A 144,179-nucleotide genomic window follows, 5' to 3' on the forward strand; every position below is an offset into this window, starting at 1 on the left:
GTGGACCCGTCACTCCCGAACCGGCAGTGTGGACCCGTCACTCCCGAACCGGCAGTGTGGACCCGTCACTCCCGAACCGGCAGCGTGGACCCGTCACTCCCGAACCGGCAGGGTGGACCCGTCACTCCCGAACCGGCAGTGTGGACCTGAAACTCCCAAACCGGCAGTGTGAACCCGTCACTCCCGAACTGGCAGCGTGGACCCGTCACTCCCGAACCGGCAGTGTGGACCCGTCACTCCCGAACCGGCAGTGTGGACCCCAAACTCCCGAACCGGCAGTGTGGACCCAAAACACCCGAACTGGCAGTGTGGACCCGTCATTCCCGAACCGGCAGCGTGGACCCGTCACTCCCAAACCGGCAGTGTGGACCCGAAACTCCCGAACCGGCAGTGTGGACCCGTCACTCCCGAACCGGCAGTGTGGACCCGTCACTCCCGAACCGGCAGCGTGGACCCGAAACTCCCGAACCGGCAGCGTGAACCCGTCACTCCTGAACCGGCAGTGTGGACCCGTCACTCCCAAACCGGCAGTGTGGACCCGTCATTCCCGAACCGGTAGCGTGGACCCCAAACTCCCGAACCGGCAGTGTGGACCCATCACTCCCGAACCGGCAGGGTGGACCTCAAACTCCCGAACCGGCAGGGTGGACCACAAACTCCCGAACCGGCAGTGTGGACCCGTCACTCCCGAACCGGCAGTGTGGACCCGTCACTCCCGAACCGGCAGTGTGGACCCCAAACTCCCGAACCGGCAGTGTGGACCCGTCACTCCCGAACCGGCAGTGTGGACCCGTCACTCCCGAACCGGCAGTGTGGACCCGTCACTCCGGAACCGGCAGTGTGGACCCATCACTCCCGAACCGGCAGTGTGGACCCGTCACTCCCAAACCGGCAGTGTGGACCCGTCACTCCTGAACCGGCAGTGTGGACCCGTCACTCCCGAACCGGCAGTGTGGACCCAAAACTCCCGAACCGGCAGTGTGGACCCGTCACTCCCGAACCGGCAGTGTGGACCCGTCACTCCCGAACCGGCAGTGTGGACCCGTCACTCCCGAACCGGCAGTGTGGACCCGTCACTCCCGAACCGGCAGTGTGGACCCGTCACTCCCAAACCGGCAGTGTGGACCCGTCACTCCCGAACCGGCAGTGTGGACCCGTCACTCCCGAACCGGCAGTGTGGACCCGTCACTCCCCAACCGGCAGTGTGGACCCATCACTCCCGAACCGGCAGTGTGGACCCGTCACTCCCAAACCGGCAGTGTGAACCTGAATCTCCCGAACCGGCAGTGTGGACTCAAAACTCCTGAACTGGCAGTGTGGACCCGTCACTCCCGAACCGGCAGCGTGGACCCGTCACTCCCGAACCGGCAGTGTGGACCCCAAACTCCCGAACCGGCAGTGTGGACCCGTCACTCCCGAACCGGCAGTGTGGACCCATCACTCCCGAACCGGCAGTGTGGACCCGTCACTCCCAAACCGGCAGTGTGGACCCGTCATTCCCGAACCGGTAGCGTGGACCCCAAACTCCCGAACCGGCAGTGTGGACCCATCACTCCCGAACCGGCAGGGTGGACCTCAAACTCCCGAACCGGTAGGGTGGACACGTCACTCCCGAACCGGCAGTGTGGACCCGTCACTCCCGAACCGGCAGTGTGGACCCGTCACTCCCGAACCGGCAGTGTGGACCCGTCACTCCCGAACCGGCAGTGTGGACCCGTCACTCCCGAACCGGCAGTGTGGACCATGACTCCCGAACCGGCAGTGTGGACCCGTCACTCCCGAACCGGCAGTGTGGACCCGTCACTCCCGAACCGGCAGTGTGGACCCGAAACTCCCGAACCGGCAGTGTGGACCCGTCACTCCCGAACCGGCAGCGTGGACCCGTCACTCCCGAACCGGCAGTGTGGACCCGTCACTCCCGAACCGGCAGCGTGGACCCCAAACTCCCGAACCGGCAGTGTGGACCCGTCACTCCCGAACCGGCAGTGTGGACCCGAAACTCCCGAACCGGCAGTGTGGACCCGTCACTCCCGAACCGGCAGTGTGGACCCGTCACTCCCGAACCGGCAGTGTGGACCCGTCACTCCCGAACCGGCAGTGTGGACCCAAAACTCCCGAACCGGCAGTGTGGACCCCAAACTCCCGAACCGGCAGTGTGGACCCGTCACTCCCGAACCGGCAGTGTGGACCCCAAACTCCCGAACCGGCAGTGTGGACCCGTCACTCCCGAACCGGCAGCGTGGACCCGTCACTCCCGAACCGGCAGTGTGGACCCGTCACTCCCGAACCGGCAGTGTGGACCCGTCACTCCCGAACCGGCAGTGTGGACCCGTCACTCCCGAACCGGCAGTGTGGACCCGTCACTCCCGAACCGGCAGTGTGGACCCATCACTCCCGAACCGGCAGTGTGGACCCGTCACTCCCGAACCGGCAGTGTGGACCCGTCACTCCCGAACCGGCAGTGTGGACCCGTCACTCCCCAACCGGCAGTGTGAACCTGAATCTCCCGAACCGGCAGTGTGGACCCCAAACTCCCGAACCGGCAGTGTGGACCCGTCACTCCCGAACCGGCAGTGTGGACCCGTCACTCCCGAACCGGCAGTGTGGACCCGTCACTCCCGAACCGGCAGTGTGGACCCGTCACTCCCGAACCGGCAGTGTGGACCCGTCACTCCCGAACCGGCAGTGTGGACCCGTCACTCCCGAACCGGCAGCGTGGACCCCAAACTCCCGAACCGGCAGTGTGGACCCATCACTCCCGAACCGGCAGTGTGGACCCGTCACTCCCGAACCGGCAGCGTGGACCCGTCACTCCCGAACCGGCAGTGTGGACCCGTCACTCCCGAACCGGCAGTGTGGACCCGTCACTCCCGAACCGGCAGTGTGGACCCCAAACTCCCGAACCGGCAGTGTGGACCCGTCACTCCCGAACCGGCAGTGTGGACCCATCACTCCCGAACCGGCAGTGTGGACCCGTCACTCCCGAACCGGCAGTGTGGACCCGTCACTCCCGAACCGGCAGTGTGGACCCGTCACTCCCGAACCGGCAGTGTGGACCCGTCACGCCCGAACCGGCAGTGTGGACCCGTCACTCCCGAACCGGCAGCGTGGACCCGTCACTCCCGAACCGGCAGTGTGGACCCGTCACTCCCGAACCGGCAGTGTGGACCCGTCACTCCCGAACCGGCAGTGTGGACCCGTCACTCCCAAACCGGCAGTGTGGACCCGTCACTCCCGAACCGGCAGTGTGGACCCGTCACTCCCGAACCGGCAGTGTGGACCCGTCACTCCCGAACCGGCAGTGTGGACCCGTCACTCCCGAACCGGCAGTGTGGACCCGTCACTCCCGAACCGGCAGTGTGGACCCGTCACTCCCGAACCGGCAGTGTGGACCCCAAACTCCCGAACCGGCAGTGTGGACCCCAAACTCCCGAACCGGCAGTGTGGACCCATCACTCCCGAACCGGCAGTGTGGACCCGTCACTCCCGAACCGGCAGTGTGGACCCGTCACTCCCGAACCGGCAGTGTGGACCCCAAACTCCCGAACCGGCAGTGTGGACCCGTCACTCCCGAACCGGCAGTGTGGACCCGTCACTCCCGAACCGGCAGTGTGGACCCGTCACTCCCGAACCGGCAGTGTGGACCTCACTCCCGAACCGGCAGTGTGGACCCAAACTCCCGAACCGGCAGTGTGGACCCACTCCCGAACCGGCAGGTGACCCTCACTCCCGAACCGGCAGTGTGGACCCCAAACTCCCGAACCGGCAGTGTGGACCCCAAACTCCCGAACCGGCAGTGTGGACCCGTCACTCCCGAACCGGCAGTGTGGACCCGTCACTCCCGAACCGGCAGTGTGGACCCGTCACTCCCGAACCGGCAGTGTGGACCCCAAACTCCCGAACCGGCAGTGTGGACCCGTCACTCCCGAACCGGCAGCGTGGACCCGTCCCTCCCGAACCAGCAGTGTGGACCCGTCACTCCGGAACCGGTAGTATGGACCCATCACTCCCAAACCGGCAGTTTGGACCCGTCACTCCCAAACCGGCAGTGTGGACCCGTCAGTCCCGAACCGGCAGTGTGGACCCATCACTCCCGAACCGGCAGCTTGGACCTGTCACTCCCGAACCGGCAGGGTGAACCCGAAACGCCCGAACCGGCAGTGTGGACGCGTCACTCCGGACCCGGTAGGGTGGACCCGTCACTCCCGAACCGGCAGTGTGGACCCGTCAGTCCCGAACCGGCAGTGTGGACCCATCCCTCCCGAACCGGCAGCATGGACCCGTCACTCCAGAACCGGCAGGGTGAACCCGAAACGCCCGAACCGGCAGCGTGGACCCGTCACTCCCAAACCGGCAGTGTGGACCCGTCACTCCCGAACCGGCAGTGTAGACCCGTCACTCCCGAACCCCACAGTGTGGACCCGTAACTCTCGAACCGGCAGGGTGGACCTCAAACTCCCAAACCGGTAGGGTGGACCCGTCACTCCCGAACCAGCAGGGTGGACCCGTCACTCCCGAACCGGCAGTGTAGACCCGTCACTCCCGAACCGGCAGTGTGGACCCCAAACTCCCGAACCGGCAGTGTGGACCCGTCACTCCCCAACCGGCAGTGTGGACCCATCACTCCCGAACCGGCAGTGTGGACCCGTCACTCCCGAACCGGCAGTGTGGACCCGTCACTCCCGAACCGGCAGTGTGGACCCGTCACTCCCGAACCGGCAGTGTGGACCCGTCACTCCCGAACCGGCAGTGTGGACCCATCACTCCCGAACCGGCAGTGTGGACCCGTCACTCCCGAACCGGCAGCGTGGACCCGTCACTCCTGAACTGGCAGTGTGGACCTGTCACTCCCGAACCGGCAGCGTGGACCCCAAACTCCCGAACCGGCAGTGTGGACCCGTCACTCCCGAACCGGCAGTGTGGACCCCAAACTCCCGAACCGGCAGTGTGGACCCGTCACTCCCCAACCGGCAGTGTGGACCCATCACTCCCGAACCGGCAGTGTGGACCCGTCACTCCCGAACCGGCAGTGTGGACCTGAAACTCCCGAACCGGCAGCGTGGACCCTAAACTCCCGAACCGGCAGCGTGGACCCCAAACTCCCGAACCGGCAGTGTGGACCCGTCACTCCCGAACCGGCAGTGTGGACCCGTCACTCCCGAACCGGCAGTGTGGACCCGTCACTCCCGAACCGGCAGTGTGGACCCGTCACTCCCAAACCGGCAGTGTGGACCCGTCACTCCCGAACCGGCAGTGTGGACCCGTCACTCCCGAACCGGCAGTGTGGACCCGTCACTCCCGAACCGGCAGTGTGGACCCGTAACTCCCGAACCGGCAGGGTGGACCTCAAACTCCCGAACCGGCAGTGTGGACCCGTCACTCCCGAACCGGCAGTGTGGACCCGTCACTCCCGAACCGGCAGTGTGGACCCGTCACTCCCGAACCGGCAGTGTGGACCCGTCACTCCCGAACCGGCAGTGTGGACCCCAAACTCCCGAACCGGCAGTGTGGACCCGTCACTCCCGAACCGGCAGTGTGGACCCGTCACTCCCGAACCGGCAGTGTGGACCCGTCACTCCCGAACCGGCAGTGTGGACCCGTCACTCCCGAACCGGCAGTGTGGACCCGTCACTCCCGAACCGGCAGTGTGGACCCGTCACTCCCGAACCGGCAGTGTGGACCCGTCACTCCCGAACCGGCAGTGTGGACCCAAAACTCCCGAACCGGCAGTGTGGACCCGTCACTCCCGAACCGGCAGTGTGGACCCGTCACTCCCGAACCGGCAGGGTGGACCCGAAACTCCCGAACCGGCAGTGTGGACCCGTCACTCCCGAACCGGCAGTGTGGACCCCAAACTCCCGAACCGGCAGTGTGGACCCGTCACTCCCGAACCGGCAGTGTGGACCCATCACTCCCGAACCGGCAGTGTGGACCCGTCACTCCTGAACCGGCAGTGTGGACCCGAAACTCCCGAACCGGCAGGGTGGACCCCAAACTCCCGAACCGGCAGGGTGGACCCGTCACTCCCGAACCGGCAGGGTGGACCCGTCACTCCCGAACCGGCAGTGTGGACCCGTCACTCCCGAACCGGCAGTGTGGACCCCAAACTCCCGAACCGGCAGTGTGGACCCCAAACTCCCGAACCGGCAGTGTGGACCCGTCACTCCCGAACCGGCAGTGTGGACCCGTCACTCCCGAACCGGCAGTGTGGACCCATCACTCCCGAACCGGCAGTGTGGACCCGTCACTCCCAAACCGGCAGTGTGAACCTGAATCTCCCGAACCGGCAGTGTGGACTCAAAACTCCTGAACTGGCAGTGTGGACCCGTCACTCCTGAACCGGCAGTGTGGACCCGTCACTCCCGAACCGGCAGGGTGGACCCGAAACTCCCGAACCGGCAGTGTGGACCCGTCACTCCTGAACCGGCAGCGTGGACCCCAAACTCCCGAACCGGCAGTGTGGACCCATCACTCCCGAACCGGCAGTGTGGACCCGTCACTCCCGAACCGGCAGTGTGGACCCGTCACTCCCGAACCGGCAGTGTGGACCCGTCACTCCCGAACCGGCAGTGTGGACCCCAAACTCCCGAACCGGCAGCGTGGACCCGTCACTCCCGAACCGGCAGTGTGGACCCCAAACTCCCGAACCGGCAGTGTGGACCCGTCACTCCCGAACCGGCAGTGTGGACCCGTCACTCCCGAACCGGCAGTGTGGACCCGTCACTCCCAAACCGGCAGTGTGAACCTGAATCTCCCGAACCAGCAGTGTGGACTCAAAACTCCTGAACTGGCAGGGTGGACCCGTCACTCCCGAACCGGCAGTGTGGACCCGTCACTCCCGAACCGGCAGTGTGGACCCGTCACTCCCGAACCGGCAGTGTGGACCCGTCACTCCCGAACCGGCAGTGTGGACCCCAAACTCCCGAACCGGCAGCGTGGACCCGTCACTCCCGAACCGGCAGTGTGGACCCCAAACTCCCGAACCGGCAGTGTGGACCCGTCACTCCCGAACCGGCAGTGTGGACCCGTCACTCCCGAACCGGCAGTGTGGACCCGAAACTCCCGAACCGGCAGCGTGGACCCGTCACTCCTGAACCGGCAGTGTGGACCCGTCACTCCCGAACCGGCAGTGTGGACCCATCACTCCCGAACCGGCAGTGTGGACCCGTCACTCCCGAACCGGCAGGGTGGACCCGAAACGCCCGAACCGGCAGTGTGGACCCGTCACTCCCGAACCGGCAGTGTGGACCCGTCACTCCCGAACCGGCAGTGTGGACCCGTCACTCCCGAACCGGCAGCGTGGACCCATCACTCCCGAACCGGCAGTGTGGACCCCAAACTCCCGAACCGGCAGCGTGGACCCCAAACTCCCGAACCGGCAGGGTGGACCCCAAACTCCCGAACCGGCAGGGTGGACCCGTCACTCCCGAACCGGCAGCGTGGACCCGTCACTCCCGAACCGGCAGTGTGGACCCGTCACTCCCGAACCGGCAGTGTGGACCCAAAACTCCCGAACTGGCAGTGTGGACCCGAAACTCCCGAAACGGCAGTGTGAAGCCATCACTCCCGAACCGGCAGTGTGGACCCCAAACTCCCGAACCGGCAGTGTGGACCCGTCACTCCCGAACCGGCAGTGTGGACCCCAAACTCCCGAACCGGCAGGGTGGACCCGAAACTCCCGAACCGGCAGTGTGGACCCGTCACTCCCGAACCGGCAGTGTGGACCCGAAACCCCCGAACCGGCAGTGTGGACCCCAAACTCTCGAACCGGCAGTGTGGACCCCAAACTCTCGAACCGGCAGTGTGGACCCGTCACTCCCGTACCGGCAGTGTGGACCCGTCACTCCCGAACCGGCAGTGTGGACACGTCACTCCCGAACCGGCAGTGTGGACCCGTCACTCCCGAACCGGCAGTGCGGACCCGACACTCCCAAACGTCACACCAGACGGTAGTAGTGAGAAATCCAGGCAGACGTCGCTGAACACCGGATAAGGGGCCCAAAATTGCATTCAATACTCCAAATGTGGTCTGACCAATACATACTTGCATTTACATTCTAATCCCCTCAAAATGAATTCTGAAATTGTACTTCCTTACCACCAACTCAACCTGCAAGTTAAACTTTAGGGAATCCTGTCCTTTTGATTTCTACATTTGTTCCCTGTTTAGTAAATTGTCCATGCCTTTAATCCTTCCACCAAAGTACATGACCATACACTTCCCGACACTATATTCCTTTTGCCATTTTTTGTCCCTTTTCCTAATCTGTTGGGGTGTTGAGAGTGTTGTGGATGATGTGGAGGGCTGTCAGAGGTTACAGCGGGACATCAACAGGATGCAAAACTGGGCTGAGAAGTGGCAGATGGAGTTCAACCCAGATAAGTGTGAAGTGGTTCATTTTGGTAGGTCAAATATGATGGCAGAATATAGTATTAATGGTAAGATTTTTGGCAGTTTGGAGGATCAGAGGGATCTTGGAGTCCAAGTCCATAGGACGCTTAAAGTAGCTGCACAGATTGACTCTGTGGTTAGGAAGGCATACGATGTATTGGCCTTCATCAATAGTGGAATTGAATTTAGGAGCCAAGGGGTAATGTTGCAGCTACATAGGACCCTGGTCAGACCCCACTTGGAGTCCAGTTCTGGTCACCTTGCTACAGGAAGGATGTGGAAACCATGGAAAGGTTGCAGAGGAGATTTACAAGGACGTTGCCTGTATTGGGGAGCATGCCTTATGTAGGGTTCTCAGTAATATTAACTGTAATGGTAACTGTTAATTGCTAATAATAAAATGGCTTCTCTGTAGTGTTATAATGAAATGGCTTCTCTGTAATGTTAACTGATGAGGTAATGTTCTTTGTAGCTGAAATGTTTGGGTTCTAACTAGAGATAATGAGGAACTAACCAATGGGAGTCATGTTATTCTATCTGTATGTGTGGGAACCGGAGTGAGTGTGCAGGTATTCGGTGTGAGGAGAGGTGAAGAGGAAGGACGTGCAGGAAGCGCACTGGTAGACCACCGTGGTTGGTCCCAGTCCGAGGGTCGTGGAGTTCGGAGGAAATCGAATGGTGGATTGGGGATGTTGCATGAGCTCCAACGTTGTGCATGAACTGTATAATACCTATTCTTGGTGCCTTTTTATTTTATATTTTTGTTTCTCTACTAACCCCATAGCCAAAGTAAAATTTATAAAGTGTAATTGTTTAAACATATATTGTGTACTGCCTGATATTTTATGTTGTGAGTTGTACCGTGGTGCATTACACAGCATCTACGCAAACGTGCGACACAGTTTGGCGGGCATATGGTGGTTTCCCCTAGATGAACGTGGGTTCTTAGAGCTAAGTGTTACACTTATGAAAACAGGTTGAGTGAACTCGGCCTTTTCTCCTTGGAGCAACGGAGGATGAGAGGTGACCTGATAGAGGTGTATAAGATGATGAGAGGCATTGATCGTATGGATAGTCAGAGGCTTTTTCCCAAGGCTGAAATGGCTGCCACAAGAGGACACAGGTTTAAGGTGCTGGGGAATAGGTACAGAGGAGATGTCTGGGGTAAGTTGTTTGTGCAGAGAGTGGTGAGTGCATGGAATGGGCTGCCAACAACGGTGGTGGAGGTGGATACGATAGGGTCTTTTAAGAGACTTTTGGATAGGTACATGGAGATTAGAAAAATAGAGAGCTATAGGTAACCCTAGTAATTTCTAAGGTAGGGACATGTTCGGCACAACTATGTGGGCCGAAGGGCCAGTATTGTACTGTAGGTTTGTCTATGTTTCTGTCTAAGTCCTTCTGCAGACTCCTTGCTTCCTCAATACTACCTTCCCTGCCTTTGTAATGTCCTCTAACTTGGCCACTAAGGCATCAATTCCTTCATCCGAATCACTGACATATACTGTGGTATGAAAAGAAGTGGCCCTAACGCCAACCCCTACAGAACACCACTAGGCACTGCAAGCCAACAAGAAAGGACCCCCTTTATTCCCACTCTTAGTCTCCTACCTGTTAGCCAATATTCTATCAATTCACCTCCATACTCAAACTACTGTCTAGACTCCAGCTCCAGTGCACACTCAATCGACACTCCATGCGCCCTTTGGACTAGTAGTGAGCCAGCGCGGAATCACTGGGATTTCCAAACAATCGGATGACAGATTGTTGGAGCTTTATGTATCACAAATTACAAAGCTCCTCACCCTACATTGGCACATGGGGAAATCAGTGGACTGTGTTATTCTCAGTAACACACACAAATGCTGGAGGAACTCAGCAGGCCAGGCAGCATCTATGGAAAAGCGTAACCAGTTGCCGTTTCGGGCCGAGACCCTTCTTAAGGACTGACGAATGGTTGAAGGATGGTTGTTGTTGGGAGCTGAATGTACAAGGTTACATGTTGTATCAGAGGGATAGGAAGGTAGGTAGAGGGGGCGGCTTGGCTCTGCTGGTAAAGAATGGCATCAAATCAGTAGAAAGATGTGACACTGGATCAGAAGATGTTGAATCCTTGTGGGTTTAATTAAGAAACTGAAAGGGTGAAAGGATGGCAGTTATATACAGGGCTCGCAACAGTAGCTGGGATTACAATGGAAAATAGAAAAGGCACATCAAAAGGGCAATGTTATCATAGTCATGGGAGATTTCAACATGCAGGTCAATTGGGAAAATCAGGATGGTAACAGATCTCAGGAGAGTGAGTTTGTTGAACGCATATGAGATGGCTTTTTACAGTAGTTTGTTGTTGAGCCTACAAGGAGATCAGCTATACTGGATTGGGTGTTATATAATGAACCAGAGGTGATTAGGGAGCTTAAGGTAAAAGAACTCTTAGGAGGCTGTGATCACAATATGATTGAGTTCAACTTGAAATCTGATGGGGAGAAAGTTATGTCTGAAGTAGAAGTATTTCAGTGGAGTAAAGGAAATTACAGGGGTTTGAGAGGAGTTGGCCAAAGTAAATTGAAAGGAGATACTGCCAGGGATGACAGCAGAGCAGCAATGGCACGAGTTGCTGAGAAAAATGAGGAAGGTGCCAGATAGATGTATTCCAAAAACAAAGAAATACTCAAATGGCAAAATAGTAAACTGTGGCTGACAAGGGAAGTCAAAGTGAATGTAAAGCAAAAGAGAGGACATACAATAATGCAAAAATTAGTGGTAAGATAGAGGACTGGGAAGTTTTTAAAAATCTACAGAAAGTAACTAAAAGAATCATTTGGAGGGAAAAGATGAAATATGAAAGCAAGCTAGCAAACAATATCAAGGTAGATAGTAAAAGCTTTTTCAAGTATGTAAAAAATAAAAGAGATGTGAGGTCAGAGAAATAATAATGGGGAACAAGGAGACGGCAGATGAACTAAATGAGTATTTTGCATCAGTCTTCACTGTGGAAGACACTAGCAGTGTGGCAGATATTGAAGGGTGCGAGGGAAGAGAAGTGAGTGTAGTATACTATTACAAGGGAGAAGATGGTCAAAAAGCTGAAAGAGCTCAGGGTACCTAAGTCACACGGACCTGATGAACTGCACCCTATGGTTCTGAAGGAGGTGGCAGTAGAGATTGTGGAGGCATTAGTAATGATATTTCAAAAATCATTGGACTCTGGAATGGTGCTAGAGGACTGGAATATTGCAAATGTCACTCCACTCTTTTAAGTGTAACCCTCAGGTTCGGCTAGCGGCTCACTCTTGGGGGAGACAGCCTCTGGCCCAGCCAAACTTGAGAAATCTTGTTTGGGTGGGTGCTGCGTGATGTGTTCCCCTGTTGCAAATCAGTGGCACGAAATAACAAACAGTATACAATGTGCAATTGAATGATTGAGCTTTATAATTTTTAATTTGTCTATAGGATTAGTAAAGAAAACAAAAAAGAAAAGGGCCCATTCTCATGAGACAGTCTAACGTGCAACGTTGGAGGTCACTGTTTTCCCATCTGTTTGTTCTCCATCGATTCCCCCCCGGGTGTCAACAACTCCCACCCCATTCCAAGTCAACTCCGTTCTGCAGTCTATGACTTCCCTGTTCTGACATCTTCTCTCTCCATCTCCCACCAAACAAAAGCCTGCAAATTCCCTTCTGTCAGACCCACAAGAATGAAACAACGTGCCTCTCACTGGATGGCACACATTCCAAAGCCCCTGTTATCTCTAGTCATAACCCAAACACTGCTGCTACAGCAAAACCATTACATTAGGAGTAAAACCTTACAGAAAAACAATTACATTAGTAGGAAACCCTTACAGAGCGTTACAGAGTATTTCTTAAAAGGAGGAAGGCAGCAGAAAGGCAATTATAGTCCAGTTAGCCTGACCTCAGTGGTTGGGAAGATGTTCGAGTCAATTGTTAAAGATGAGGTTATGGAGTACTTGGTGAAACAGGACAAGATAGGACAAAGTCAGCTAGGTTTCTTTAAGGGAAAATCTTACCTGACATACCTGTTGGAATTCCTTGAGGAGATTACAAGTAGGATAGATAAAGGGGACGCAGTGGATGTTATATATTTGTACTTTCATAAGGCCTTTGACGAGGTGCCACGCATGAGGTTTCTCACCAAGATAAGAGCCCATGGTATTACAGGAAAGTTACTGACACGGTTAGAGCATTGGCTGATTGGTTGGAGGCAGTGAGTGGGAATAAAAGGATTCTTGTCTGGTTGGGTGCCAGTGACTAGTGGTGTTCCACAGTGGTCAATGTTGGGACGGCTTCTTTTTATGCTGTATATCAATAATTTAGATGATGGAATAGGTGGTCAAGTTTGACTATGATACAAAGATTGGTAGAGGGGCAGGTCCTGCTGAGGTAACAGATAGGCTGCAGAAGGACTTAGACAGATTAGGAGAATGGGCAAGAAAGTGGCAAATGAAATGCAATTTTGAAAAATGTAGGTATTGCAGAATACAAGAGCAGGGATGTGATGCTTAAACTTTATAAGGCTCTGGTGAGGCCTCACCTTGAGTATTGTGAACAGCTCTGGCCTCCTCATCTAAGAAAAGATGTGCTGGCATTGGAGAGAGTTCAGAGGAAGTTCACAAGGATGATTCTGGGAATGGAAGTGTTATCATATAATGAACATTTGATAGCTCTGGGTCAGTTCTCGCCGGAACTTAGAAGGATAAAGGGGGATCTCATTGAAACCTTTCGAATGTTGAAAGGCCTAGACAGATGTGGAAAGGATGTTTCCCATGGTGGGGGAGTCTAGGGTAAGAGGGTACAGCCACATGATAGAGGGGCATCCATATAAAACAGAGATGCCAAAAAATCTCTTTAACCAGAAGGTGGTGAATTTGTGGAATTTATTGCCGCAGGCAACTGCAGAGGTCAGGTCATTGGGTGTATTTAAGGCAGAGCTTGATGGGTTCTTGATTGGACACGGCACCAAAGGTTACGGGGAGAAGGCCAGGAAGTGGGGCTGAGGAGGGAAAAAAGATCACCCATGATTGAATGGCAGAGCAGACTCGATGGGCCGAATGGCCTGATTCTGCTCCTATGTCTTATGGTCTTGTATAGGGTGTTGGCCCAAAACGTCGACTGTTTATTCTTTTCCATAGATGCTGCCTGGCCTGCTGAGTTCCTCCAGCGTTTTATGTGTGTTGCATGGAATTCCAGAATCTGCAGATTTTCTCGTGTTTGGATACAAATATACTGCTCGATGAAAATAAAAAGTTTAAGACCCTGCTGAAGAGGGAAATCAGGAGGACAAAAAAGGGTATAAGATGGATTTGGCCGACAGAGTTAATGATAATCACAAGAGGATGTTGAGTTATATTAACAGTAAAAGTGGATCTAGGGAGACACTAAGACCATCAGGGCTGCCAGAGGAAGCAGTCAAGTTGGGTAGAATTCAAGATTCAAGGTTCAAGGTTGTTTAATGTAATTTCTGTACACAAATGTGAAAGAGAATAAAATAGTTTTAAATATTTTTATTTTTATTGAGGTAGAGCGTGGAATAGGCCCTTCCAGCCCTTCAAACTGTGCCGCCCAGCACTCCCCTAATCACAGGGCAATTTATAATGACTAATTAATTGACCAACCAGTACGTCTTTGGACTGTGGGAGGAAACTGGAGCACCCTGAGGAAATCCATGTGGTCACGGGGAGAATGTACAAACTCCTTACAGGCAGTAGTGGGAGTTGAATAATAAAGCAGTGGTGGAGGTGTTGATCAGCCTTACTGCTTGGAGAAAGTAACTGCTATTGTGTCTGGTGGTCCTGGCGTGGATGCTATGTAGCCTCCTCGCTGATGGGAGTGGCCCAAATTGCAATGTTTAAGAGGCACTTGTGCCATCTTCCTGTCAGTTTGAACTAATCTGGCCATTCTCCTCTGACCTCACTCATTAGCCTGGTGTTTTCACCCACAGAATTGCCGCTCACTCATGCTTTATGTTTTTCACAGCATTCTCTGTAAACTCCAGACACTGTTGTGCATGAAAATCCCAGGAGATCAGCAGTTTCTGAGATAATCAGATGACCCTGTCTTGCACCAACAAACACTCCATGGTCAAAGTCACTTAGATCATATTCCTTCCCCATTTTGATATTTAGTCTGAACAAAAACTGAACCTCTTGAGCATGTCTGTATACTTGTTTTCATTGAGTTGCTGCCACGTGATTGGCTGATTAGATATTTGCATTAATGAGCAGGTATCCAGGTGTACTGAGAGACAGGAAGCAAAGAGTGGGAATAAACGGGACCTTTTCAGAATGGCAGGCAGTGACTAGTGGGGTACTGCAAGGCTCAGTGCTGGGACCCCAGCTGTTTACAATATATATTAATGACTTAGATGTGGGAATTAAATGCAGCATCTCCAAGTTTGCGGATGACACGAAGCTGGGCGGCAGTGTTAGCTGTGAGGAGGATGCTAAGAGGATACAGGGTGACTTGGATAGGTTAGGTGAGTGGGCAAATCATGGCAGATGCAATTTAATATGGATAAATGTGAGGTTATCCACTTTGGTGGCAAGAACAGGAAAACAGATTATCTGAATGGTGGCCGATTAGGAAAAGGGGAGGTGCAACGAGACCTGGGTGTCATTGTACACCAGTCATTGAAAGTGGGCATGCGGGTACAGCAGGCGGTGAAAAAGGCGAATGGTGTGCTGGCATTCATAGCTAGAGGATTCGAGTACAGGAGCAGGGAGGTACTACTGCAGTTGTACAAGGCCTTGGTGAGACCACACCTGGAGTAGTGTGTGCAGTTTTGGTCCCCTAATCTGAGGAAAGACATTCTTGCCATAGAGGGAGTACAAAGAAGGTTCACCAGATTGATTCCTGGGATGGCAGGACTTTCATATGATGAAAGACTGAATCGACTAGGCTTATACTCACTGGAATTTAGAAGATTGAGGGGGGATCTTATTGAAACGTATAAAATTCTAAAGGGATTGGACAGGCTAGATGCAGGAAGATTGTTCCCGATGTTGGGGAAGTCCAGAACGAGGGGTCACAGTTTGAGGATAAAGGGGAAGCCTTTTAGGACCGAGATTAGGAAAAACTTCTTCACACAGAGAGTGGTGAATCTGTGGAATTCTCTGCCACAGGAAACAGTTGAGGCCAGTTCATTGGCTATATTTAAGAGGGAGTTAGATATGGCCCTTGTGACTAAAGGGATCAGGGGGTATGGAGGGAAGGCTGGTACAGGGTTCTGAGTTGGATGATCAGCCATGATCGTACTGAATGGCGGTGCAGGCTCAAAGGGCCGAATGGCCTACTCCTGCACCTATTTTCTATGTTTCTATGTCATGAAATTTGTTGTTGTCTGGCAGCAGTACACTGCAAAAAATACATATTTATATTACAATAAGTTACAATAAGAAATGCACAATTAGTGCAAAAGGAGAGTGAGATAGTGAAGCAGTGCTCATGAGTTCATTCCCATCAACTCTGCTCTGACACTTCCCTATTCTTCCCTTATACTAACCGATTTACAGAATATAATTAAAATACAAGCATTGTTTTTTGGGGGGTGAAGGAGGATTGAATCATCGCTGGGAAGTCCATGCAGACACAAAGAGGAAATACAAACTCTTCAGAGAAAGCACCAGAGATCTGGATCAAGTGTACATAACTGAAACCTTGAGGCCACAACACTAAATACTGCTTCACCGTATCGCCATTAATTTCATGAAATAATTAAGACCAGAAGACATAGGAGCAGAATTAGGCCACTCAGCCCATTAAGTCTGCTCTGCCATTTGACCATGGCTGACTTTATTATCCCTATCAACCCCATTCTCCTGCATTCTCTCAATGACCTTTGGCACCCTGACTAATCGAGAACCTATCAACCTCTCCTTTAAATTTACCCATTGACTGTGGAGACAGCCATCTGTGCCAATGAATTCTACAGATTCACTAACAACTGATTAAAGAAATTCCTCCCCATCTCTGTTCTGAAGGGACGTACCCCCCGGTCGTAATATCCCCCACTATAGGAAATATCCTCTTCACATCCCAGAATCATTCTCATGAACCTCCCCGGACCCTTTTGAATGCCCGCACATCCTTGGATAATGGGCACAAGACTGCTCACAATACTCCGTGAAGTTTAACCAATGCCTTATAAAGCCTCAGCATTACGTCCTTCCTTTTATACTTCAGGACTCTCAAAGTGAAGGCTACGTTGCATTTATCTTCCTTACTTTTAAATATTTTTACGCTCTAAGTTTAATCTTTCTACATATCAGTTTCACAATTTCAATAAATAGACAATAGACAATAGGTGCAGGAGTAGGCCATTCAGCCCTTTAAGCCAGCACTACCATTCACTGTGATCATGGCTGATCATCCACAATCAGTATCCAGTTCCTACCTTCTCTCCATATCCTTTGACTCCGCTATCTTAAAGAGCTCTATCTAACTCTTTCTTAAAAGAATCCAGAGAATTGGCCTCCACTGCCTTCTGAGGCAGAGCATTCCACAGAACCACAACCCTCTGTGTGAAAAAGTTTTTCCTCAACTCCATTCTAAATTGTCTACCCCTTATTCATAAACTGTGGCCTCTGTTTCTGGACTCCTCCAACATCGGGAACATGTTTCCTGCCTCTAGCGTGTCCAATCCCTTAATAATCTTATAAGTTTCAATCAGATCCCCTCTCATCCTTCTAAATTCCAGTGTATACAACCCCAGTCGCTCCAATCTTTCAACATATGACAGTCCCGCCATCCCAGGAATTAACCTCGTGAACCTACGCTGCACTCCCTCAATAGCTAGAATGTCCTTCCTCAAATTTGGAGACCAAAACTGTACACAACATTCCAGGTGTGGTCTCACCAGGGCCCTGTACAACTGCAGAAGGACCTCTTTGGTCCTATACTTAACTCCCCTTGTTATGAAGGCCAACATGCCATTAGCTTTCTTCACTGCCTGCTGTACCTGCATGCTTACTTTCAGTGACTGATGAACAAGGACACCTAGACCTCGTCGTACTTCCCCTTTTCCTAATTTGACACCATTCAGATAGTAATCTGCCTTCCTGTTCTTGCCACCAAAGTGGATAATCTCACATTTACCCACATTAAACTGCATCTGCCATGCATCTGCCCACTCACCCAACCTGTCCAGGTCACCCTGCATTCTCATAACATCCTCCTCACATTTCACACTGCCACCCAGCTTTGTGTCATCTGCAAATTTGCTGATGTTACTTTTAATCCCTTCATCTAAATCATTAATGTATATTGCAAATAGCTGCTGTCCCAGCACCGAGCCTTGCGGTACTCCACTAATCACTGCCTGCCATTATGAAAAGGAACGTTAATCCCTACTCTTTGTTTCCTGTCTGCCAACCAATTTTCTATCCATGTCAGTACCCTACCCCCAATACCATGTGCTCTAATTTTGCACACTAACCTCCTATGTGGGACCTTATCAAAGACTTTCTGAAAGTCCAGGTACACTACATCCACTGGCTTTCCCATGTCCATTTTCATAGTTACATCCTCAAAAAATTCCAGAAGATTAGTCAAGCATGATTTCCCCTTCGTAAGTCCATGCTGACTCAGACCTATCCTGCCACTGCTATCCAAATATGCCGCTATTTCATCTTTTATAATTGATTCCAGCATCTTCCCCACCACTGATGTCAGACTAACTGGTCTATAATTGCCTGTTTTCTCTCTCTCTCCTTTCTTAAAAAGTGGGATAACATTAGCTACCCTCCAATCCGCAGGAACTGACCCTGAATCTATAGAACATTGGAAAATGATTACCAATGAGTCCACGATTTCTAGAGCCACCTCCTTAAGTACCCTGGGATGCAGACCATCAGGCCCTGGGGATTTATCAGCCTTCAGTCCCATCAGTTTACCCAACACCATTTTGTGCCCACTGCAAATTTCCTTCAGTTCCTCTGTTACGCTAGGTCCTCTGGCCACTATTACACCTGGGAGATTGTTTGTGTCTTCCCTAATGAAGACAGATCCAAAGTACCTGTTCAGCTCGTCTGCCATTTCCTTGTTCCCCATAATAATTTCACCTGTTTCTGTCTTCAAGGGCCCAACTTTGGTCTTAGCTAATTTTTTCCTCTTCACATACCTAAAGAAGCTTCTACTATCCTCCTTTATATTCTTCGCTAGCTTACCTTCGTACCTCATCTTTCTCCCCCATATTGCCTTTTTAGTTATCTTCTGTTGCTCCTTAAAAGTCACCCAATCTTCTGGCTTCCCACTCATCTTTGCTATGTTATACTTCCTCTCTTTTATTTTTATACTGTCCTTGACTTCCCTTGTCATCCACGGTCGCCCCTTATTCCCCTTAGAATCTTTCTTCCTCTTTGGAATGAACTGATCCTGCATCTTCTGTGTTATTCCCAGAAATACCTGCCATTGTTGTTCCACTGTCATCCCTGCTAGGGTATCTTTCCAGTCAACTTTGGCCAGCTCCTCCCTCATGGGTCCATAGTCCCCTTTGTTCAACTGTAACACTGACACTTCTGATCTTCCCTTCTCCCTCTCCAATTGTAGATTAAAACTTATACTATGGTCTCTACCTCCTAATGGCTCCTTCACCTCAAGTTCAATAGGTACATTTAATGTCAGAGAAATGCATATAATATATATCCTGAAAATACATGGCCATGCACTTTGGTAGTAGAAATAAATGTGTGGACTATTTTCTAAGCGGGGAGAAAATCCATGCATCTGAGATGCAGAGGGACTTGGGAATCCTTGTGCAGAACACCCCGAAGGTTGAGTTGGTGGTGAGAAAGGAAAATGTCATGTTAGCATTTATTTCAAGAGGTATAGAATACAAGAGCAAGATGAATAACCAACCAATTATGCAAATACAAAAAGAATAAAAAGAAAAAAATAATAAATAAGCAATAAATATTAATAACATGAAATGAAGAATCCTTGAAAGTGAGTCTATAGGTTGTGGAAACAGTTCAGTGATGGGGCAAGTGAAGTTGAGTGAAGTTATCCCCTCTAGTTCAAAAGCCTGATGGTTGAGGGGTAATAACTCTTCCTGTGCAGATTGGTGATAACATCTCCTCCTTGCTGACGATCAACACTGGTGCACCTCAGGGCTGTGTGCTTAGCCCACTGCTCTACTCTCTGTATACACATGACTGTGTGGCTAGGCATAGCTCAAATACCACCTATAAATTTGCTGATGATACAACCATTGTTGGTGGAATCTCAGGTGGTGATGGGCATACAGGAGTGAGATATGCCAACTAGTGGAGTGGTGCCACAGCAACAACCTGGCACTCAACATCAGTAAAACGGAAGAGCTGATTGTGGACTTCAAGAAGGGTAAGACGAAGGAGTACATACTAATCCTCATAGAGGGATCAGAAGTGGAGAGAGTGAGCAGCTTCAGGTTCCTCGGTGTCAAGATCTCTGAGGATCTAACCTGGTCCCAACATATCGATGTAGTTATAAAGAAGGCAAGACAGCAGCTATACTTTATTAGGAGTTTGAAGAGATTTGGTATGTCAACAAATACACTCAAAAACTTCTATAGTTGTACCGTGGAGAGCATTCTGACAGGCTGCATCATTATCTGGTATTGGGGGGGGGGGTAGGGGAGAGTGGGGTGTGGGTGGAAGGAGTGCTACTACACAGGTCCAAAAGAAGCTGCAGAAGGTTGTAAATCTAGTCAGCTCCATCTTGGGCGCTAGCCTACAAAGTACCCAGGACATCTTTAGGGACCGGTGTCTCAGAAAGACAGTGTTTATTATTAAGGACCTCCAGCACCCAGGGCATGCCCTTTTCTCACAGTTACCATCAGGTAGGAGGTACAGAAGCCTGAAGGTACACACTCAACGGTTCAGGAACAGCTTCTTCCCCTCTGCCATCCGATTCCTAAATGGACATTGAAGCTTTGGACACTACCTCACTTTTATTTTAATATACAGTATTTCTGTTTATGCACATTTAAAAAATCTATTCAATATACATAATTGATTTACTTGTTTATTTATTATTAGGTTTCATTTTATGTATTTTTTTCTCTCTCTTGTGTATTGCATTGAACTGCTGCTGCTAAGTTAACAAATTTCATGTCACATGCTGGTGATAATAAACCTGATTCTGATTCTGAACACGGTAGCATTAATCCTCGGACCCCTGTACTTCTTGCTGATGGCAGCAGTGAGAAGACAGCATGGCCTGTGTGGTGAGAATCCCCGATGAGGGATGCTGCTTTCCTGCGACAGCACTTTGTTTAGGTGTACTCAGTGGTGTGGGGGGGGAGCTTTAGCCACGATGGGCTGGGCTGTATCCACTACCTTTTGTAGGCCTTTCCATTTAAGGGTATTACCACCACACATCCATCCCCTCCCCCTTCCCTCTTCTTCTATTCCCCAATCAGGCCTTTTATCTCTTTGTCTCACCTGTCTATCACCTTCCTCTGTGCCCTCCTCCATCCCTTTCTCCAAATGATCCACTCTCCTCTATCAGATTAATTCTTCTGCAGCTCATTACCTTTTCCACCTTTAACCTCCCAGCTTCCTCCTTCACTCTTTATCCCCCAACTTCCTCCACCATTGATGCTGCCTTCACCCACATCTCCTTCATTTCCCGCACATCTGTGCTCACTCCATCTTCCCTCCGTCTTAACAGTGACAGAGATCCTCAACCTCCTCAACCAACACATCATCCTGCACAACTTCCACCATCTCCAAAGGGATCCTAGCACCAAACAAATCTTTACCACTCCCCTTCCCCACTTTCCACAGGGACTGCTCCCTCCGTGATTCCCTTCTCCTATCAGATTCCTTTCTCTCCAGCCAGTTACCTTTCCCACCCACCTGGCTTCACCTATCACCTCTACCCTATCGTCCTGCCCCTCCCCTCACCTTTTTATCTGGCCTCTTCTGCATTCCTTTCCAGCCCTGATCACTTTGTAGAGATCTGTTTTCACTTTGACATAAGAGAGTCTTTTTCTGTTGATTAGTGTTAAAAAAAACAAAACCTGACGCAGACTGGGAGACCGTTTCACTGAACACCTACGCTCTGTCTGCCAGAGAAAGCAGGATCTCCCAGTGGCCACACATTTTAATTCCACATCCCATTTCCGTTCTGATATGTCCATCCATGGCCTCCTCTACTGTCAAGATGAAACCACACTCAGGTTGGAGGAACACCACCTTATATTCCGTCTGGGTAGCCTCCAACCTGATGGCATGAACATTGACTTCTCTAGCTTCCATTAATGCCCCTCCTCCCCTTCACAACCGATCCCTTATTTATTTATTTATTTATTTATTTAGGTCCCCCTCCCCTTCTTTCTCTCTCTTTTTTCTCCCTCTGTCCCTCTCACTATATCTTCCTCTGATGCTCCCCTCCCCTTTTCTTTCTCCCTAGGCCTCCCGCCCCATGATCCTCTCCCTTCTCCAGCCTTGTATCCCTTTTGCCAATCAACTGCCCAGCTCTTGGTTCCATCCCTCCCCCTCCTGTCTTCTCCTATCATTTCAGATCTCCCCCTCTCCCTCCCACTTCCAAATCTCTTGCTATCTCTTCTTTCAGTTAGTCTTGACGAAGGGTCTCAGCCCGAAACGTCGACTGTACCTCTTCCTAGAGATGCTGCTTGGCCTGCTGCGTTCCACCAGCATTTTGTGTGTGTCGCTTGAATTTCCAGCATCTGCAGATTTCCTCGTGTTTGCAAATTAAATCCACTGTGATTCAATGCTGTAAAACAATAAAACATGAAAACTTCCAAGAGGGGGTGAATACTTTTTGTACACTCTGTATATCATGGTGTAGTATGTTAGAAATCTCTTTGTATGGCCACTGTTTTGCACATGATTGTAAGACACTGCAGAGCGTTGTGGACACAGCTCAGCACATCAGGGAAATTAGAACTCCATGAACTCTGTCAATCCTTCTCGCTGTTTTGATAATCAAAGATCCCACCCACGCCTTACATTCTCTATTATACCCTCTCCCATTGGGCAGAAAATACCTGAAAGCACAAGCCACCGAGCTCAAGGACAATTCTATCTCACAGTTATCACTCTTGAACAGACCTCTTCTATGATCACAACCTATCTCGTTATGATTGTGCATTTTATCGTGGACTTGCACTGAACTTTCTCAGTAACTTTAATGTTTTATTCCACATTTATAGTCCTGACTTATCTTAGTACAATGCACTGTGTAATGATTTGATCTGTATAAACAATATTATTATTATAGGCATCCGTTAGTCTCATGAGACCATGGATTTGCACCTTGGAAGATTTCCAGGGCGCAGGCCTGGGCAAGGTTGTATGGAAGACCAGCAGTTGCCCATGCTGCAAGTCTCCCCTCTCCACACCACTGAGGTTGTCCAAGGGAAGGGCATTAGGACCCATACAACTTGGCACCGGTGTCGTCGCAGAGCAATGTGTGGTTAAGTGCCTTGCTCAAGGACACACACGTTGCCTCAGCCAAGGCTTGAACTAGCGACCTCCAAATCACTAGACGAACACCTTAACCACTTGGCCACATGAACAATATACAAACCAAGCTTTTCACTGCAACTTGGTTCATTTGTTTTGTGTCATGCTGTATGACATGGGCAGTCATGGTCTCTCCATGGCCAAGGTTGCTCTTGGCAAATCCTACAGAAGTGGTTTGCCATTGCCTTCTTCTCAGCAGTGACCCCAGCCGTTATCAATACTCTTCAGACTGTCTGCCTGGTGTCAGTGGTCACATAATCAGATGCTCATAAGGCTATCCACCACCTACTCCCATGGCTTCACATGAACCTAAGTGATTCTACACCATGACCAAGGGTGGCCTGCTAGCAGAGGGAAGCAGCTCCTTACACCTCCTTTGGTAGAGATATTTCTCCACCCCACCACCCTTCACCTTGGTACATGTGACCGTAAATCAATTCCAATAAACCTATCACGATGATTAAAAACAGAAGTAATTATTGATCTCCATACCAAATTTTAATAAGTCTTCCCTTTACGCATTTGTATTTCTAATTATTCACTTATTTTATCATGTAAATATAAAACATTCTGCAATTTCTCTGACTATCTCTACTAGTCTTTCCCATTGTTATCCATCACTCTGATTTCTCGGTAAGGTGCTTTGGGATATCTTGTTTGTTTAAAGTGCTGCATAATGCAAGCTTTTGTTGCTGTTACTATAAATAAATGTGTTCCATGATTTATTGCCGTGACTACTGACCGATAGCGTGTTTATTGTTTCACTGCCTGAAGACTGGGAGAATGTGAGTGAGCCTGTGTCGTAAGCTGAATATATTAACAAAGATTGTTGGTTAGCACTTTGAGTGGTGGTGGTAGAATCATGTGCTCACAGTTTGGATTGGAAGGTGTAAGGACTTCTTGTCCTTGTTTCTAAGTGGAGGAGTAAAGAGGAAAGTTTGTGTGAATGTTCAGTATATAGCAGACGTGACATAAACCTAGTGGCCACTTTATTAGGTACACCTGCTTATTGCTGCAAGTATCTAATCAGCAATCATGTGGCAGCAACTCAATGCATAAAAGCGTACAGACATGGTCAAGAGGTTCAGTTGCTGTTCAGATCAAACATAACAATGGGGAAGGAGTGTGTGTGTGTGTGTGCATGTGTATCTGTCGTCTGTACAAACTAAGCTAAATATTGAGCTATCATCTGATTCCATCCCTCTCTGTTTTCTGTATCATTCCCTAGTGAATAGCAAGCATTAATGTGCACCAGCATATGATCTTAATGTGTCAGGTTAATTATACTGGGACATATGTCACGAGCAGGAAAGGGCTCATTTGGGATTTTCCATTTAAATACAGTGTATTCACTTCATTGTTGGAGTCACACAGGGCTCGGTTGGTAGCAATGCCTGCTCTGAGATAGACAGCTGTGGGTTCCTAGTCCCACTGCAAATCCAGGCTGGCACTCCCAGTGTTGCCCAGTGTTCCTTCAAATATGACATTAAACCAAAGCTCTTTCTGCTCATTCCAAAGCATGTAAAAAGCCCCATATGCACTTTTCAAAGGGGAGAAGGGAAAGTAACCTGACGATCAGCCAACATTTTGTCAACAGTTGAAATGGGACTGGGATAGATGGAAATTTCCGGTTTAAGATGGTGCTACTGAGGTTCAGCGGCTACTTGCTGCTGGCCAGTGAAACAAATAAAGCCACTGCTATTCACACTTTTTCTGGTAAATGATTGCTGCAAACAGTGGTCTGCAGCTTTCCCGTCGAAGCTGAACTGAACCGCCTGGACAACCTGGCTTTTTGTGGAGTGGGCTGGGGTCTCAGAGAAGCAGGATGGTTACAGCATGTCCCTGCTGGAGTTGCCGGAGTGGACTTGGAGGCAATTCAATATGGCGGAGCCTAGGTGAGGCGAAGTTAAGGAAAGGTCCGAGGTTTGATTGATTTAAGAGCCGAGTCAAATTGGAAAGGTCGAGCACTGGCTGAACAGAAGCGGTGGAGCCCGAGCTTGAGGGCGCGTCGAAGTGGCTGTGAGCAAGGAACGACCCCAGGTTTGCACGATTTAAGTGCCGGGCCAGACTGAAATGGTCAGGGAGGAATGGTGCGGATCAGCTCACTGCTCTGTGGGGTTTGCTCGTCTCTGTGCTGGACTGAGGCTGTGGCCTGCAACTGGTGGGCTTCTGGATCGGCTGCAGTGATGGCTGGCTTTGTGAACTTCAGTTCTGAGTGCTGTTTGCTTGATTTTATTACTTGTATGATTTGTTTTATTCTCTCTCTCTGGACACTGGGTGCTTGACTGTCTTTAGTTTTTAAAGGGTTCTATTGGGTTTGTTGTGTGGCTGCCTGTAGAGTCAAACTTCAGTCATATAATATATATATATTTTGATAATAAACGTACTTTGGACTTTGAATTTTGGTCGGGTTGGCACATTTGGGGTGAAGGGCCTGTGTCCATGACGAGAGACTCCTAATTAACCAATGATCTATTCCATTCAAGAATCTCTGGATCCTGTAGAAATGCTACGATACCTTTTGATCACTGGTGGGATCGCTCTGCTACAGAGAGGGGAGAATGCCTTTGGATGGCGGAGGGATCACTTTGCTATGGAGAGGGGAGACTACAGAGAAGTAAAGATCTGCTGCTGTGCCCGGAGAACGCTACCCAGGTATTCTGCATTTTGGATATGGACTTGGACTATAGACTTTTTTCAGACTTGTATTTTTTTTTATATTCTGTGCTTTTCACCCGATCTTTCTCACTTTTTTGCGCGTGGGGGAGGGGGATTTGGGAGTCAATGTGTCTGTTCCATTTTTGTTTGTTTTTTGTTCAGGGAGGAGAAATTTGGGGGTTGCTGATCATGCTGGTGTTCTTTTCTTTCTTGGTTTTGTGGCAATCTGGAGAAGAAGAATTTCAGAGTTGTATATTTTGATAATAAATAAACCTTGGAACCGTTTGACCCAATGTCTTAACAGCGAGTAGACTGAGGCCAAATACTGTTGAGTTATTTGCCGTTTGAAAATAGACTCTGTGGCCACTGTATTAGGTGCACCTCTATACCTGCTTGATAATGCAGATACCTAATCAGCCAATCAGCCAACACGGCAGCAACTCACTGTATAAAGTATACAGACATGGTCAAGAGGATCATTTGTTGTTCAAACCAAACATCAGACAAGGAAGAAATGTGATCTAAGTGACTTTGATCATGGAACGAATGATTGTTGGTGCCAGACAGCATGGTTTGAATATCTCAGAAACTGCTGATCTCTTGGGATTTTCATGTGTAACCGTCTCTAGAGCTTACAGAGAGCAGTGCGAAAAAAAAACACCAAAAGAAAAATCCAGTGAGCAGCAATTCTGTGGGTGAAAGTACCTTGTAATGACAGAGGTCAGGAAAGAATGGGCAGACTGGTTCAAAGTTGTTTTATTATCAAAGTATGTATACATTATACAACCTTGAGATTTGTCTCCTTACTGGCAGCCACAGAACAAAGAAATCTCAAAAGAATCCATTGGAAAAAAGTCTGTCAAACACCCAACATGCAGAGAGAAAAAAAAACAAATCATGCATACAACAAAAGTAAGCATATTGGTTCAGAACTTAAGTTTTACGAAAGACACAAAGTCAGGCATCACTGCAGCTGGAGTAAGCCACAGCCTCAGTTCACTGCAAAGCCAAGTAAACGTTGCGAGACCACAGACGTGAAGCCAGCCAGAGTAAACCACAGCCTCAGTTCAGCACAGAGCTGAGTAAACGTGGTACAGCAAACAGAACCGGCCCTTGCATCACCTCCTGTCCCAACACACTGACCTTTTCAATCTGGCCCGGTGCTTAAATCGCCCAAACATTGGGTCGTTCCTCACTCTCAGGGACGCCACAACTCTGCCTTGACTCTGCTTTGATTTCACTTCTAGTTTCTTCGACCATGCCTTGACTGCGCCTCTGTTCAACCTGACAGGAAAGGTTTGGAAAAGAGCACCTCTGAACGCACATGTTGAACCTTAAAGTGGATGGGCGACAGCAGAAGAACACCACAAAATAACAATCAGTGATCACTTTGTTAGGTACATGAGGTACTAATAAAATTGGCCACTGAGTGTAGTTTATGTTTTTGATATTTGTGGAACTTTGCATACATTGAATAAAGTAATACACAAAAAATAAGAACATAAGATTCAAGTACATTTGTTATCAAAGGATGTATAAATTATACAACCTTGAGATTTGCTTGCTCACAAGTAGCCATAAATCCACAAGCCCAAAATAACCAAATCAAAGAAAAAAAGGAATAAAAAAATAAAAGACCAACACTCAATGTGCAGGAGAAAGAAAAAAAATACAAATCACGCAAACAATTGAAGTGACGACAGCATTCCAAGCCGAAATTGGGTCCTCAGATCCGAACACTGGAGCAGCCCAGAGTAGGCCCAAAGCCTTGCTTCTCAGTTATCATATTAGTGGGCACAGAGCACAGCAGCTGGGGCAGTTCTTCATAGCCTCAGTGTCATGGAGAACAAGTGAAATTGGCTCTCATCCAGGATCCCAACACCCTGGCTCTACTTCATTAGGAATTTGAGGAGATTTGATATCAGACATCCCACCCTGCAAAAACTCATTTCAGGGAGGTAGCACCATCAATTTGTGGGAGACTTCCTGCAGAGGTGGGATGTTGCAATAGAGTAGCTCCTTAGCAGCTGGCCAGCTAGTTTAAATAACGTTAGCTATGCTAATGAACAAATGACACCTGTTAAACTCACCTCAACATGTCTTTTACAGTCTTAACCCACCATGGGCAATAGAAAAGTCACTGTTGCAAACAGTGCAGCGAGCAACACTGTCATTATTTTGACCCCTATTAGGCAGGGGTACACTTTAGTGTAGTCTGGGGTGACGCACGTTTTATTTTTTTTGGAACACTCTGCCATGGCGCACTCTCGCTTGCGCTTTCTCTCTCTCTCTCGTGGTCGCTTGCGCGCTCTCGTTTGCTTTCTCTCCCGCTCGCTCTCTCTCCCTCTCTCGCTTGCTTTCTCTCCCGCTCGCTCTCTCCCGCTTGCTTTCTTGCCCGCTGTCTCTCGTTTTCTCACTCGCGCGCTCACTTGCCTTCTCTCTCGCTTGCCTTCTCTCTTGCTTGCTTTCTCTCTCGCTCTCTCTCTCACGCGCGCTCTCGCGCTCTCTCATGCATTTCTCTTGCTCGCTCTCAAAAAAATTGATTTCAGTGATATTGTATATAATTTGTGGGCATCAGGGAGCCGCTATTAATATGCGGGAGACTCCCGGATGTTCCAGGAGAGGTGGGATGTCTGTGATATGCACCTAAGACTCTAGCAAATTTCTATAGATGTATCGCGGAGAGCATTCTGACTGATTGCATCACTGCCTGCTAGGAGGCTCCAATGCATGTTATCAGAAAAAACTGCAGAGGGTATAGACTGTGCCAGCTCCACCACGGTCACAAGCCTATGCACCTTCCAGAACATCTTTAAAAGGCAGCGCCCCAAGATAGCGGCATCCATCCCTCAAGACCCTCATCACCTGGACATACCCCTTTCTCATTACCACCATCCAGGAGCAAGTACAGGAGCTTCAAGCCCACACTCAGCTAATAGGAAAAGCAAATTTTACAGTTTAAGGATCCCATTTCGGAACTGAGAAAGGGAGAAAGCAAGTTTGTAACAGAGAAGGTGGGGGAGGAGAATGACTGATAGGGTGACAGAATACCATATTAACCTTGCTATTTTGATTGGCATCCTCTCATAATCTTAATCACTCACTCACTCACTCCACACCAGCCCACCATGGGATTGTGGAAAGAATATAATTGGATAGGATGATTGCTGTATAACTGCCATGGTTACAATACCATTGGATATTCAAGTGTTAAATAAGTCCCCAGGCAGGACTGTGTTCATATGAATACTGTGCCATCTTTGACACACAGAGATATTTATCTCCACCAGCAACTCTGTAATATCACCAGTTTATTGGATTTTCTTCTCACTGTACTGGATACAAGTTTACCATTCTCTTTCTCAACATCGGCACAGCAGTTATTGCTGCACTGAGTTACAATAAAATTCATTTCTAAATGTTTCATGCTGTAATACCATTGTATTAGGATTGAAATATTATTATTGCATTTTCAAGCTGATTACTACTCTCACAGCTAGCAGTCTAAAGTAGACAATAAAACTCAATTCCACTTTACTATGCTGATGAAACTCCACACAAATGATCTGTAAAACGATATCTCACACAATAATATGCTGCCTCTGCCAAGATCTGGTAATTTTGTTAAGTGCTATATTTCTATGGTTTTCATTATTTTGAGTTTAAATGCGCCCAGCAATTGCTGAATTAAGGTGGTGAGGGACATGTGGAGACTGAAGTTACTGTACAATAGAAAACCAGGCAACTATGTCAACCAACTACCTCATTCAGAGATTCAGTGATAGGCCAAAAACATTTCACTCTTGGGAGAAGAGAAAATAGGAAAACAACCACTGACTCTTCAGGATACCTTTGCCTGGTACACTAATTTCTTAGTATTGACGTGTTCTTTTGTTATCAGAGAGGAGATATTGGAGCCTGAACTCACACACCCTTCTGTCATCAGATTTATGAGTGGACAATGAACCAATCCCTTGACACTACCTCAGTACCTTTGCTCTCTTTTTGCACTATTGATATAACTATATATGTATTTCTTACGTAGTTTACAGTATTTATACATGGAAGTGTGATGTTGTGGCCATTACAGAGATTTAAACATGGAACTGTGGCATTGTGGCCATTACAGAGACTTAGATGTCTCAGGAGCAGGAATGGCTGCTGAGTGTGCCAGGTTTTAGATGCTTCAAAAAGAACAGAGAGGGAGGCAAAAGAGGTGGGGGCATGGCATTGCTAATCGGGGATAGTGTCACGGCTGCAGAAAATGAGGAAGTCATGGAGGGATGCCTACTGAGTCAGCATGGATGGAAGTCAGAAACAGGGAAAAGGCAATAACTCTACTGGGTGATTTTTATAGACCCCTCAATAGTAACAGGGATATTGAGGAGCAGATAGGGAGGCAGATTCTGGAACAGTGCAATAATAATAGGGTTGTTGTGATGGGAGATTTTAACTTCCCTAATATTGATCGGCATCTCCTTAGTGCAAGGGGTTTAGTTGAAGTGGAGTTTGTTCGGTGTGTTCAGGAAGGTTTCCTGATGCAATATGTAGATAAGCGAACTAGAGGAGAGGCTGTAGCTTGAGCTGGAATTGGGAAATGAACCTGGTCAGCTGTCAGGCTTTGGTGGGCAAATTAAGGAAAACTCCAAGGTATCCTACAAGTATGTGAAGAGCAAGAGGATGAGCCGTGTGAGAATAGGACCAATCAGGTGCGATACTGGAAATGTGTGCATGGAGTCAGAGGAGGCAGTGGAGGTACTTAATGAATACTTTGCTTCAGTATTCACCAGGGAAAAAGATCTTGGCAAGTTTAATACAGACAGGTGTGAGGTATTGCACTTTGGAAGGACAAACCAAGGTAGAACATACAGGGTAAATGGTAAGGCACTGAGGAGTGCAGTAGAACAGAGCGATCTGGGAACACAGATACAAAATTCCCTAAAAGTGGCGTCTCAGGTAGATAGGTTCGTAAAGACAGCTTTTGATACATTGGCCTTTATTAATCAAAGTACTGAGTATAAGAGCTGGAATGTTATGATGAGGTTGTATAAGGCATTGGTGAGGCCGAATCTGGAGTACTGTGTTCGGTTTTGGTCATCAAATTACAGGAAGGATATTAATAAGGTTGAAAGAGTGCAGAGAAGGTTTACATGGATGTTGCCGGGACTTGGGAAACTCAGTTACAGAGAAAGGTTGAATAGGTTAGGTCTTTATTCCCTGGAGCATAGAAGAAAGAGGGGAGATTTGATAGAGGTATATAAAATTATGATGGGTATAGATAGATTGAATGCAAGCAAACTTTTTCCACTGAGGTAAGGGGAGAAAAAAACCAGAGGACATGGGTTAAGTGTGAAGGGGGAAAAGTTTAAAGGGAACATTAGGGGGGGCTTCTTCACATAAAGAGTAGTGGGAGTGTGGAATGAGCTGCCAGTCGAGGTGGTAAATGTGGGTTCTTTTTTAACATTTAAGAATAAATTGGACAGATACATGGATGGGAGGTGTATGGAGGGATATGGTCCATGTGCAGGTCAGTGGGACTAGGCAGAAAATGGTTCAGCACAGCCAAGAAGGGCCAAAAGGCCTGTTTCTGTGTTGTAGTTTTTCTATGGTTTCTAATTGTGGGGATGACCTACAGCATATACACTTGAGCATATAGACATTAAGAAAGAGGATGTGTTGGAGCTTTTGAAAAGCATTAAGTTAGATAAGTCACCGGGACCAGATGAGATATACCCCAGGCTAGGGTGAGAAGCGAGGGAGGAGATTGCTGAGCCTCTTGGCGATGATCTTCACATTATCAATAGGGACAGGAGAAGTACCAAAGGATTGGAGGGTGGCAAATGTTGTTCCTTTGTTCAAGAAAGGCAGTAGAGGTAACCCAGGAAATTATAGATCAGTGAGTCTGACTTCAGTGGTGGGCAAGTTGTTGGAGAAGATCCTGAGAGGCAGCATTTGGAGACACATAATCTGATTAGGGATAGTCAGCATGGCTTTGTCAAGGGCAGGTTGTGCCTTACGAACCTGATTAAATTCTTTGAGGATATAAAAAAACATATCGATAAAGGAAGAGCAGTGGATGTAGTGTATATGGATTTCAGTAAGGCATTTGATAAGGTTCCCATGCAAAGTTCCTTCAGAAAGTAAGGAGGCATGGGATCCAAGGAGACCTTGACTTGTGCATTCAGAATTGGCTTGCCAACAGAAAGCAAAGGGTGGTTGTAGGTGGGTCATATTCTGCGTGGAGGTCGGTGACCAGTGGTGTTCCACAGGGATCTATTCTGGGACCCCTTCTCTTTGTAATTTTTATAAATGAGCTAGATGAGGAAATAGCAGGGTGGGTTAGTACGTTTGCTGATGATACAAAGGTTGGGGGTGTTGTGGATAGTGTGGAGGGTTGTCAGAGGTTACAGCAGGACATCGAAGGGATGCAGAACTGGGCTGAGAAGTGGCAGATGGACTTCAAGTGTAAGATGATGAGAGCCATTGATCTTGCGAATAGCCAGAGGCTTTTTCCCAGGGCTGAAATGGCTAACGTGAGGGGGCATAGTTTTAAGGTGCCTGGAAATAGGTACAGAGGGGATGTCAGGGGTAAGTTTTTCACACAGAGAGCAGTGGGTGCGTGGAATGCACTGCCGGTGGTGGTAGTGGAAGCAGAAAAAATAGGGTCTTTTAAAAGCCTCTTAGGTAGGTAGCTCAGAAAAATAGAGGACTATGTGCTTGGGAAATTGTAGGCAGTCTGTAGAGTAGGTTACATGGTTGGCACAACATTGTGGGCCAAAGGGCCTGTAATGTGCTGTAAATTTCTATGTTCTGTGTTCTTTTTTTTTAATGGATTGCACTGTATTGCTGCCACAAAACAACAAATTTTTAGAACATATATCAGTGCTAATAAACCTGATTCTGAATCTGCTTCTCTTATCAACATTTTATAAAATTATGAGGGGCATATAAAGAGTAGACGAAATTCTCTTCTAGGGTAGAAATGTCATGTACTAGAGGACATGCATCTAAGTTGAGAGGAAGCAAGCTTGCAGGAGATAAGACCTGGGCCTCTGTACCTCCCTCTGCAACTGGACCCTTGAGTTCCTCACCTGGAGACCCACAGTCAGTTCGGATTGAAATAACATCTCACCCTCGTTGACAATCGACACAGGCACATCACAATGATGCATGCTTAGCTCACTGCTCTACTCTCTCTATATCCACAACTGTGTGGCTAGACACAGCTATAAATTTGCCAATGACACAACTACCGTTGGCAGAATTTCAGATGGTGACGAGGAGGCAGACAGGAGTGAGACAGATTGGCTGGTTGAGTGGTGTCACAACAAACAACCTTGCACTCAACGTCAGAAAGACTTTATCCATAAAACAGAAAATTTCACAATGTACAGCATTTCAACAAACCTGATTCTGATAAGTGTGGGATTAGTTATTTGACATAGAGCGTGGTAGGGTGTGGAATAGACTGCCAGAAACAGTGTGGGGGGGGGGAGAGAGAGAAAGGAGTGGGGAGAGAGAGAGAGAGGGAGGGAGAGACTGACTTTACTTGTCACACGTACATCAAAACACATGAAATGCATCGAATGTGTCGACAAATCATTGAAGGTCATACTGGGGGTAACTTCTGGTGGCAACATAGCATGCTCACAACTCAAACCCTAAATGTAGGTCTTTGGAATGTGGGAGGGAACTGGAGCACCTGGAGGAAACTCACCCAGCCACAGGGAGAATGCATAAACTCATAGACAGTGGCTGGAATTGAACCCCGAATGGTGAGAGATGGATTTGTAAAGCCAGGTAGTAACCGTTATGCTACCATTAGACATGAACATGAATATGCAGAGAATGGCGGGATATAGACACCTGCAGATGGGTTTAGTTTAGTTCAGCATTGTTCTTTGTGCACACATCGTGGACCAGAAGGTCTAATCCTGTGCTGTACTGTTCTACGTTGTCAGGATTGGGGACGACCTACTTCCACTCCCAATGTCTGACGAGCTCCAAGGTGGCTATTAATACCTGTATAGGAACCACAAGCCTCTGCACAGACAGGACATATGAGGGAGATGAGGAGGTGGGTGGGAGATGAGTCAGGTAGGCTGCTCTTTCCACAGCTTACACTATTAAAGTGGGCACAGAGTGTACGTTCGTGGTCTTCTGCTGCCCATCCACTTCAAGGTTCGACGTGCCGCCGTGCATTCAGAGGTGTTCTTAGTCATAGTCATAGTCATAGTCATACTTTATTGATCCCGGGGAAAATTACTTTCCGTTACCGTTGCTCCATAAATAATTAAATAGTAATAAAACCATAAATCATTAAATAGTAATATGTAAATTTATGCCAGGAAATAAGTCCAGGACCAGCCTATTGGCTCAGGGTGTCTGACCCTCCAAGGGAGGAGTTGTAAAGTTTGATGGCCACAGGCAGGAATGACTTCCTATGATGCTCTGTGCTGCATCTCGGTGGAATGAGTCTCTGGCTGAATGTACTCTTGTGCCCAACCAGTACACTATGTAGTGGATGGGAGACGTTGACCAAGATGGCATGCAACTTGGACAGCATCCTCTTTTCAGACACCACCGTCAGAGAGTCCAGTTCCATCCCCACAACATCACTGGCCTTACGAGTAAGTTTGTTGATTCTGTTGGTGTCTGTTACCCTCAGCCTGCTGCCCCAGCACACAACAGCAAACATGATAGCACTGGCCACCACAGACTCGTAGAACATCCTCAGCATCGTCCAGCAGATGTTAAAGGATCTCAGTCTCCTCAGGAAATAGAGACGGCTCTGAGTCTTCTTGTAGACAGCCTCAGTGTTCTTTGACCAGTCCAGTTTATTGTCAATTCGTATCCCCAGGTATGTGTAATCTTCCACCATGTCCACACTGAACCCCTGGATGGAAACAGGGGTCACTGGTACCTTAGCTCTCCTCAGGTCTACCACCAGCTCCTTAGTCTTTTTCACGTTAAGCTGCAGATAATTCTGCTCACACCATGTGACAGTTTCCTACCGTAGCCCTGTACTCAGCCTCATCTCCCCTGCTGATGTATCCAACTATGGCAGAGTCATCCGAAAACTTCTGAAGATGACAAGACTCTGTGCAGTAGTTGAAGTCCGAGGTGTAAATGGTGAAGAGAAAGGGAGACAAGACAGTCCCCTGTGGAGCCCCAGTGCTACTGATCACTCTGTCGGACACAGAGTGTTGCAAGCACACGTACTGCGGTCTGCCAGTCAGGTAATCAAGAATCCATGACACCAGGAAAGCATCCACCTGCAACGCTGTCAGCTTGTCCCGCAGCAGAGCAGGGCGGATGGTGTTGAATGCACTGGAGAAGTCAAAAAACATGACCCTCACAGCACTCGCTGGCTTGTCCAGGTGGGCGTAGACACGGTTCAGCACGCCACTGTTGTAACGTGTGGTTATTTGAGTTACTGTTGCCTTCCTATCATCTTGAACCAGTCTGGTCCCTCTCATTAACAAGGCATTTTTACCTACAGAACTGCTGCTCACTAGATTTTAAAAAAAAATTCTGCACCATTCTCTGTAAACTCTAGTGGCTGTTGTGTGTGAAAATCCCAGGAGATCAGCAGTTTCTGAGATTCTCAAACCACCCCGTCTGGCACCAACAATCATTCCACGGTCAAAGTCACTTAGATCACATTTCTTCCCCATTCTGATGTTTGGTCTGAACAACTACAGAACCTCTTGACCATGTCCGCATGCATTTATGCATTAAGTTGCAGCCACGACTGGCTGATTAGATATTTGTGTTAACAAGCAGGTGTCCAGGTGTACCAAGTAAAGCCACCACTGTGTGTAGTTGACCATAGATCAGAGAAATAAGAACAGAGAAAGAAAACTGAGGTAAGCATGGAGAGGGTGTTAGGGTTTTTACAATCGGGCCTGATTTCCAGCGTAAATGAGAAACTCTGCCAAAGTACTGACTGCTCCTCTTGATTCTGGAAATAAGTATTTCTTACCACTTCAGAATTCCAGTTCATGCTACATTAAATAATCTACTTTTCATCTTATGCCAATAACAGAAGCAGGAAATTACAAGGTCTGAATTCTATGACCCCTGAAGTAAAATGTACAAACATGAAAGAAGTAAATTCAATCTACATCACATCCTGGGCTGCAGGTACAATCCATGCAATTCCCTGCAGTTCATCAAACCCTGAGTAATGTTTCTTCCCAATTCCTTCTCTTTCTTTCTGCTGTAGAGTAAATAGTGTCATAGAACACTACAGCATAGAGTCAGGCCCTTCAGCCCATCTAGTCCATGTGAACCATTAATTTGCCTAGTCCCATCAACCTGCACCTGAACCATAGCCCTCCTTCCATTCCCCTCCCATCCAAATTTCTCTTAAGTGTTGAAATTGACCCTGCATCCGTCACTTGCAATGGCAGCCCTTTCCACACTCACCACTCTCTAAGTGACGAAGTTTCCCTCTCATGTTCTCCTTAAACTTTTCACCTTTCACACTTAACCTTAACTTCTAGTTTGTCTCACCCAACCTCAGTGGAAAAAGTCTACTTGAATTTATCCTACCCTTACCACTCATCATTTTGTGTGCTACTATCAAATCTCCCCTCAGTCTTCTATGTTCTAGGGAATAAAGTCCTTTTTTATTCAGGCTTTCCCTATCACTCAGGTCCCTAAGTACCGGCAACAACTTTGTAAATTTTCTCTGCACTCTTTCAATCTTACTTACATCTTTCCTGTAGGTAGGTGACCAAAACTGCATACAACACTCCAGATTAGGCCTCACCAACATCTTATAGAATTTTAATATAACATCCCAACTCCTGTAATCAATCATTGACTTATGAAGGCCAATGTGCCAAAAGCTTTCTTTACGACCCTGTCTACCTGTGACATTGCTTTCAAGGAGGTATGGATCTGTATTCACAGATCCCTCTGTTCTACATTACTCCTCAGTGCCTTATTGCTCACCAAGACTGATAGGTCCTACCGAAGTGCAACACCTCACAGTTGCCTGCATTGAATTCCAGCTACCGTTTTTCAGGCCAATTCACCAGCTGGTCAGATCCTGCCGCAAGCTTTGATAGTCTTCCTCGCTGTCCACTACTCCCTCAATGTTAATGTCATCCGCAAATTTGCTGATCCAGTTTACCACATTATCATCCAGGTCGCTGATTTAGATGACAATCACCAATGGATCCAGCACCGATCCCTGTGACACACCACTAGTCTAGGCTTTGTCGGAGAGATAACCATCTACTACCGCTCTCTGGCTTCTCCTGCAAAGCCAATGTCCAATTCAATTTACTACTGCCAAGCCACTGAACCATCTTGAGCAACCACCCATGTGGGACCTTATCAAAGGCCTTGCTAAAGTCCACGTAGACAACATCCTCTGGCCCACAAGCGTGCACTATCCCATTTACACTCATATGACTAACCAACTTATTGGGTGGTGTGAGTTCGTTGGGCTGGAAAGGCCTGTTACCATATTGTATCTTCAAATAACGTAAATAAATAAAAATAAAATTAAGCCTGCAGACCAATTTTCATGATTACTCTCACCTTCAACATGCTCAAAAGCACTGATTTCAGTGCTTTTTTTCTCATTTGAAGCTTCTACCAGACTGGGTAAATGATCTATGCATTTGAATTTATCACAGCACACTTAGCCTAGTTGTCATGTTGATTATTACAAGTCCACTAAGAGCATGAACTTAATTTGACAAGCAAAGCTGCGGTACAGGCTCCCATGCTGAGATGAAGCTCTGCAATCTAAAGAGACAGTGGCCTTTCCTTCTCTTTCCCCGCATGAAATAAGGAAACAGAGAACTTCGATTTATCAAGCATGTTTCTTTGGGAGATCCCAAAACTTTTTATGGTCGGGAGTTGTACTCACAGCTGTAACAAAGGTTGTGTGGCAGAATTTCACAGAAAGTTCCCAATACATAGATAAACATTGGCTGGGTCACCAGGAAGAACTCAGCCATGAACTGGTGTTAACAAAATTTTTAACATCAAGCAGAGGAGGCAGGTGTTTTCTTGATTAATGTCTTGTTCAAAAAAAAAACACTTGTCAATAATGCAGCGCCCTCTCAGCACTCAACTGAGATGTCAGCCTGAGATGTGTGCCCAAATCTCTAGAGGGGGGATTTGAACTCACCACCCTGGAGAAACAGCACAGCTATTGAGCTATGGTATGATTAACATAGAAAAATGATAAAATTGTTCCTTAAAGACATTCCATAAGACTTCGGAGCAGAATTAGGCCATTCGGCCCTTTGAGTCTACTTCACCATTCCAGCATACTCCACATTGTCTGCAGTTTTGGGCCCCTTTGTGCTGGTATTGGAAAGGGTCCAGAGGAGATTCACAAGAATTAACCCAGGAATGAACAGGTTAACATATGAGGAGTGTTTGTTGACTCTGGGCCTGTATTTGCTGAAGTTCAGAAAAATGAGAAGGGATCTTTTCATAAATCCCTGGCTTTTAGGTCTGGGGATACCAGTCGCTACACGGAATCCAGGCGTGAACTCCGGAAAGCCATTAAGGGCGCCAAGAGGCAATATCGAGCCAAATTGGAAGCCCAGGCTAACCAGAGGGATGCCGGTAGACTATGGCAGGGTCTAAATGAGATCACTGGGCACAAAGAAAGGGCTGGGAATATCAATAACTGCGGCGCTTCTCTTCCTGATGAACTTAACGTATTCTACGCAAGATTCGAACAGAAGAGGAGCGTCCCGCTCCCTCCAGATGAACCGGACCTGGTGGCATCGAGATTCATCGTCATCAAGGAGGACATTAGAAGGGCCTTCCTGAAGATAAATCCAAGGAGGGTGACGGGCCCATGTGGCATCCCTGGACGGGTTCTCCGGGCCTGTGCAAGCGAGCTAGCTGGAGTGTTTGCTGACATCTTCAACTGTTCCTTGCTTCAGTCTAAGATCCCTTCGTGTTTTAAGAAGGCAACGATAATTCTGGTGCCAAAGAAGAGCAAGGTGACATGCCTGAATGACTATCGATCTGTGACTCTGACATCAATTGCTATGAAGTGCTTCGAGAGATTGGTTATGGCACACATCAACCAAAGCCTACCGGTCAACCTCGATGCTTTGCAATTTGCCTACCAGAGCAACAGGTCAACGGCAGATGCCATCTCTCTGGCCCTACATTCCTCCTTAGAACACCTGGAGAATGAAGACGCATACGTAAGGCTCCTTTTCATTGACTACAACTCTGCCTTTAATACCATCATTCCAAATAAACTGATTCCTAAGCTCCGGAACCTGGGCCTTAGCACTCAGATCTGCAGCTGGATCTTCAGCTTCCTCACAGACAGGACCCAGGCTGAAAAATAGGGGACAAGCTCTCCCCTACAATCACTCTGAGCACCGGTGCCCCACAAGGCTGTGTACTCAGCCCCCTGCTGTACTCACTGTACACCAATGATTGTGTAGCCAAGTTTCCATCAAACTCAATATATAAGTTTGCTGATGACACAACAATTGTAGGCCGTATCTCGGGTAATGATGAGTTTGAGTACAGAGAGGAAATTAAGAACCTGGTGGCATGGTGCGAAGACAATAACCTATCCCTCAACGTCAGCAAGACGAAGGAATTGGTTGTTGACTTCAGAAGGAGTAGCGGACCGCACGACCCAATTTACATCGGCGGTGCGTAAGTGAAACAGGTCAAAAGCTTTCAGTTCCTCGGGGTCAATATCACAAATGACCTGACTTGGTCCAACCAAGCAGAGTCCACTGCCAAGAAGGCCCACCAGCGCCTTTACTTCCTGAGAAAACTAAAGAAATTTGGCCTGTCCCCTAAAACCCTCACTGATTTTTATAGATGCACCGTAGAAAGCATTCTTCTAGGGTGCATCACAACCTGGTATGGAAGTTGTCCTGTCCAAGACCGGAAGAAGCTGCAGAAGATCATGAACACGGCGCAGCACATCACACAAACCAATCTTCCGTCCTTGGACTCACTTTACACCACACGCTGTCGGAGCAGTGCTGCCAGGATAATCAAGGACACGACCCACCCAGCCAACACACTTTTCGTCCCTCTTCCCTCCGGGAGAAGGCTCAGGAGCTTGAAGACTCATATGGCCAGATTTGGGAACAGCTTCTTTCCAACTGTGATAAGGCTGCTGAACGGATCCTGTCCCGGATCTGGGCCGTACCCTCCAACTATCCGGACCTGCCTCTTGGTTTTTTTTTTGCACTACCTTTCTTTCCATTTTCTATTTTCTATTTATGATTTATAATTTAAATTTTTAATATTTACTATTGATATGTGCTCCAGGGAGCGGGAAGCGCAGAATCAAATATCGCTATGATGATTGTATGTTCTAATATCAATTGTTTAGCAACAATAAAGTATAAAGTATAAAGTATCTCACTGAAATCAATCAAATATTGAAAGACCCGGATAGAGTGGATGTTCCTATACGCAGGGAGTCTCGGACCAGAGGGTACAACCTCAGAAAAAAGGTACATCTATTTGGAACAGAGATGAGGAAAAATTTCTTTAGCCAGAGGGTGGTGAATCTATGAAATTCATTGTCACAGATGGCTGTGGAGGCCAAGTCATTGGGTATATTTAAAGCAGAGCTTGATAAGTTCTCGATAAGTAAGGCTGAAAGGTTCCAGGGAGAAGGCAGAAGAATGGGATTGAGAAGGATAATAAATCAGCCATGATGGAATGGAGGAGCAGTTATGATATTGCTGAATGGTCTAATTTTGCTCCTATATCTTATGGTCTTATGGTCTAAAGAAATTCTTCCTCCATTTCTGTTCTAAAGGGACGTCTTTCTATTCTGAGGTTGTTGCCTTTGGTCCTAGACTCTCTCACTATAGGAAACATCCTCTCCACATCCACTCTATCTAAGCCTTTCAATATTCAATCGGCTTCAGTGAGATCTGCCCTTTCATTCTTCTAAACTCCTGCGAGTATAGTCATTACCTGTACTATGAAGAAAATATTTGTAACATTGCATAAATTGATATTGTTGCTTGTGCAACTATGAAAATGATGTGTATATTTCTGGAGCGTGCAGGTTCACAGTCTCACATTCTCAGCAAGATCCCACCATTGTTGCAAATCTATAAAACTCACATCAGAATGAGACAATAAAAAACTACGTCCGTGAGCATGCTTGTGGCCATTTATTTAAATATCTCGTTGAATAGCTTAGTTTCTGAATACATTTGATAATTGCATCGCTAAATGCCCTAGGACTTTAAAGACACTAGAATTTTATGTTTTTGTTACCATGGATGCCACATCAAATTAGCACATCATAAAGCAGAAGGTCATGCTTTAATAACTAAAATCACGCATCTTCTAAATACCGCCAAGTTTAGAATGATTAGAAATGAAAGTGGAACGTTTTTTATTTATTGATTATATTATCCCTTTAACATCAGAAAATAATATATTTATGGACCATGAGACACAGGAGCTGAATTAAGCCATTTGGCCCATCAAATTTCACCACTATTCCATCATGGCTCATCTATAATTCCTCTCAATCCCATTCTCCTACATTCTCCCTGTAACTTTTGACACCCTTACCAATCACAAATCAATCTTACTTACTGCCCATTATGCCGCTCGTGTTTAGGGCAGCAATGAAGATCTCTAAAGAACCTATCAACTTCTACTTTAAATATACCTAATGACATGGCCTCCACAGCTATCTGTGGCAATGCATTCCACAGATTCACCATTCCCTGGCTAAAAATTTAATACCTTACCAGCTGACAGTGTACATTACCCCATGTACATTTGTCAACAGCTCGGATCGTCTACAGAATTCTTAAGTGGGAGGGTGAGCAGCCAGAGGTTGTGGTTCATGTCAGTACCAATGATATGGGTAGGACGAGTGACGAGGTCTTGGAAAGTGAGTTCAGGGAGTCAGGTGTTCTGTTAAAGGGCAGGACCTCCAGGGCTGTGATCTCAGGCTTGCTACCCGTGCCATGTGCTAGTGAGGCTAGAAATAGGAAGACCTTCCAGTTTAACATGTGGCTAAGGAGTTGGTGCAGGAGGGTGGGCTTCAGATTTTTGTGTAATTGGGCTCTCTTCTGGGAAAGGTTTGCCAGTGCAGCATGGAGTTGCAGGGGAATGGGAATCAGAGTGCCAGAACAGACAATGGAGTAGTTGTGGACAAAGATATTGTTAAGCTAACATACATAAAGACAGGAATTGAAAGGTTGAGCATGGTTTGAATAATGTTCTGAGCTGCATATACTTCAATGCAAGTATTGTAGGAAAGGCTGATGAGCTTACGGCATGGATATGCATGAGGAATTATGACACTGTAGCCATTAATGAGACTTGGTTGCAGGAGGGCCAGGACAGGCACCTCAATGATCTGGAGTTCTGCTGTTTTAGATGTGATAGAGTGGGAGGGAATAAAGAGGGAGGGTGGCATTACTGGTCAGGGAAAATATCACAGCAGAGCTCAGACAGGACAGACTGGAGATCTCACTTCGTGCGGCTTAACAGGTAGAACCGGCAAGTGAGAAAGGCGTAACCATTTAATGGGGCTATATTATAGATCACCCAGCAATATGCAGGATTTACAGCAGCAAGTTTGTAGGGAGATCGCAGATTGTTGTAAGAAACACAAAGTTGTGATAGGAGGTGATTTTACCTTTCCTCATATTGGTTGGGAATCCCACACTGTAAAAGGGCTGGATGGGAAAGAGTTTGTCAAATGTGTTCAAGCAGGTTTCCTTATTTAGTACATAGAAATCCCAACAAGAGAGAGTTTGATACTAGATCTTCTTTTGGGGAATGACACAGAGCAGGTGACTGAAGTTTGTGTAGGAGAATACTTTGCATCTAGTGATCATAATACTATTAGTTTCGAGATAATTATTGAAAAGGATAGGTCTGGTCCTCATGTTGAGATTCTAAATTGGAAAAAGACCAATTTTGATGGTATCAGAAATGATCTGGCAAGTGTGGAATGGGACAGGTTGTTTTCTGGCAAAGGTGCACTTGGTAAATGGGAGACCTTCAAAAATGAAATTTTGATAGTACAGAGCTTGTATGTTGCTATCAGAATAATAGGCCAGGATAACAGTTTTATGGAACCTTAGTTTTCAAGAGGTATTGAGGTTCTCATTAAGAATGTAGGTATAGGCAGACAGGAACAAGTGAGGTGCTCAAGGAGTATAGGAAAAGCAAGAGAACACTTACCAAGGAAATCAGGAGGGCTAAAAGACAACATGAGGTTGCTCTAGCAGATAAGGCGAAGAAGAGTCCGAAGGGTTTCTATGAATAATTAAGAGCAAAAGGATAGCAAAGGACAAAAGTGGATCTCTGGAAGATCAAAATGGTGATCTATGTGTGGAGCCAAAAGAGATGATAGACACAGAGTTTATGGATATGAGGCAATGCAGCAGCAAACTCATGGACAGGTAACAGAAATGGAGGTGTTTGCTGCCTTGACGCAAATTAGGATGGATAAATCACCAGGGCCTGACAATGTGATTCCTCGGACCCTGTAGGATGCCACTGCAGAAATTGCAGGGCTCTAGCAGAGATATTTAAAACATTCTTAGCCATGGATGAGGCGCTGGAGGATTGGAGGGTAGCTAATGTTGTTCCATTGTTTAAGAAAGGCTCCAAGAATAAACCGGGAAATTATAGGCTGGTGAGCCTGACATCAGTAGTGGGAAAGCTATTGGAAGGTATTCTAAGGGACCAGATATACAAGTATTTGGATAGACAGGAACTGATTATGGATACTCAACGTGGCTTTGTGTGTGTTAAGCCATGCCTAACCAATCTTATAGAGTTTTTCAAGGAAGTTACCAGGAAGGCTGATGAAGGCTAAGCAGGTGTACAGGTGTGCTTAATAAAGTTGTCGCTATTTGTAAATGTGTTGCTTAAGTAATTGGCTGAAGTTTGGAAAATAAATATACAGGGCAAATCTTAATGCATTTTTATGCCAGTCTCTCAGTTGAATGAGTTCACATAGTTCAACAGTAAACCATAGTTTATTTTTCAAGTAAACCTCCCTTTGTGACTCATTCACCTTCACTAACATGTCTTGCAGAGAAAATTGGCTGCCATAATAGAACCTGCCCAAACTGTTCTGTCTTTCTCGAAAGGTCCATCATTTATTTAAGGTACAGTGGTAGCCTTAAGTCCTTAGGGTTGTTATTTCTGAAAACAAGGAATTCAGAGTCAAAGTAAGAAATTCTAAGTTTGCATGAAGAGATTTTAAGAGAAATGTTAAATGTGTTCAGTGAGGACTTTTTATCTTGTTATTTTATGTTTTGTGTTTTATTGCTATTTACTTATATTAGCATTTACACAGTTTGTTGTCTTCTGGTTGACAGAACATAGAAACATAGAAAATCTACAGCACAATACAGGCCCTTCAGCCCACAAAGCTGTGCCGAACGTGTCCTTACCTGAGAAACTACTAGGGTTACCCATAGCCCTCTATTTTTCTGAGCTCCATATACCTGTCCAGGAGTCTATTAAAAGACCCTATCATATCCACCTCTACCACCATCGTCAGCAGCCCATTCTAAGCACTCACCACTCTCTGCGTTAAAAAAATTACCCCTGATATCTCCTCTGTATCTACTTCCAAGCACCTTAAAACTGTGCCCTCTCATGCTAGCTATTTCACCCCTGGGAAAAACCCTCTGACTATCCACACGATCAATGCCTTTCATCATCTTGTACACCTCTATCAGGTCATCTCTCATCCTCCGTCACTCTAAGAAAAAAAGGCCGAGTTCACTCAACCTGTTCTCATAAGGCATGCTCCCCAATCCAGGCAACATTCTTGTAAATCTCCTTTGCACTATTTCTACATCCTTCCTATAGTGATTAGATTAGATTAGATTATGAGGACACTCAGTCCTCGTTTATTGTCATTTAGAAATACATGCATTAAAAAATGATACAATGCTCCTCCAGAATGATATCAGAAGAAACACGAGACAAACCAAGACTAAAACTGACAAAACCACATAATTATAACATATAGTTACAACAGTGCAAAGCAATACCGTAATTTGATAAAGAGCAGACCATGGGCATGGTTTAAAAAAAAAGTCTCAAAGTCCCGATAGCTCCATCATCTCACGCAGACGGTAGAAGGGAGAAACACTCCCTGTCATGAACCTCCAAGCGCCGCAAACTTGTCGATGCAGCACCACTGGAGGCACCCGACCGCAGCGGACTCTGAGTCCATCCGAAAACTTCGAGCCTCCGACCAGCCCTTCAACACCGAGCATCGAGCACCATCCTCTGCCGAGTGCTTCGACCCTGCCCCGGCCGCCAAGCAACAAGCAAAGCCGAGGACTCCGGACCAGTGAGGTGACCAAAACTGAGCACAGTACTCTAATCTTTCATTGATCCTGTTATAGTTAGTATTCTATAGACTTGCTGAGTACGCCTGCCAGAAAAATGAATCTCAGGGTTGTTTGTAGTGCATATATGTACTTTGATAATAAAATTTACTCTGAACTTTGAGGTGCGAGGTTTTCAGAGGAAATTCCAGAACATGGAGATACAGGCCCCTTATGTGAGAAAGGATGTGCTGACATTGGAGAGGGTTCAAAGGAAAATGATTCCAGGATCTATCTGAAAAAGGCTTATGAGGAGTGTTTATTGTGTCACGTGACCGGCAACAATGAATATAGAATTGAGTCAGGTTTTATAAACAAATAAACATTTATTAAATTCTGCTCAAAATTAGTAAAAAGATAAACAAACGAAAACCTTAACCAGAAGTAAACTGCTATGCGGCCATTTAACAAACCGCCAAACTCAGTACTAGTTCTTAAAGCGGTATATGCGAACACAGTCTTAAAGTGGTAAATTAGAACACAGTTCTTAGAATGGTAAATTTCTAAAGTCCAAGAGATCTATACAGTCAATTAGGAGAGACCTTCCTGAAGTAAAGAATTCCTCGAAGACACGACGTTACTGCCACTCCCAGCCGGAACCTGCCTTGTCCGCAGGATTCATGATGATAGAAATAAAACGGTTTAAAGGCACTGACCTTTTTCCTCTGTATACTAGATACTGCACAACCTTTTCTGCTACTTTTAGCAGAGGTTATCTCATGCAGATCTCTCTTACTTGAAGGAATTTGATAATGGTCGATCCTTTCCAAAACCGCTGAACGACTCCTTCAAGTTCCCGTCTTCACTCTCCAATACTACTGAAAAGGTACATCAACAAATCTGGCAGCTATTGGTGAAACTGCCGGCCCAACATTTCTGTACCTTACAATAGAAAGTAAAACTCCGTTTTAAAACTATACTGTGTCATGAGACTAATACACAGTGTAGCGGAGTATCTGACTGACGATCTAACTGAAAACTAACAGCGTCAACAGGGGTCTACACTTATATACCTGGTGAGAACAGGTCATCACGTGCACTCACATCGGCGGGAAAATTACATCATGTGACCTCCGCAAGACTACTACATCATCCTCCCAAGACAATCACAAGATATCCATGAAGTATGTAACAATTGGCTCTGGGCCTGTACTCACTAGAATTTAGAAAAACTAGGGGGATCTTATTGAAACCTATCGAATGTTGAAAGGCCTAGATAGGAGAGGATGTTTTCTATACAGGGGGAGTCTAGGACCAGAGGACACAACCTCAGAATAGAGGGATGTCCATTTAGAACAGAGTTGAGGAGGAGTTTCTTCAGCCAGAGGTTGGTGAATCTGTGGAATTTGTTGCCACAGGAGACTGTGGAGGCCAGGTCATTGAGTGTATTTAAGGTGGTAGTTGATAGATCCTTGATAAATCAGGGCAGGAAAGGTTACAGGGATAAGGCAGGAGGATGGTGTTGAAAGGGAAATGGATCACCCATGATCAAATGTTGGAGCAGACTCGATGGGCCAAATGGCCTAATTTGGTTCCAGTGTCTTATGGTCTGATGGTCTTAATGAAGGTCAATTGTGATAAAGATTAGCTTTATTTGTCATACGTACATCAAAATCTACAATAAAATGCATCAATGGCCAACGCAGTCTGAGGATGCGCTAGGGAACAGCCCAAAAATGTTGCCATTTTTCTGGCGCCAACATAAAATGTCCACAACTTACTAACCCTAACCCGGACATTTTTGGTATGTGGGAGGAAACGGAATCACCCAAAGGAAACCCACATGGTCAAGGGGAGAATGTACAGATAGCGGGAATTGAACACCAATCAGTGATTGTGCGAAGGGTGGGGAGTACAGCACAAGACCTCTGACTAGGGCAAATCAGTGGCCAGGAAGTTCCAGAGACAGTGAGAGACAAATTGCAAGAGTGAGCAATTAAAATAAAAAAAAACCACTGGGGACCTGCAGCTATGCACATCGCTGAGGATGAGAATGATGGTGAGTGGGATAGAAAATGAACAGGGAAGTCTTAAATTGATGAAGGTAGAGCAGTGGATGCAGTGTATATGGATTTCAGTAAGGCAGTTGATAAGGTTCTTCATTTCTCATTCAGAAAGTAATGAGGCATGGGATCCGAGGAGACCTTGCTTTAAGGATCCAGAATTAGCTTGACCACAGATGGCAAAGGGTGGTTGTAGATGGTTCATAATCTGCGTGAAGGATGGTGACCAGTGGTGTTCCGCAGGGATCTGCTCTGGATCTCCTACTCTTTGTGATTTTTATAAATGACCTAGATGAGGAAATAGAAGGATGGGTTAGTAAGATTTCTGATGACACAAGAGATGGGGATGTTGTGGATAGTCTGGAGGGTTGTCAGAGGATCAAAAGGATGCAGAACTGGGCTGAGAAGCGGCAGATGGAGTTCAATCCAGGTCAGTGTGAAATGGTTCATTTCGGTAGATCAAATTTGAAGACAGAATATGATATTAATGGTAAGACTCTTGGCAGTGTGGAGGATCAGCGAGATCTTAGAGTCCATGTCCATAGGACACTCAAAGCTGCTGCACAGGTTGACAGTGTTGTTAAGAAGGCGTATGTTGTGTTGGCTTTCATCAACCGTGGGATTGAGTTCAAGGGATGTGAAGTCATGTTACAGCTATATAAGACTTTAGCTAGACCCCACCTGGAGTACTGTGCTCAGTCTGGTCACCTCACTATAGGAAGGATGTAGATACTATAGAGTGAGTGCAGAGGAGATCTACAAGGATGTTTGCCTGGATTGGAGAACATGTCTTATGAGAATAGGTTGAGTGAACTTAGCCTTTTCTCTATGGAGCAACGAAGAATGAGAGGTGACCTGATAGAGGTGTATAAGATGATGAGGGGCATTGATTGTGTGGATAGCCAGAGGCTTTTTCCCAGGGATGAAATGGCTAACACGAGGGAACATAGCTTTAAGGTGCTTGGAAGTAGGTACAATGGGGATGTCAGAGCTAAGTTTTTCACACAGAGAGTAGTGGGTGCGTGGAATGCACTGCCAGCAACAGTGGTAGAGGCAGCCATAGTAGGGTCTTTTAAGAGACTCTTAGATAGGTACATAGAGCTTAGAAAATTAGAGGGCTATGCAGTAGGAAAATTCTAGTCAGTTTCTAGAGTAGGTTACATGGTCAGCACAACATTGTGGGCTGAAAGGCCTGTAATGTGCTATAGATACTTATGTTTCTAGATGAGCCGAGGTTCAATGGGCATACAGAATTGGGGACTAATCACAAAAGCATTAGAACTATCAAGATAGAAGCTTGCAAAAGATTGGGTGATGTTTTAGACAGTGGATCAGCTGATGCTGAGATGAAGAAGCAAATTTCTGGAGTGGAAGTAGGCATGTTTCATGATGAGAGGATAAAGATGGAAAGGAGAATCCATCATCAAGGACCCTCACCATCCAGGCCTTGCTCACTTCTTGCTGCTGCCATTGAGAAGGAAGTGCAGGGGCCTTAGGTCCCACATCACCATGTTCAGGGACAGTTATAACCTTTCAACCATCAGGCTCCTGAGCTAGTGTGGATAACTTTACTAACCTCAATTCAGAACTGATTCCACAAACTATGGATTCATTTTCAATGACTCTAGAACTCATGTTTTCAATATTATTTACTGCCTCTTTATTTATTTATTACTATATCTATTTTTTGTATTTGCACAGTTTGCCTTTGTTTGCACATTAGTTGTGTGTAGTTTCTCACTGATTCCATTGCGTTTCTTTGCATCTACTGTGGATGCCCCCACAAGAAAATAAATCTCAGGGTAGTATATGGTGACATAAATTTACTTTGATAATAAGTTTAATTTGAACTTTGATTAGTTTAAGCTTTGCAAATACATCAAACATACGCAAAAGCAGATCTAAACACAAATGTAGTTCACGAAACATAGATAAATTAATACAGGTTGAGTGCCACTTATCTGAAATCCTAAAATCCAAAACCTGCAAAATCCAATTTTTTTTTGAGCGCTGACACGATATCACAATTGGAAAATTCCACAAGGCATTGGCAAAGTTTCCACATGACGCGCAGTTTTTTGCGCACCATAGGTAGTTCTGAGAAGTGACCTCACATTTGTAATGAACAAGAGTTAATGAAAAATAGAAAAACACTGCGGGAAGTGAAAAATTAAGATTTCGATTGTGAGTTGAAAGACTGGATTCGTCAGCGTCAGAGTGAACATATGCCACTTAACAGCATGTTGATCATGAAACGAAGATCTATCACGACAAACTGAAAATTGAAGATAATTGTGAATATTCAGCAGGCTGGTTGCAGAAATTTAAGAAAAGGCATGGAATTACATTTTAAAGATTTATGATGTTAAAAGCCTCAGTTGATCACAAAGCAGCAGAAAGTCATTGATGAGTTTGCTACAACTGTTGATGATGAAAATCTATCACATACGTGTGATGAACAAGTGTAGGACAAAGATTGCTTACCAGTAGCACCTAAATTCAAAGTTGGAAATGATGGTGATCCTAAGCTATCTCATGATATAGTCCAAAATCTGAAAAAATCCAAAATCCGAAACACTCTACCCCAACCATTTCGGATAAAGGGTATATAACTTGAATAAATGTTTAAATATATAACTGTAATACTGAAAGTTTAAAGTCACATTCATTTTTGCTGGTCCTCTTTCAATGCTTCCAGTGAGACAGCTACAAAATGAAAGGGGTGACCAATTACTATAATTGTTGGGATTTTCATGTTACAGATTCCAATGTCCCATCATTTATTCCGATACAGCCAATGATGTATTTGCCATAGTAAAACTCTACAAGACCAGTGGAATGAGGAGGGGGTTGCACAGAGATGGGGCTCTTGTTTGTTCTGTTAATTATACGTAGTAAAATACTAATTACAAGAATATAAATTATAGGGTTGGAAAAGGCTCCACTTTATGCTAGACAATAACTGCAGCAAGTGGTTAAATTACTAGACCAAACATATATAAAAAAGGATAGCTAAGGTATATGTGGAACCCCCTAGATGGTGAGACAATGAAATTAATAACGGGAATCAGGAAAATGGCAGATAATTTACACCAATACTTCTACATCAGTCTTAACAGCAGAACAATGCTGCCAATATCTCTAGGATAGCAGATGTGCTAGTTTCAAACAACAAAGAACTTAGAGCAATCTCTATTATGAGGGATAACATACTGGAAAAGGTATGGGGTTTAAAGGGAGTCAAGTCAGCAGGATCAATAACCTGTATCCCACACAAGATCTGTAGAGTGGAACGAACAGTCAATGTTTTGGACCGACAACCTTCATCAGGATGTTGACTACTTATTCCCCTCCATAGTTGCTGCCTGAGTCGTTGAGTTCCTCCGGCACTTTGTGTGTGTTGCTCAAGATTTCTGTGTTGATAGTAAAGCCGAGTTCTAAGAGGTTACCAATGGGTTGCAAACGATAAATGTTCAAGCAGAAGAAGGAAAAGAGAATGAAATTAGGTTAGTGTTTAAAAGATAACGATTAGCTTTATTTGTCACACGTACATGGAAATGTAGTGAAATGCATTGTTTTACGTCAATGACCAACACAGACCAAGGATGTGCTGGGTCAGCCCACAAGTGCCACCATGTTTCTAGCACCAACATAGCATGTCTAACTCAGTAACCTGAACCCCTACACCTTTGGAATGTGGGAGGAAACTAGAGCACTTGAAGGAAATCCACATGGTCATGAGGAATACAGACAAATTTCTTACAGATATTGGACTCAATCTTACAGCAGGAGCTGTAGAGCACTGCATTAACCACTACACTACTGTGCTACCCTACACCTCAACATCAATGCTTAACATCTGTTAGTGGCAAGCTGCTGTGAAGAAGAAATTAATCATTTATTGAAACTTAACTTTCAGCTATGATGAAATGGTGAGGTAGACCCAATGGGTTGAATGAGCTAATTCTGCTCCTTCTAGTTTAATGCAACCAAGCCAAGATAAAATTATTTTTAATGAAAGGAAAATCCTGTTTGACAAGTTTGCTTGAGTTCTTCATAGGCAAACAAGCAGAGTTAACACTGGGGAATCTATAGAGCTTTATAGGCATCTGTTAGTCTCATGAGACCATGGATTTGTGCCTTGGAAGGTTGCCGGGGCGCAGGCCTGGGCAAGGTTGTATGGAAGACATGCTGCAAGTCTCCCCTCTCCACGCCACCAATGTTGTCCAAGGGAAGGGCATTAGGGCCCATACAGCTTGGCACCAGTGTCGTCGCAGAGCAATGTGTGGTTAAGTGCCTTGCTCAAGGACACACACGCTGCCTCAGCCAAGGCTCGAACTAGCAACCTGCAAATTACTAGACGAATGCCTTAACCACTTGGCCCACGTGCCAACAATAGAGGTAGAATACTTGCATAAGAGCTTACAGTATAGTGCTAATGTGGATGGAAGATCAGTTGTATCATAGAAGACAAGTCTGAAGAAATGGCCAAAAGGATGTAACTAGTGGAGGGCCCAGTGATCAGTTCTCAGCTCTCAATTATTAATTGACTACATTAATGACTTTGAGGAAGAGCACAGTGTGGTATCCAGATTGCGAAACAAAGAAAATAGACGGGAGGTCATGCCTCAATGAGGATATTTGGATTTCGTAACAGCTTACTTTGAGTGAGTGGACAAAAACTTGGCACATGAAGTTTAATATGGGAAAGTGTGAGGCCATGCACTGCAGTAGGACGCATTAAAAGAGAGATTATCTAAATGGAGTGTGACTGGAAACGAGTGGAGTACAGAGTCATCCAGGGGTTCCTGTTCATGAAACACAAATAGTCATAGGAAAGTACAGCACAGATATAGGCCCTTTGGTCCATCTAGTCCATGACAAAAACAACTTAAACTGCCTACTCCCATCGACTCCACCCTGACCATAGTCTTCCATATCCCTGCTATCCATGTACCTATCTAAACTTCTCTTAAACATTGAAATTGTTTAATCACAAGCATCACTTGTGTTGGTAGCTCATTCCATACTCTCATGACCCTCTGAGTGAAGAAGATTCCCTTCATGCTCCCCTTAAACATCTCATCTTTCACCCTTAAGCCATGACCTCTGGTTATAGTCCCACCTAACCTCAGTGGAAAAAGCCTGATTGCATTTACTCTATCTACACCCTTCAAAATTTTATATACCTCTATTAAATCTCCTCTCAGTCGTCTATGTTCTAAAGAATACAGTCCTAACCTATTCAATTTTTCCTTATAACTCAGGTCCTCCAGATCTGGCAACATCCTTGTAAATTTTTTCTGCACTCTTTCGAACTTATTTACATCTTTCCTGTAGGTGGGTGACCAAAACTGCACACAATACACCAAATCACCAACGTCTTATACAACTTCAACACAACATCTCATCTTCTGTACTTGATACATTGATTTATGAAGGTCATTGTGCCAAAAGCTTTCTTTATGACCCTATCTACCTATGATGCCACTTTCAACAAAGTACGTACCTGTATTCCCAGATCGCTTTGTTCTACCACACTCCTCAGTGCCCTACCAGTCACTGGTAAGAGCTACTCTGCTCGATCCTACCAAAGTGCAAAACCTTGCACTTGTCTGCATTAAATTCCATCTGCCATCTTTCAGCCCATTTTTTCATCTTGCACATCCCTCTGCAAGCCATGATAGCCTTCCTCACTGTCCATTACACCCCCACTCTTGGTGTCATCTGCAAATTTGCAGATTCAGGTAACCACATTATCATCCCGATCATTGATAAAGATGACAAATAACAAAGGGCCCAGCACACCACTAGTCACAGGCTTCCAGTCAGAGAGGCAAACATCCACTACCACTCTCTGGCTTCTCCCACAAAGCCAATGTCTAATCCAATTTACTACTTCATCCTGAATACTGAGTGACTGAACCTTCTTGACCAGCCTCCCATGCGGGACCTTGTCAAATGCCTTGCTAAAGTCCACGGAGACAGCAACCACTGTCTTGCCTTCGCCCACTTTCTTGGTAACTTCCTGAAAAAATTCTATAAGATTGGTTAGACATGACCTTCCATGCGTGAAGCCATGCTTAATCATATCCTTAATCAGTCCACGTCTATCCAAATACTTATATATCTGGTCCCTTAGAATACCTTCCAAGGCAAGTGCAGCAAGTTGTTAAACTTCAAAAGTTCAAAGTTCAAATTTATTATCAAAGTATGTATATGTCTCTGTATACTACCCCGGGATTAATTTTCTTGCAGGCATTCACTGTAGAACAATAGAATCAATGAAAAATTACAAGCATTCAATATGCAAAAATAGGTAAGCTGCGCAAATACAAAAATGAAAATAAATAAATAAGCAAACAAACAACAAACAAATAAATAAATAAAACTGAGAACATGAGCTGTAGAGTCCTTGAAAGTGGGTCCAAAAGGTTGTGAAATGTGTTCAGAGCTGTTGTGAGTGAAGTTATCCATACTGATTCAGCAGCCTAATAGTTGAAGGGTAATAATTTTTCCTGAATGTCATGGTCTGGGGCTTAAGGCTCCTGTACCTCCATCCCAATGGCAACAGCCAGAAGAGAGCATGGTCTGGATGGTGGGGGCCCTTGATGATGAATACTGACTTCTTGTGGCAGCACTCCTTGTATATGTTCTGAATGGTGGGGAGGGTATTTCCTGTGACAGACTGGACTGTATTCACTACTATCCATTTCTGGACGTTGGTATTTTCATACCAGGTAGTGATGCAACCAGACAGGATACTCTCCACTGTGTACCTATTGAAGTTTGTCAGAATTTCAGATGACATGCCGAATCTGCACAAACTCTAAGAAAGGAAAATGGTACATTGGCCATTATTGCAAGGAGGATGGAGTGTGGAAATATATACATATCACTGTAATTGTAAAAAGTATAGTTAAGGCTGCACCTGGAGTATTGTGTACAGGTTTCATCCCTTTACTTAAGAAGGGATGTACAAGTTTTGATGACAATCCAGTGGAGATCCACTAGGGTGATTCCTGGAATGAGAGGGTTGTTATAAGAAGTTTTATTGTTTATAATTATGAAGCTTTATTACTAATTAAAGATCACTGCTTAAAGCAGAGGTAACTAACTTTTTAAAAGAACTGAGGGCAATGTAGAACAGGCATAGAAGAGGAGTTGAGGCCTGTGGCAGAGCAGCCAAGATGATACCAACTGAGCAATAGACAAAATGCTGGAGGAACTCAGCAGGCCAGGCAGCATCTATGGAAAAAAGTACAGTTGACGTTTCAGGCCGAAAACCTTCGGCAGGGCTGGAGAAAAAGTGCTGAGGAGTAGACTTGAAAGGTGGGGGGAGGGGAGAAAGAAACACCAGGTGATAAGTGAAACTTGGATGAAGTAAAGAGATGGGAAGTTGATTGGTGAAAGAGACAGAAGGCCATGGAACAAATAAAAGGGGGGGGGGGGAAAGGAGTACCAGAGGGCGGCAATGGGTGGGCAAGGAGATAAGGTGAGGGAGGGAAAAGGGGATGGGAAATGGTGAAGTGGGGGTGGGAGGCATTACCGGAAGTTTGAGAAATCGATGTTCATGCCATCAGGTTGGAGGCTACCCAAATGGAATATAAGGTGTTGTTTCTCCAACCTAAGTGTGGCCTCATCATGACAGTGGAGACGGCCATGGATGGACATATTGGAATGGGAATGGGAAGTGGAATTAAAACGGGTGGGCACTGGGAGATCCTGCTTTTTCTGGCAGACCGAGCGTAGATGCTCGGTGGTCTCCCAGTCTACGTCGGGTCTCACCGACGTACAGGAGGCCACACCAGGAGCACCGAACACAGTAAATGACCCTAAGAGACTCACAGGTGAAGTGTCGCCTCACCAAGATGGACAGTTTCGGGCCCTGAATGGTAGTGAGGGAGGAGGTGTAGGGGCAGGTGTAGCACTTGTTCCACTTGCAAAGGTAAGTGCCAGGAGGGAGACCAGTGGGAGGGATGAATGGACAAGGGAGTTGCCTGGGGAGTGATCCCTGTAGAAAGTAGAAATTGAGGGTGAAGGAAAGATGTACTTGGTGGTGGGATCCTATTGGAGGTCGCAGATGTTTCAGAGAATCATGTGTTGGACGCGGAGGCTGGTGGGGTGGTAGGTGAGGACAAGAGGAACCCTATCCCTGGTAGGGTGAGGGGATGATGGGATGAGTGCAGACATGCATGAAATGGAAGAGATGTGGTTGAGGGCAGTGTTGATGGTGGAGGAAGGGAAGGCCCTTTCTTTAAAAAGGGGGAACATCTCCTTCATTCTAGAATGAAAAGGCTCAACTTGTGAGCAGATGCCGCGGAGAAGGAGGAATTGAGAGAAGGGGATGGTGTTTTTACAAGTAGCAGAGTGGGACAAGGTACAGAACTGGTTGGGCAGTCTCGGGGAGCTGAATGGTCTAATTCTGCTCTCAATTTCTTGTGTTTTTGTGTTCCTGTGTTCTTGTTATCCTTACTTGTTCTAGCTAATTTACATTCTGAAGTAGCTAACTGGTGCACTGAGTTGTCAATAAGGCAGTTCGCTGTCACTTTACCAAGGGTAAGTAAGAGTCAGCAAACTAATATAGGATATAAAAAGAAAGAAAAACAATGAGGAACTATAAATTAAGAAAGGCTCTTTTAAGTAATTTTATCCATGAAAAGCTAAAATGTGGCTTAAAATATTCTAGTCTAATGGACAGCACCGTAATACAGCAGTTAGTGTAATACTATTACAGCACCAGCGATCACTGGTAGGGGTTCAATTCCCAAGGCTGCCTGTAAGGAGTTTTGTGATGGCATGGATTTCCTCTGGCTGCTCCCGTTTCCTCCCACATTCCAGGAAGATGCACGATTAGGGTTAGTATGTTGTGGGCATGCTACTTTGGCCAAGAAATGTAGTCCTCACTGATTTGACTGGACACTAAACTATGCACTTCACTGTACATCTGACAAATAATACTAATCTTTAAAGCTTGTTTTTTTCCTTACCTTCTTTGATGCTCAAACTTGGACAACTATGGGACACTTCTTCTTGCAGTTTAAACTTCTTTGCACAATCTCCTGCAAAGAAAAGATCTGCAGCATGACAGCGACCTGGGTTCAATTCCTGCCATTGTCTGTAAGGAGTTTGTACATTCTCTCCATGACACTGTGAGCTTCCTCCGGGTGCTCCAGTTTCCGCCTACATTCCAAAGATACAGAGGTTAGTAGGTTAATTGGTTGCATGGGTGTAACTGGGGTTGTTGGGCGGAAGGGCCTATTAACATGCTGTATCTCTAAATAAAATCTTTTTAAAAAGGTCTTGTTCCTTAAGATTTATGACACACTATCTTGTTTTAACCAGCAACAGGAAACAATGTGGTTTTGTGGTCTTTCAATAAAACAGCACCAACAATCTGTGCAAACCAGCATACAGTTGCTTTTATTAAATTGTAAGTGTATACTTCATACCAAGTTTTTCCTGTGTAGATTGAATGATAACAGTCCTAATTTAAAGTGTCAAACCGAACAAGGGAAATGAACCATGCATTACCTGCAGTTAGTTAACTAACAGAGTTAAGTAGATCTCTCTAGTGCACAGAGTAGAGTTATCATTGGCTCACTGACAGCATGCATACCAGCTCAGAAGTTTATGATCCTTCCCAGATGCTGGGAACAAAATATTTGCTAGCCCTCATATGCAGCAGTGAGATAGTGCTTCACTTTCAGAGCTCCTGCCCTTTAGATTAGTTGTTTATCAATATCTTCCCTCAAAGGTGATATGCACTCGGTGGCCATTTTACTACGTACAGCTGTACACCTGCTCATTAATGCAAATATCTAATCAACTAATCATGTGGCAGCAACTCAATGCATAAAAACATGCAGACATGGTGAAGAGGTTCAGTTGTTGTTCAGACGAAACATCAGAATGGGGAAGAAATGGGACCCAAGTGATTTTGACTGTGGAATGATCACTAGTGCCAGACAGAGTTATTTGAGTGTCTCAGAAACTGTTGATCTCCTGGGATTTTCATGCACAACAATATCTAGAGTTTACAGACAATGGTGTGGGGAAAAAAAATCCAGTGAGTGGCAGTTCTGTGGGCAACTTGTTAATGAGATGATTATCCGGCCGGTGGTGTAGTGGCATCTGCACCAGACTTTGAGGCAAGTGGTCATGGGTTTGAATCTGGGAGGCTCTTTACACACTTTCCATCTGTGCTAGGTTGAGTATCAAGCTAGCAACTGGGCTTCATATGTAGGGTTCTCAGTAACATTAACTGTAATGTTAACTGTTAATTGCTAATAATAAAATGGCCTCTCTGTAGTGTTATAATGAAATGGCTTCTCTGCAATGTTAACTGATGAGGTAATGTTTCTTTGTAGCTGAAATGTTTGGGTTATAACTAGAGATAACGGGAAACTAACCAATGGAAGTCATGTTATTCTATCTGTATGTGTGGGATCCGGAGTGAGTGTGCAGGTATTTGGCGAGGAGAGGCGAAGAGGATGGGCGTGCTGGACACACTCTGGTAGACCACCGTGGTTGGTCCCAGTCCAAGGGTCGAGGAATTCGGAGGAGATGGAATGGTGGAGAGAAGACCCTGTTCCTTGAGCTCCAATGATTGTGCACGAACTGTTTTAAGTGTGGCACCTTTTCCTTTTACATTTTGTTTACCCATTAACCACATAGTCACAGTAAGATTTATAAAGTGTAATCATTTAATCGCTTACTGTGTATTTTCTGACTTTTGCATTGTGGGTTTGTACTGGGGTACATTACACAGCATCCATACAAATTTGATTACCCAGGTTGGCAGGGCTGAGGGCGCTTCCCCTGGACGTACACGAGCTGAGCGAGTTGGAGGCTTACATTTGGGGGCTCGTCCAGGATTTGATCCTATTGGATGCTGTGTGATCGCCCTGTTTAAATTAGTGCTGAGATGGACCCGGCTAAGATTGCACGCTGGTGTGAGTCTGAGGAATTACCAGTTAATCATGCGTGCGTATTAAGTGGGGTGGATATGCGTACCCCGGAGGAAGTGTTAATTCGATGTTTGAGTACGGTTAAAGCTGTCGGCAAGGTCGAAATCGTAGCTAGAAAGTTTGGTAAAATGGTGGACTCAGATTTTGTGTTAGTTTGGACTATAGCTGACATCAAGGCAGTGGGACTGCCAGCATCTATCGGTGACCCCGGTGAGCCGGGGCCATGGGGTGTTCACACTGTCATGGAGGAAGGGTCTGATGGGATGCCAGAGGAGTTGCCTGCAGCTGGGGGCGGAGATTTTAGAGACCAGGTCCTATCATTTCTGCAGGATGAGGGGAAGGAGTAGTCAGATTTGGAGAGTTTAATTAGTCCCCGTCCCCCACCGAAGGGTGAGGGCTCTGAGTAGGCGTCAGCCGTTACCTCCCTGGTGAACAAGGCAGCGGGTCCACATCAGAAGCTAAGAATTTTCTCTGGGAAAACACTTACTCCTGAAGGTGGGGATGATTGTGACACATGGGTGGAGCAAGTCTCTCGTGTATTAGGTGAGTGGCAGTGTTCTGAGGAAGAAAAGCGACAGAGATTGGTTGAAAGTTCAAGGGGGTTGGCGGCTGAAGTAGTAAGAGGTGTGAAAGTTAGCCAGCCCTCTGCTTCCATTGCTGAGTATCTAGATGCCTTGGAGGAGGCTTTTGGTATGACGGGGAGCATGCTGGAGCTCTTGGGGGGGGGGGTTCAAAACATGCATCAGGAGAAAGGGGAGAAGCTTTCCACATATCTTTTTCGGCTAGAGAGATGGCTAAATTGTTTGAGGCGCCGGGTGTCATTCCGGCGGCTGATGTAGATCAGATAAGGAAGGACCAGGTAACCAGAGGAACCCAGCAGCACGATAAGATTGCTTGGAGTCTCCGGCAGTCCCGCAGAACGCATCCCCCACCCCCACATCATTTGTTCAGCTGCTCAGAGAGGTGAGGGAGGAGGAGGATGCAGCGGAGTTGGGTCAGACCACACTTGGAGTATTGTGAGCAGATCTGGGCCTCTTATCTAAAAAAGGTGCATTGGCATTGGAAAGGGTCTAGAGGAGGTTAACAAGAATGATTCCAAAAATGAAAGGGTTAATATATGAGGAGCTTTTAATGACTCTGGGCCTGTAGTCACTGGAACTTAGAAGAATGAGGGGAGACAACTCATTGAAGCCTACTGAATATAGAGAGACCCAGATAAAGTGATTTTGGAGAGGATGTTTCCTATAGTGGGTGAGTTTAGGACCAGAGGGAACAGCCTCAGAACCGAGGGACATTCATCTAGAACAGAGATGACAAGAAATTGCCTTAGCCAAAGGGTAGTCAATCTGTGGAATTCATTGCCACAGATGGCTGTGGAGGATGCACCACCTTCCGGCTAAGAAATTACTCATCTTTTTTCTAAAGGGACGTCCCTGTATTCTGCGGCTGTGACCTTTAGTCCTACTCTTCCACACTACCAGAAACATCCTCTCCACGTCCACTCTATCTTGGCCATCCAACGTTTGACAGGTTTCATTAAGATACCCCCTCATTCTTCTAAACTGCAGCCAGTACAGGCCCAGAGCTTACGCCTTAAAGGTCCCATTAGTAAAAGTTGGAAAGAAATCTGTTTTTTGGTGTCTCAGTCATTGTAAAACAGTAAGAAGCCTGCCCAAGCAAAAAGATAAGACAAATGGGATCTAAAGAAAGAAGGAATTGCTTTACTGATGTAATTACACCTTAGTGATGAGGTGATGAGGTTCAAAACAATAAATTATTATCCATAAATCATGCTTCCAATTCATGTGCAATATATTTTCTTATAGTTAAAGAGGTCTTGTGTTACTGTTCAAATAAGCCACACCTTGGTGGAATGCCATAATACAGCTTAGGCTTCAAAAGCTCAGGCAGTATGTGTCGCTGTCAAACCAGACAATGCACTCCTTTACTTTGTAATACCAAGGTACCATGATTACTTTGTTGTAAGCTAAATGCAACAACCACTGAGCGTCCTGTTGGGTAATGATTTTGTTTTTAACTCTGAAAGCAGCATGCTCATTTCTCTAGTCCAAAATTAAAATTTTGTTTCACTGATGCAGCTGGCGATGGCAACAAATGTGGCTCAACCACAGACTGGCTGCGACAAGTTCAGTCAGGAAGTAGTGATATTGTGCATCTCAGAATACTTAAACAAAACTGAAATGTGACTTGTCCGAGAATTACATAATAAGAAATATTAGCTTTATTTGTCACAGGTACATCAAAAACGATGGTGAAATGTGTCAGTTTAATGTTAACAACCAACAGTCTGAAGATTGGCAGAGAGCAGCCCGCAAGTATCACCACCCTTCTGGCAACAACATAGCTTACCCACAACTCACTACCCCTAACTGCACATCTGATTTTGGATTGTGGGAGGAAACCAGAGACACCCAGAAGAAACCCACAGGGAGAATGCAAAAACTCCTTACGGAAAAGTGTGGGAATCGAACCCAAATGGTGATTGCTGGCAACGTAAAGCGATTGCACTAAGCACTATGCTACATGCCACCCGAAAGAACCTTCAGTGGGTCGTAGAGATAATACACAGAAAACTATGCTTAAAACACTAATTCCTTCCTACATAGAGAAATCAACAGAAATCATGTACGAAGGATCACTTGTCATGTATTATTTTGGGTAGGTGGGGAAATTATTTTGCTTTCTCTTTTTCCTCTCTTCATGCTCAACCTGTGAACCCATTTCAGTATGTTGCTACTGTTAGTGTATAGCTGAGGATCCAGAAGGCCCATACAAATGTCTCTATTTCATTCTGCTGCGGAAGAATCTATATTATTAATGATGGATGACATATTTTAGAGGGAGAAGGATGGATTAAACAAGGAAATTTTGAAAGCAGCAGAGCAAGATCTTGCAGTGCCACATATCTGGGTTCAATACTGACCCCTGTACGGCCTGCCTGTGTTCGCATGGATTTCCTGGTCTTCTTCTAAACCCAAGAGATGTGCCAGTTGGCAGATTAATGGGTTACTGTAAATTCCCTCTTTTGTGCAGATGAATGATAGAAACTGGGAGGTGTTGATGAAATTTGCCTGAATGTACGATTAGTATAAGTAGGTGGTTGATGGTCAGCACAGAGTTGGATAACAAAAGGTCTGTTTCCTAACTGTTTGGCTCCTTAATGTGAGAGTAAATGTTCATGTGTAAAAAAGACCATACATCAGAATGGGGAAGAAATGTGATCTAAGTAACTTTGACCATTGAACATTGGTGCCAGACGGGATGGTTGGAGTATTTTAGAAATTGCTGAACTCCTGAAATTTTCAGGTGTAACAGCTTATAGAGTTTACAGAGAATGTTGTGAAAAAAGGAAAAAATAAATCCTGTGAGCAACAGTTCTGTGGGAGAAAATGGCTTGTTAATGAGGTTAATGAACAATGGCCAGACTGGTTTAAGCTGACAGGAAGGCAATGGTAACTCAAATAACTGTGTGTTACAACAGTGGTGTGCAAAAGAGCATCTCTGAAAGCACAGCACATCGAATCTTGAAGTGGATGGGCTACAACAGCAGAAGACCACGAACAAACGCTCAGTGGCCACTTTACTAGGTACAGGAGGTACTAATAAAGTGGCCACTGACAGTAGTTCAAGTTTATCAGACAGGAACTCTCCCCAATAAAACCCTGATGACAGGAGCAAAACAATCTGCTGGAGGAACTCAGCACATCGAGCAGCTCTTGCGGGGGTGGAAAAAAATTGTTGAGGTTTTGCAGAGTTATAATATGACTAGGAATAGTCAGCATGGCTTTGTCAAGGGCAGGTCGTGCCTTACGAGCCAGATTGAATTTTTTGAGGATGTGACTAAACACATTGATGAAGGAAGAGCAGTAGATGTAGTGTACATGGATTTCAGCAAGGCATTTGATAAGGTACCCCATGCAAGGCTTATAGAGAAAGTAAGGAGGCCTGGGATCCAAGGGAACATTGCATTGTGGATCCAGAACTGGCTTGCCCACAGAAGGCAAAGAGTGGTTGTAGACGAGTCATTTTCTGCATGGAGGTCAGTGACCAGTGGTGTGCCTCAGGGATCTGTTCTAGGACCCTTACTCCTCGTGATTTTTATAAATGACCTGGATGAGGAAGTGGAGGGATGGGTTAGTAAGTTTGCTGATGCCACCAAGATTGGAGGTGTTGTGGATAGTGTGGAGGGCTGTCAGAGGTTACAGCGGGACATCGATAGGATGCAAAACTGGGCTGAGAAGTGGCAGATGGAGCCAGATAAGTGTAAAGTGGTTCATTTTGGTAGGTCAAATATGACGGCAGAATATAGTATTAATGGTAAGACTCTTGGCAGTGTGGAGGATCAGAGGGATCTTGGGGTTTGAGTCCATAGGACGCTCAAAGCAGCTGTGCAGGTTGACTCTGTGGTTAAGAAGGCATACGGTGTATTGGCCTTCATTAATCGTGGAGTTGAATTTAGGAGCTGAGAGGTAATGTTGCAGCTATATAGGACCCTGGTCAGACCCTACTTGGAGTACTGTGCTCAGTTCTGGTCGTCACACTACAGGAAGGATGTGGAAGCCATAGAAAGGGTGCAGAGGAGATTTACAAGGATGTTGCCTGGATTGGGGAGCATGCCTTATGAAAACAGGTTGAGTGAACTCGGGCTTTTCTCCTTGGGAGCGGCGAAGGATGAGAGGTGACCTGATATGAGGTGTATAAGATGATGAGAGGTATTTTTCGTGTGGATAGGCAGAGGCTTTTTCCCAGGGCTGAAATGGTTGCCACAAGAGGACACAGGTTTAAGGTGCTGGGGAGTAGGTATAGAAGAGATGTCAGGGGAAAGTTTTTTTTACTCAGAGAGTGGTATGCGTGGAATAGGCTGCCGGCAACTGTGGTGGAGGTGGGTACGATAGGGTCTTTTAAGAGACTTTTGGATAGGTACTTGGAGCTTAGAAAAATAGAGGGCTATGGGTTAAGCCTAGTAATTTCTAAGGTAGGGACATGTTGGCACAACTTTGTGGGCAGAAGGGCCTGTATTGTGCTGTAGGTTTTCTGTTTCTATGTTTCAGGTCGGGGTGCTGAATCAGAATCAGGTTTATTATCATTGGCATGTGACGTGGAATTTGTTAACTTAGCAGCAGCAGTTCAATGCAATACATAATCTAGCAGAGAGAAAAAAATAAATAAATAAAATATAATAATAAACAAGTAAATCAATTATGTATATTGAATAGATCTTTTAAAATGTGCAAAAACAGAAATACTGTATATTAAAAAAAGTGAGGTAGTGTCCAAAGCTTCAATGTCCATTTAGGAATTGGACAGCAGAGGGGAAGAAGCTGTTCCTGAATCACTGAGTGTGTGCCTTCAGGCTTCTGTATCTCCTTCCTGATGAGAAAAGGGCAGCCCTGGGTGCTGGACATCCTAAATAATGGACGATGCGTTTCTGAGACACCGCTCCCTAAAGATGTCCTGGGTACTTTGTAGGCTAGTGCCCAAGATGGAGCTGACTAGATTTACAATCTTCTGCAGCTTCTTTCAGTCCTGTGCAGTAGCCCCTCCATACCAGACAGTGATGCAGCCTGTCAGAATGCTCTCTACGGTACAACTATAGAAGTTTTTGAGTATTTGTTGACATGCCAAACCTCTTCAAACTCCTAATAAAGTATAGCTGCTGTCTTGACTTCTTTATAACTACATCAAAATGTTGGGACCAGGTTAGATCCTCAGAGATCTTGACACCCAGGAACTTAAAACTGCTCCCTCCCTCCACTTCTGATCCCTGTAGGAGGATTGGTATGTGTTCCTTCATCTTACCCTTCCTGAAGTCCACAAACAGCTCTTTTGTCTTACTGGCGTTGAGTGCCAGGTTGTTGCTGCGGCACCATTCCACTAGTTGGCATATCTCACTCCTGTATGCCCTCTCGTCACCACCCAAGATTCTAACAACAATGGTTGTATCGTCAGCAAATTTACAGATGGTATTTGAGCTATGCCTAGCCACACTCTCATGTGTATATAGTTGTGGATTAATCCGAGCCTAACTGAGTAAAAGTTTACACTGTCCATTAGTCACTGGATCAAACAGACAGGAAGGAGACAGTAACTCAAATAAGCATGCATTACAACAGTGGTGTGCAGATGGTATCTTTGAACGCACAACACATCGGACCTTGAAGTGGATGGGCTACAGCAGCAGAAGACCACGAACATGCAATCAGTGGCTGCTTGATTAGGTACAGGAGGTATCTAGTTAATTGGCCACTGAATGTATACAAGTATCAAGTCAGTGTGCTAAAGCTGAGGCAAGGGCAGAATAAAATTCAAAATAATAAATATAAAACCAGTGCAAGAAATTGCTTAAAATGTAGCAGAAAGATGGGCCATCAATTGCCTCCTTCAATTCTATGGGAAAGGAAAATGTTGTTATAGAAGCAAATATTCCATCCATTTTGTCCACTTTTGGGCCCTGTACTTCAGGCCAGTGATACAAGTAATTGCCTGTGATCTCTGAATATGCCTTCCTGCACAAGCAGTCACTTGTAGGTAATAATTTCTCACCTACTGCTGTCCGGGTGGTGGAGTGGAGGGTGAGCTCCTAACGGTTTGGCAATGCAAAACTGACGTCTCATTTCACTTCCATACAACCTAACTCATACTGCTCAACTTTCTGTTGTAGAGGTTGCCATAGCTTTTCTGCAATCAATTCAGATTCAGAATAACTTATCACATGTACATCGAAGCATACAGGGAAATGCGTTGTTTGTGGAGCAGCCCGCAAGTGTCGCCACGGGCTGGCACCATGTTGTTCTGGCACAACATGGTACGTCCATAATGTTCAGTGGCACAACAACAGCTACACAAGCTCCTTCCATAGAATATAGAACAGTACAGGTCCTTCAGCCCACAATGTTGTGTTGACCTTTTAACCTACTCTAAGAGCAAACAAACCCTACCTTCCTAAATAGGTCTCCATTTTTCTATCATTTATGTGCCAAAGAGTTTCTTAACTACCCCTAATATATCTGCCTCTACCACCATAACTGGCAGGGTATTCCACTCACTCGCCACTCTGACCCCCCGCCCCATACTTTCTTCCAATCACCTTAAAATTATACCCCCTTGTAATAACTATTTCTGCCCTGGGAAAAAGTCTCAACCTATCTTCATAAGGTACGCCCTCTAATCCAGACAGCATCCTGGTAAATCTCCTCTGCACTGTCTCTCTTTTCTCTCTCTCTCTCTCTCTCACCCACCCAACCATGCTACTCACAGACACTGAGACAGCTCCAACCCCAGGACAGGCTGCCTCTGGGCTTCCAGACTCCAGTGGGAGAATAGTCCTACTGAGAAGAGGCTCAAAATAAGGAGAAGGTAAGAAAAGTTATTAACTTTTCACTGGAGCTTATACATAATCGGCGCTCAAATACCATGGCAGCTGTAGCAACATTCAAATCATTTACCAATCATGTGGTCTGTGTAGCAGGGCTATAACTTGTAATGGGAAAGGTTCAATCATGTGGTCTGTGTAGCAGGGCTATAACTTGTAATGGGAAAGGTTTAATGATAATCATGATTCTGCTTGAGCACCTTCACGAGGCATACATATTCTCTTTAACTGAGGCATCACGGGGTGCAGTAATGCCAACAGCAGCCAAACCAAGAGTGACTTATCTGTGCACGCTTCTAATGAGAATGCATCTGAACAGAGCCAGTATCCTGAAAATACATTTACACATGTAAGTATCTTTAGAAGAGAGCTTTATTTCAGTTATTAAGGGTTTTAGCACCACCAGGATACAGGAGACATGATGATAAGAAAGTAAAACCCACTTCAAAGGCAGCCATATGGAAAAGGCACACTCGTATGTGTAACTGCAGAAATAAATGTCACTCACTGTTTGCCATTTATGTATAATAATATGAGATGCTATGTTAGAAAAATTGTAGCAAATTTCTGCAGATGCTTTGTGCAGCGCATTCTTATTGGCTGCATTACCGCCTGGTATGGAGGCTGTAATGCATAGCATTGAAATTGCTGCAGAGGGTTGCAGACGCAGACAGGTTCATCACAGGCACAACACTCCCCGCCATAGAAGACGTCTTCAAAAGGTGACATTATAATGCAATCCAGCAGTATGGGGCGTGCTCACTTATTGGCATGCGAGTTGTACAGCAGTCAGGGCATGTGGGTGTCATTGCAGATTAGTTCTTTCAATATACATCATGTCAAGACCATTTCTCTGCTTGCACATGATGATAAGAGAAACAAGGGAACAGAAATGACAAGCTTGTGATTCCTTTGGCATAGCCTACTTTAGACACTTTCACATATAAAACATTAAACATTTGGGTATATAATCTTTGTGCTCTGAAGAAATTACATGAAAACAAGATAAGATCACATTTGTTATATTTTTTGACTAGATGGTAGCATGAGTAGCAGGGATTACAGCAAGTGTCTATTTCCTTACCATTCATTGACCTGATTTCTATTGGCAGAATTCATATTGCTAGTAGGTAAATTAACATTTTAATCCATGCTCAGTGTATGACGTTAATTCATCAAGTACCCAATAACTTTTTAATGTTAACAAAAATAATAAAATGTAACAGCAGATGTGATTAGGAAATTAGTCATAATTTTAATTAGGTCATTACAACCTAATGGTCGTGTCACACACTGAATCATCCAATGACTTGGGCTAACCGGATCGTTGACTTTCTGACCAACAAACTGCGATTACTAAGGATAGACAGCAATACCTCAGCCACAATTATTCTGAACACTAAGCCCTCGACTTCACTGCATGACCAACTCCATCTACAAGTTTGCAGATGATACCAATGTAGTTGCTGTATCTCAAGGCAAGAGTACAGAAAGGAGATATAGAGTCTACTGGCATGGTGTCATGACAACAACCCTTCCCTCGATGTCTGCAAAACAGAAGAGACTTCAGAAAGGAGGGCAGTGCACATGCCCATTTACATCTAGAGGCCTGAGGTCAAGAGGATTGAGAGTTTCCTGTTGCTAGGAGTGAACATCACCAATAGACTATCTTGGCCCAATCACGTTGGCACACAGCCAAGAAAACTCACCAGCACCTCTACTTCCTCAGGAGGCTAAGGAAATTTGGCATGTTCTCCTTTGCTCCTTACCAATTTTTTAACCGATGCACCACAGAAAGCATCCTATCCAGATGTATCACGGCTTGGTATGGCAACTGCTCTGCCCATGACAGCAGGAAACTTCAGAGAGTTGTGGACACAGCTCAGCACATCACAGAAACGAGCTGCTCTCCATGGGTTCTGTCTACACTTCTTGCCGCTCGGCAACGCAGCCAGCATAATCAATGATCCCACCCGTCTGGACGTTCTCTCTTTTCTATAGGGCAAAAGATACAGAAGTCTGAAAGCACATACCAGCAGGCTCAAAGACAGTCTCTATCCCTCTGTGATAAAACCATTAAATCTTCCTCTACCACGATAAGATAGATTCTTGACCTCCTAATCTACTTTGTTGTAACCGTGCAACTTACTGTTTGCACTGCATTTTCTTGGTACTGTAACCCTTCATTCTACACTCTTATGATTTTACCTCGATGCACTGTTGTAATGACCTGATCTGCATGAATAGTATGCAAGACAAGTTTTCACTGTACCTTGGTCCACATGGCAATAAAACCCTTTTACCAATTTACTCATTTAATAAGAAAGGAAAACTATGAATAGATCCCACCATGGAAGATTAAATTTGAATTTGGTTTTTACAAACCTGGAAATAAAATTTTGGTATCAGTTGAAGCAATCACGAGGTTGTGGATTGTTAATGAAAATATAAGATTCACAGGAGAGATGTGAATAAGAACATAAGAAACTAAGAAGTTGGAGCAAGTCGTTCAGTCCTTGTTGAATCAGAATCCTAGTTGATCTTCCTGCACTTTCTCCATATCTTCTAATTCCTCTAATATCCAGAAGTCTACTGAGCCCTGTTTTGCATGAACCCATACAGCCTTCTTGGGCAGAGAATTTCAAGGGTCACCACCTTCTCAGTGAGCAAATTTCTACTCATCTCAGTCCAAAACAGTGTACCACTTATTCTGAGACTGCAGCCCCTCATTCAACTCCTTGACCAGGGAAAATATATTCCCTGTTTATAGCTTGTCAAACCCTGGTCCACAACATCTTTGTTCCTCTCCACAGATGCTGCCTGACCTACTGAGTTCATCCAGCATTTTGTGTGTGTCACTCTGGATTTCCAGCAACTGCAGAATCGCTTCTCTGTAAGAATGTTGTAAGCTTCAACAAGATCACTTATTTTTCAATACAGGTCGAGTGTACTCTCCATACTGCAAACCCACAATTTCTGGAAGCAGTCTAAAATTCTATGTCCTGCCAATGCTATCCATGCTAAAACCTCCAGATGTGCTGAGTGTCCTCTCCCAAGTTACAAGCTCCAGAATTAGATTCATAGTTACACCCAGGAGGCTCCATTGAATAGGCTATAACATTCGCAAGCCCAATACCAGACCGCTAAAATAGATACAGTATTCTAAGTTCTGACGTGCAAGAGATTAAAGGTTGATGGTAGAAAGGTTACAAGGATGTTCTCAAAGTCTCCTTGAAAAATATGCAAGAAATGAATGTGGGAAAGAAAAATGTCCAAGTCAAAATCAAAGTTGAAATTAGTATCATAATTGCAAGTACAATGAAGAACTAACTAGCAGCAGCATCACAGGCACAGGGCATCATATAAACAGCATTCACAAGTAAAACGAATTAAACATAAATTACAAGTTTAACAAGAAACAATACAATTAAAACAAAACAAAAACAAGAGTCTATTTTGGTGCAAAGTGATAAAAATGGTCAGTGTTTACTAAATTATCATAATTAGGGCTGTTCCAGTAGGGTTCAAGAACTGAATGGGTGAAGGGAGTAACTATTCTTTAACCAGATGGTGTGATACTTTAGACTTCTGTAACACTCTGGGTTACACAGAAACACAGTGTGGATGACAGAAAGAACTTGCTACCTTCCACATTACCCATATACCCCTCTAACTGAGGAACCTCTGCCCTAACTACAGCATAGTCTGCAAGTCTCACAGAACTGCAGATGAAGCAAGTCATGTTCCATCTCAAAGAGTAAGGCATCCTTTAGTCTTGCGAGACCATGGATCTGCGCCTGGAAGGTCTTCACTCTCCAGGCCGCAGGCCTGGGCGAGGTTGTATGGAAGACCAGCAGTTGCCCATGCTGCAAGTCTCCCCTCTCCACGACACTGATGTTGTCCAAGGGAAGGGCAAGGGCCGATACAGCTCGGCACCGGCATCGTCGCAGAGCAATGTGTGGTTAAGTGCCTTGCTCAAGGACACAACACGCTGCCTTGGCTGGGGCTCGAACTCACGACCTTCAGGTTGCTAGTCGAATGCCTTAACCACCTGGCCACGTGCCCACAGCCATCTCAAAGAACTCCCTATGAAAAAACTGTTTCTCCATGTCTTTTAGGGAGAGGAACCCAGTTTAGCCACAAAGTGACTCCACAAACCAATGTTGCTTTCTTTCAAATATCCTCAGGTTTTGCTCAGTTACTCAGTTGAATCCAGCCATTCTATCGAAAATTGCCATATTTCTAGAAGCAGGCCCCCATCATCTTCTCAGGACAGGGTGGAATTGGGTGTGATGTCACTCTTGCCAACCTTGCTCTAGCACAAAAATGAGTAATTCAAAAAGCCATCAACTGTCATCTCGGTACATGATCAGGAACTTACCGCACTATTTGTCAGGGAGGCATGTTGAATCAATCTGAGCTCAATGCACTACTAAGCAATCAACAAAGTATAACATAGGACAGCACAGTAGTGTGGCGGTTAGTACAATGCTATTGTAGTGCCTGTGACAAGAGTTCAATTCCACTGTTGTCTATAAGGCGCGTGTACATCCTTCCCACGACCATGTGGGCTCCCCCCAGGTGCTCCAGTTTCCTCCCACATTACAAAGACATATAGGCTAGTAGATTAATTACTCACTTGGGTGTAACTGTGTGGCACAGCCTTGTTGGGAATGGCAGATCCTGTACTATGCTGTATCTCTAAATAAACAAAATAAATTACACCTTTACCTACATGTAAGAGAAAGTAAACTGCATCTACGCCTGCTTCCCTTTTACTTTCAGTATCATTCGAATGAAACAACTAAAGATTGAGGAGTTCAGATCTTTGATGACAGGGAATAAAAAGAACTTCAGTTATGGTTGACTGTTTCTGTATGTTTCCTGTAAGCTTCTCATACAGGATTCTTATCCATTGTTCATCATTTAACAGTTAGTGAAGGGCAAGTATCTAACTTCTTGGTATCAGCAACTCGTTACTGAACAGGGCTTTATATTTTGGGTGGATGTTCAAAGTCCGGTCAAGCAGTAACAAAGTTCTGATCCAATTGATATGCTATGTTAAGAAGTTAAAATTTTACTTTCAGTAAAATGAGGCATTGTGCCAAGCTAAATTAGAACTGGGCGGATAAAACTGGTGGTGATATAATTTTTCATTGCCTCACCCTACAATTCTGTCCTGCGTATGAGGATAAACTACATCCAGCTGTGGAGCATTTGCTTTGGGTAATGAGGTTACCATTAACCACAGCTACCTCCAGGTCACCCTTAGGCAAGGTGTAGCACCTGTTAGCCTCCCTACTTGGGTTACAGTGAAGCCACGGAATGCAGGTGGTGAATGAAGCAGAAGGCAAGTTGTGAGTAACACAATCGATGGTTCCTGCTTGTCAGACACTGAGCAGTAGATCCTTTTAATAGGACAATGGTCAGGGTCACCCATCTTGTAAAGACACTGCATCGGAAGCAAGCAAGGGGAAGCTACTTCCTGTATTTTATCCCTAGTACAATCATGGATAATACATACACAAATGTAAAAGACAACAGCATAAATGGCAGCCCACTTCCAAATACTGCGGACACCTCGCTCGGTACGAGATATCAGGTAAACAACAGGTGAACCGGGATCGTCATACCACTACTGTCTACAAGAACAAGAGATTGTGAATTGCCACTTGGAATGTTCGAACGCTGCACCAAGCTGGTAAGCTAGAAAACGTAAAATTAGAAATGAAGAGGCTAGAAGTCAGCACCCTAGGCCTAAGTGAAATAAGATGGAAAGGCACTGGAGTATTCCAATCAGATGACTACAGGATGATATACTCTGGTGGAGATAAACATGAAAAGGGTGTTGCAATCATCTTAGACAAAGAAACGTCCAAGAGCCTGCTAGGATACTGGCATATCTCAGACAGAACGATGCTAATCAAACTAAAAGGACAACAAAACAACATCTCTATCATCCAAGTATATGCACCCACAATGGAAAGCTCAGAGGAAGAAACTGATGCCTTCTACCACTCCCTAGACAAAGCACTAGAAGAATGCAAATCATAAGAAGCCATCATAGTCATGGGCGACTTCAATGCAAAAGTTGGTGAGGGAAGAGAAGACCATATTGTTTGAGACCGGGGATTGGGAGAAAGTAATGAAAGAGGAGAAAAACTTACACCATGGTGTAAAACAAACAATCAGATAATCACCAACACTTGGTTTAAACAACATCTAAGAAGGAAATGGACACGGAGAAGCCCAGATGGGAACAACAAAAATCAAATCGACTACATAACAATCAATAACAGATTCAAAAATTCGATAACTCAGTCTAAAAGCTACCCTGGAGCGGACTGTGGAAGCGACCACATACCAGTCATTTGCAAAATGAAAATAAAGATGAGAAAATTAAAGAAACCAAAAAGATCAGAACCACTGGATTATCAACAACTACAAAACAACCCTCAACTGAAAACAGAATACACAATCAAGGTGAAGTACCGTTCTCAATTGCCGCAGGATGAAGGAGGCAAATCTTCCTGGGACATACTGAAGGAATCCATGGTTGTAGCTGCAAAAGAAACTATCCTATGAAAAGAACAAAAAAGTAAGAAGAAATGGATAACTGAAGATATAATACAATTGATGCAACAAAAACAGACCATCAAACCAAGAGACAGTGAAGAATACAAATAGCTTGATAATAAAAAGAAAATGCAGAGAAGCTAAAGACAGATGGCTAAATGAGAAATGCTCAGAGATAGAAATGCTATAAACCCATAACCCTGGAACAAAGATGATGCACAATAAGATTAAAGAACAAACGGGGAAATTACCTTGCTCAGCAAGTGGATACATCAAGGCAAAAGATGGCAGCTTAATTATGAACAAAGAGGAAATCCTAAACAGATGGACAGAATATATAAAAGAACTTTTTGAGACCAAACAGGAGAACAACTGAACATAAAGAAGAATCTTGAAGGACCTAGCATTCTAAAATCAGAAATTCGAGCAGCCATAAATAAAACAAAACATAACAGAGCAACTGGTCCAGACAACATCGCTGTTGAAATGACACTGGCCTTAGAAGATTCTGGAATAGAGAAAATAACAGAAATAGCAAATGAAGTCTATGATCATGAGGAGATACCTGATGATTTAAGTAAATCAGTGTTCATCACACTTCCAAAGAAAGAGGGAGCAACAGAATGTGAGTTACATTATACAATAAGCCTGATGAGCCACGTGGCAAAAATTACTCTCAGAGTAATCATGATGAGAGCAAGATGCTGTATAAAACCAGAAATCAGTAAAGAACAGTGCGGCTTTGTGGAAAACACTGGAACCAGAAATGCAATTTTCATGCTACAGATGATCTGTGAATGAGCCATCCAGGTACAAAAAGGCATCTACCTATGTTTCATTGACTATACGAAAGCTTTTGACACTGTCAGACAGCAAGATCTTCTGGAAATGCTTCAAGATCTTGACATAAGATGGGAGAGATATATGTTTCTTAAGAAACTTATACTGGGACCAGACAGCATCCATCAGAATAGAAGGAGAAGTGAGTGAGTATGTGAATATCATGAGAGGAGTCAGGCAAGGTCGTGTCTTTTCGCCAGACTTATTCAACCTGTATAGTGAAAATATCTTGAGAAGTATCAAAGACATCAAAGGATTCACAATTGGAGGCCATAATGAAAATAACATCAGATATGCTGATGACATTGTACTAATAGCTGACTCAGAAACAAAACTTCAAGAACTACTCACTATAGTGGCAGCAGAAAGTAATCGCAGAGGCCTCTCAATCAACACCAAGAAGACAGAAAACATGGTCATCTCCAGAAAGACAAACATCCCACAATGTGTGATCAAGATCAGAAATACAAACATCAAACAAGTCAACAAATTCAAATATCTTGGCAGCCTAATAACAAGTAATGGCAGGTGCGACACAGATATCAAATACAGAATAGCAATGGCAAAAGAAGCTTTCCAAAAAATGAAGACCATATTAACAGACAGAAAGATGAGCACGTACACTAAAAACAGAATACTGCAGTGCTACATTCATTCTATCCTGACTTATGGAAGTGAATGCTGGACCATTTCTCCAGCAATGGAAAAGAAACTAGAAGCAGCTGAATTATGGTTCAACAGGAGAATGTTAAAAATATCATGGACCACACACACATCAAATGAAGAAGTTCTCAGAAGAGCCCAAGCAGTTCAATCACTCATACCAACAATAAGAGAAAGACAACTCAGATTCCTAGGACACATCATGCGGAAAGATGAACTAGAGAAACTCACTCTCTGGAAAGATTGAGGGGAGCAAGCCGAGAGGAAAGCCTCGGCTTATGTACATCAAAAGCATAGCCAGGTGGCTACACATCAAGGAAATGGAAGTCATCCAAAAAATAAAGGATAGATCTTATGGAAAACCATGGTCACCAACGTCTGCATCGGATATGGCACCCAGACAGACAAGCCCAATAATTATACCTCATTTGTATTTTTTAACCATCTAGTTAACATCCTAAAAGTGCAGGAGAATGAGGAGAGATTTGGTAGAGGTATACAAAATTATGAGGGTTATAGATAGGGTAACTGCAAGTAGGCTTTTTCTACTAAGGGTGACTAACACTAGAATTAGAATTCATATGTTAAGGGTGAAAGGTGAAATATTTAAAGGAACCTGAGGGGGAACTTCTTCACACAGAGGGTGGTGTGAGTGTGGAACGAGCTGTCCGTGGAAGTGGTGGATGTGGGTTCAATATTTTACAGAACTTTGGATAAATACATGGATGTGAGGGCAATGAGGGCTAGGGTCCAGGTGTGGGTCAATGGGACTGGCCCACAGTTTGGCATGGACTAGATGGGTCGAAGAGCTTGTTTCTGTGCTGTAGTGCCCTATGACTCTATGCTTGATTCCTGCTCTTTGCCTGTAGCAGAGCCAAACTTAATTTGAAATTCTGGCATAGGAACAAACTGCTCAACACAAATGGACAGGTAGTTTAAGAAAAAGGTGCAGTTCCTGCTTACCTTCATTGGTCAGGGTGTTGAGTATAAAAGTTGGCAGGTCACGTACAACTCTCTTTTAAGAGTTGGGAGTATTTGTGTGCAGTTCAAGTCACCACCCTAAAGGATGTGGAAGCTTTGGAAAGGGTATATCTGCCTGTATCTCTAACGATCCCTACCATCTGAACTATGCTATCTTCTTGCAGCTACCATCAGGCATGAGGTGCAGAAGTCTCACACCACCAGGTTCAAGAGGAGCTACCTCTCCTTAACTATTTGGTTCATTAAGCAACCTGTTTATCTTATGAAAACTGCTCATCTGAATGTGCGTGTGTGTGTGTGTGGGGGGGGGGAGAGAGCGAGAGATGGTGTTGCAAGTAAGTTTATCATTGTATCTGTGTATACAAGTACTCGTCCATCTGACAATAAACTCAATTTTGATTTTGAGAAGAGGTTCACCAGGATCTTGCCAAGAGTGAACTGTATTAAAAATTAGACACACATGGATTGTTCTCTCTGGAGTGTCCAAGGCTGAGGGGCAACTTCAGATCGAAACCAGAACAGTGGGAGGGAGGGAGGAAGGGAGGGACCTTGTTGGGTTCTACGTTAGTCTGCTATACATTATGGGTTTGCTATGTTGCAGCAGAATATGTGGTGACATTTACAGGCAGCTCCACCATATCCGTGGGTGTGCTGGTTGCTAATGCAAATGACCAACTGAGATTTCTCCTTCTTCAAAGAAAGGGTCTTCCCTTCTTCCACCATCCAACTGAAATGTCCTCCTTCTTCAATGAAAGGGTTTATTTTCCTCCACCATCAACGCTGCCCTCCCCCTTATCTGTCCCATTTTGCACACATCTGCCTTCACCCCATCCTCCTGCCGCCAAACCAGGGATAGGGTTCCTCTTGTCCTCACCTATAACCTACTAGCCTCTGCATCCAGCATATAATTCTCTGTAACTTCCATCATCTCCAATGGGATCCCACCACTAGGCACATCTTTCCCTCCCGTCCACTTTCTGCAGGGATTGCTCCCTACTCGACTCCCTTGTCCACACATCCCTCCCCACTGATCTCCTTCAAGTGCCACATCTGCCCCTACACTTCCTCCCTCACTAGTATTCAGGGACCCAAAGAATTCAGGTGAGGCAACACTTTACCTGCGAGTCTGTTGGGGTCATCTACTGTATCTGGTGCTCCCAGTGGGGCTCCTGCATATCGGTGAGACCCGATGTAGATTGGGAGACTACTTCATCAAGCACCTCCGCGCTGTCCACCACAAAAAGTGGGGTTTCCCGGTGGCCACCCATTTCAATTCTACTTCCTATTCCCATTCCGACATGTCAATCCATGGTTTCCTCTACTGGTATGATGAGGCCACACTCAGGGTGGAGGAGCAACATCTTATGTTCTGTCTGGGTAGCCTCCAACCCGATGGCATGAACGTCAATTTCTCAAATTTCTGGTAACTGTCCACCCCTCCCCACCCCCGACTCTCCTTCACCATTCCCTATCCCCATTTCCCTCTCTCACCTTATCTCCTTACCTACCCATCACCTCCTTCTGGTGCTCTTCTCCCTTCACTTTCTTCCACTGTTTTCTATCCTCTCTATCAGATTCTCCCTTCTCCAGCCTTTATCTTTTTCACCAATTAACTTCCCAGTTCTTTACTTCATCCCCCCCCCCGCAATTTCACCTATCACCTGCCACCTTGTACTTAATTCTCCCCTGCCCCCCCCACCTTCTTATTCTGACGTCTTCCCCCTTCCTTTCCAGTCCTGAAGAAGGGTCTTGGAATGAAAAGTCGACTCTTTACTCTCTTCCATAGATGCTGCCTGGCCTGCTGAGTTCCTCCAGCATTTTGTGTGAGTGTTACCTTTCACTGTATGTTTTGATGTACATGTGTTAGATAAATCTGAATTTGAATCTGGATCTGAAAGGCAAATTTTGAGAGATTCTGATAGGGTAGATAGTCAGAGTCTTCTCCAAATTGGAAATAGCTTTGAAGTAAGAGGAGGAAAATTTAATGGAGATGGGCAAAGCTTTTTTCTTTTTACACAAAGAGAGGTAGGTGCCAGGAATGAGCTGGTAATGGAAGTGGTGGAAGCAGATACAATAGTAACATTTATAAGTCATTTAAACCAATGGTCCCCAACCACCCGGCCGCAGACCGGTACCGGGCCACAAAGATGTGCTACCGGGCCGTGAGGAAACGATATGAAACAATATGAGTCAGCTGCACCTTTCCTTATTCTCTGTCACGCACTGTTGAACTTGAACAACCCCCCCCACCCCCGTTGGCCGGTCCGCAAGAATATCATCAATATCAAACCAGTCCGCGGTGCAAAAAAGGTTGGAGATCCCTGTGCTTGTGGACTAGAGCCCATGGGGGGGGGGGGGTGTTAATCACAACCGGAATATAGGTGATAAGTCAACTAAGTCACTTATAAGTGGCTAATACACTCAATTTCGTTTCTAAAAGGGTTTATCTAACGAATTTCATATTAAACACACAGCGCATATTTTCCCCGTATGAACATATAAAATCATTGCAACACATCAATATCGCTGAATCAGTGGGAGCCCTGGGCTTGTTTCCCTGCAACAAGACGGTCCCATCGAGGGGTGATGGGAGACAGCGATTCTCGAAGGGGGTTCCTTATGTCCAGTCTATTCTGCAATTTAGTTTTCGTTGCATTCATTGCAGAAAAGCCCGCTGCGCGGAGATATGCTGGAAATGGAAGCAAAGTTTTCAGTGCTTTAGTGGCTATCTCAGGATATTCAGCCTTGACTTTGATCCAGAATGCCGGCAGAGATGTTATGTCAAACATACTTTTCAGCCCACCGTCATTTGCAAGCTCGAGGAGTTGATCTTCTTCCCGCACTGACATGGATGACACGTGGGTAATGACCTCGCGTGCGTTCAAGTTCCAACAGTGGGCGTGACAGGGAATGAGGAAAGGTGCAGCTGACTCATATCGTTTCATATTGCAAAATCATATTGTTTCCTCGCAGCCCGGTAGCACATGCTTTGTGGCCCAGTACCAGACTGCGGCCTGGTGGTTGGGGACCACTGCGCAAGAATATTGTCAATATTAAAACGGTCCGCAGTGCAAAAAAGGTTGGGGACCCCTGCATTAAGACCATAAGAGCAGGATTAGGCCATTTGGCTTATCGTACCTGCTCCACCATTCCATCGTGGCTGATTTATTTTCCCACTCAATCCCCTGTTCCTGCCTTCTCCCTGTAACCTTTGACACCCTTACTAATCAAAAATTTATCAACTTCCACTTTAAGTATATCTAATGACTTGGCCTCCACAGCCATCAGTGACAATGAATTCCAGATTCACTACCTTCTGGCTAAGGAAATTTTAAAGGGACATCCTTCTACCCTGAGGCTGTGCCCTCTGGTACTAGACTCCCCACTGTAAGAAACATCCTCTCCACATTCACTCCATCTAGGCATTTCAACGTTCACCAGGTTTTAACAAGATCAGCCCCCCCCCACCCCATTCTTATAAACTCCAGCAATAGCCTAGATTACTCAAATGCTCCTCAGACATTAACCCTTTCATTCCTGTGATCATTCAAGTAAACCTCCTCTGGATCATCTCCATTGCCAGCACATGCCTTCTCAGATAAGAGGCCCAAAACTGCTCACAATACTCAGTGTGGTCTCACCGATGTCTTATAAAGCCTCATTCTTAGAGTTAATTCCATGACATTAAGAATTTCGAAATACTTCTCATCCAATGAAGTACTCTCTGAAGTGAAGGCACGTTTAAAATTAGAGAGAATGACAAGTACTTTGCATCTGGCAAGCTCCCTTAAAAACCAATGTGATTATAACTGAATAATATATTTTTCGTGATATTGACTGAAGGATAAATACACATCAGGACATGAATTTTCCTCTCCTAGTCTTCGTCTAAAGAGTTCCATGGGGATCTTTATACCTATCCAAGAATTTGATTTAATATTCATCCAAAAGATAGATGTAGACGTAGAGAAAATCTGCGTCTGGCCCAACAAGCCGGCACCGCCCAAGTGCACCCAAGTGACCAACTAACTCACAGCCCCAATATGCCTTTGGAATGTCGAAGGAAACCAGAGCGTGTGGAGAAAAAACCCACAGTCCTGGGAAGAACGTACAAACTCTTTACAGACACCAGAGTGGCTGGCGCTGTAGAAAATTTTGCTAACTAACTGGAAGGGAATTAGATAACGAAAGTGGGGTGGGCAGATTAGAGGGAGGAGACCCAGTGGAAGCAGTACGTGGGTGCTGGACAGATGAACCTAAAATGTGGGGATCTTTATATAGCATTTTTTTCCCACGTATTGCACTGTACTGCTACTGCAAAGCAACGTACTTTAATAAATCTGATTCCGATTCTCCTAGCCCCGGAAACACATGATAAAATGCCAGTAAGTAGGATGGAGTCTTACCTTGTCATACAGGCAATTTTTACCAAGTATGGGTTTAAGTTTCAACATTGGTTTAGCCTCTAATGAGCATCTGATAATGGAGCTGAAGATTTCATATGAAGTATCTGCCCAGAGGCTTAATATACCTCCAATGACAACTTAAAATGCCTGCTGGTGCTCAATAGAGACTACATGCCATTTTGATGACAAAGCACTTCAACTAATACTCTCTCTTATCTGTGACCAATTATTTTAGTGCAAGCATATGACTGATCTTGACTTCAGGTGTTCTTGGATAATCTCCATTACATGGTCATTGGGAGATAGGGGCACACCATTGAAAGAGACTGGAAGTTTCTGGGGTATTTTGACAAAATTTCACCAACACCAAGCGACATTTATTTTATAAGTTCTCTAAGGACCTTGGTCTTTACTGTTTATTTGTGAGAGGGACCTTGATGTTTGTGAGGACAGTGTAAAACAGGCTGATATACTAGAACATGTCAATGTTAAGGAAGAGGATGTGCTAGAACTGTTGAAAAACATTAGAATAGGTAAGTCTCTGGGCCAGACAGTATATATCTCAGGTTACTACAGGAAGAAAGGGAAGAGATTGCTGTACCTTTGGCAATGATCTTTGCATCCTCACTGGCCCCAGATGACTGGAAGGTGGCAAATGTTATTTCTTTGTTCAAGAAAGGGAGTAGGGATAACACTGGAAATTATAGACCAGTGACCCTTCCGTGGTGGGAAAATTATTATTGAAGAAAAGTCTTCAAGACAGAATTTACAAGCATCTGGAGAAGCAGAGTCTGATTAGGAATAGTAAGCATGGCTTTGTGAGAGGCAGGTCATGGTGATTGAACTCTTTGAGGATTTGACAAAGCACATTGATGAAGGTAGAGCTGTGGATCTGGTATATATGGACTTAAGAATGACATTTGATACATCTCCCCGTGGTAGGCTCATTCAGAAAGTCAGGACGCATAGGATCCTAGGAAACTTGGCAGGTTGGGTAAAGAACTGGCTTTCCCAAAGAAGGTAGAGGTTGGTACTAGAGTATATTCTGTTGGAGGTCAGTGACCAGTAGTGTTCCACAGGGATCTGTTCCAGGACGCTTACACTTCATGATTTTTATCAAAGACTTGGATGAGGAAGTAGAAGTTTGCAGTCGACATGAAGGTTGGTGGAGTTTTGGATGGTGTGGTGGGTTGTTGTAAGTTACAATGAGACATTGACAAGATACAAAGCTGGGCTAAGAAGTGACAGATGTAATTCAAAGAGTGAAGTGATCTTGGAGGGTTGAATTGAAGGCAGAAAACATGATTAATTGTAGGATTCTTGGCAGTGTGGAGAAACAGAGAGATCGAAGTCTACGTCCATAGATCCCTCAAGGTAGCTGCACAAGTTGGTAGAATTATCATGAAGGTGTTTGGTGTGTTGGCCTTCATTAGTTGGAGGATTGAGTAGAAGAGCTGTGAGGTAATGTTGCAGCTCTATAGGACCCTGGTTAGGCCACACTTGGAGTATTGTCCTCATTATAGTAAGAATGTGGAAGCTTTAGAGTGGCGCAGAAGAGATTTACCAAGGTGCTACCTGGACTAGAAGGCATGATTAATGAAGATAGGTTGAGTGAGCTAGGGCTTTTTGCTTTGGAACGAAGAAGGATGAGAGATGACGATAGATGTATAAAAGATGATAAGAAGCACAGATTGAGTGGATAGTCAGAATCTATGGTGGAAATGGCTGATACTAGAAGGCATAACTTTAAGATGATTGAAGGAAAGTATAGAGGATATGTCAAGGCAAGTTATTTCCACAGAGAGTGGTAGGTGAATGGAACACCCTGCCAGGGGTAGTGGTAGAGACAAATACATTAAGGGCATTTAAGAAAGTTAGATAGGCAGATCGGTGATAGAGAAATAGAACCAGATAGGAAGGAATGGTGAGATTGATCTTAGAGTAGTTTAAAAAATCAGCATAACGTTGTGGGCCAAAGGGCCTGTGCAAGACTCTCAGAATGTTAATTTACAGGTTGAGTCTGTGGTAAAGTAGGCAAATGCAATGTTGCCATTCATTTCAAGGGGAATAGAATACAAAAACAAGAAGATAATGCTGAGGATTTATAAGACACTCGTCAGGCTGCACTTGGGGTATTGTCAACCGTTTTGCACCACATATTTCAGAAAGGATGTGTTGTCATTGGAAAGAGTCCAGAGGAGGTTCACAAGGATGATTCCGGGAATGAAGGGATTAACATACGAGGCGCATTTGGCAGCTTTGGGTCTATACTTACTGGAATTTAGAAGGCGTGGGGATTTCATTGAAACCTGCCGAATGTTGAAAGGACTAAATAAGGTGGATGTGGAGAGGATGTTTGCTATGGTTGGGGTGTCCAGAACTAGAGGGCACAGCCTCAAAATTGAGGGGCGACCCTTTAATACAGAGGTGAGGAGGAAATTTTCTTTAGCCAGAGAGTATATCTATGGAATGTTCTGCCACAGACAGCTGTGGAGGCCAAGACCATGGGTATATTTAAAGCGAAAATTGATATGTTTTCTGGTTGGTCAAGGTATCAAAGGTTATGGTGATAAGGCAAGTGCATAGGGTTGAGTGGAATGGCGGAGCATACTTGATGGACTGAATGGCCTAATTCTGTTCTTATGTGCTGTAATGTTCTCGGTTCCATTTATTTGGGAGTGGCAGATCGGTGTGCCACTTGCAATGCCAGGATTTATTTCACTTCTCGGCTTACGTCTTGAAGCTGGAATGTTGGGAGGTGAATAACTTATTCCAAGTGTCCAGCCTCTGATTATACTCTCATGAAAATATCACTTAGATGTTTGATCCACCTAAGTTTCTAGCCATTGGTGGCTCCACAAAGATTGGTGATCAGATCTCCCAACACATCAGCTTCAAGATGTACTCCAGTCGAACAATGAAGTACTCTCTATTTGCCTAGATGTGTACAACACCACCAAGCAATTTGACACCGTGGAGGATAAAGTGGGAAGCTTGTTAATTACTACATCTGTCATCGAGAGCATTGTTAACCTCTGCCAACAGTGCCCCATGGCTCTTCATGCACTTTCTACAACATGTACTGTTATTACATGCCTTAGCTATTCTGACTGTACCTCCAAACCTTTAACCTCTGCCACAATGAAAGGTGAGGCATGCACCACATAATCAATACATTAATAACTCTTTCATGGTTGCTGTGTCTCATGCCTCCTTAGCCAACAGCAAGACGGGAGGACTTTCATCAGAAGGATTGCAGCAGTTTCAAGAATTCAATCTTCCAGCACCTCTTCAGGTTCATTCATGATGTGAAATAAATTCTGGCACTGGAAGTGATACACAGATCCCCCCCCCTCGCCCCACCATCACTATTAATTTTTGTCTTGCACTGTACTGCTGCTGCAAAACAACAGATTTCGGTGATAATAAACCTGATTCTGATGTCCATGGCACCTTGAAAGAAGGGGAAGTTTGTGTTTTCTTAATATTAGTGAAATGTAGGAAGTCATAAAGGCGGTATGGCAACATAGCAATTAGGTAACACTATTGCAGTACAACGACCCAGGTTCTGTAAGGATTTTGTATGTTCTCCCTGTGACTGTGTGAGTTTCCTCAGGGTACTTTGGTGCCCTCCCACATATAGGTTAGTAGCTTAATTTGTCACATGGGTATAATTGGGTAGCGTGGGCTCGTTGGGCTGGAAAGGGCTGTTATCATGCTGTATCTCTAAATAACTAACACCACTGGCTGCTACAGCAGAGGCAGGCAGGACACAACTGATAAGTGGCATTCATCTCCCTTGTGAGTACAGGACCACAGCTTCTCTTATCAGTCGCTCAAGTGTGCAATGGACTTCCCAATTTAGATAGAAGTGGCTGATTTGAGTCACGCACTTTGATCCATGAAAATTGCACCTAATCAGGAATGGAAATCTGGTTAGCAGCCTTAGGCAAATTCAAGTTACCCTAATTAGTAAACAGGACCCAATATTATGTGCAGAAACTAGACTTTGAAATAGACTCAGCTTATTTGATTTAGCACTGTTTTCATCCTTTGGCAAAAATAATCTTCCTACCCTTTTGACTTGGACAAGGTGATAAACTTGGGCATTAGCTGGGATTTAGATTGAGGCTAAAGATTGCATGGCAGTATTCTAAGTGCAGTAGGGATTTCTCTTGCAGTTCTGGTCAACAATCTTTTCTTTGCATCGTCATCCAAATCTAAAGAACCAGTCTTCACAAGAAACTGCAGATACTGAAATCAGGAGCAACGAACCAAATGCTGGAGGGATTCGGCAAGTCAGGCAGCAGTTGTAGAGGGGAATGGATGGTTGATGATTCAGACCCTTTCATTTGGACTGCTTCCTGATAACCCAAAATATTGTCTTTCTTTTTCCCAACACACATGCTGCCTGATCTGCTGAGTCCCTTCAGTATTTTGTTTATGTTGGAGCTGTCATTTGCGAAAATGGTCACCGTATTTCCATGTAACAGGATGTTCTATTTGAATAGCAAAATCTAATATACAGTTGATTCCAGTTAATTGGGCCATCAGGGAATTGCCTATTTGGGACAAAAACTAATCAAGAAAATAGCCCGGATTCCCTTTGTTTTTTTGGGACACTATGCCGCTTAATTAGGACAGGAGACTGCTGCCGAACAGGTTCTAACTAGTGTTAGTCGCATACACTTTGGTGTAGCTATTAGACTCTACACCGTGCTTAGAGAGAACAGTTTTAACATAGCATCAGCTGCGTGTGTTTGTGTTCATAAAGCAGTGATTTTTGTCACTGATAGTTGGCAAGAGATGAGCAGTGAGACAATTCAGAACTGTTTTACACACTGTGATTTCATGCATTCAGGCTTGGAAATGCCAGAAACAGCAGGGAGTTAAATTTAAACAATTCCACTGTTTCAATGAGTTAGGAATCAGGAAGAATTTGAAAGCATCAACAAGTATCTTGAATGTTACAATGAAAATTAAAATTTGGAGGATGTAATCATTGAAGGCATTGTATCCAATGTTGTTTGTAATATATATTAATGATCTAGATGATGGGGTGGTAAACTGGATTAGTAAGTATGCAGATGATACTAAGATAGGTGGTGTTGTGGATGATGAGGTAGGTTTTCAAAACTTGCAGAGAGACTTAGGACAGTTAGAAGAGTGGGCTGAAAGATGGCAGATGGAGTTTAATGCTGAAAAATGTGAGGTGCTACATTTTGGTAGAACTAATCAAAATAGGACATACATGGTAAATGGTAGGGCATTAAAGAATGCTTTAGAACAGAGGAATCTAGGAATAATGGTGCATAGTTCCCTGAAGATGGAATCTCATGTGGATAGGGTGGTGAAGAAAACTTTTGGTTTGCTGGCCTTTATTAATCAGAGCATTGAGTATAGGAGTTGGGATGTAATGTTGAATTTGTATAAGGCATTGGTAAGGCCAAATCTGGAGTATTGTATACAGTTCTGGTCACCGAATTATAGGAAGGATGTCAATAAAATTGAGAGAGTACAGAGGAGGTTTACTAAAATGTTGCCTGGGTTTCATCTCCTAAATTACAGAGAGAGGTTGAACAAGTTAGGTCTTTATTCTTTGGAGCGTAGAAGGTTGAGGGGAGACTTGATAGAGGTGTTTAAAATTATGAGGGGGATTGATAGAGTTGACATGGTTAGACTTTTTCCATTGAGAGTGGGGAAGATTCAAACAAGAGGGCATGGGTTGAGAATTAGAGGACAAAAGTTTAGGGGTAACATGAGGGGGAACTTCTTTACACAGAGAGTGGTAGCTGTGTAGAACGAGCTTCCAGCAGAAGTGGTTGAGGCAGGTTCGATGTTGTCGTTTAAAGTTAAATTGAATAGATATATGGACAGGAAAGGAATGGAGGGTTACGGGCTGAGTGCAGGTCGGTGGGAAAAGGATAGGGTAAGAGTTCAGCATGGACTAGAAGGGCCGAGATGGCCTGTTTCCGTGCTGTAATTGTTATATGGTTATATGGTATGAAGGCATCCATTATCTGCACTAGGCATCTACACTGATTTTGTACATTTACAGTCAATCAAAAGCATGCAGCAATGTATACTGAATGAATTGTTCCATTGATAACTAATACACTGTTTTATAATACTATAGTAATATGTGTAGTGTTCTATTTTGTTTTGCAGTTCAATAAATTACATAATTTGTAACCCGGTTTGTCTTTTTTATACCTTTTTAACTACTTCATTGAAACTTCGGCTAATTGGGGCAGCTGCTTATTTGGGCCAAAATGTACCCGTCCTGATGTATCCTACTTAACCAAAATCTACTGAACTAAAATGTTCACAAGAATGTTGTCGGACAAAATCTGACAACATACGACATTAGGAGAGCTAACCACAAGTTTGTTCACAGATATACTTTAAGGACAATCTTAAGTGAAGAAAGAGATCAAAAGAGAGACCCCGCATGCAGCTCTCCAGTGAAATGGTATTGTATCTGTTACCGTGGACCGTGGGGCCGTGGACAATTCTGATTTGATGGAGACAGACATGAAAGCACAGAGGAACGTCTGGAGAAATTTCTGAAATGCTGGTTTGCTGCTGCTGTCACTGTGCGATCGAGAATCTTCCGGAGGGAAGGCTCCAAAATCCCCGGCTTTGCCTGCTGCTGGCGACCGAGGCTGAGGTCGAAGCATTCGGATAGAGATGGTGCTCGGTACTGAGTCGGAGGGCTGATCGGAGGCTCAAAGTTTTCGGACGACTCAGAGTCGGACTGTGGTCGAGCGTGGCAGGGAGAGTTTTCTTCCTTCTCCCGTCTGCGTGAGATGTGGGACATTCGAGAGACTTTGAACTTTTTTACTGTGCCATGGCCTGTTCTTCATCAAATTATGGTATTGTTGCACTGTTGTAACTATATGTTATAATTATGTGGTTTGTGTTAGTTTTTCAGTCTTGGTCTGTCCTGTGTTTCTGTGATATCACACCGGAGGAATATTGTATCATTTCTAATGCATGGATTACTAAATGACAATAAAAGAGGACTGTGTGTCCTCATGATCTAATCTAATAATCTAATGGAAGAAAATATACATAGAAAAGTACAGCATAGTACAGGCCATTTGGTCCATGATATTTTGCTGACCTTTTAACATACTCCACAATTAATTTAACTCTTCCTCCATTTTTCTTTCATCCATGTGCCTATCTAAGAGTCTCTTAAATGTCCCTAATGTCCCTGCCTCAATCACCACTCCCAGCAATGTATTTTACACACCCATCACTCTGTACAAAAAAACCTATATCTGGTACCCCCCTATACTTTCTTCCAAATCACGCCCTCTCATATTCGCGATTTTTGCCCTAAGAAAACATCACTCTATCGATGCTTCTTATGTTATACAGCTCTGTCGTTTTACCTCTAATTCTCCTTCACACCAAAGAGAAAAGCCCTAACTCATTCAACCTCCAATCCAAAGAGCATCCAGGTAAATCTTCTCTGCACCATCTCTAAAGCTCCCACATTTTCCTATAATGGGGCAACCAAAACTGTAGGGTAGCAAGGCGGATAAAATTGAAATTGGTGAAAATAACTGCAAATTCTGTAAATCACACAAAATGCTGGAAGAACTTGATAGGCCAGGGAGCATCTATGGAAAAGAGTACAATCAATGTTTTGGGCTAAGAACTTTCGGTGCTCTTGTACTCTTTTCCATAGATGTTGCCTGGCCTGCTGGGTTCCTCCAGCATTTTGTGCTTGTTGCTCGTATTTCCAGCGTCTGCAGATTTTCACTTTTATGTAAATTCTGTACCTAGGACACAGGGTGTAAATATTCATCAATGTGTGACTTACCTCCTAGCTGCCGTTTATGAGCCACTCATCAGGATTGTGGTGAAACACTGAAAATCAAAAAGGAAACTGCAGATGTAGGAAATCTGAAATAAACACAGAAAATGCTGGAAAGATTCAGGTCAGGCAGCATCTGTGGAAACAAAAAACAGAGTTAACGTTTCAAGTTGAAAACCCTTCATCAAAACAACATCAAGGAGTTCCATGCAATCCTTGAGAAAGCAGCCTATTACCACTCAATCCATCATTGTAAACATTCACTTCCTTTGCCTCCAGTGCACTTGTACAATCTACAAATTAGCTGCAGAGACTCACTTAGATTTCTTTCAAAATAATTCAAAACCCATCACCTCTTTCAATGTGATTCATGTCTGTTCAATGTCATTTCCAGTACACAAATGTAAAGGAGAATTAAACAATGGTTACTCTGGAACTGATGCAGCAGAAAAAGAAACAAGGTAAAGAACACGATAATAATAAAAACACAAAATATAAGTACATAGCTCATGTACCTAGATTGATTGTATGTCCATAAAGTGACAACAGGCACAGGAGTGTCTGTAAATAAGGAGACTCAGATAGGAAATGATAAAGTAGTGATGGTGGGAGGTGTGGAGCAGTGGGATGTGGAGGTGTGGATCAGTCTTACTGCTTGGGGAAAGTAACTGTTTTTGAGCCCAGTGGTCCTGGCATGGACGCTACATACCCTGATGGGAGTGGGACAACCAGTCCAGGAGTAGGGTAAGTGGGATCCTTCATGATATTACTTCCCTTTTACTGGTACTTTTCTGTAGATATAGCATGTCTTTGATGACGGCTAGGCTGGTGCTGATGATGCATTGGGCAGTTTTGCGCAGCCATTGAATAGCCTTCCTGTCTGCCGCAATGCTGTTTTCGCCTAATGGGCAATAAGATCAGGCAAATTGAAACCACACTAAGTTTCCTCTCCAAGTCACATACCACTGTGAAATACATGGCTGTTCTTTCATCACAACTGGATTAGATTCCTGGAGCAACCCCCCTAAATACATATTTGAAATTCCTTCCCATACAGAATGTAGAAGGAGGTTGGTCAGCGTTGTCTTCTCAAGGACTGTTTGGAATACAGCAAAAAGATCATTTTTATGGTGCTTAAACCGTGGGTGTACACTCAATGGTTACTGTATTAGGTACACCTGTACATCTGCTCATTAATGCAAATATCTAATCTACTCAATGCATAAACACATGCAGACATGGTCAAGAGATTCAGTTGTTGTTCAGTCCAACCATCGGAATGGGGAAGAAATGTGATCTAAGTGTTTTTGACTGTGAATGATTGCTGGTGCCAGACAGGGTGGTTTGAGTACCTCAGAAACTGCTGATCTCCTGGGGTTTTCATGCTCAACAGTCTCTAGAGTTTACAGAGAGTGGTGCAAAAAACAAAAAAAACCATCCAGTGTGCAGCAGTTCTGTTGGTGAAAATGCCTTGTTAATGAGAAAAGTCAGAGGAGAATAGCCAGACTGGTTCAAGCTGACAGGAAGGCGACAGTAACTCAAATAATCATGCATTACAACAATGGCGTGCAGAAGAGCATCTTGGAACACACGTCAAACCTTGAAGTGGATGGGCTACAGCAGCAGAAGACCATGAACATACACTAAGTGCCCACTTTATTAAGTACAGGATGCCTATGACAAAAAAAACGAACTATTAGGAAGAGGCAATGAACGCTATGGCAATGCTTTCCATATGAATTAAAATTGATAATGCTTTAAATTACAATTACAATGCACTTTTCATATCCCAATAATTATCTCCTGGAGGCCTTCATGTTTATGATTTACATCTGAAGTGTTTTCCTAGAGCATAGGAGGGTGAGAGGGCAACTTGGTAGACATACAATGGATTCCGGTTAGTTGGTGACTGATTAATTGGACCATGCACTTCTTTGGGAAAACCCTTAAAGGATAAAAACTAATCAACAAAACAGCTGGGATTCCCTTCATTTATTTGGGACATTATGCCACTTAATTGGGACAAAAGACTGTTGCCAAACAGTTCTTAACTAGAGCAACACACACAAAATGCTGGAGGAACTCAGCAGGCCAGACCCAGCATCAAGGAAAAGAGTACAGTCGATGTTTCATGCTGAGACCCTTTGGCAAGACTCAAACATCGACTGTACTCTTTTCCTAGATACTGCCTGGCCTGCTGAGTTCCTCCATCATTTTGTGCGAGTTGCTCAGATTTCCAGCATCTGCAGATTTTCTCTTGTTTGTGAGTTCCTAACTAGCGTCAATTGCATGCAGGTGTGCGGCTGTTATACACTATGATGTGCTTAGAGCGAACTGTCCTTAAATAGCACCAGTTGTGTGTGTATCTGTTCTAAAAGCAGCGCTTTTTGTTACTTATAGCTGGTAAGAAGCAAGCATAAGACAATTCACAACTGTTTTGCTCACTGTAGTCTCAAACATTCAGGCCTGGAGGTTCCAGGAACAGTCGGGGGTGAAAATTAAACAATTTCACTACTTCAACAAATTAGGAACTATAAAGAATTTGAAGATATTAACAATCGTCTTAAATATTACAATGAAAATGAAGATTTGGAGGATGCAGTTGTCAAAAGCATTGTATGAAACAGTCTGTTATTTGCAATAGGTGTCTGTGCTGATTTTGTTTTATTTATAGGCAATCAAAAGAACACATTATCACTAACTATTAGGAACTAATACACAGTTTTATAGTACTGTAGTAGTATCGGTAGTGTTCTAATTTGTTCTGTGTTTCATTTAAATGCATAACTTATTACTCAGTTAAACAGTAGTTTTGTGTTTTTTTTATACTATTTAAACTATTTCCATGAAACTTCGGCTAATTGGGGCAGCCACCTAATTGGGCCAAAATGTATCGGTATTGATGTGTCCTAATTAACCAGAATCCACTGTATGTAAAATTAATGAGAGGCAAAGATATGGCAGGTAGTAAGAAAGCAAGATTTTTTCTTTGCAATAGTAAATGGCTGATATCTGGAATGTGCTACCAGAGGAAGCGAGGCAATCAAACTTATCACAATATTTTGAAGGCATTTAGACAGAGACTTTAATAGGCATACTATCCTTAAGTTCAAAGTAAATTTATTATCAAAACAAATATCACCATATGCTATCCTGACACTCATTTTCGTGCAGGCAGCCACAGTATATACAAAAAAAACAATAGAATCACTGAAAAATCACACACAACAAAGACAAGCAAATAACCAACATGCAAAAGACAACAAACTGAAAATGCAAAAAGAGAGGGGAAAAAAACAAAATAATAATAAGAAATAAATAAGCAATAAATATCAAGAATATGATTTGTAGAGTCCTTGAAAGTAAAGGTGGTGAAACCGGTTCAGAGGTGGGGCGAGTGAAAGTGAGTGAAGTTATCCCGACTGATTCAAGAGCCTGATGGTTGAGTAGTAATAACTGTTCCTGAATCTGGTAGTGTGGGAACTGAGGTTCTTGTGCAGTACCTTCTTCCTAATGTGGACAAATAGTATTAGCTTAGGTGAGGAAGAAGGTTGGCATGAACATGGTGGACTGAAGGGTCTGGTTCTACACTATATGGTTTCTAAGCTGATGAAGCATATCAACTCCTGCCTGGACAGTAACTTGGATCCACTCCAGTTCACCTACCGTCATAACAAGTCAACAGCAGAAGCCATTTCATTGGCTCTTCTCTCAATCTTAGAACATCTGGACAGTGAAGATGCATACATCAGGATGCACTTTATTGACTACAGCACAGCATTCAATACTATCATCCCCTCAAATCTAATCAATAAGCTCCAAGACATAGGCCTAATACCTCCTTGTGCAACTGAATCATCAATTTCTTCACTTGCAGACTTGTCAGTTCAGATTACTAACATCTCCTGCACAATCACCATCAGCACAGGTGTACCACAAAGCTGTGTGCTTAGCCCCCTGCTCTACTCATTTTATACTTATCACTGTGAGGCTAAACACAGCTCCAATATCATATTTATGTTTGTTGACGATGCCATTGTCATTGGTCAAATCAAATGTGGTGACAAATCAGCACATACGTGGGAGACTGAAAATTGGGCTGAGTGGTGCCACAACAACAACCTCTCACTCACTGTCAGCAAGATCAAGGAGCTGATAATAGAGTACAGGAGGTGAAAATACGTCCATGAGCCAGTCTTCATCTGAGGATCAGAGGTGGAAAGGGTCAGCAGTTTTGTGTTCCTCGGCATATCATTTCAGAGGATCTGTCCTGGGTCCAGCGCATAAGTGCCATTACAAAGAAAGCACAGCAGCATCTCTACTTTCTTAGAAGTTTGCAAAGATTCAGCATATCATCTAAAACTTTGACAAACTTCTATAAACGTGTGGTAAGAGATTATACTGATTGGTTACATCACACCTGGCATGGAAACACCAATATCCTTAAATGGAAAAGCTGACAAATATTGGATACGGAAGGAACAGCATTGTAGGAAAGCAGTATCCATCATCAAGGACCCACATCATCCAGGTCATGCTCTTTGCTTGCTGCTGCCATCAGGAAGGAGGTACAGCAGCCTTTAGGTCCCAACCACCAGGCTCAGGAAGTTATTACTGCTCAACCATCAGGCTCTCGAACCAGAGGACATAACTTCACTCACCCCAACACTGAACTGTTCCCACAACCTATGGACTCACTTTCAAGGTCTCTTCGTCTCAAGTTCTCGATAGTTATTGCTTAATTATTTATTATTATTCTTTTGTATTGGCAGTTTGTTGACCTGCACATGGGTTGTTTGTCTTGTTGTGTGCAGTTTTTCATTGATTCTAAGGTGTTTCTTTGTATCTATTGTAACCACCCACAAGAAAATGAATCTCAGGGTTTATCCGTGATATATGTGTACTTTGATAATAAATGTACTTTGAAGTTTGTATGACAATGACTACATAGTTACTGCTGTAATGTAGGAAACAACATATCACCGCAGAAAATATGCTTTGGCTCGCAATAAAATGCATATATGACATTAGTCCCTATTTTTTCACTTTACATGGTAACAACGGAAGTTCTCTTAAGCATGTAGAAGGCACACGGACCAATCGGAAGTGAAATTTGTGGTCTTCACTAGGGCCCCCATTGTCTGAGAAGAGAATTTAAAATTGTGTCTTAGTGTAGAAACGTGGACTGCTTTACTAAAGCTGCTAGATTTACAGAACATCGCGTAAATCATATTTTTGTAATACTGCAGCATATTGAAACAGATCATTCAGATTTTTGGAGGACTGAGTATCGTAATTCAAATCTTTTTAGTGATAGAAATGGATTACCGTGTGAAATAAATTTGCTTAGGGAAAGTTCCTATTAAATCAAAAACTACTAAATCTTGCATAATTGTGCAAAAGTAAAAAAAATAAGTACTTAATTACATGAAATATCTTGGGCCCTTACAGCGACATGGTAAAGCGCCATATAACTGTAACGGTGATCATTTTGTTTGGGCGGAGGAACTGCTTCTGCCTTCCTTTAGACCCCTCCCCCATTTCTTTGACTCTTTCCTGTTACATTTCTCAAATAAAGCAAAATTTTAACGAAAACGGTCAAAAGTTTAAATCATTTCTGACAAACTTAGAAAAAAATAAATTTCCAACCATCAATGGATGTTTCTTTGTCGGGGTAGCATCGGATATTAAATTCGTTACTGCAAGGCTCCATCTGAGAACCGTTGTGGATGTGGACTGCACAAATGAGGGGGATGGGAGATCAGACGAGCTCTGTCTCATTTAATGCATTATTTATCGTTCTCCTAGATGGGGAGGGGGGAGTGGAAGGAGGAATAAAGTCTGGCGATTGAAAGAATGTTGCGTTGTGGTACGATACTGCACTGTAGTGAGGCTTTTCTTTTGTATATCAGCTGGTTAAATTCCAGCTGGATAATCCAATGCATTGTTTCACGCACGTGGATTGTGTGATGATTCGAAGCCCGTTGCAGAAGTGTTTAGAGAAAGGGAACTAAGTTGCTTATGTTCTTATTTCTACGTGTCTATGTACAGTTATGTGACAGTAAGTGGGCTTAAAGCATCTGATACGAAAGAATGCGGAGCATATTTTCAGCAAATGGAGTAGCCGCAAGCGTATGCTAAAAAGTAACATTTATTTATATAACACAAAACATTCAATCAATATGACTATTTTCCTATATTTAGTGCAATAGGGAATGCGTCTGATTAGCGATCACGCGTGTGCACCGTTTTCTGTATTAACTCGAAGCACATTTGATGTACCTTTTCACCCCCTCCCCAGCCCTTGCTTTTGCATTTTAGCCACTTACCGTGACCAGGGCCGCGGGAGCGCGCCCGCGTGACTCAGCACAGTGACGTCATTCACCACCAAATGGGGAAACAAAAAGAAATTCTTACGCCTCTGCAGTGAGTCTCTCTCCCCTCTCGGAAATCACGTTTCGCTCTATCTCTGCAGATGCAGCGTAATTACACGCTATAACTTTAGACCATCCTTTAAAGAAATAATAGCGACGAGTTCATTTGTCTGTGGCTTTTATATGTGACACCAACTTCTTGCCTCGCGCATTCGAGAGAATAGCAGATTATTCCTGCACAATTTAGCCTTTTAGTCTCATCAACTGCTCGGACATGGAAATGACTGTCTTATTTAATAACTGTATTTCGCAATTGTAAGGCAGTCTGTTCTGACAATTCAGTTAAAATCCAGGGTGATGTTAATAGATAATAGGCAAAATAAATGAATGGTTTTGATACTAATCGTTATAGGATGCATTCCACTGCCAAATAACTATGTGAGTATATATGACAGTTATGCAGTTTGTTTAGATTCATCCTGTTTACTTAATTACATTTGAGGATGAGACTCCAAGTAATACATACTACACGACAAATGGACCAGGAAAATGAATAGTTCTTAATATAGAGTAAGCTATTTTATTGATTATACATTTCATAGAGTCCTACAGGATACAGCCTAACTTGTCCATGCTATGTTGCCCATCAGGTAGTCCCAAATAGTTGGTTTGGTTCTCTAAACCTCTCCTATCATGTATTTATCTAGATGCCTTTTAAATGTTGCCAATGTGCCAACCCAAACCACTATTTCCGGCAGTTCATTCCAAATATGCATCACCCTCTGTGTGAAGAAGCTGCTCCTGATAGCCCTTTTAAGTCTCTTACCTCTGCCCTCTTGATCTTAGCATCCACTCCCTGGGGTAAAGCTGATCTGATATCACCCTGTCTATGCCCCTCATGACCTTGTATACCTCTATCAGGTCATTGCAGGTACATGCAGAATACTGCAAAACTGGCATGTAATTAAATATAGGGCATGTCTTTGAATAAGGTTATCCAAATGTCTAATTTCCAAAATGTGGAGAATATTTCAGTATTCAGTAATGTGTATTCACACCATGTGTTAAGATAACATATTGTAATAGGTAATTTCCATTGAGCAGTTCCAACGTTTATTTTTTGTTAAAGCAATAAGACAGAGGAGCAGCTTTAGACCCTTCAGCCCATCGAGTCTGCTCTGCCTATCCATCAAAGCAGATTATCCCTCTTCTACATGTAACCTTTGACAACCTTACTAATTAAGAACCTACCAACCTTTGCTTTAAATATACCCAATGACTTTGGCCTTCACTGTCCTCTGTGGCAATGATTCCCACAGGGTACCTTCTCGGGACCCTCTCCAATGCCAGCACGTTCTTTCGTAGATTTTCTTCTTCATGTGCCTTGCGCATTACAGGCTTGGGCGATCATGGCTCTCCACATCGAATGATCCCATGCAGCGTCAATGATATCTCGCACACTTAGACCTGTTAGTTCTTTCACAGTGTCCACATATTTTCTTCTTTGCCTTTCATAGATAAGGGACCCAAAATGCTCATGTCATCACAATTTGTTTATTTTCATCGTGCCAGGAAAGCAGGTACATCACTTGCATTGATAAGCTCACCTATAAAAAAATCAGGAAATGTTTCCACATTCAAGAAATGGCATTATAAGGTTTGTTATTGTCACACGTACTGAGATAACATCAAAAGCTGGTCTAGCATACTGTTCATCGAGTGCAAATCATTACACAGTGCATTGAGGTTAAACAAGGTAAAACAATAACAACGCAGAATTAAGTGTAATAGATACAGAGAGAGTGCATTGTAGGTAAGCAATAAATTGGAAGATCATAATAGTCATAGTCATAGTCATGCTTTATTAATCCCGGGGGAAATTGGTTTTCGTTACAGTTGCTCCATAAATAATAAATAGTAATAGAACCATAAATAGTTAAATAGTAATATGTAAATTATGCTAGTAAATTATGAAATAAGTCCAGGACCAGCCTATTGGCTCAGGGTGTCTGACCCTCCAAGGGAGGAGTTGTAAAGTTTGATGGCCACAGGCAGGAATGACTTCCTATGACGCTCTGTGTTGCATCTCAGTGGAATGAGTCTCTGGCTGAATGTACTCCTGTGCCCAACCAGTACATTATGTAGTGGATGGGAGACATTGACCAAGATGGCATGCAACTTAGACAGCATCCTCTTTTCAGACACCACCGTGAGAGAGTCCAGTTCCATCCCCACAACATCACTGGCCTTACGAATAAGTTTGTTGATTCTGTTGGTGTCTGCCACCCTCAGCCTGCTGCCCTAGCACACAACAGCAAACATGATAGCACTGGCCACCACAGACTCGTAGAACATCCTCAGCATCGTCCGGCAGATGTTAAAGGACCTCAGTCTCCTCAGGAAATAGAGACAGCTTTGACCCTTCTTGTAGACAGCCTAATAGGCTAGATTGTGAGGTCAAGAGTCCAACAAATACACTCAAAAACTTCTGTAGTTGTACTGTGGAGAACATTCTGACAGGCTGCATCACTGTCTGGTATGGAGGGGCTACTGCACAGGACTGAAAGAAGCTGCAGAAGGTTGTAAATCTAGTCAGCTCCATCTTGGGCACTGACCTACAAAGTACTCAGGACATCTTTAGGGAGCAGTGTCTCAGAAAGGCAGCATCCATTATTAAAGACCTTCAGCACCCGGGCATGCACTTTCCTCACTGTTACCATCAGGTAGGAGATACAGAAGCCTGAAGGCACACACTCAGCGATTCAGGAACAGCTTCTTCCCCTCTGCCATCCGATTCCTAAATGGACTTTGAAGCTTTGGACAATACCTCACTTTTTTAATATACAGTATTTCTGTTTTTGCACATTTTTTAATAATCTATTCAGTATACTTAATTTATTTATTTATTTATTTATTTATTATGTTTTATTCTATTTATTTTTCTCTCTCTGCTAGATTATGTATTGCATTGAACTGCTGCTGCTAAATTAACAAATTTCACGTCACATGCCGGTGATAATAAACCTGATTCTGATCTGATCTTATCATCCTTGGGAACCATTTATTACAGAGGTCTTATAACAGAGTTACAACCCATCCTTGAGCCTGGTGGTACTTGCTACTGCCAAGTGAGATAACGGAGAAGAAAGAATGTCTGGGGTGGGTGGGGTCTTTGATTATGCTGGCAGCTTTGCTGAGGCAGTGAGAAGTGTAGTCAGAATCCATGGAGAGGAGGTTAGTTCCTGTGATGTGCTGATCTGAGTAAACAACTCTCTGCAGTTTCTTGAGGTCACATACAGAATAGTTGCTATACCAAGTTGTAACGCATCCAAATAGGATGCTTTCTAAGGTGCATCAATAAAATTGTTTAGGGTTGATGGCAACATGCCAAATTTCTTTAGCTTCTACAGGAAGTAGAGGCCTTGGTGAGCTTTCTTGGCCATGACATCAATGTGGTTTACCACAACAGGTTGTTGGTGATGTTTACTCCTAGGAACTTGGAACTCTGTATCCTCTCAACCTCAACCATGTTGATGTAGGTAGGATCATGTGTACTGCCCTCCCCTTCCTGATGTCAATAACCAGCTCTTTTGTTTTGTTGACATTGACATTGAGGGAAGGGTTGTTGCCATGACACCACGTCACTAAGCTCTCCATCTTTTTTCTGTATTCGGACTCATCATTATTTGAGGTACAGCCCACTATGGTGGTATCATCCGTAAACTTGTATATGGGAGTTGATACATTATTGTAATTTCCAACTTAAGTTAAGGATGCAACATTTTCTTCAGAATTAAGCAAAGATCAAAGAGCGAGTATCCTGTTGTGGGTGACTCAGTTTCTAAGGACCCAAAGCCTTTCCACTATCTACAAGGATCAGCTTAAAGATTTAAAGATTAGCTTTACTTGTCACATACATTGAAACATACAGCGAAATATGTTGGGACTTTTTTGCGTTAATGACCAACACAGTCTGAGGATGTGCTGGAGATAGTTTGCAAGTGTTGCTATGCTTCTGGTGTCAGCATAGCATACCCACAACCTAACCCTAACCCATATGTTTATGGAATATAGAAGGACATCAGAACACCCTGAGGAAGCCCACATGGTCACAGGGAGAATGTACAAACACCTTACAGCCAGTGGAGGGAATTGAACCCCAAGTGGTGATTGCCAATGCTGTAAAGCATTGCATGAATTGCAATGCTACCATGCTGCCCTGCACAAGGCTCAACACTGGTGCATGATGGGATACTCTCTACTCAACTGGTTCAGTGGTAACAACCTTAAGGAAACGACACATTCCTGGACAAAATTATTGCTTGCCTGACACACCACCAACCATCCTTAATGTTCATTGCCACCTCCACCGGGACAAGGTTGACATTGTTTATACAATCTACAAAATGGATTGCATTTACTTGTCTAAGTTACACTGACAGCATCTCCCAAACCTACAACCTCCACCGTCACAAAGAACATGGGCAGCAGTTTCATGGCAACCCTACATCCAGACATGGAAGTTTGTCACCCATCCCTCACTGCTGCTGAGTCCAAGACTGGAATTTCCTACAACCAGCGCTGTGTCAGTTTGTTCATTCAAATGACCACAGCGGCTCAAGAACACTGCTTACCGCCACCTTCTCAAGGGCAATGATTGCTGCCCTTGCAGGTGATGTCTATTCTCTGAGACGTGATTAACAAGTCTGAATTGCTTTAATAAAGTGCATAATAACACAATTTATCTGCATTGAGCTTTTTCATTCAAAAATCCAACTTGTAATGAATCATTTGAGTATTGTGTAGAAAGCAATAATTGTTTGTTATAAATAATGTAAAAGTAGAAAATTACATTGACTCTTGCAATTATTTGTAAATATTTTTGAAAATACTTAATGTACATTAATCATTGTTGGTTCATAATGTATCACAACTGACAGTGAATTCAGAAAATAAAATTAGAAATAATTGAGATCTATACTGGTTCAACTACCTGTAGTTAGTTCTATTAATTAGAATCCCCATGCATTTATGAACAGTTAATCAGGGGTGCAGTGCTGCTGGAGCTCACCAGAGCACCGCTTTGGCACCTCTGTTAAAAAAAAGTCAAAATAAACAAGCGGGGAATTTAACTGCGGCCGCATATTTTGAGGGAGTTTTACGGAAGCGGGGGTTGTGGAGAGGGGGTGGTGGCTGGTGGGGAAAATACCACTAATAACATTAGGATATTTGATCGCTTTTGGTGAAATCCTGGAGCAGAGACTGTTTTTTATTTAGGTATTTGTGAAATTCCTCCTTGCTCGACCCATTGTCCCAGCATATCCTGCTGTAGCCTCCCGCCATTTCACCGATCCTCAGTCTCTCCAGCAATCGTTGTTTGAGCATTGTTCGCCAAGAAAATAAAAATCTTAGACCTTTTGAAAAGTGGCATGTCTCTTGCCGAAGTGGGCCGTAAGGTCGGTAAGAATGAATCGAGCTTTCGCACAATAAAGCAGAAAGAAGCTGAAATTCGTGGAAGTGTTAGTGCTACCCCTACAATGGCAAAAAATGGTCTGTCTGGTTCGTGATAAGTGCTTGCAAAGACTGAGAAAGCATTAAGCGTGTGGCTAGAGGACATGTCACAGAAGCATATACCTGTTGATGGCAAAATTATGCGTGAAAAAGCACTTAGCCTCTATGAGCACTACTGTGAGGGCGATGAGGAGAGCAAGGGGAAGGAGTTTAAGCTAGTAAGGGATGGCTGGCTAGCTATGCAAAGTGCTACAGCCTCAAGAACTTAAAGATCATGAAATGAGCAGGTGCACAAATTGGGTGTGACAACTGGGCTGCAAGATGAAGACAGGAGAGTATGGAACTGAGAGGGGTGTATCTGGAACGCCAGGTAGCACCATTGAATCCTCTGGAGACGTTGTGGGCTTATCAATGAAACGTCAAAGAAGGAGGGTGCCCACCTGATGACCCTGATGACGTACCTACCCTCCCTCCTCGTCACCACTCCAAACCCACTGCCAACATCGAGAGTGCCGACTTACCATAGGGATTGAAACATCAAGTCCTAGTAGCTCTACTACAGAGAAATAGCAATACCTAAATAGGAAATAGCAAGCATTTTGTTAGCTCCGGCACCTAAAAAACTAGCACTGCACCCCTGCAGCTAATCCTCTTTTTTTGTTTTAACAACAGGAATGTAATGTAGTAAATGTAACAACAGGAATGTAATGTAGTAAAAGAACTCCCGTCCGTAAAATAGTGTATTTTTATAATAAGTTTTATTATGCCATCTATCTGAATAATAAACAACGTTTTATATATGATACACATTAGCAGATGTTTGTGGTAAAATAAGAAATTGCTTGATTTATTTTTGGATCAACCCCTAATGTTTCATTACGAAAAATGCCCGCAAAAGAGAATGAGAAAATAGGAAGAAATTAAGTTGTCACGTTTACTCTTTCATGAAGCATGTATAACAATTTTAAGAAGTAGAATTACTGAATATTTTTCTTAACGTACAATAGTATTTTGTTAATGTGCAATGGAATTGGGTGGTAATAAACGTTTTAGACGAGAGCGACTTGAAGTATTGAAGATGGAATAATTTGGATTGAAATATTGAAGTCGATGAAATATCAATACCTACGCTGCGGTATTATTGTGGTCTCTTCTACAGAAGTGAAAGTTGTTGCTGCCACTGAGCCGGCGCCCTCCGTCCCCGCGCGCTCCCGCGTCCTCCACCTGCGTCCGGTCGCCGCGACGCGCGCGTCCGCGTGCGTGCACGCCGCGCCGTGTCGCCGGACACGCGCTCCGCACTCCTCCCCACCCCCAACCTCCCCCACTCCCCCTTCCTGTCTCGGCTCATTTTAACCGACGGCCGAACCCACCTTCGTCCCACAGACCCAGAGATAGCGGCGGCTGCAAGAAGAGGCGCGTAGGGGAAGAAAAAAAAAGATATTAAATAATATATTTTAAAAAATCATTTTGGTAGTTTTGTTGTGACCCACCCACTTTGCATTTATTTTTTTAACCTCACGCACTCGCACCTCCCCACCCCATCATCCGCCGGCTGGGAGGCTCTGCCCTGCCCGTATTATTCAAGCAGACGAGAGAGTGTGAGCCTGTGTGTGCGCGGAGAGAGCGGCGACAAGGGCGACCATGGCTGGCTGGAACGGTTATGTCGATAACCTGATGGCCGATGGAAACTGCCAGGACTCCGCCGTCATCGGCTACACCGACGCCAAGTACGTGTGGGCAGCGTCGCCCGGAGGCACCTTCTCGGTGGTCACGGTAAGAGATAACGGGACGAGGGGGAGGGGGCAATAATATATTCCGTAAAGGCCGGACGAGGGTTTTTTTTCCTAAGAATCGCCTCACCTCAATAAAGAAAATATTAAATCACTTCAGTATCTCGACGTCTTCTTTCCTTCGTAATTTGCTTCGAGTTTTCTTTCCGTTATTCATTTTGTGAAGGAAAAATGCCTTGAGGTTGATTTTTCGACACAGGTGGGTAAAATCTGGAGATTTCCCCCATGTTGGTGGTTGTGGAAGGGGGATTTTTTTTTGGTTTGGCGGTGTTAATGATTGGGGAGGGGGGTGAGTGGGTGGAGAAGGAGACGGGAGGGCGAAGTCTGCGGTCGCCGCCAAACCCCCCCCCCCCACAACTCCCGCCGCCATCACGCCGACCGCGGCGAGCGGTTCTAAGATGGCGCCGGCTCCCCGTATTCCTCCCCCCCAAAAAAAACAACTGGAGTCCTAGACCCCCGCCTCGCACCCCAAAACATGGCTCAAAAATAACCCCCCTTCCATCTCCGCTCCATCAGCCGGTTTGCATACGCCCAGACGAATTGAACAATCGTTTCTCCACTCGTTGCTTTAATATTCTTATTTTTTTCTGGGGGGAGGTAGTCTAACTATTTTCCACTATCTGAATGTATCCTGCTGGAAAAATGGGATTATTCATTAATTTTTTTGCAGCAAGGAGGTTTTCTCTGTTCTTTCCCAGTGCACGGTAGATTAGCAGTCCTGATGGAAAATTCCAGAGAACTTGCTGTGTGTGGCCAGCCTACCGTCTTCAATCAGAAGATCGTCGCCTGTTTAATTCCTTTTAAACCGCTCAAATACAGGATATTCATTATGCGGGCAATACTCCTTTCTCCCCATTGTGCCAACTTTGGTTTATTGTTACATTTGAGTTTTTTTTGCCGGTCCTAATCCTGCGGAAGGTCGATCAAAGACGGAAAACGGTGTCCTTATTTGTTCCCTAATCCAATGCGAAATTATATTGGTTCAACGTATTTTTTGGACAAAAAAAAGGCATTATACCCATGCAGATCTGAGTAAATTGATCACTTTTGGGGGCAAGTCATTTGTATAAAGTAATATATCAGTCTTTCCTTGGAGCACGCAGAGGTTTTATTTCAATTTGAATTTAAATAGTTATACAAATGTATTTGATGTTGGGGATGTAGGGAGTAGGGGCTCATTTGAGCCTAACCTTTTTTCTCTGCTGAGTCCCAATCTTTACTCGTACGAAATTGCTGTCTAACAAATTGCTGAGTAATGAAACTGTCTAGGATTTGGTCTTTGTGCTGTCGTTGCCTTTGCAGTTTGGTGCAGCTACTAATTTACTTCCTCTTGTGGTTTTTGTCTGAAGATACCGGTTCTTTTCCCCTTTCCCTTCAGGCATGACTCTGCAATTCAGTTGAACTATGGTGGGAGGGCGCTCTATTCCATACCAGGGAACGGGCTCAAATTTTCTATTCTCCCCCCCCACCAAAAAAAAGTTGTTTGATTTGAAAGCAAATCAATAGATGAAGCCCAGATTCAATTTAAGTTTATTTTTCTCTAAGTATCTGAATATCTTGAATTTTGAAATTACAAATTGCGTGTATAAATTTATGGAACTGGCTATTTTAAATGACCTCTGGGGTTTTCTAATAAACAAGATTGTTGTGACTGATTCCAGTTATGGAAAGTATAGGGTTCACACCAAATATGGTGAAACAAAACCTAAAGTATTTTTTTGCTTCCATTAAGGAAGAGCCACCAAGCTTCTTTGTCAAGGTTTCCTGACTTTAGTGAAGTCTCAACAGAAGTTTACTTTCTTTTCATCTCTAGTGTTCATCAACTTTGGTTGCAATATCCCTTGTTTAATCTTATAAGCAGGCTCTTGTGGAACATCACTGCCTCCTGGAAGGTATCATTCAGACTATTCACATTTGGATGCAATTTGGCTTTGGTACTGATGTTCGAATGCATCTTGTTTTATATTTCAGCTACAGTTCCCAACTCTTCACTTTGTTTTCTCAATTGGGTGCGTATTACAAATGTTCTCACTTGTGCCGTGATCCTGGAAGGATGTACCCACAACTGTTGGATATTTCTGCTGGATGTGCAGAGTTGCATATTTAGGGTAATGTAGTTGGGTGTAATGCCAGTAATTGCACCATGATTGGTAAGTTAAACCTTAGCTTGCGTTGAGAATACAATTCTACTCCAACTGAAATTTCTCAACACTTTGCTTGCTAAACTTGGTTCAAGTATATGGTCAACATTTTTACAATTGGTGTTTGATAGTAGTGCAGAGGTGGTGTCTTGATCACCCAATTGAACTAACACATCTGTTCATAAATCTGGTCTATTGATTTTTAAACTTTGAAGCAGTGATAGAACTGGCAGCAATTAAACAGCTATTTTTCTAAAGGAAATTAGAAATTCAGGTAAGTCAGGATTTGTGAGAAAAGAGGATTTCTGTTGAATCTTTCAATAGTTTTACAGATTTTCGGGGTTTTTTGGTAGTATTTGTCACTGGTCCTGGTGTTTTACTACAAATACAAATCCAGTTTTTCCTAATTAGCTCCCAGTGTACTGAAACAGTCTTCTAAGGTTGAAGAATTAGATTTATAAGTTCTTTAAACCTTTAAACTGTAAAGTTTTGGTGGAAATACTGGGAGGATGGCTGTGGCTAGTTTTAATTTAAAGCACATTTCAAAGGTATGCTTGGATATAATCAGGTGGGTAAAGTTAGCGGTAAAGGTATTTTTCAGTTGAATTACACTAATTAGCAAGAGTAGCTTGTCTATAACTTAAATCTACTTTGTTACTTTTTAAGAAAGAAAAAGTGGAAGAATGGCTAAAATAAATTAACACATTGTTGCAGCAAGATGTGAGCCATCTTTGTGCAGTATTGCCAGTAACTTGTCTGATTTGACACATCACAAATAAACAAAGTTGTTGACTTGGCCTTTTCATCACGTTCCCCTCTTGAAGGCTCCAAGCAATTTCAGCTTTTGATCTTGCAACCTCAATTGGTTAATTTTCTTATGATCTGATGTGGCCATTCAGCCCATTGTGTACATCATTTCTTGGAGCATTCCCACTTGATTCATTTTTGTATTTAACATGTCTCCCCTCTCAGGTGCCTATCAAAGTATCCCTGATTCTGCCACCCACCTGCATGTATTATAAACTTCAAGCAGTCTAAAACTGTGTAGCAACACAATTGTTATATTTTTCTACTTTTAAAACCCCAACCTTTGTTTAATGAAAGATAATATTGAATATACAATCTTGATTACTTCCTGCACCTACATATTAACTTTTTGTTTGGTGCTTAGGAACATGTATATTCCGCTACTCTATTTGAATAATGTCATTTGGTTTCTCTGACTGAACTCTTATGACCTCATATTTTCCTATATTGAAGTTCCATTTGCCAAGTTTTCACTCATTTGCTTAACTTAACACTATCCTGTTAGAGAGTCCAGATTTTACAACATGCTCTCCTGCAGCCTTTATTCTGCCCAACTCCTGGATAGTTTGCATTTATAAAATCAAATTAAATTGTTAATGAAGCATACATATCATCTATGGATGGATTGAGGGTGGTGCTAGTGGGAGAAAAAGTCATTTTTTAAATATTTACAAGTGAAGGAAATGGAGTCAGTAAAAATCATCTTGTCATTAGGCGTTGCTTGAACTTTCTGGATGTGGGTAAGTATGCAGAAGCTGCTTTAACTTCTATTCAGTCTTCTCTGCCTGATGTGAACCAGATTCACAAGCTGCTAATTTCTTTGTCTTTGCTTCAGGATTATATCTTGGACTTGAATTTTAAAATTGAGTTCATGTTGGTTGCGGCATGAATTACAAATTTCTGCTGTGTGTATGTGTGCTTCATATATTTTAAAAGGATATTGGTCCAATTTTCAGGTTGTTTCACTAGTCCTAGACTCCAACCTACAAGAGTTGTTTTGCTCTTCTATTCTTTCCCTTTGAATTAGTAATTCTATTTAATACTTCCTGTGCTACCTATCTTGATGTCATGGGCAAAATTGGAATTGAGGTTTTCAAAGATTCCAAGTACATTTATTATCAAAGTATGTTTGTCGTATACAACCCTAAGGTTTGCCGCCTTATTTATTCTAGCTGTTTTATGGCTACAGGTATGGTAAACATAATCCTTGAGGGAGATCACCAGTCATGCTCCACCAGCTTGAGTAGGCGTGCACTTTTAGCTTTTTTTTATAGTCAGTGCGATTGAAGTCCCAAGGCCAGAAGCCTCATGACTGAACATCTTTTGAAAGTCTGTATAATAAAAGAAACCAGATATTTCCCTGTCTAATCACCTGGGCAGAATTATATTCAGGTGTATTATAAATCCATGCTAATACTTACCAGTTAATCACTATAGATGGAGTAATTTTTCATCCAATTGTTTGTCAGACTGGTTTTTAATCTGGTTTCTTTTTTCCTTTTTAAAGGGGATATGATAGTTTTTCAGTTGAGGGAATTGGTCCAAAATTGAGAACTTCGGAAGGCTAAGGGTAGAGTATCTTCATTGCTATTGAATGGATTGATCAAAGGTGTTTTTGAGTTCTTTAGGCCCGAATGTGACAGTTGGTGAGCTGTGTCCATGGATAGCTTCTATGTGTAAAATTTGAATTCTGGACTACCGAATCTGTGGCCTGCAATATGAAGTGTAGAATGAACTTGCAGTTGGATGTTGGTTAGACACTGTTATGTGCTTGATCATTCCTTTGGAATACAGGGTAATCAGTTAGGCTCTGTGAGGGGTCAGGTGCACTCCATCTTAGCTTGTACCAAAATATGGGTCCATACATGTGAATTGGCTGCTGATCAGACCTGCTCTGCACTAGTTTTTGCAACGTTATTTTGTATTTGCTTCTGTATACCTTCAAGGATCTGATAAGAGGGAGCTCCTGTCATTTAGGAGTATGCCACTGATTCTTTTAAAATACTTGCACTAAGCAGTCAATGCTTCGGGCGGAGACCCTTCATCAGGACAGATCTATTTTTCCAGTCCTGATGAAAGGTCTCAGTCTGACTGTTTACTCTTTTCCATAGATGGCTGCCGAGCCTGCTGAATTCCTCCAGCGTTTTGTGTGTTGCTCAGTTTTAGTATCTTTCAGATTTAAGTAGGTCTACTTACCCTGACAGTTTTGCAGCTTTCTCAGTAATTGCTTCACTATTCAACAATTTTCTTTGTGCTTGAGCAAAATAAGCTTATTTTGTCTTTAATATTTTATTTGGGCATGAATTTCTTCCTTGCATGCAGTGGGAAGCTGGCATACAAATGGGCTTCTTTGTCCTGGAGCTTGTATTGGAGTTTATCCAGGCATCTGCAGAGTATTCAGTTCTGATGAACCTACCTTTTGTAGATGGTGACTAAGCTTTAGGGTGTTAGGTGAATCACTGTGTCACTCACCCAGCCACTAGCTTGCTTTTATGTTTGTGGCCATTTCAGTTAAATTGAGTGACTATAATGAATTGTCACTCATCAGTCCATGCCTACGTATCACTTGGATCTTGTTACATGCTGACATGGTCTGTTGCATTTGCTGAGACTTGTGGGATTAAATATTGTCACTTGCATTGAAACAGATCATTGAAGGTCTGGAGCATACTGTTCTGATGCTCTTAATACCATGTCCTAGTTATCATAATTCAGCATACATTTATTAAGAAAGCATGTATCCACCATACAACAGATTTGTCTTCTAGTAGGTAGCCACAAAGCAAAGAAACAATGGAACTTGTTCATAGAAAACTCTTGTACAAGACCATCCAGCACCCAGTGTCTTCGGGGTGGGGGGGGGGGGAAGCAAATTGCAGTTAAAAGTAAACAATAACATTAATATGGAGTTTTCAAAAAGTGAATCTTTAGCGCTATGCTAATGGCCACAGCTGCAGAGTTAGCTCAGTGCTGAAGTATCCCGCACAAATAAGAAACAAAAAAAAACACAAGGACCATGAACTGCTGTGTCTTCAAAATGAGACCGCAACAGTGGAGTGCTGAGGCAAACCAGTCCAGAAGTCCAGTGGTTGCAGGCAACAGCTGCTTCTGAACTTGGCGACATGGGACCCAAGACCCCCTGCTCCTTCCACACGCTGGCAGCAGCAAGGGGTCGGTCAAACACAGGCGGACGGGTGCTGAACACCTGTTTGTTTTCTGCTCTTGTCTTTTACTATTTTAGTCTTGCTTGATGCTTTAATTGGCGCAGAGTAATGGAGCCGACCACAGGTTGTGTTCCGCCATTAGGAATCAACACAGAATATCATCCATGCGAATTCCCCCAGGCTGTCACAGAAGCACAAGATCATTCAGTTGGCCCAAAGATATATTCTTAAGAGAAATTACTGATTGCAATCTAAATTTAGATGTGTCCATTAGTTTTGTAAGATGTCACCTCAGTCACTGACACCATCTTGCCAGATGTTGGGGGATCGGTCAGATTTGTGTAAGTAAAGGTTGAACAAGTTAGGTCTTTATTCTTTGGAGTATAGAAGGTTGAGGGGGGACTTGATAGAGGTATTTAAAATTATGAGGGGGGTGGATAGAGTTGACGTGGATAGGCTTTTTCCATTGAGAGTGGGAGAGATTCAAACAAGAGGACGTGAGTTGAGAGTTAAAGGGCAAAAGTTTAGGGGTAACATGAGGGGGAACTTCTTTACTCAGAGAGTGGTAGCTGTGTGGAACGAGCTTCCCGCAGAAGTGGTTGAGGCAGGTTCGATGTTGTCATTTAAAGTTAAATTGGATAGCTATATGGACAGGAAAGGAATGGAGGGTTATGGGCTGAGTGCAGGTCGGTGGGACTAGGTGAGAGTAAGAGTTCGGCATGGACTAGAAGGGCCAAGATGGCCTGTTCCGTGCTGTAATTGTTATATGGTTAATCTAATATATGCTTTACAGTTGAAATGTGTTTAGAATAGGAGAACTTTTCCTTTTAATACTTAAATGTTTCTAATTTAATGTTCTAACATATTGGACAACATTTGGATAAGGCAATATAATACCATCCTGTCAGTGTAGCTGTAACGTGCCTCTACATATGTTCAGCAGATATTTGCTGAAGTTACTCTTGCACGACCATTGGAAGGACAAGGCAGCAGATGCTTAGGAGCATGATCACCAAAGGGTTTTGCGGTATCCTAACTTGGAACTTCTTCACTGTCCCTTTTCTCATTGCTGAGTCTTTTCCAGCATGGAGGGTGCCATCTGCAGACTCTAGCAGTTCAAGAACGTGGCTAACCCCAACTGTAAGTGGGATGATTCACTTTGTAGTGATGCTCATTTCCTGTGAATATGCCCTTCACTGAGGGATTGTATTGGTTTGGTAGTACAACTTGGTTTGTTGAGGAGTGGGTTTGATGGTGAAGAGTTAAAGAAGGGTAAAATGTGCACACAAGAATGATAGTATCCTGGGAATAAAAAGACCCCATTGTACCAGTTCAGATATATCTGAATCTGGCAGCACAATATGCAAAGAAGGCATATAGAATGCTTGCTTTCATTAGCTAGGTCATAGACTATAGGTATGGGGAGATTTTGTATAGAACATATAGAATAGCACAGCACATTACAGGCCCTTCGGCCCACAAAGTTGTGCTGACCCTCAAACCCTGCCTCTCATATAAGCCCCCACCTTAAATTCCTCCATATACCTGTCTATTAGTCTCTTAAACTTCACGAGTATATCTGCCTCCACCACTGACTCTGGCAGTGCATTCCACGCACCAACCACTCTCTGAGTAAAAAACCTTCCTCTAATATCCCCCTTGAACTTCCCACCCCTTACCTTAAAGCCATGTCCTCTTGTATTGAGCAGTGGTGCCCTGGGGAAGAGGCGCTGGCTATCCACTCTATCTATTCCTCTTATTATCTTGTACACCTCTATCATGTCTCCTCTCATCCTCCTTCTCTCCAAAGAGTAAAGCCCTAGCTCCCTTAATCTCTGATCATAATGCATACTTTCTAAACCAGGCAGCATCCTGGTAAATCTCCTCTGTACCCTTTCCAATACTTCCACATCCTTCCTATAATGAGGCGACCAGAACTGGACACAGTATTCCAAGTGTGGCCTAACCAGAGTTTTATAGAGCTGCATCATTACATTGCTACTCTTAAACTCTATCCCTCGACTTATGAAAGCTAACACCCCATAAGCTTTCTTAACTACCCTATCTACCTGTGAGGCAACTTTCAGGGATCTATGGACATGTACCCCCAGATCCCTCTGCTCCTCCACACTACCAAGTATCCTGCCATTTACTTTGTACTCTGCTTTGGAGTTTGTCCTTCCAAAGTGTACCACCTCACACTTCTCTGGGTTGAACTCCATCCGCCACTTCTCAGCCCACTTCTGCATCCTATCGATGTCTTTCTGCAACCTTCGACAATCCTCTACACTATCTACAACATCACCAACCTTTGTGTCATCTGCAAACTTGCCAACCCACCCCTCTACCCCCTCATCCAGGTCACTAATAAAAATCACAAAAAGTAGAGGTCCCAGAACAGATCCTTGTGGGACACCACTAGTCACAATCCTCCAATCTGAATGTACTCCCTCCACCACGACCGTCTGCCTTCTGCAGGCAAGTCAATTCTGAATCCACCTGGCCAAAATTCCCTGGATCCCATGCCTTCTGACTTCCTGAGTAAGCCTACCGTGTGTAACCTTGTTAAATGCCTTACTAAAATCCATATAGATCACATCCACTGCACTACCCTCATCTATATGCCTGGTCACCTCCGCAAAGAACTCTTATCAGGCTTGTTAGACACGATCTGCCCTTCACAAAGCCATGCTGACTGTCCCTGATCAGACCATGATTCTCTAAATGCCCAGAGATCCTATCTCTAAGAATCTTTTCCAACAACTTTCCCACCACAGACGTAAGGCTCACTGGTCTATAATTACCCAGACTATCCCTACTACCTTTTTTGAACAAGGGGACAACATTCGCCTCCCTCCAATCCTCTGGTACCATTCCCGTGGACAACGAGGACATAAAGATTCTAGCCAGAGGCTCAGCAATCTCTTCCCTCACCTTGTGGAGCAGCCTGGGGAAAATTCCGTCAGGCCCCGGGGACTTATCCGTCCTAATGTATTTTAACAACTCCAGCACCTCCTCTCCCTTAATATCAACATGCTCCAGAACATCAACCTCACTCATATTGTCCTCCCCATCATCAAGTTCCCTCTCATTGGTGAATACCAAAGAGAAGTATTCATTGAGGACCTCGTTCACTTCCACAGCCTCCAGGCACATCTTCCCACCTTTATCTCTAATCGGTCCTACCTTCACTCCTGTCATCCTTTTTTCTTCACATAATTGAAGAATGCCTTGGGGTTTTCCTTTACCCTACTCGCCAAGGCCTTCTCATGCCTCCTTCCTGCTCTTCTCGCTCCTTAAGCTCCTTTCTTGCTTCCCTATATTCCTCAATAGACCCATCTGATCCTTGCTTCCTAAACCTCATGTATGCTGCCTTCTTCCACCTGACTAGATTTTCCACCTCACTTGTCACCCATGGTTCCTTCACCCTACCATTCTTTATCTTCCTCACTGGGACAAATTTATCCCTAACATCCTGCAGGAGATCTCTAAACATCGTCCACATGTCCATAGTATATTTCCCTGCAAAAACATCATCCCAATTCACACCCGCAAGTTCTAGCCTTATAGCCTCATAATTTGCCCTTCCCCAATTAAAAATTTTCCTGTCCTCTCTGATACTATCCTTTTCCATGATAATGCTAAAGGCCAGGGAGCGGTGGTCACTGAGAGATCTGTGACCTGACCCAGTTCATTACCTAGTACTAGATCTAGAATGGCATTCCCCCTATTCGGCCTGTCCACATACTGTGACAGGAATCCGTCCTGGACACACTTAACAAACTCTGCCCCATCTAAACCCTTGGAACTAATCAGGTGCCAATCAATATTCGGGAAGTTAAAGTCACCCATGATAACAACACTGTTATTTTTGCACCTTTCCAAAATCTGCCTCCCAATCTGCTCCTCTGTATCTCTGCTGCTACCAGGAGGCCTATAGAATACCCCCAATCGAGTAACTTCTCCCTTCCTGCTCCTGACTTCCACCCATACTGACTCAAAAGAGGATCCTGATACATTACCCTCCCTTTCTGTAGCTGTACCACTTCGTAAAACATTGGCTATGCCACAACTGGAATATAATTTGTGGTTCCAATCACCACCCTATAAATGGGATGTGATTTCACTGGAGGTGTTTGGGTGGAATTCACCAGGGGGCTTCCTAAAATGCTGTCTCAGTTAAAGAAAGGGTAGTATAGACTGGGATTGGTTTCTCTGGAGCAGAGGAAGTGGGGATGTGGTGAGATCCTGATAGAACTGTACAAGATTCTGATGGGGATAAAAAGAAATGTTCTGCATGATGGGTGCTTAAGATCAGAGGGCATAAGTTTAAGGAGAGTAGAGGGGATCTGAGGATTTTTTCTTTGCATCAAGGTTTGTTAGAATCTAGTACACATTCTTTATGGAAGTGGTAAAGGGAGTTACTTGAGATGAATATGATATGGATTAGTAGAGTTGGGTACATGATTGGCTTATATTTTTCCATCTTATTGTTCACGATATTAATACGAAGTTCGGTTAATTTGGTAAATTCAAGTTCATCACTGTTGTTAAAGTGCTGAAACCAAGGGAAAAAATCTTCCAGTGTTAATTACCAGGTAAGACAAATTTAGTACTGCTCTTAATAGCATGACTTCATAATGGCATTTTCCCATTACTGAAGTTGGCAGATTCTAACCAAAGATTACAGGTGATTTGGAGAGGCTTGCTCACATTTCCAATGCAAATAATTCCTTGGTGTTCGATTTGGTGCCCACGTTAGCTTTAAACTGGTGTTCTGAACATGAGGGCAAAAACTTGGCTACCTTGCTTCAGGTTCATGTGTCTGTACTGAAGTATTAGAATTTAATTTACTATTCTATTAATAAATTGCATTTATTATTCATCAGAGCTGGGTACATGTGCCAGCTGTTTTCCAGTATGCCAGAATATAGCACATTAGAGAATTTTGTTCAGGCTTTAATCCCTCTGTGTTTATATCAAATAAGTATTAAGAGTATTGCACACTGTTAGTGTTGATAGTTTCCATTAAAATGGAAAGGTGGGAGAAGATTGTAGTTACTAACCTCAGTAACTAGCTTGTCCTCTAACTTTGGTCTCTTCCATTTGTTTCCAGCTTGGGTCCATGGACCCCTTGCTTAATGGTATTGGTCCATGGCATTAAAAAAGGTGGGGCCCTGGCTATTGAGACTCTGACTTCACTGCTTCATTTTGCAGGTGGTGAATGAGCTATTAACTCGCCAATTGGTCGTGCAAAGGCCATTGTTTATTAGTCTTGTATCCATGTCTGATGACCTTCCATTTACTTGTCTAAGATTTTCAAGAAGACTTGTGCAAAAGCTAAGCCTTATCTACATGAAGATTATGAAAGTGTAGAAAACAAATGATTCAAAGCTCATACTTCTGATCAGTTGGTTCAGTGAAAAGTTGCTTATTATCTAGATTTTCATAATCTGAACTGCATATCCAGAACTTTGGGGTTGATTTACATCTTATAGTGTTTTCCTTATATTGGGGGTTTTCAATGTGCCTCAGAGCTAATGGAATATTTTTGAAGTTTAGTCATTTGTGACCTTAGGAATGGTGCCAGCTAAGTCTTGGGATTAATGACGACTATTAAGTCATTCATTATTGTTAAAACATTGATTAAGACACCAGACACCAGGAAAATTTTCCATTTGAAGGAAGAGAAAATCTGCAGGTGCTGGAAATCCAAGACACACACACGCACACACCCACCTCTTTCTCCTCCCCCCCCCCCCCAACCTATCTACCGGTAAACCTACCTTTTGGGCTGAGAACCTCCTTCAACATTGGAGGAAAAAAAGATGGCGACAGAGTTTGTCGTCTCTCCTCTCCTCTCCTCTTCCCCCCCCCCCCCCACCTTCTAACTCTAACTCCCACCTTTTCTGTCCAGTCCTGATGAAGGGTCTCAGCCTGAAAGATCAAACAATTCTCTTCCATAGATGCTGCCTAGCCTGATGAGTCCCTCCAGCACTGTGTGTGTGTGTGTGTGTGTGTGTGTGTGTGTGTGTGTGTGGCTTGGATATCTATTTCAAAGTTTTGCTTTGGTGGTTGACTGGGTGCATGTACCAAAAAAAGGACACCCCTGAGCATTCAACAATCCTGAGCATTACTTTGAACTGTTGGTTGAAATAATGTGATCAAAAAGGGAGGCAGTTCAAAGTAAACTTATTATCAAAGTATAACTTGAGATTCATTTTCTTGGAGGCATTTACAGAAAGTAAAAAATGCAGTAGAATTTCATGATTAAAAATTTACGTTAATAGACAAAGACTGCCAGACAAATGTGCAGAAGGCAAACTGCAAATGAAAACACTACTGAGAACATGAGTTGTAACGAATCTTTGAAATTGAGTCCGTAGGTCCTAGAATCAATTCAGAACAATGGTGATTGAGCATGCTGGTTCAGCAGCCTGATGGTTTAAGGTAACTTTGTGGTGTGGGACTTGAGGCTTCTGTTATCTCCTTCACAATGGTAGTAGCGAAGAGTGCATGTTGGGAGTCTTTGGATGCTCCTTTCGTATGGTAGCATTCCACGTACACGTGCTGAATGGTGGGAAGGGCTTTGCCTATGATCTACCACTTTCTGTAGCCTTTTCTATTCCTGGCCATTTGTGTTTCCATATGAGCCCATGACGCAACCAGTTAGGATGTTCTCCACTGTGCATCTATAGAAGTTTGTCAAAGATGTGGGGACATACCAAATCTGCACAAGTTTCTTTTTTTAAAAATACCTTTGTGATGACACTTATCTACTGGTTCCAGGATAGATCCTGTGATATGGGAACACTGAATTACTACTGAACCAGTTCAGAGATTTGCCCATTTTGACTGTGTGAATTTATTTTATTGTTTTCTTCCATCTAGATCACTTGAAATTTTACTATTGAAATGCACAGGTTATAATGTGATGGAGTATTATGGTGAATATACACATTTGAAGTTCAGTTTGGCTATTGTATCATTTGAAAGATATTTTCAAATTGAAAGATGTTGATATAGATATTATTTTGCTTTCACCTTGTTTTGATCTTTGGCTTCCATATGTGACTAATTTTCTTGAGGAACAGTTACTGTAGTCATCTTCCAGGAAGCATGCATCTCGTGTAGAACATTCAACCAGTGCTGGGAGCAGAATTAAGCCATTCAGCCCATTGAGTCTCCATCATTCAGTCATGCCTAATTTATTATTCCTATCAACTCCATTCTCCTGCCTTTCCCTGTAACCTTTGCCCTTACTAATCAAGAACTTACGAAGTTCTGCTTTAAATATACCAGTGACTTAGCCTTCAGCCGTCTGGCAATGAACTTCACATGTTCTCCATCCTCTGAAAGAAATTCCTTCTCGTCTTTATTAAAAAGGGTTGTCCTTGTATTCTGGGGCTCTGCCCTCCAGTCCTAGGCTCCCTCATTATAGGAAACGTTCTGTCACATCCACTCTCGGCCTTTCAATATTCAGTAGTTTCAAAATAAATTTATTATCAGAGTACAAATGTGTCACTATATACTGCCCTGAGATTCATTTTTATTGCAGGCATTCACAGTAGAACAAAGAAATACAATAGAATCAATGGAAAAACTACACAGACTGATAAGCAATCAATGTATAAAAAGGTAAACTGAAAATACAGAAAATAAACTAAGTAAATACTGAGAGAATGAGTTGTAGAGTCCTTGAAAGTGAGTCCATGGGTTGTAGAATCAATTCAGTATTAAGGCAAATGAAGTTACCATGCAGGTTCAGATGTGTGATGGTTGAAGGGTGATAACTGTTTCTCAACTTGGTCTGTGTCCTTGGGCTCCTTCCAGATGGCAACAGTGAGGAGAGAGCATAGATTGTATGGTGGGGATCCTTAATGGATGCTGCTTTCATGTGGCAGTGCTTCTTGTGGATGTGCCTAATGTTGGGAATGGGTTTTCCTGCGATGGACTGGGCTGTATTTATAATTTGTAAGCTTTTGTTATTGAGCATTGGTATTTCCATACCGGGCCATGATACAACTAGTCAGGATACTCTCCTCTGCATCTATAGATGTTTGTCAAAGTTTTAGATGACTTACTAAATCCATGCAAACTTCTTTTTAAAACAGTAGGTGTGTTGCCATACGTCTTTTGCAAAGGTGCTTACATGCTGGTCACCGGGCAGACCCGCTGATAAAATGCCAAGGAATTTAAATTTACGGACACTCTACCCCTGATTTCCTAATTTTTTTGAGGAGTCCCCAATTTCTTCTTCCCTTGGCCAATAATCAGCTCTTTGGTTTTGCTGACATTGAGCAAAGGTTATTGTGGCACTATTCAACCTGATTTTTAATCTCCTTTCTATTAGTTGATTTAGCAGTAGTGCCATTGCAACCAAACATAAAAGTCATTGGAGCTGTATTTAGCTTCACAGTCATAAGTATAAAGTGAGTAGAGTTGGATGCTAAGCACACAGACTTATGCACTTGTGCTGCTGGTGAGTTGGAAGGGATATTGTTGCCTATCCTTACTGAGATCTGCTAGTGAGGAAATGGAGAATCCAGTTGCGGAAGGTATTCAGGTCTAGGTCCTGGAGCTTATTAATTTCTAGGCGATGAATGCTAAACTGTAGTAGTCCTCCTTCTACCCCACGCCCCCCCCCACCCCCATACTTCTGAACTCCTGTGAGTACAGGCCCAGAGCCATCAAACGCTCCTCACATGTTAAACCTTTCATTCCTGGAGCATTCTCGTGAATTTTCTCTGGACTCTCTCCAATGCCAGCACATCTTTACATAAGGGGCCTGAAACTGCTTCACAATGCTTAAAGGGTATTCTGAACAATGCCTTATAAAGCCTCAGCATTACAACCTTGCTTCCAACATTGTATTTGCCTTTCTTACCACCAAATCAACTTGCAAGTTAACTTTAGGGAATCTTGCATGAGGACACCCAAGTCCCTTTGCACCTCTGATTTCTGAATTTTCTCCCCATTTTATAAAAGTCTATGCCTTTTATCGATTCTACCAAAGTGCATGATAGACCCTTCTCTAAACTATTCCATCTGCCACTTTGTCCATTCTTCCAATCTTAATTCCTTCTGCACACTCCCTGCTTCCTCAGCACTATCTGCCTTCAACCTGTTTTTGTATCATCTGCACACTTGGGCCACAAAGCCATCAATTCTGTCGGGTCTGTCATCCAAATCATTTACATATAATGTGAAAAGAAGCATTTGTAAAACCGACCCATGTGTAACACCACTAGTTACTAGCAGCAAATCAGTAAAGTCCCTGTTTATTCCTGCTCCTTGTCTCCTGCCAGTCAACCAACCTTTTGACACTGCTAATATTCCTGTCATACTATAGCCACAGCCTTGTGTGCAGTACTTTGTCAAAGGCCTTCTGAAAATCCAAGTAAACATCTACCGATGTCTGTCTGCCTGTTCTTTCCTCAAAGAAACCATGCTAACTGGTCTATTTTATTACGTGTTTCCAAGTACCCTGAAACTGCATCGTTGGTAATGGAGTCTAATATCCTACCAATCACTGATGTCAGACTTACAATTTCTTATCTTTTGACTCCTTCCATTCTTGGAGTAGAGTAACATTTGCAATTTTCCAATCCTCTGGAACCATTCCAGAATCTAGTAGTTCTTGAATGATCACTACTAATGTCTCCATAATCTGTTCAGCTACCTCTTTCAGAACTCTGGAGTGTAGTCCATCTGGTCCAAGTGGCTTCTCTACCTTCAGACCTTGCGGCCTTCCAAGTACCTTCTCCATAGTAATGGCAACTACACTTACTTCTGCTCCCTGGTGCTCCTGAATGTTGGCATATGTCATTTTCTAGTGAGTTTTTTTTTACTCTATATTAGAAAAACACTTGCCATCCTCTTTTATATTACTTGTGTAGTTTATCTTCATATTTCCTCTTTTCATTGCTTTTTAGTTGCCTTCTGTTACTTTTTAAAAGCTTCCCAATCATAGCTTACCTCTAATTTTTGCTATATTGTATGCCCTCTTGCTTTTATGCCATCTTTGACTTGTCAGCCACAGTTGCTATCTCATAGGCATTCTACAAATGCATTCTTTTGGGATCCAAGCTGATCTTCCCAATCCACCTGGATTTTGAAATCACTCATCACCCTCTAACATTGCCATTTATTACATGCCTTTTCTATCTTGCATTGTAATTTGTACCTCATCCGGGCTACTATGCGGATACTTGTTTGTAATTCCCATCTGGATCTTTATAGCCTTGCAGTTTCTTAACTCCAGGTTTCCCCCGCCATCTGAAGGTAGAGCGTTCCTATGAAACGGTTCGTAAGCCGGAATGTCGTAAAGTGAAGAAGCAGTTACCATTTATTTATATGGGGAAAAATTTGTGAGCGTATAACACATAAAACCTAAAATAACAGTAACATATAGTAAAATCAGGAATGATATAAATACACAGCCTATATAAAGTAGAAATGCTTTTCTACAATCATTGCCGCACTGCCCATCGTAGAGAAAATCTCATGCAAGTGCTCTCGGCAGAAACACTCTCTCCAGTAACCTTTAAGCTATGAAGCTGCCAAATCATACCAAATAACACAAAAATACACAGCCTATATGAAGTAGAAATAATGTATTTACAGTGTAGTATCACTTACCGGAATCGGGAATACAGCGCCGAGCACACTGATGGTGTGTTAGGCTGAGTCATTGGAGGTTGGGGTGGTGCAGTGGTCCCCAACCTCCAGGCCACAGACTGATACCAATCCACGAAGCATGCAGTGGTGTAGCGGTAGCTGGGATGCACCCAGCACATCTTTAAGAAAAAAGCCGAAATAAACAAGCTAATTAAATAGGTGCTGCCCGGCACATAAATGTCGGCCCAGATCAGAGGCGACACAATTGGTAATCGCCTCTGATCTGTGCAGCACCTATTTAATTAGCTTATTTATTTCGGCATTTTCTTAAAGATGTGCTGGGTGCGTCCAGGCTACCGCTGCACCACTGCATGTTTGGCAGCAATGTATCGGTCCACGGCCTGGAGGTTGGGACTACTGGAGTGGTGGGACACTGAAGTATCATCTCATCGCCGTCTGTTTCCATCAGGGCAGGTAGGTCATCTTATTCTATGTCTGCCTGCCTAGATGTTGAAGGTCAAGGTTCGTCGTCTACTGTGGCTGATGTGGAAGGCTTGAAAAATGACAGTATGCTTGACTGCTTAGCCTCGCGCATTTTTCTATCATACAGTTCTTTGTAAGCACTCAAACCATCCTGCAAATATGCCCTAAACCTACCTATCCTTTCAAAATTAAAGTCGTACTTTTCTGCAATCATTGCAGCGAAATCTCACACAGTTGCTTCACGTTCAGTTCCTGGACGACTTCACTCGGTCCGTTCGCTACTGCATTCGGTTTCGATTGTTATCCTTTCCTCTTCCAATTGCATCAGCTCTTCATCGATCAGTTCTTGGTCATGGGATGCCAAAACGTCTTCAACATCATCTTCGTCAGCTTCCACAAGCCAAGCTCACTTTGTCCTTCCTTCGTTCACCAGGATTGAAATGCTTAATTATGTCTGGTTTTACGCTAAGTGTAACATCCTTACGAGCTCTTTTAGGCTTTTCCGATACCTTAGAACTCATCTTGCAAACGGATGCTCAAAATAAATCAACATAAAGCACTGAAGCTCACAGGCACATGTTTAAGCAACACTGGCTAGAATGCAGTTCCGGGGGAGGAGCTTGGCTGCTCGGGGCGCGCACTGCCTTTTTTCGTAACAGTGAAAACACCTTCTGTTAGTGAAAACGGGTAACTAATGTAGGTCTTTCGTAACAGCGAGGTGTTGTAAAACGAACGTTTGAAAAGCAGGGAACACCTGTATTCTACATTTTCTGATCTTGTGTCACCTTTTTCTGAGGAGTTGATTTCATTTGCAACACAATGGTGGAGGAACTTGGCAGATCAGGCAGTGTCAATAGAAAAATGAACAGTTGACGTTTTGTGCTGAGACCCTCTTCAGGACTGAGAGGGAAGGGGTAGATGCCTGAACTAAAAGGTGGCGGGAGGGTAAAGAGGCTGGCTAGAAGGCGGTAGGTGAAACCAGATTGGTGGGAAAGGTCAAGGGTTACAGAAGAATGAATCTGATGGAAGAGGAGGAGGAGACGCAGGAGGAAGTAATAGCCAGGTAAGTAGTAAAAGGTCAGTGTGAATTAGAGAAGGGGGGTGGTGGGTGGATTTACTTCATTGGAAGGAGAAATCAATATTTGTATCATTAGGTTGAAGGGTACCCAGTTGGAATATAAGGCATTGCTCCTCCACCCTAAGGGTGGCCCTGAATGGACGTGAGGAAGGTGGTGTACAGGCAGGTGTAGCATTTGGGCTGCTTACAGGGAGATTAGTGAGGAGAGACAAATGGACAAGGGAATCGTGGAGGTAGTGATCCCTGAGGAAAGTAGGGGGAGGGGTTTGGGAGGTAAAGATGTGTTTATTGGTAGGATCCTTTGGAGTTGGCTGAAGTTGTGGAGGGTAATGTGTTGGATGCAGAGGCTGATGGGGTGGTAGTTAGGACAACATGGACTCTTGTCACTGTTACAGCAGTGGGAAGATTGGTTGAGTGCAGATGTATGGGAAATGGAGGAGACGCAGGTAAGAGTAGCATTATTTGTAGAGGGAGGTATACCCTATAAAGGAGGATGACGTTTCTTATGTTCTGGAATAGAAAGCCATATCCTGAGAACAGATGTGCCGGAGGCGAAGAAAATGAGAAAAAAGGAATAGTAGTTGTACAGGAGATGGGTAGGAAGAGGTATACTCGAGATAACTTTGGGAATCAGTAGCTTTATAAAAGATGTTGGTTGACAGTTCAAGAAGGGGAGAGGCCCAAGAGACATCAGAGATCTCCCAAGTGGATTTCAGGTCAGGGTAAAAGAGGCAAAATTGATAAAATTGACAAGCTCAACATGGGTGCATGAAGCAGCACCAATGCAGTCATCAATGTAGTGGAGGAAGAGTTGGGGAGTATAACATAGAACATACAGCACAGTGCAGGCCCTTTGGCCCACAATGTTGTGCCAACCCTTAAACCCTGCCTCCCATATACCCCCCCCCACCTTAAATTCCTCCATATAAGCTAGGGAAGGCTTCGAACTTGGACTACATAGTCGACAAAGCAGCCGGTAGAGCTTGTTTAGTGTGAATGGTGATGGCTACCTCTTGGGGTTTGAGAAAGTGGGAGGAGCCAAAGGAAAAATTGTTAAAGGGTGAGAATCAGTTCTGCTGGATGGAGTGGTAGTGTTTGTAGAGGAAGATTGACAGAAAAACCAACCAAAGAAACTGGGCTTTGGGCCTTGTTGATGAGGGATAGGAGTGTTTAGGACTGAACATAAATAGTGAAGATGAGGTGATCAGGACCAGGGTATTGAAAGTTACTGAGAAGATCTGAAGGCGTGAGTAGGTGGGAAGGCACTGAACTAAGAGGGATAGAATGGAGTGGAGAGCAGCTTGTACTTGAGTCTACTAGGGGAAAGGCTATCTTGGATTGGGTGTTGTGTAATAACCCAGATCTTAGGGAGCTTAACATAAAGGAACTCTTAGGAGGCAGTGATCATAACATGATTGAATTCATACTGCAATTTGAGAGGGAAAAGTTCAAGTCACCAGTGTCAGTATCACAATAGAATGAAGGGGTTTACAGAGGCATGAGAAGAGCTTGCCCAGGTGGATTGGTGAAGGATACTGGCAGGGATGATGGCAGAGCAGAGGTGGCTGATGTTTCTGGGAACAGTTCACAAGGCGCAGGATAGATGTCCCACAGAAGAAGTTGTTCTGAAATGGCAGGTGTAGGCAACTGTGGCTGATAAGGGAAGTTGAGGACTGCAATAAAAGGGCAGCAATAGTGAATGGGAAGTTGGATGATTGGGAAGCTTTTAAAATCCAACAAAAGCTAACTAAAAATGCTATAAGGGAAAAGATGAAAGTGCAAATGAGCCAATAAAATAAAAAGCAGGATACAAAGTATATTTTTCAGTATATAAAGGGTAAAATGGAGATGAGAGTTGATATTGGACCACTGGAAAACGATTTTGGTGAGGTAGTAATGGGGAACAAAGAAATGGCAAATGAACTTAATGTGTACTTTGCACCAGTCTACACTGTGGAAGACACTAGCAGTGTGCCAGAGGTCTGAGTGTTGGGGAGCAGGAGCTTGTGCCATTGCTAGTACAAAAAAAAAGTGCTAGGCAAACTCAAAGGTGGATAATCATCTGGAACATATGGACTACCTCCCAGAGTCCTGAGAGAGGTTGCTGAAAAGATGATGGATGCATTGGTCGTAATCTTTAAAGAATCACTTGATCCTGGCATAGTCCTGGAGGACTAGTAAATTGCAAATATCATTCCACTCCACTCTTTAAGAAGGGAAGAAGGCAAAAGAAAGGAAATTATGGGTGAGTTAGCCTAACCTCAGTGGTTGGGGGAAATATTAAGGATGAGGTTTTGGGGTACTTGGAGACTAATGATTTTTTTAAAAAAGTCAAAATCAGCATGGTTTCTGTAAAGGGAAATCTTGCCTGAGAAATTGCTGGAGTTCTTCAAGGAAGTAACAAGCAGGGTGGACAAAGGAGAGGCAGTGGATATCACTTACTTGGCTATTCAGAAGGTATTTGATAAGGTGCCACACATGAGACTGCTTAACAAGATCAAATCCTATGGCATTACAGGAAAGATAGTGACATGGATGGAGAATTGGCTGACAGCCAGGAGGCAGCGAGTGGGAATAAAAGGGGCCTTTTCTGGTTGACTGCCAGTTATTAGTGGTGTTTCTCTGGTCAATATTGGGACCGCTACTTTTCACATTGTTTGTCAATGATTTGGATGATGGAATTGCTGGCTTTGTGGCAAAGTTTGCGGATGATGCAAAGATAGGTGAAGGGGTAGGTAGTGAATCAATGTGATTGCATCAGGACTTGGACAAATTGGCAAAAAAGGTGGCAGATGGAATAGTGCTGGGAAAGGTATGATGCATTTTGGTAAAAGGAATAATAGTGCGGACTATCTAAATGGGGAGAAAGTTCAAACATCGGAGGTGTAGAGCGACTTGGTCCTCGTGCAAGTCTCCCAGTAGGTTGGCATTATTTCAAGGGAAATAGTATGTAAAGGCAAGGAGATAATGCTGAGGCTTTATGAGACACTAGTTAGGCTGTTCTTGGAGTATTGTCAACAGTTTTGGGCCCTCTATCTCAGAAAGGTTGTCATTGGAGAGAGTCCAGAGTAGGTTCGAGGATGATTCTGGGAATGAGGGTGTTAATATATGAGGAACATTAGGCAGTTTTGGGCCTGTAGTCACTGGAATTTAGAAGAATGCATAGGGATCTCATTGAAACTTACTGAGTGTTGAAAGGTCTAGATAAGGTGGATGTGAAGAGGATGTTTCCTATGATGGGGGAGAGCACAGCCTCAAACTTAAAGTGCGACTTAGGCTACGTCCACACTACACCGGATAATTTTGAAAACGCCGGTTTTGAGTGAAAACGACAGGCATCCACACTAAGCGTTTTTCAAAATATCTCTGTCCACATTAGATGGATATTTGGGCAAATCTCCTCCTACTGGGCATGCACAGGACACACAGAAGACAAGCGAAGCGGAAACTGTATACTTGGTGTGCATTTGTCCAGTTACAGAGTGGAAAAACTTAAAAGGAAATTGCTCTTGGCTCTCGCGCAGGAGGACTTAAAACTAAAAAAAAAACAAATACTGGAGCGTATGGAGGCAACCGACAGGGAGTTCACGGACAGTATGACCCGCTGACGACGAACATTGAAAAACTGACTAACTCTGTTGCATTAATAAAGCACCTTGTTAAATGTATAAAGCATGTCTGCATCAGTGTTATCTTGTATTTCCATACAATGTTACATTAGGCCGATACACATCTATTGGTCAGAGAAGTACTTGTATAAATAGGTAAACCACCTTGGTTCTTAGTTCTTGATCCTCCAAAATATTTCGCATGGAATTTAAACTGGAGGTGGCGGAGGGTGTTTTCTGTCCTTACCTTCATAAAAGCAAGGACAGAAAACAGGGCAAAGTGAGTATACTTATTTATTCAGTAAGCTATGGGTCAAAGTATTTGGTGAGTATATTTCTAGCTCTTCTGGCTTCGGTCTCGTTGCTGTCTGTTCTGAAATTAAGTTCTGCGAAGCACAGAATCAAATATCACTGTGATGATTGTATGCTGTAGTATCAATTGTTTGGTGACGAAGTAATAATAATAATTCGAAGAAGAAAACAATGAAATGCCGCGCTGCTGCCATCTGTTGCGGCACGTCATGACAGCGGTTACGCTGTACACCCTGCAACGGATATTAGGCGTTTTCAGATTTATTCACTCTGGAGACCATTTCTGAAAATCTCTGTTTTCGGGGGATGAAAACGCCATTTTAGTGCGGACAGAGGGTCAAAACGAAGAGAAAAAGCTTTGTTTTCAAAATTATCCAGCATAGTGTGGACGTAGCCTTATTAGAACAGAGGCAAGGAGGAATTTTTTAAGACAGTAGTGAATCTGTGGAATGCTCTGCCACAGACTGGTGGAGGCCATAGGTATATTTAAGGCAGAAGTTGTTAGTTTCCTGATTGGTCAAAGCATCAAAGGATATTGAGAAAAGACAGGTGTCTGGGGTTGAGTGGGCTCTGGGATCAGCAATGATAGAATGGCGGAGCCTACTTGATGGGCTGAATAGCCTAATTCTGCTCCTATGTTTTATGGAGGTAGGGGGACATGAGTTCAATAGGGCAGGAGCAGTCAGAGACAATAGGCCAACCAGACAGTCGTTTGTTGGTCCTGGGTAGGATGTAGAAGTGAGCAGTGCAGCTAAGGGAACTATAAGTTTGCCAGTGGTTGGGAGTTCTCCAGAGTGGATGAGGTCAATGATAGTGGCAGAGACAGTTTTCTGATGGTGTCAAGTGGGGTCCTTGAGTAGGTATTAGGTGGTGTCTGAGAGTTTTCACTGGGCCTCAGCAAGTGTGCCACACTTCAACAGCCCTTTTGTGGGTTTGATGGCAAGGTTGAGATTGATGAGAGAGTGAAAGACAGTGCATTCAGAAGAGTCAGGTTGCAGGAGGATTTCATTTTTTGCCCACTGAGCCACCTCATCCTGCCTGCCTGTCCTTTCTATACAGTGTGCAAGGTTGGATGTTAAGCTTCCAACTAGATCTTTGTTCGGTCAGTCTCTGTGATAGCAAAACATCATACCTGTTCATTTTTAACTTTGCTACCTTATTCCGTGTAATATATATTCAACTACACTTTCAATCTTATGGTCATTACCCTTTTCAATTTTGTCTCCATATTACCAGAAGTTAGATTCTTAACCCTTTCTAAATTTTTCCTTTACTTTTTCTGAAGTCTTTCATAACTTCACCTACATTCTGCCTTTGTTATCCTCACTTTTCCAAATTGTTCAACCCATCCACTACTATTTAGATTTAAAGACACACTTCAACTCATTTCACTGAGTGCAAATTTGGCCTATCAACTGCCTGTCCTTCCTCACGATCTCACTACATGCTGCATCTGCTTGTGTATACCAACTGAACCATCCTCTCCCACCACTGATTACATAACCCCTGTCTAGTTAAAACCTTCCCCAACAGCTCTAGCAGACTTGCAAGGAAATTAGTCACCATTAGTTCAGTTGTAACCTGTCCTTTTTGTGTAAGTCATGCCTTCCCCGAGAGATCCCAAAGATCCAGAAATCTGAAACCCTGACCCCGCACCTATTTATTTTAGCCACCAACTCATCTGCCAAATCGTTCTACTCTTGTCCTGTCTGCTTGTGGAACAGGCAGCATTTCAGATATTACTACCCTTGAGGTACCACTTTTTAGTTTCTTTCCGAGCTCCATATACTGTCCTTCAGGACCTCATCCCTTTCCTATCGATGTTGTTGGTACCAATGTGTATCACAAACTCTGGCTGCCTACCCTCTCTTTTAGGATGATGGGCAGATAGAGTAGGGAGAAGCTGAAAGTGAAGACAGCAGGGCTCACTGCTAATTCCCATTGTTGTCACATATAACCCTACAGCTGTTATCTTGACCTTCACCCTTTCCCCACCAACTTTTTTCCCCTCTTTAGTCCACTTCCAACTTTTATCCACTTACTTCTCGCCCAGATCCAACACTTCCCCAGCTGGTTCCATTTATTGTCCTTCACCCCTCCTTAATCCACTTGTTATGTACTGGCTGCTGCCTCACCAACTCCCCTCTCCAGTTTAAGCTGGCCATCTTCCCTCTATGTTTAGATCTGATGTAGGGTCTCAATCTGAATTCTTAGCAATTTCCACCCCCCAATTGAAGATGCTATTGAGTACTCTGAGTTGCTTCCAAAATGTGACTCTTGGCACCACAGGTCATCTTGCTCAGTACAATCAGAAGTATAAAAAATAAATACTGGAAATACTCAGTTGTGTTCCATTTTTTTTGGGGGGGGGAGGAAGGAGGGAGAACATATGGGTTTGATGACGAAGTTGAGTTTGTGAAGCTGCAGGGTGGGGTGAGGGATTTGAAAAATATGCCTCCAATAAGATTAAACCAAGGCAATAAGCTTTAAGCAATAAGTGAATGGGTCTAGTTGGATGAGAATATAGACAAAAGAATTAGTTGTGCACAGTAAGACAGACCCAGCAGGTCAGGCTGGGCAAGCCCTCTACTCCCAGGATGACAAGAGGTGAACTAATTATGGATAACTGGTACAGCTTGAGAAAAAAGCGAATTGCCTGATGTTGATGATTTCAATATTGAGTCCAGAGTGCAACAATGTGCTTGGGTAGAAAATGAGCTACTGTTCCTCAAAGCTTGCCTTGAGCTTCAGTGTGCTGGAACAGGAGGCCTACAGACTGATAGGTTAAGGTGGTGCTGAATTAGTGGTAGTCAATGGGCCCCTTGAAGTTGCCCTTGTAGGCTGAATAGACATGTTACACAAAATTATCTGCATTAGGTCTCTCCAGTGTAGAGGGTGCCATATTGTGAACACTGATTGCAATACACTAGATTAAAGGATAACTAAATTGCTGTTTCACTATGAGAGAGTGGGTTCCTGGACGGTGGGAAAGGAAGATATGAAAGGACATTGTGGTTGCAAGGGTAATTGCTGTAAGAAAGGGTATTTAGTGGGATTGAGGGTGGAATAGGCAGTCACAACAAGAACAATTCTTGTAACATACTTAAAAAGAAGTCTGGTGGCGCAGTCTCTTTCGAGATGGCAGGAATTGTGAAGGTTGGTGGGGTGGAAGATGAGGTCTCCATGTCCTGTCCTGGAGGCAAGCATTTCCCGCCCCTGTCAATCACCCCTCGAGCAGAAGAACAGGAAATGGGTAAGATGCAGTCAAGGATTTTCTTAACTACAGTATAGGGAAGCTGTTGTTTAGAAATGTATTTTGGGTGCAACTTTATGGAAAGTTTCTGGTACAAATGAGATGACAAATTGGTTTTATTATTAGCTCATGTACTGAGAAACAGTGGAAAAACTTTGTTTTGCTTGCCATCCGTAGGGAAGCATAGTTTGGAGCCGTGAGAGTACCCATAGCTACACCCTTGATCTGGATAAAATGAGTGGAGTTGAAATCGTTGACTCTGAGTTATGGTTTATCCAGAAATAAGTCTTGGTGGAGAGGAACCAGTTGTGCCTCTGAAGGAAGAAGAGGAGTTCCCTCATTAATCCTGCTGTGATGTGGAAAGACTAAGCATAGGGCCAGGGGCTTGGAACCAGTCAAAGTGGCAGAGAGCATTGGAGCTGCCTTGTGATGACAGCCAGCTAGAAATGTCTACCTAGTTTATGATGACCTGTGTTGCTTTGATTTGTTACTTGACTAGGCTGGACTTGGAGCCTTCTAGATATTTAACCATTAATGGTGACAAAAGTTTGTTTTTATTTAAACTGGGCTTTCATGCAAATATTTCAGGACTCTGAAGGAGTACATTACATAATGATTTAAAAAAACTTAATAAATCAATGAAAAGCATCATTCATGATACTACTGGTGACTTGAATCTAGTGCTCTTCAGTGGGTACCTAAAGAAACATGTTTGAAATAAGTAGGCTGTTGGCAGGAAAATGGCTAAAGCCATTAGCCAATTGGTGTAAACTGGCACACCGTGAACCAATTTGTAGGGAGAAGGCAAAAGTGGGATGTGAAAGACAAAACATGCAGCACCCAAGATCACAAGTACAAGCTTCATTACTCAAGCCACATACTCAGTCCCAGATAGGTAATGCATGTAAAGTTGCATTTCAGTTTATTTGTAGTTGCTATGTTACTGAACTAATTTGAAAAATAATGACTCAAAGATAAGTCAAATATCATTTAATTTAAGTGAGACGTTTTGCTGGGAAGTGTATTATTTATGATGGGTTAGATGGTGCTTGTTCTGGCCTAATGAATATACAGTACTTGACCCTGTACTTTGCCTTCAGTTGCTCCTTGACCCTGCATGTCCAAAACCCGATACCGCTCTGTCACTTTGCAAATGTTCCTCGAGTGGCTTCAAAAAAAGACTTCAAATTGTTTTCCATTATTCTGGTGACCATGAACATTTAAAACAGGTCAGATACTTTTTAGAAAGTTAAAGTCATAAGAATAGTTGTGCATGTAGTATGTACATTTATACAATACTCCAGACACTTGTGAGATTAGTAACCCTATTTAAATAGATGGGATTGGATTACACACTATAACTGCCTCTAGTTTAAAAAAAACTAGATGAAGACTTGGATGTAAGGTTGATCTACTCCCATAGCTTGGCACCTCAATACCCTGCTCCTCCTCTAATGCATTGGTTGGTGGTCTCTACACATCTGGCAAAAGGTCCTCTTGGTTGAAATATTTTTAGATTTTATTTACAGATACAGCATGGAACAGGCCCTTCTGGCCCAACGAGCTGCACTGCCCAGCAACTCACCTAATTAACCCTAGCCTAATCGCAATGACCAATTAACCTACTAACCAGTTGTGTCTTTGGAATGTGGTCACGGGGAGAATGTACAGACACCTTACAGGCAGTGTTGGAATTGAACTCCAAACTATGGAACATCCCAAGCTGTAGTAGTGTTCTGCTAACTACTACGCTACCGTGGCTGGTTTGAAGTATTACATTTTGGTTTTGAATTGTCATCCTGGAGGGGAAAAAAAATACCAAAACTGTTTAGGGGAAAATTAAATAAGTTTCTGAAGGAAAGTGGGTTCAAATGTTTTTAATAAACGCCCTATCTTGTAGGATGGATGTATTCTTTGTACCTAGAATGAATTGCAGAAGTTGTATTTGAAATGCACCTGGTGATAGTTGTAGTGAATGCTGGGCACTACTTCAGAGTGTGAAACGTGCAGTGGATTCTGGAGACACAAAATCATTGGGAATTTACACATTTATTCAAAGTGAATATTGAATGCTATGGAAGAAACTCCCTTTTATGGAATTTGACAAATTATATTAAAAACAGACTTTAGTTTGACTTTGCTAGCAGCCGAATGAGTGCAAGTCTTATCTTTGATATATAGCCCAAATGTAATACAAGTATTGTATCATATTGGTAGTTCATCTTTTTGATAAGTGATTAGCCATGGTCTATCTACATTTTGAGGCTGTATTGAAAATTGGGCTTTGTTCCTTCACAAATTTATTAGATGATCTTTTTTCCAGCTGTCTATAGGAGGGACAAAATTTCCTGCCATTTAAATAGGACACTATCTGAAAAATAGAAGAATTCTAAAGAGCTTTTGTACAATAATTGGTTTGCCCTACAATGTTAGTAGTTAAGTGCATGTTTTTTTATTTGACAACCGTATTGGCCTGTGGTAGTTTAACTATTATACTTTGCCTATGATTCCTGATTTTCACACTTAAAAGAATAATCTCAAAAAAATATTTGAAGTATAGTTAGTCAAATATTCTGGTGCATATTTTTCAAACTATCTAGTTAATCTGCAGTGTTTATTCAGTGTTGAGAATCAGATATTCAGCAATTTAATTTTTTATATATTTGATATACAGCAGAGTAACAGGCTCTTCTGGCCCAACCATTCCGTGCCATCCAATTACACCCATGTGACTGATTAACCTACTAACCTGTATATCTTTGGAATGTCAGGGGAAACCCACGTGGTCAGAGAGAATGTACAAACTATTCACAGACTGCGGCGGTTATAGAACCCGGGTCGCTAGTGCTGTATTGGTGATGTGCTAACCGCTATGCTACAGTGCCGTCCCCCATGTTCATGTTGCTAACCAAAAAGTAAATCACTCGGTCTTATTTTGTTTCATTTGGACACTGAATTTATTTGCAATTTCACTGCAATAGTGGAAGGATGGGCAAAGGGTTCTTGGCCAGATCATGCAGTTCTAAACACTGGCAATTGTGGAAGGTCAGATATCAGTAACAGTAGACTAAGAGAATCTAAAATTAGCATTTCTGAGTTTGAAGGATGTAATGTAAAAAAACAAGCTGTCCAGTCTTGGTTAGCTAAGCAGTGTCTTAAGGTTCAAGTGATGACTGCTTCATGAGTGTGGTCTACTTCTGGAATGGATTTAGATGGATGGAGTTTCGACAGGTGGCTACTGCAGCATAGAAACCAGGCCCATCACTTGCAGTCTGAGCCAGACATGAAACACCCATTTATACAATTGCATTTTTATTCTTCCCTTATCTCCATGAACTCATCTCCACACGAAGGGTAATTTAAAGGCCATTAAACTTGGCAGCCCACACACCTGCGACATGGGAGGAGGGAAGGGAATCCACACAGTCACAGGGAAATGTGCTATATAGTTCTAGACTTCAGGATTGAACCTGGATTTGCGGCACTGAGGCAGCTGTGCCATTGCTGCCCAGATGTCTGTAAAACTTCAAAAGAACAGCTTAGGGCTGCATTTGTCAATAACATTGTCAAATTGTTAAGCTTATCTAGTTCTTTAAATATTTTGGTTGAATCTGGAAACCATTTTGAAGGAAATTCCTGCCAAAAAGGAATGTCTGATGGCATAGTTGCAATTTACGAATCTGATTCTTCTGCTAACAGTTATTGGCCCTTCTAGTAGAATGGGCTTCTTGACATTGTACTGTTTTAGCTATGCAATGTGACTGATTTGATTCAGAGCTCTGAATATGTTAAAATTTTTGTGCTAATTTGTTTAGAATGGTGGGTCTGGTTTATTATAATATCTGGATGTTAAAATTAACGACTCTGGGCCTTTCCATACAAAAAATTGCATTTCTGCCTGAAGGTTGCATCTACATTCCAAGCAAGTTGGTCAACCTTCGTTGGCTGTAAGAGGTGCATACTCCAAGGGGGGGTTATTTTGCACCTGACTTCCTATCCACACTTTCTGCGGTTGCACTTCAGCTATTTATTTGTAGCTCTTTCCCCCTTGCTTTGCTCTGCCCCGCATATGAAAACCAAGGAGCAGTTTTTTTTTGTGTAATTCATGGGTTATGGAAGGCTGATACTGTATAATGCTTGGCATATGCAGATTATTGCATTTTACATTTATTATACTGTGACTCATCACACAAAGTACTGAGCTTTTACCACTTAAATTTTCTTCAACAGCCTCCAGAAATAGATGTGGTGGTTGGAAAGGATCGTCAAAGTTTCTTTACCAATGGCTTGGTCCTGGGTGGAAGGAAATGCTCCGTTATCAGAGATAGCCTGTTTGTTGAAGGTGACTGCACAATGGACATCAGGACAAAGAGCCAAGCTGGAGAACCAACGTACAATGTTTCTGTAGGCAGAGCTGGCAAAAGTAAGTAGTGCAGATCAAATATGTTGGTTACCTACCTGATTTTAATATGAATCTCAAGTATGTAGATTGCATTTTAAAATTTTTTTTTGGTAGTGTGGAATTTCATTACATCACTGTACTCTTTTACAAAAATGTTAAAAGTTTTTGGGGAAATGAGCTGGTATGTTTTCCCATTCTACGTTAGTGCAAGTGATTTCACCAAGTTGATCTTCTAGAAGTGTTTACCTTTGATTCTTTATATTGAAATAAGGTAAGTTCCAGGCAGATTTGTTTCCTGTACAGAAGTTAGTTTTGACTGAGCTATTTTGCACATTAGATACTTGTGTCCAAAAACATTCTTCTGTTATAATTAAAACAGCCAAACTATAGCCTGAATGTTAGCAGGTTTTCCATCTGAACTTTAGCAGTCCGTTAGCATTTAACTTTCAGCGCAGTGAGTATTTTGTATGCATATCCAAACATGGAAGTCGGTCACCTTCCTGACATTTGCAGGCAGGAATTGGATACTAGGCTTTGCCATTGGATTATATGCGATAACTATTGTACTTTGATACAAGACCAAGGTCTACCAGTCTGCCACTAACTGCGTTTTGTGAGAAGGAGTAGGCAAATGTCTGTAAGGTTCTGCTGATCTGTGCTAATTTGGAAGTATTCTCACCATGCATTTTCAGACCACCTTGTTCTCTCATTTTTGGTCAGTAGTCATGCTATGTTGGTAGTGGAAGGGGTTGATGATTAGGAAAGTTGACATTAGTTCTCCAGTGGCTTGGGTGCTGTTAAACACTTTACACTTGAGTCCATTTATACTAATATAGAAAAGTCACGTTCCTGATTTTTGTATTTTGCAAGTGCTGAAGATACTTTAGGGTTGTCATTGACCTACTAATGGAGTTACTTAATCTTTCACATCATATTTATCTGGGGATACTTGATGTCTAGGAGCTACACTTGTGTGACTGGTTTAATTGAACTTTAGTTACTGGTTTCAGATGCTGGTGATGTTCTTAATATGTAATGCCTCATTGAGAATGTTAGCCCCTTGGCTTGCTGATTGTTACTACTCATCAATTCAAGATTAGTTGATCAAGTTTTGCATCCCTATTTGTTGAGGGATTGTGACAGAGAAGTAATTAAATCAGCCCCATTTTTGACCTAGTTGGAGATAGGAACATTGGTTGAGGAAGTCTTTGAATACAGTGAGGACATAAGCTTAGTGAGAATTTGGTTAACGTCATAATGCCTCAGCTTAGCAGTATAGGTAAAATAAAAGTGGCCTTTAAGCGGGTTGTTTTAGTTTATAACATTGACTACTTCAATCACTTTAAAGCTGAAAAATTTTAGGTATAGAATATTCTCAGGCAATTTTCCAGATGTTGGTGTACAGGTTTCTAAGAAGCTTATGTGTAATTAGAGTATTCATTACTGCTAGTATGTTTCTCCTAATTTGTTGACTTGCATTGGAAATGGCAATTTCTTGATTGCATTCAACAGAAAGCTCCATGCAGTAAGTTCTTTTTGCAATAATGAAGAAGAAAATACAAGGTCTTTAGTATCAAGTGACCTTTAAATTGATTGCCATTCATAATTAAAGAAGATTGTAATGGTAATTCTAAATGTCAATTGACCTTGAAGCATTTAAAACTGTGAAGTGTATCAGAAACCTATATTCTACATGATAAAATGTGATGGGCATAATATTCTTACTGAATAGAATTGATTCAAGTTAGGAGAAAGGCTGGTGGCACACAATGCTGGAGGAACTCAGCAGGTAAGGCAGCATCTATAGAAAGGAATAAACCAGTCAACACTTTGGGAGAAAGACAGGTATATCTTTGGTCTGCATTTTGACCACACTTTAAACTGTACCCATAAGTCTTACAAAATGCTCTTTATTATTAGCTCAGTGAGGCCATTTAGATAAGTTTCAAAACACTTAGCTGCCTCAAGGTTTTGACCTTCAGCCTGAACAATGTTATCTTACCTTCCTTACAGTAAATTAATACTTTGGGGATGTGACTTGCTTCAACAGATCAGAACAAATACTTATTAAGTTACATATTTCTAAGGGGTTGGTTCATATTGCAGCAGATTAAATGTATCACGGGGTTTGCAGTTCCTGTCCATATCATTCTTATTTGGGGGTAAAATGTGTGCTGCATTGATCAAAATATGTATTGTCAGTCAATTCAGTGTGAAAGCAGTCCTTTTCCCGCAATTTCTATGCTGGGCAAATACCTATCTATACAAATCCTACTTCTCTGCACTCAACCCAGAGTACTTGTCTGTATTTAGATGAATACTTGCCATTAATGGATATTGCCTATAGTATCCCCAGGGCAGTGTTCAGTGATGAATTTCTTTATCCCTAGTCTTCTATACAACTTCAGAAATTTTTCATTATCTACTCAATCTTTGCCCCTCTTTGCATGCATCAATCATTGCTCTTACTTCGTTCTTTAATTCCCCTACCTCCGTTACCAGTGCAATCTTTCTAAAGACCTACTGCCATTGATAATTGATAAGGAGTTCTAGGCTTTAGATTCAATTAGGGTGAGCTTGCGGGATTGAAGTTCCTGTCTACTTGCTTCCTTTATATTTGCTGTAAAATTTTAAATTTGGAAGGTGTCAGTGCAGCCTAATCAAGAATGCCATATATTTAGTAATGCAGCAACTGGACATCTGTTCACATAGATGTGCTAGCCAGAGACTGCTTCATCTTGGATAGTAGGTGAGCTGTACTTGAATTTCAGACTCCTACAGTATAGGTGGTAGAAGGAACTCTAAATGTCCATCCTCTGGCAACTTGTTACAACAATATCTTGTGATCATCTGGTTACGTTTCTAATCTAATTAGTTTATTAATTGGAAAATGAGCAATAGTTGTTGAAATGTGAGGATATTTGATTAGGCACTTTCTTGAGATCATCGTCTGTATGACATTTACATTGTGAATGTTTTTTGTTACGCTGTTATATTTGAATGCATGCAGTATATGGAATAAGGTAGATGATCTTGTAGCACTGTTAAAGATTGGTGGGTATGATGTGGGCATCACTGATTTGTGGCTGAAAGAAGATCATAGTTGGGAGCTTAACATCAAGGGTACACTTTGTATTGAAAGGACAGGCAGGTAGGTGAGGAAGATGTGGTGGTTCATTTGGTTTTTAAAAAATCATTCCTTAAGGATAGATGACTTTGGATCAGCGGATATAGAATCCTTGTGTGTAGTTATGTAACTGCAATTGTAAAAAGCCCCTGATGTGAGTTATATACAGGCCCCTGAACAGTAGTCAGGGTGTAGGATATAAATTTTAGCAGGAAATAGAAAAAGAATGTAGTAAGAGCAATGTTACAATAGTGACAGGGATTTCAATATGCAGATAGTTTGGGAAATCAGGCCAATGCTGGATCTTACGAGGGAAATTGTAGAATGCCTATGAAATGGCTTTTTAAGGCAACTTGTGGTTGAGCCCACTAGGGAAAAGGCAACTTCAGATCGGGTGTGGTGTAATGAGCCAGATTTGATTCAGGGGCTTAAGTTAAAGGAACCCTTAGGATGCAGTGATCATAATAGGATAGAATTCATCCTGAAGTTTGAGAGGAGTTAAAGTCAGACATATCAAAATTCCAGTGGAGTAAAGGGAGTTAGAGGCATGAGGGAGGACCTGGCCAAAGTTGATTGGAAGGGTACATTAGCAGGGTTGATGGCAGGGCAGCAATGGCTGGAGTTTCTGGGGGTAATTCAGAAGACGCCGGATAGATAAATTTCACATGGAGTATTTAAAGGGATGATGAAGCAACTGTGGCTGATGCACATAGTCCAATACTGCTTAAAAACGAGAGGGCATGTAGTATACCAAAAAAAATGTTGGGAAGTCAGAGGATTGGGAAGCTTTTAAAGACCAACAGAAGGCAACTGAAAAAAGTCATGCGGAGAGAAAAGATGAAATGTGAAGGTAAGGTAGCCAAAAGATACCAAATGTTTTCAGATACATAAAGAGTAAAAGAGGTGAGAGTGGATATTGAATCACTGGAAAATGATGCTGGAGAGGTTGTGTGAGGGACAAAGCAATAGCAGGTGAACTTAAGTATTTTGTGCCAGTCTTCAGTCTGAAAGACACTAGCAGTATGGCAGAAATTCGAGTGTGTCAGAGCAGAAGTGAATATAGTTGGTATTACTAAGGAGTAGGTACTTGGGAAGCAGAAAACTCTGAAGGTAGTTATGTTACCTGGATCAAATGGACTTACACCCCAGGATTCTGAAAGAGATGGAGATTGAGGAGGCATTAATGATCCTTCAAGAATCACTATTTTCTGGAATAGTTCTGGATGACTGGAAAATTGCAATGTCACTCCACTCTTTAAGAAGAAAAGGAGGCAGAAGAAAAGAAATATAGGCCAGTTGGCCTGACTTCAGTGGTTGGGAGGATGTTAGAGTCCATTATTAAGGATGAAGTTTTGAGTTACTTGATGGCGCATGATTAAATGGGTAGTAGTCAACATGACTTCCTTGAGGAGAAATCTTGCTTGACGCATCTGTTAGAATTCTGAGGAAATGACAGGCAAAGTTGACAAAGGAGAGTCTGGATGTTTATTTGGATTGTCAGTAGGCCCTTGACTGATTTTTCAGAAGGCCTTTGACAAGGCGCCACACAGGATGCTTAAGGCAAGAGCACATGGTGTTACAGGAAAGATACTAGCGTGGAAAGAAGATTGGCTGACTGACAGGAGGCAAAGAGTGGGAATAAAGGTGATCTATTCTGGTTGGCTGCTGATGACTAGTGGTGTTCTGCAAGGGTCAGTATTGGGACCTCTTTTCACATAATATGTAAACAACTTGAATGATGGAATTGATGTCAGACAATACAAAATGGGTGGAGGGGCAGTTAGTGTTGCCGCAGCGAGTCTGTAGAAGGACCTAGACCAGCTGGGCGGAGAATCATACACTTTGGTAGAAGGAATAAAAGTGTAGACTATTTTCTAAAAGGGAAGAAAATTCAAAAATCAAAGGTACAAAGGGACTTGGAAGTCCTTGTGCAGGATTCTTAAAGGTTAACTTGCAGGTTGTGTCGGTGGTAAGGAAGGCAAATGTAATGTTAGCATTCATTTCAAGAGGACTGTAATATAAAAGTGAGGATGTGACGCTGAGGCTTAATAAGGTATTGGTCAGACTATACTTGGAACATTGTGAGTAGTTTTGTGCCCCGTAACTAAGAAAGGATGTACTGGCATTAGTGAGGATTCAGGAGGTTGATGAGGAAGATTCTGGGAATGAATGAAAGGGTTGATGTAGAGGAGTGTTTAATGACTGGTCCTGTACTTGCTGGAGTTTAGAAGCATGAAAGGCCTGCACAGTTGACATGGAGAGGATGTTTCCTGTTGTGGGTGAGTCTAGGACCAGAGAGAACAGCTTCAGAATAGAAGGACATCCCTTTAAAACAGAGATGAGGAATTTCTTTAGCTGGCGGGTGTTGAATCTGTGGATTTCATTGCCACAGACAGGTGTGGAGGCCAAGTCATGGAGTATAGTTAAAGTGGATGTTTATAGGTTCTTGGTAGTCAGTATATCAAAGGTTATAGGAAGAAGGCAGAAGAATTGGGTTGATGGATAATACATCAGTCATAATAGAATGGCAGGGCAGACTCATGGGGCCAAGTCCCTATGTCTTATGGTATTATGGTCTTATTGGTTCACTCCTGTGTAGGTCTCAGCAGTCCATGCTGCACTACTTTATCTGAAGCCATTAGGACCATTCCCAAATTGATCAAATGAAATCTTTGAACTTGGGGTAGAGTCAAGCTTCCTTATAGCTGTAGTATAATTGAATTTTGAAGTCGGTATGAATTTGGGCATGGGGATGTGGTGTCTAAAAGATGTGAATGCTCCTTCCACTTGGATTAGCTGTCAATGGTAGCATAGTGGTTAGCTCGATGCTATTAGAGCTTGGGGTGTCAGAGTTCAGAGTTTAATCTAGGCATCTTCTGTAAGGAGTCCCTGTGTTTTCTCCAGGTCCTCTAAAGATGGATGGAGTAGTATAATTGGTCATTGTAGATTGTCCCGTTACTAGGTTAGGAAAATCAGAGTAGCTGGGGGTTGCTGGGTGGTGTGGCTCAAAGGACCAGAAAGACCTCTTCTGTGCTGTATCTCTAAGTAAAAGATTTGAATTCTGTAAATTTTCCATGTGTTCTGCAGGGTTGATTTTTTTTCCCCCTTCATGCTTGTCTAGTGATCTTGCTTTAATTAAACATGCAATGTCACTATTTTAAAATTCTTTATTCCAATGCCTATAAAACCACCAGTATTAGTTGAAATTGTACCTAATTTTGTAGATCTGTTTTTGTGAAATCAGAGACGCTTGTATTGGCCAAAATTGTGTTCCTTTGTGTTGTGCTTTGGTGTTAATTGCTGTCGATGATAACTTACCCTCTGCTGGAAGACCAATAGCATTGCTTTGCATTTTTAAATGATTCAAGAAATGAAAGTTGCTGAAGTGAATGGGAGGTAATTATGTTAGCCATTGGCTTCTGGTAATTTTGTAAATATTGTTGTAAATGATATTAAAAGATTGGATTTAAGAAATTGTCTAATTTCCCAAATTTTCTACTAAACAATTTTCTTGATTTCAATTGCCCAATCAAGTGTTGGAACAGTGTGACATCTGCTGAATGCTTTTGTCAGACTTCAAGCTGAATTTAAATTTGTTCCAAATTCTTTTGTCATTCCAGAAATCAGCAGCTCCATAAATTTACTACTCTTGTCCTATAATTAGAGCTTGTAATTTAACCAGCTAAATTTTGGAGTTGCAAATAATTAAGTTCTCTGCAAAGGCTCTCAGCATTGTGGTAATACTGCATCCTTCATCCTTGGCACTTCAGGTTAGTTGAAAAAATAAATAAATAATTCTCAAGTTGGGTTGATGGTTTTGGGCTTTTTCATGGAGGGTCAGAGATTGCCAGGTGGTGCTTTTAATGTTACAAACCTTGCTTTGAAACAGTTATTGTTCTGTTATGCTACCCAAGTTGGTAGTGGTTTAATATTTGAGGGTACAGAGTCTGGAAGCACAGTAAGGTAATCTTAAGAGAAGGCCCAGGTGGTTTGGATGAATTGAGCCAACTTGGAGGGTTGTGGAAGAAATGTCATTTGCTGCTGAAAGGGCAGGTGAAACGAATCAAATTAAAGACTAGAGCTGGCAAAGTTTGACTAGCTGAGGAGAGTAATATGCCCGTTCATAACGGTATTGTATTGAAGTGAGGGGAGGGGCAGGATCTTGAACGTGTTTCACACAAACTGTGTACTACCTAGGACAACGTATTGAGCAGAGTTGGGGATCAAGGTTTTAATTCATACTTGAACAGAATACTCATCTTTGCCACTCTAGAATCTTAATGCAACTTTTTAGAATTGAATCTCCTGCCCACTGCTTAAATTTCAGCACGGAACTGTAATGAAACTTCGGTTCTACACTGATTTCTCAGAGGGCAAAGTTAGCATTGGCTGTGATAAAATTAAGTTCATTTGACAAAGGACTATATTACAGAGTAAGGAATACAGTGCAGTTGCAACAATTTTTGTGCAAGAAAGGAAACTCAGTGGTAGCCTTTTTAATTCTTAAGCCAAATAATCAGTGACAGCGATTGTTATGAAGTATTCTTGTGCAGAATTTTTTTTACAAAATGTCCTAGAGATCAAAAGGAATTTCAATGGCAAAGACTAGAAACAATCAGACTATATAATTTATTGCCTTTTATTCCCTTGTCCTGTGCTGTAACTGCTACTTGTATCTACTGTTCTACAACTTCCCTAAAGAATAAGCTTCCTATGTTGAGCCTTTAATTATACTTCAGTATGACGGAAGGTATTCATCCGCGTTCCGTTGGTTCTCTCAGAGCACACCCATCATCCCCACTTCCTTACTTTCCTATACCCTATTCCATCACATGCCTTTCAACTTTCATAATTTTCGAACAATCCACATTAGAAATTCACTCTAGTGAGCTGAGTATCTACCAGTTATTGCATCTTTAAGATGTGTGAGGTATTTGCACATCGGGGAGAATGAAAGACCATTTTTAAAAAAAGTAGGATCAGTAGGTTGCTCAAGCCTGCTCTGCCATTCTGCATTAGGACTAACCTGCGCTATGCCTGATCCTTCATTGTCCAGTTCCCCACATCTCACTTCTTCCCTGATCTTTCAAATTTATCTACTGTGGATTTTGATTAATTGGGGCACATTCACTTAACCAAAGTTTCATGGAAATGTTTAAAAAGGTGGTAAAAAGACAAGTTGCTGTTTAACTTAAAGTGACAAATTCTGTATATAATGAAATACAGAACTAATTAGACTATCAGTATTACTACAGTACCCCAGTGGAGGTTGGTTGTAGGGGATTTGCAGCCCGTTCCTTAGCTGGAGCCTTCAGCATTTTGGGCATCGAGGGAGAGAGGAAGAGGAGAGCCATCCGCAGTACCACCGATGCGGCAGAGAGGGCCTCAAGATGGCTGTGGCTCAAAAGAGGCGAGCCACGGAGTCATAAGTTGCTAGCCATCTAAACACAAGCTGGGGTCTTATCAGCCCTGGCTGGGTCACTTGGAGGAGGTTGTATGATGTTGAAAGACCCGAAACACCCGATGATTCCAGGAACATCACTGAAGATGTGTCCAGAAGCATCAGTAGATGTATGTACACAGCTAAAACTGTATTAGTTCATAAGTTTCTGATGGAAGAATTCATCCAGTGTATGGTGCTATGTTCTTTTGATTGCCTGTAAATGAATAAAATCAGCATAGACACCTAGAGCAAATAATGGACTGCCTTCATAATATGCTTGATGATTGCATCCTCCAAATCTTTATTTTCATTGTAACATTGAAAGTTGTTGATATTTTCAAATTCTTCGTAGTTCCTAACTTTTTGAAATAGTGAAATGATTTCATTTTCACTCGACTGTTTCAAACATATCTAAGCTTAAAACCACAGTCAGCAAAACAGTTCTGAATTGTCTCACTACTTATTTTTCACCAACTGTCAGTGACAAAAATCAGTGCTTCTTGAGCATAAGCACACACCACTCAAGCTACTTAAGAACTGTTCACTCTAAACGCTGTGTAGTGTCTAATAGCCATGCAAGTGTATGCAACTGACGTTTGTTAGAAACTGTTTGGAAAAAGGCTCTGGCTTAATCCCAATTAAGCAGCATAGTGTCCTGACTAAACAAGAGAATTCCAGCTATTTTCTTGATTAGTTTTTGTTATTTAAGGGTTGGCCCAAATAAGTGGCTGCCCTGATTAATTGGTGGTCTAATTAACTAGGGTCCACTGCATTTTAAATTCCAATGATCTAGCCTCTGCAATCCTCTGAGGTAAGAATCCAAAGATTCACATCCATTTGACATTCTCCCACTAGTGGAAGCATGTTGATATCTACTTTGTCCTGCCATCTGGGAATCTTGTATGCTTCAATAAGATTCTTTTTTTATATTCTAAATTACAAAGACTGTACAGGGATCTAATTTATTTAGCTGTTTATGAAAAGTAAACTCATTCAATCACATGCAAATTCCACATTAGCACTAGAAATCAGTATTGAACCTGGTTCTCTGGGACTTTGAGCAGTAACAATAACTGTTGGACTCCTGTTACACAATTCTTATCTGTTTTTTTGAAAAATACAGCCAAAGAATATTGAATGGAGATGAAATAATTAATTGGGCTGTCCCTGGGAATTTCAAGATATGCTAAAGTAGTAATTATGATGAAAATAATGACTTGTGGCTTCTGCATAAGGTATCACAGAATATTTATTTGCCTCTTTTTACCAGCTCTTGAATAAACCTACTGTTTTAAAAATGTCACATGTACATTGAAACACAGTGAATTGCATAGTGAGGTCAGAGAATGTGCCACATTCCAGCACCAACATGCCCACAGCTCACTGCCCATATCTTTGTAATATGAGAAGAACCCAGAGGAAACCCATGTGGTCATGGGAGAACGTGCAACCATGTAGGTTTCCTCTGGGTGCTCTGGTTTTCTCCCACATTCCAAAGATGTACAGGTTTGTCTTTATGTCAAGGGAGGGGCCACAGAAGGAATATTGTTGATCATGCCTCTTCCTCTCATGCATCACAATCTTGATTTAATTTTTAGTTCCTCATTGAAGGACAGTGAGCAAAGCAATACATTTACCAAGTTGCTTTTAAAGCACATCTGTACATAGACCTAAACTATGTGTACAGGGTCTTCTGTTCAGAGTGGTTGTTTCAATCTGTTTTTTAACTTGGTCCACATGTGTCCTACCCACTTTTTAAACTACTTTATGTTCATTCAATGCAGCAAAGTTGTGGACAACTGTTATTGGGAAGAGGTGAATGAATTTTGTATCCTGTCTCTGACCAGCATACCCACATTGAGGCATATATTTCATATGCTGGAGAGTCACTATTGTTTTTATACCTGACACTAGACTCTATGGCAAACAATATCAAAATAAAATGCCTAGGCACAACTCATTTTATTTGGTCATGTAGCATGAGATGTGAATGGGGAGGAGAGGAATGTAGCATGTTCCTAACCTGGAATCCTTTGTACAGACAAACAAATCATATATTCAGCTATTTTCTCTGCCCTAACTGAGGCAACGTTGATTTCCACAGAACTCAGTCATTTCTGATTCCAAATGAGTGGAAACAAATTATTCTTGGCCTTGAGATTGCTAAAGAGGAGATCTAAGGATGGTCTTTTACCTTCTGGCTGTTCTAAAATCTTTGTCCTTGCTGCTGTTATAACACTTGGTAAAGTCATGGTAAAGTCAAGATGCGTGGAGTTCCAGGCTGATTAATTCTGCAGATGCTGGAAATTCAATACACATAAAATGTTGGAGCTCAGTAAGTCGGGCAGCATCTATGAAGGGGAATAAAGTTTTGGGTCAAGATTCTTTAAGACTGGAAAGGAAGAAGGCAGATGCTAGAATAAGGTCGGGGTGGGGGGGGATGGTAGTACATGTTGGCAAGTGATGGGTGAAGGTGGGAAAGTGGATGGCTGGAGGAATGGTATGAAGAAAAGCTGGAAGAGGCAAAATGCTAAAGAAGGTATCTAATGCTAGTGGACAGCAGACTATAAAAGAAAAGGAATAAGGAGGGGAATCAGAATGAGGGGGAAAAGAGAGAGGGAGGTAAAATTACTAGAAGTAGGGGAAATATGTCTATGCCATCAGGTTGGAGGCTCTCCAGTTGGAATACGAGGTGTTGCTCCTCCAACCTGAGTTAAACCTTATTGTGGCAGTCGAGAAGGTTATGGACAGACATGTAGGATTGTAAGTCAATTTGAAATGGATAGCCACTTGGAGATCCTGCCTTTTTGTAGTGGATGGAGTGATGGTGCTCAACTAATTTGCATCGGGTCTCATCAATATAGAGGATAGATCTCGCAGCTGAAGTATCATCTCACCTGGAAGGACTGTTTACAACCCCAGTGGTGATGAGAGAGTAGGTGTGGGGCGGTGGGGGCAGTTGGAGCACTTGTCTCACTTGCAGGGATAAATTCCAAGAACTCACTAACAAGGGACAAGTGGACAAGGGAGTCACGTAGAGACCATGTAGGGTTGGGTGAGAGCAGCTTCAGTGGTAGTGGATGGGAATCACTTTTTTGGGGGGAGGGGGGTCATTTCGGATGTTCTGGAGTAGAAAGTCTTATCCTGAGAATAGATGTGGCAGAAATGGAGGTACTGTGACAAAGACCTGTATTTGGAGGTAATTGCTAAAATGCCAATTTCTACCATAGACCATTAGCCATAAAGGTGGCATTCCAGTAGTGTATGCAATCAGGCAAAATCAGACAAGTGAAACTCAAAACTATTGGAGCTGGTAATGAAGCATCCTGGGTCAGAGGATTTCAAAATATTTCAAAAATGTGGCAGTTCAGTTTATTCAAATAAGCAAAAGGATAATTTATTTAGTGAAACTCTTTTAAAGATTATCACTGTTTTGTGGGCAATGTCGATGGCTCCTGAAACATTACAATACTTTTATAATATTTTGTTAATTTTGTTTTGATCAAGAAATTGAGATTTTTGTATCTAGCATGAAAGGGCATACGCTTAACAGGAAAATTTTCCTCCCCTCGCTGGCATATTAGTATTCACAACTAATAAACAGTAATATTATTGAGGTTGTCAAACATTATTTACACTGTGAACTTTTAATACAAATGTAATGTTTTAGAAAGGTTTGTCATCTTGGTCACTGTAGTTTAAAATTGAAGCTTTTAATAGGCAATCCTAATCTTTTGGATTTGTTTTTCTCCATCTGCCTCTTTCTCCAAGCTAAGATCTTGCTCAAGTGGGTCAGACTGCTATCTTGGCCAGTGAATTGAATTTTGCAGCCCGGTTTTGCAGCATGCTTTGTAAAACTGCATTCAGTGCCGTCATAATTTAAGGTCCTCAACTTGGTGAAGTTTTCTCTGACCTTGCACATTTGACTGAAGTGCTTTAGTGTGTATCAAGTTAATGAAAGTGTTAATTATGGCAATTAGTATTAATACTTTTCTGAGATGTTATTTTCCACTTTATACAATCTGGGCAATATGATTGGATTTAATTGGGTTTTGCTGAATTGTTAATTGTACTTAGAATTTTAAGTGGGGCTATGATGTGTTTTAAGTCAAACATGAGTAGCACAAATTATGTACTGATTTTATGAAACCTTAGAATTATGCCTCCTTACTCTGAAATGTTTTTCTGGTTGACACTTGCTCACTATGCATTTAATTAATAACATTCATTTATATGCAGACTTTTAATGTTTCCTTTTCTTTTTTCTTTCAGTCTTGGTCTTTGTAATGGGAAAAGAAGGGACCCACGGAGGAGTCTTGAATAAGAAGGCATTCTCAATGGCAAAATACTTGAGAGAGACTGGGTTCTAGTCGGCCAGGATTGCTATTCAGTAGTTTAAAAAAAAAAAATTGCTATTAAAGTTTCCTTTAGCAGTCACCTGTTGTTTCACGTTGAAGTTACGGAAAGTTTAATAGCAATGCAGGGTTTTGGGGGGTATGAGCCCATGTCTCCTTTGTATCCCTGTATTGGTGGGGAAAGTAAATTTTCATTTTTTTTCCTTATGTACTCCAGCATTGGTTGTAGTCATGGGAAAGGAAAGTGTCCATGGGGTGGGTAGTCAACAAGAAAACACCATGGCTACATACCTGAGGAATTCTGGATACTAAGCAGCCTCTCCCCATCCACCTAGCAACTCATTCACCCTTGCCACAACCCAGTTGCAATGGCAGTGCTACCAGACTGTAGTTGGTTAGATTATTTTTTAATTTATCCATTTGATTCCCTTTGCCTCTTTACCACTTAATTGTAATAACATTGTAGATGTAATGGAAAGTAAATCCACTGTTTTGGCACCATTAGCACAATAACTAAATGGTGATATGCATGTTATTACTTTTGATATTGTTGCAAACAATTGGGCTGACTTGCTAAGCCTGGGCATTGCTTTGTTTTAGTTAGAAAGTTTATTGGCATCCAAAGTCACCAAACCAGGTTCTGATTATTCTCTATCTCCCTTCCCTTCCCCGTTGAAGTACTTATTGAAAATGAATGAAAAGGTGCTGGTAGTACAATCTAAGTGTTGCTGAGAGAGCACTTTCAGCAGTTACGTAGATATTTTTAGTCTTCCTTTTTGTTTGAGCATGTTGGAAGAGAAAGTGCATGCCTATTTTTTGCCATAATGTTCCTGACTTAGGTAATACTTGTAATTAGTTTGCCCATTATCATTGCTAATGCACCTGGATTTCAAAACCTGTTTACATCCATGAATAACTTGCCAGCAGCTTTGAAGGTGCACTCTGTTAAACTTGTTTTTTTTTTTGCATCTTGATTTCATGGGATGTGATCACAAAACAGCTTTTGAGATGTGTAAGTTACTTTCCCATGAACATGCCACAATACTGACTCTGATCAGTTTATTCTCCAGGAACATTCCATCTTTGCAATAGCTCAGGCACTTAAATGTTTTGCCAGCTCCTTTAATGTGAGTTTATCTT

General features: G+C 43.4%; 1 protein-coding gene and 1 long non-coding RNA gene across 5 annotated transcripts in view; one reads left to right on the forward strand and one right to left on the reverse strand.

Moving 5' to 3' along the window:
- Window positions 1-21,957: 21,957 nt before the first annotated feature.
- LOC134344734 (uncharacterized) lies at window positions 21,958-93,220 on the reverse strand. 4 transcript variants are annotated; one of them, XR_010017504.1, is made up of 5 exons: window positions 92,901-93,220; window positions 88,171-88,245; window positions 86,578-86,707; window positions 55,905-56,097; window positions 48,815-50,351 (listed from the first exon to the last, which is right to left on the reverse strand). It is a non-coding gene; the product is annotated as an uncharacterized LOC134344734 (long non-coding RNA). The 4 variants fall into 4 exon arrangements; XR_010017506.1 differs by lacking the exons at window positions 48,815-50,351; window positions 55,905-56,097 and adding an exon at window positions 21,958-22,128; XR_010017505.1 differs by lacking the exons at window positions 48,815-50,351; window positions 55,905-56,097 and adding an exon at window positions 65,685-67,272.
- Window positions 93,221-99,778: 6,558 nt separating this feature from the next.
- LOC134345155 (profilin-2-like) overlaps window positions 99,779-144,179 on the forward strand; it is a 45,238-nt gene continuing 837 nt past the window's right edge. Inside the window, exons 1-3 of the mRNA XM_063045367.1 lie at window positions 99,779-100,229; window positions 129,943-130,135; window positions 142,957-144,179. The exon at window positions 142,957-144,179 is cut by the window's right edge and continues 837 nt beyond it. Of these exons, the coding sequence (XP_062901437.1) occupies window positions 100,098-100,229; window positions 129,943-130,135; window positions 142,957-143,054 (423 nt within the window). The 5' untranslated portion in view covers window positions 99,779-100,097 and the 3' untranslated portion in view covers window positions 143,055-144,179. The remainder of the gene's footprint in view (window positions 100,230-129,942; window positions 130,136-142,956) is intronic.

This window comes from Mobula hypostoma, chromosome 4 (assembly GCF_963921235.1).
Source record: "Mobula hypostoma chromosome 4, sMobHyp1.1, whole genome shotgun sequence".
Lineage (NCBI taxonomy): Eukaryota > Metazoa > Chordata > Chondrichthyes > Myliobatiformes > Myliobatidae > Mobula > Mobula hypostoma.